General features: G+C 48.8%; 3 protein-coding genes across 9 annotated transcripts; 1 reads left to right on the top strand and 2 right to left on the bottom strand.

The window, feature by feature from the left end:
* Positions 1–39,752: 39,752 nt before the first annotated feature.
* Positions 39,753–42,523, bottom strand: LOC122454947 (translation initiation factor IF-2-like). Its single transcript, XM_043489598.1, has 4 exons — positions 42,260–42,523; positions 41,575–41,927; positions 40,497–40,671; positions 39,753–39,863 (listed from the first exon to the last, which is right to left on the bottom strand). The coding sequence occupies exons 1-4, from the start codon at positions 42,521–42,523 to the stop codon at positions 39,753–39,755; spliced, it is 903 nt and encodes a 300-aa protein (XP_043345533.1).
* ZNF710 (zinc finger protein 710) lies at positions 39,989–113,466 on the top strand. 7 transcript variants are annotated; one of them, XM_043434626.1, is made up of 6 exons: positions 39,989–41,721; positions 93,094–93,345; positions 97,292–97,441; positions 99,675–101,160; positions 104,346–104,537; positions 105,162–105,577. In XM_043434626.1, exons 4-6 carry the CDS (start codon positions 99,703–99,705, stop codon positions 105,549–105,551), a joined length of 2,040 nt encoding a protein of 679 aa, XP_043290561.1. In that variant the 5' UTR covers positions 39,989–41,721; positions 93,094–93,345; positions 97,292–97,441; positions 99,675–99,702; the 3' UTR covers positions 105,552–105,577. The 7 variants fall into 7 exon arrangements, with proteins under 7 accessions (XP_043290561.1, XP_043290560.1, XP_043290559.1 ...); XM_043434625.1 differs by lacking the exon at positions 93,094–93,345; XM_043434631.1 differs by lacking the exons at positions 93,094–93,345; positions 97,292–97,441 and adding an exon at positions 110,663–113,466 and having other exon boundaries at positions 39,992–41,721; positions 105,162–105,336.
* A 1,759-nt stretch (positions 113,467–115,225) lies between these two features.
* IDH2 (isocitrate dehydrogenase (NADP(+)) 2) lies at positions 115,226–131,353 on the bottom strand. The gene is made up of 11 exons (XM_043434632.1): positions 131,098–131,353; positions 122,923–123,014; positions 121,375–121,540; positions 120,713–120,873; positions 120,478–120,621; positions 119,517–119,653; positions 119,184–119,335; positions 116,698–116,810; positions 116,427–116,524; positions 116,260–116,352; positions 115,226–115,630 (listed from the first exon to the last, which is right to left on the bottom strand). The coding sequence occupies exons 1-11, from the start codon at positions 131,210–131,212 to the stop codon at positions 115,543–115,545; spliced, it is 1,359 nt and encodes a 452-aa protein (XP_043290567.1). The 5' UTR covers positions 131,213–131,353; the 3' UTR covers positions 115,226–115,542.
* Between the last annotated feature and the right edge of the window lie 5,452 nt (positions 131,354–136,805).

Below are 136,805 nucleotides of genomic sequence, written 5' to 3'. Positions count from 1 at the left end.
CTGTAATAAGCCTTTATTGCTTTTCTAATAAGAAATAAAGTCATTTTGTAGTATTGGTTGGGGAATAGCAGATCAATAGAACAGAAGAGAAAACTGAAAAAGAGATTCAATAGATATAAGAACTGCACGTGTGATAAATGTGGAATTTCAAATCAATGGGGGAAAGATGGGTAATTCAATACAGTGCATTGGTTCAACCGGCTAACCGTTTGGAATCTAAAGTTGAGCTCTACCTCATACCAGATGCTAAATAAACCCTTACATGATTTAAATGTGAACAAAAAACTTTTAATCATACTAAGTAAAAGCATAATGGTTTGAAAGAAAATATAAGCAAACAGTTCCATAATCTTGGAGTGGAGAAGGCTTTTCTAAGACTAGTATCAAAGTAGGCAAGCACAAAGGAACAGGTTGACAGATTTGACAAGATAAAAACATAAAACTGTAAGAACTATATTTTTAAACACCATGGGCTCACAATGATAACAGCTGTAAAATACCCAGGAATAAATTTAACAGGAAATGTGGAATGCCTAATAACTTTATTGGAAGACACGAAAGACAGCCTGGGAAATGGAGAGGTTGGTGAGGGAGAGGAATTCAGGCGCTGCATCTTTATCTTTGGAAGGAGACAGAAAGAGAGAGAGAACCTAGATGTTCATAAATTACTCCTTCTGATTGCATGATGTGCCATGGTTTAAAAGAATGTGCTTTCAGAAATTATCAAAAAATGACATGTAATTTCTAAAAACAATAATAAAATGAGAATTCATTAGTTTACCACACAAATCAAGAAAGTATATTACTGATATTCACTGGAAGTTCCTTCTAATTCTCTCACTCACCACAATTATTTTCATTTCATGCTTTCCTAATGATTTTACAACAAATCTTTTATCAATATAAATATGCTTTTTATCATAACTTATATTGAATTTTGGATATGGTATCATATTGCATCATGTTTTTTCAGCTTAATATTAATTATCTGAGATTCAGCAACATTAATATGTTGAAAGGTATTAATATGTAAAAGGTAGCTTTTGTTCCTTGCTATAAAGTATTCCATTGTTTCTCTCCTCACTTCTTACTCATCATCTCTTTTCCATTTTTCATTGTTTTTATAACTAACATATCACATTAAGAATATATTCATTAATGTTTAGTTTTTAAATTTTGTGTCTTCTACCAGAATATGTTCCAGTAAATCTAGCACTTTTGTTTTGTTGAATGATGTATTTGAGACATCTAGAATTTTGCTTGATATAGAGTTTGAGCTAAATGAGTGTATTTTGAATGAATTAAAAAATAGATTAATTAGATAGATAAAAGAATAGTTGATCTTCTTCAGATCCCCTTACACTTCAGATTCCCTTACTTTCCCTTTCAGATATCTGCCGCCAAGTCCTGAGAGACATAGTGACAAGCATGGCCAGGCCAGCTAGTTCCAATTGTCCTCCGTCTCCTACCCAGAAGGCAAATGAGAGGCATGCTCACATGGTTCCAGTGTGGCCGCAACAGACAACATCCACACTCAACTGCTGCTGCTCAGTCGTGTCCGACTCTTTGTGACCCCATGGACTGTAGTCTGCCAGGCTCCTAAGTCCTTGGGATTCTCCAGGCAAGAATACTGGAGTGGGTTGCCATTTCCTTCTCCAGGGCATCTTCCCGACCTTGGGATGGAACCCAAGTCTCTTAAGTCTCCTGCCTTGGCAGGTGGATTCTTTACCACTAGTGCCGCCTGGGACGCCCAGGCCATGTTTAGTCATCACTTTATAACCAGAGGACACTGCAGCAATATGGTGTCCTGCTGAAAGAAGAAGTGATCCCGTGAACCCAGATGCTAGATCTGGATGATGTAAACAACTAGAAAGTGAAGTGAAAGTGTTAGCCCCTCAGTCATGTCCGACTCTTTGTGACCCCATGGACTGTAGCCTGCCAGGCTCCTCTGTCCGTGGGGTTTTCCAGACAAGAATACTAGAAAGTGAAAGGGAAAGTCGCTCAGTCATGTCCGAGACTCTTTTTGACCCCACAGACTATACAGTCCATGGAATTCTCCAGGCCAGAATACTGGAGTGGTTAGCCATCCCCTTCTGCAGGGGATCTTCCCAACCCAGGGATCAAACCCAGGTCTCCTGCATTGCAGGCAGATTCCTTTACTGTCTGAGCCACCAGGGAAGTCTCAAACAACCAGAAGCCACAAAGAACTAGTAGGTGAGGTAGAGTAGCAAATTAGTTAAGAACACAGGTTTTAGACTGCCTGCCTTCAAATCCAGGTTTGACATCTAGCTAGCCCTGTGACCTTCGACAAAGTTAGTTAACCACTCTGTGACTCTGTTTTCTCCTCTGCAAAATATTATTATCCAAAAATAGTTCCTTGGACAGCAAGGAGATCAAAGCAGTCAATCCAAATGGAAATCAACCCTGAATATTCGTTGGAAGGACTGATGCTGAAGTCAAAGCTCCAGTAGTTTGGCCACCTGATGTGAAGAGCCGATTCATTGGAAAAGACCCTGATGCTGGGAAACATTGAGGGCAGGAGGAGAAGAGGGCGACAGAGGATGAATGATTGGATGGCATCGCCGAGTCAATGGACATGAGTTTGAGCCAACTCAGGGGAGATAGTGAAGGACAGGGAAGCCTGGCGTGCTGCAGTACATGGGGTCACTAACAGTTGGACATGACTTAGAATGCATGAAGAAGAACCAAGTTTAGTATATGTAAAGCATACTTAGAACTCTGTTGGATGTTATTATCATTACAGTGGAATCTAAGAGATACAGAAAACTTCTGCTCAGGCAGGCAGAGCCCCGCCCTCGACAGCTGCCTGCACAAGTACCTCTCCTGAGGAGGAACCAGGAGACAGGGGAAGCCACCTTCTCACACCCCCAGCCCATTGAAACCTAGTCATGCTGGCTGAAAGTCACCTGCCATGTGCTAACTGCAGTACAAAAAAATTGCTACACAAGACGGAAGCATCAGGCCACACATTTTGTGCAGGTTCTCAGACCCAGCCCTCTCTGGTGTCAGGCATTTGCTCAGCTAACAATGAAATGAATGGTACTTTGAACCTCATTTGGCTGCTGGTTCTTGTATGCAAACTACTTTGGGAACCTTTCGAGTGATTGGCAAGTACAGCCTTCCAGGGTCTCCAAGTACAGCCTTCCAGGGTCTCCAAGTACAGCCTTCCAGGGTCTCCAGGCCGTGGTCCCTTCAAAACTCTACCTCCACACTGCTCAGAGCTGATGTTGAAAGATGCCCTTCATGTGTGGTTGAGTGGAAAAGCAAAAGGTGGAACAGTATCTCTAGTACAAATATTGCACACAAGGGGCTTCCCTGATGGTCGAGGGGTTAGGCCTCCGTGCTTTCACTGCAGTGGGCACAGGTTCAATCCTTGGTAAGAGAACTAAGATCCCATATGCCATACTTGTTGTTTACTCATTCAGTTGTGTCCAACTCTTTGCCACCCCATGAACTACAGCCTTCCAGGCTCCTCTGTCCATGGGATTTCCCAGGCAAGAATACTGAAGTGGGTTAACATTTCCTCCTCCAGGGGATCTTCCTGACCCAGAGATGGAATCCTCAGTCTCCTGTTCGGTGTGCAGATTCTTTACCACTGAGCCACCAGGGAAGCCCGCATATGCTGTGCAGCTTAGCAAAAAAAAAAAAAAAAGAAAGAAAGAAAAATACTTGAACATAAAAATGCATTTCCACAGTCTAGAAGGATGACTACCTAACAGTTTCTTGGTGGTTGTCTCAGGCTGGTTTCCCAGAGATGGGGGGAGGAGGGTACTGCATTTTTGCTGTAGACCTATAAGTATTTTCTGATATTTTCACATCAAACATATGCCACTTTTACTGTTTAAAAAAATGAAGACTTTTTTCAACAAACATCATATAATGAAAAATATTTACAACACATATCGGAGACAAAGGGTTAAAGCAATATCTATGTGTTTAGGAACAGAAAAAGTAGTTGAAGAGAATAAAATAAAACAACAACAGTGGTTATCCCTAGAGAAGAGCTTAATGGGATATTTTAATTTTCTTCTTTATACCCTGTCCTATATTTCCCCAACATTTAGCAATAAAAATGCATGATGCTTTTTGAGTCAGAAAAATATGATTTTTTAAATTGAAGGGAAATATAACAATAAACACAGATAATTAAAGAGAAGATCTGAAAGGAAACCAGAAAGCATAAAAGGTTTGAAAGGATGGAAGGTACAAGGAGATAATTTAGAAAGGAAAAATAATGGGGAATAATACCAACCAAACAATAAATTATATACACTAAAGAATAAAAGAATTAAAATAGATGTACACTAAAATAAGACAAAAGAACAAGCTAATATACTAAAAATCAATATTGGAGGACTTCACTGGTGATCCAGTGACTAAGACTCCGAGTTCCCAGTGCAGGGGGCCCAGGTTTGATCCCTGGTCAGGTGGCACAGTGATAAAGAATCCTCCTGCCAATGTAGACCTGGGTTCGATCCCTGGGTCAGGAAGATCCCCTGAAGAAGGAAATGGCAACCCACTCCAGTATTCTTGCCTGGAGAATTCCATGGACAGAGGAGCCTGGTGGGCTTCAGTCCATGGAGCCACAGAGTTGGACATGACTAAGCATGCACACAGGGAACTAGATCCCACATGCCACAACTGAGATTTCACATGCCACAACTAAAGATCCTTCATGCTGCCACTAAGACCTGATGCAGCCAAATAAATAAATAAAAGATTAAAAGTGTATAAAAATCAATAGCCAGAAACACTGAAAAGGAGCCACTATAACACAGATCAGGGGTAAGTCCTTACAGAGGTCTTGCAGGCCAGAGACTCTGGGTAAAGCCGAGGAGCATCCTTCCAAGGGAAAAGCTTCCCTACCAGGAGATGACACAACCTTTGCCAATTTCGTGGTCACCCAGCAGCCAGGTGAGCTTTCCAGATCTTCCACCTTATCTCAGAGTCACGTGGGCATTTGTCTAACACTCCCAGGACTGCCAACTCCACGAGGGCCAGTGTTGAACGCCCACTGGCTTCAGTCGCTGCTAGATCCATCACAACCCTGTCCCTTGCTCCACATCACCCTGAGGTGGAGCCCTGGACCTTGGCATTCTCAGGTCAGGAGTGCAGGGCAGCCCTCTGTGAAGCATAGGCAAGTCATCTCACCCATCTGAGCCTCAGCTCCCAGCCCACGTAATAAAACATTGTGACACAGGTTAATCACAGTTTAAAAAAAGGCAATGTATATGGGAATCACCTGGGATTTTGTGAAAATGCAAATTCTGAATTGGTAGGCCTGGAGTGGGGCCTGAGATTCACATTTCTAACTAACTCTGGGCTGATGCTGCTGGTCCAGGAATCTCAGGATGAGTGGCAGCTGCTAGCCAGGCCTTCATGCCCATGAAATCATTAAAATTGGAAGAGACTCCAGAGACTATGATTTCCTGCTTCCTATTAAAGCTAGAAATCCTCCCTGCAGCATTTCTGATAGCAGGACAGTGCCTGGCATGTACTAGATGCTAAATAGACCTTAGTTGTCCTAAAAGAAAATTATTTCCAGGAACAGGAAACTCTTCTGGTGGAGGCAGCTCTCTCATGGGTAGAGAGTTCCTTCTGTTGAGCCCATCCCGGGTCCTGAAACTATCGCTCACTGGCCTTGGCATGCCCCACACTATGCACCCACAAGATCCTATGGCACAGAGTTGAGGCCCAGTCAAACGTTTGCAACCTAAAACATGAACAACAAGCAAATGAAAAGGATGGACTCCAAAACCTAAAAATGGTATAGTCACGAATGATAAATGTTTAACTGTCTACAAAATGTAATAGCTGTCAAGCAGACTACTGCAATGCAATTCGTACAGAGGGGTTAGACAAAAATTATATTTAATTATGGATACAGATGCATTTTAATATGCTTCATGTGACGTGGGATGGAGCCTCCCGAAGTAAACCTGTCTCTGGTCCTCAAAGATCTTACACTCCTTGTACCATCTTCCTCAGATGGCTCTTCTCCCATCAGAAGTTGGTAATTGTGGCCTCCCTATGTCAGGCTTCTGCTAAGATAAATTAGTCCCACAGAAATCCAGGCTTTACCCCAGGAAACACACCTCAAAACAGTTTAGGATGCTCCCAATTTTTTTTTTCTGTCAAAAGTAACAGTGGAATCAACATCTTTTCCTGCATAAAGGCTTCTCTCTCTCCCCACACCACCTTTTTTTTTTTTTAAGGATAATGGGAAGTGCTATGGGGAGGGTTGTGATTTTATTTTATTCTACTGTTATTTTGGTTGTGGGAAGTGCTATGGGGAGGGTTGTGATTTTATTTTATTCTACTGTTATTTTGGTTGTGGGAAGTGCTATGGGGAGGGTTGTGATTTTATTTTATTCTACTGTTATTTTGGCTGTGCTGGGCCTTCATTAGGGCCTTGTCCGGTGGCGCTAGTGGTAAAGAATCTGCCTGCCAAAGCAGAAGATACAAGAGACTTGGGTTCTATCCCTGGGTCTGGAAGGAGGAGGAAGTAGCAACCTGCTCCAGTATTCCTGCCTAGAAAATCCCATAAACAGAGGAGCCTGGCAGACTACAGTCCATGGGGTCACAAAGAGTCAGATATGACTGAGCACATACGCACGCACAGGCTCTTGTTGCAATGCACAGGCTCTTCATACAGGTTCTTGCTACGAAGCATGGGCTTAGTTGCCCTGCAGCAGGTGGCATCTTAGTTCTCCAACCAGGGATCGAACCCAGGTCCCTTGCATTGCAAAGTGAAGTTTTAACTGCTGGACCACCAGGGAAGTCTCTGTATAGAGGTTTTTTAATAGGGATTGTTTCACTAGCATACAGACTGAACAATATACTAAGAGATCTCTCTTTCACTTTTTCATCAAACTGGTTACCATGTTTCTAATGTCTCCTCTTTCATTTCTGATTTCAGTTTTTTTGAGTCTTCTCTCTCTGTTTTTCTTGAGAATCTAGCTAAGGGTTTGTTGATCTTTTCAAAAACCAACTCTTAATTATGTTGATTCTTTGCTATTGTTTTTCTTTTTTAAATTTCTTTAAATTATTTATTTTTATTTTGGCTGCACTGGGTCTTCGTTGCAGCATGTGGGCTTTCTCCAGTTCCATGGGCTCTGGAACATGGCTCTAGAGCCCGCAGACTCAGTAGAAATAAAAATGATTATAAGAGAATATATTTTTTTGCCCTGCCCCAAGAGAATATTATGAACAATTGGATAACCTAGGAAAAAAACAGATAAATTCCTAGAAATACACACTAGAGTCATGAAGAAATAGGAAATCTGAACAGTCATATAACTAGTGTAAGGAGATCGAATTAGTAAACAAAACCTCCCAAAACCTCCCCAGAAAAGCCCAGGACCAGATGGCTTCACTGGAGAATTCCATCAGATATTTAGAGAACTAGAACCAATCCTCATCAAACTCTTTGATACCATGCAGAGTCCTGTGGGGCTCCTAGGCACAAGGCCTTCTGTGTCCCCCATTTCTTTGACTATAGGAAACATCATTCATTCATCCTCCATGACCCTTCCTGGCTTCCAATGGGCAGATTCAAGCAATTGTTAGTTAAGGAAGGGAGGGGATGTGAGACCAGGGAGAAACAGTCAAGAGCAGCCTTGGGGCAAGGTCCTGTTGCCCCATCAACAGATACACACAACAATGTCTTTGAGCTATTTTGCAGACACTGAAACCGTCTCCAGGTGGGAGAAGTAACAATAAATTATAGTAGGCCATAATATGTAGACGCCAGACCAGTTGGACCTGACAGTTGATGATGTGGGCTCCTACTTATACCACCAATCCATCAGAAGAATGTCCATGAGCTGATCATGCCCTCGTTGAACAATTACTATAAAACTTGTCACTGTCTTCCCCAAGCTGGGATATTTGGTTTTGAGGGCCTTAGCCCACTATGATCCTCTTTGCCTGTTGCCTGGCAAAGCTATAAAGCTACTCTTTTCTACTTCATCCAAAACTTTGTCTCCAAGATTTGATTTGGCACCAGTGTACAGAGAAGTTGAGCTTTAGGCATCATCTTTCAACAGGATGTGAAGAGGAAGAAACACCCCCAAACTCATTCTATGAGGCCAGTATTACCCTCATATTAAAGCCAAAGACACTGCAATAAAAGAAAACCATAGATCAATACCCCAAATGAAGGCTGATGCAAAAATCCTCAACAAAATATCAGCAGACCAAATTCAACAACACATTAAAAAGATTATGTACCAGACTTCCCTGGTAGTGCAGTGGATAAGAATCTGCCTGCCAAAGCAGGGGACATGGGTTTGATCCCTGATCCACTAAGCCTGTGTGCCACAACTACTGGGCCCATCCTCTAGAGGCCGTGCTCCACAACAAGAGAAGCCACCACGTAGAGAAGCCCGAGGACTGCAGTGGAGAGTAGCCCCAGCTCACCACAACTAAAGAAAGCCCTCTTAAAGCAATGATGACCCAGTGCAGCCAGAAAAAAAAAAAATGATTATGTATCACGACCAAGTAGAGTTCGTTCCTGGGATGAAAGGATGATCCAACATACAAAGATCACACATGAACAGAATGAAGGGCAAAAACCACGTGACCATCCCAATTGATGCAGAGAAAGCTTGAGACAAAATTTAACAAAATTTTATAATAAGAACATTCAACAAACTGGAACTAGACAGAAACAGCCTCAACATAACAAAGGCCATATATGTCAAGCCCACAGCTAACATCATACTCCATGGTGAAAGACTGGAAACTTTTCCTCTAAGGTCAGGAACAAGACAGGAATGCCCACACTCAACAACTTCTATTCAACACAGTACTGGAAGTTCTAGCCAGAGCAATTATATAAGAAATAAAGAAATAAAATGGGTCCAAATTGGAAAGGAAGAAGTAAAATTACCTCTGTTCAGAGATGACATAATCTTATATGTAGAAAACCCTAAAGACTCCAAACACCAAAAAGTGTTAGAATAAACAAATTCAGCAAAGTTGAAGGATACAAAATCAACACATAAAAATCAGTTGTATTTCTACACACTAACAAAGAACAATTAAAAAAAAAAGACTTGTACAATGAAAACTACAAAACACTGCTGAAAGAAATTAAAGAAGACACAAATAAATGGAAATACATGCCATGTTAATGAACTAAAAGACTTAATATTGTTAAGATGTCATTATTACCCAAAGTGATCTACAAATTCAATACAATTTCTATCAAAATTCTAATGACTTTTTTGCAGAAATTAAGAAAAAAATTTATCCTAAAATTCACATGGAACCTCAAAGGAATCTGAACTGAAAAAAAAAAAGTCTTGAAAAAGAAGAAGAAAGTTGGAAGTCTCACACATCTCAATTTCTATACATTTTACAAAGGTACAGTAATTAAAATGTTGGGGTACTACAGACACAAACCAGTGGAATAGGGAGCCCAGAAATGAACCTTCACACGTATAATCAAATGATTTTCAACATGGGTGCCAAGACCACTCCGTGGGGAAAGAACTGTTCTTTAACAAATGCTGCTGGGAAAATTGGATATCCATATGCAAAATAATAAAATTGGACCCTTACTTTATAGCATATGCAAAAATTAATTCAAAATAGATTCAGACCTAAACATAAAGCCCCAAACTTGAAGAAAACATAGAAGAAATGCTCCATGACACTGGATTTTGCAATAAATCCTTGGATGTGACACCAGAGGCACAGGCATGCGTCCTCAGTTGCATCCGAATCTTTCTGTGACCCCATGGACTGTAGCCCACCAGGCTCCTCTGTCCATGGATTTCCCAGGCAAGAATACTGGAGTGGGCTGCCACTTCCCTAAGAGTTCAAATGCTACTAACTAAATATCCCACATGCGAGAACTAAGCCCCAGTGCAGCCAAATAAATAAGTAAAATTTTAAAAACCCACAATTATCATCATCACAAACATTTATGCTAAGTATCTATCATGTGCCAGGCCTGTGATTCACATGTCTTCTCTCACTTAATCCTCACAACAGCAACTATGAAGTGGGCCCTGCTAGTGCCATTTCGCAAAAGGGAAAGTGGATGGCAGTTTGGGGCAGCCGTCCCGGGGACCAATCTGCCTGAAGCAAACAGCGTCTGTAGAGATGAGGCAGAGTGGAAGACAGGAGGCAGATAGTCAAAGGCCTTGACAACGGGCAGAGACATTCACATGATACCATGGAATGGGGAGCTATTACAGGATATATCCCAGCGGCGCTTTCAGCAGGTGAGGAAGCAGTGTGTGGGGAGGTGCTGGCTGAGCCCCTATGCTCTGCGCCAGGGTGAAAAGCCTGCTCAGTATGAAAGTGAAAGTGAAGTCGCTCAGTCGTGTCCAACTCTTTGCAATCCCATGGACTGTAGCCTACCAGGCTCCTCCCTCCATGGGATTCTCCAGGCAAGAGTACTGGACTGGGTTGCCATTTCTTTCTCCAGAGGATCTTCCCAACTCAGGCATGGAACCCGGGTCTCTGGCATTCCAGGCAGATGCTTTAACCTCTGAGCCACCAGGGAGGCCCTATGGGTGACAAATTGATGCGCAATTTGGAGGTCAAAGGAAATCAACCCTGATGCGTGTTTTCCATCTCCCGCCTCCCCCGACACTCCAAGGCCTCCTCTCTGAATGACTCATATTCCCTGGGGCCTCGGGTCTCCTGGTACCTGCCCTGCTCTGGCTGAGCAGGGCTAGGTGGGACAGGGCTCCATTCTGCAGTTTGGGGGTTGACATGAGGACACCTCAGTCCCTGTGAACGCCCTCTGCTGGAGGCTTCTGGGCTGGCAATGGTTGCACGCTTTGGGGGCTGGGCCCAGCAGCTTTCATTTTTAATTAGAAAGATAGGATGTCTTTTCGGAGCCTCGATGGTATTAATTACAGCCTTTGTATAACAACATGAGGTTTCATAGAGGACAGAGTTCTCTGTTCCAGAGGCACCTGGCCTCCAGGACCACACCTCCCCCCAAAAGAATTGACTTCTCCAGAATTCTGGACTCCTTCCTCTTTCTGCTCCTCAACATGAGGCTTCAGCCCTCCAGCCTGTCCTCAGGAGGACCAATCAGGCAGAACCCTGGGGCTCCTAGTGGGTTATGCTGGAAGCTGCTCCTTAACGATAGAGAATTCTAGAACTCTGATCTAAAAGCTGGACACAGGGAATTCCCTGGCCGGCCAGTGGTTAGAACTCCACGCTTTCACTGCTCAGATTGCTGTTCAGTTGGTAAGTCGTGTCTGACTCTTTACGACCCTTTGCAGCACGCCAGGCTTCCCTGTCACCGCCAAGGGTGTGAGTTCAATTCCTTGTCAGGGAACTGAATCTCTGCCAGATGTGTGGCACAGACAAATAAATAAATAAAAATAAAAGCTGGATACAGATGACCATGCCATACAGTCAATTCTCCAGTAAAGAGAGTGAATTCTACTGCTATAGAATTATTCCTCAGCCTCACACTAAGAACATCATAATGGATCCAGGCACTGGACTACGGGGTTTTCAAACTTCTTTTAGCAGCCAAGTCCTGGAACCCTGCCTGCTGGGCCTTCCTGGCTCTGAGGCAGCTCTGCAGAGGCCAGGATTCCTGGGGCCACAGCTATTAAGCCCTGACTAATATCCCTTCCAACCATAAAAGTCCACACTTCACCATTCTAAGTCAATCAAATAGTATTAAATGAAGTAAGCCAAGTATATTTGAAAGTCCCAGACTCACCTTGAAACAGAAGGGGGGAGGGGATGGCACAACCCTTAAGGAATGATATAGCCGCTGAGGATGAAACAGAAACTGATTAGAAATGATTAGCCCAAGAGGGCAGAAGATTCGACTTCCAGTAGACTGTGAGCCTCATTATACACTCATTGTGATACATTAGCCTATGCAAAACAATAGGCCCACAGGCACTATGGCAGTTCTAACTCTGACCAAAAACCACCAAAAACTGGGTGGGTGAACCAGTTCCTGGAAACGCCTGCCCCTTTTCCAAGAGTGTTGGAATAATCCTCCTAATTGTTAGCCTATGAAATTACCCAGTCTATAAAAACGAACCACTCTGTATTTTGGGTCTGCTCTAACTTTCTGAAATGGACCACATTCTGCCTATGGAATGTGTGTCTCTCTGAATAAACCTACTTTCCCACTTAGTTCCGCAGGCAGAGCCCTCCTTGATTGCCTACTCATATTCCTCAGAAGCGTCCTATATTAATAAATCTACTTCTTACCTATCACTTTGCCTCCTGATGAATTCTTTCTGTGCTAAGATGTAAAGAACCTGATTGTCAGTAAGTCGAGTGGGTTTAAGTCCCAGCCCATGGGTTCAGGTTCCAGTCTGAATTTTAGCTGGGCTCAAATGCCATCTGAGGTGCAATTGGGTTCGAGTCCCAATTTGTGTGTGTGGTTTCAACCCTGGGAGGGTTTGTTTCTGAATTAATGGAGACTAAAAAACTGGTGTGCTGCAGTCCATGGGGTTACAAAGAGTCCCTGGTAGCTCAGACAGTAAAGAATCCACTCACAATGTGGGGGACCTATGTTTGATCCCTGGGTTGGGAAGATCCCCTCAAGAAGGGCATGGCAACCCACTCCAGTATTCTTGCCTGGAGAATCCCCATGGACAGAGGAGCCTTGTGGGCTACAGTCCATGGGGTTGCAAAGAGTCAGACACAACTGAGTGACTAAGCACGAAAACTGTGGTGTTGGGGAAGACTCTTGAGAGTCCCTTGGACTGCAAGGAGATCAAACCAGTCAATCCTAAAGAAAATCAACACTGAATTTTCATTGGAAGGACTGATGCTTAAGCTGAAGCTACAATATTTTGGCCACCCGATGTGAAGAGCCAACTCATTGGAAAAGACCCTGATGCTGGGAAAGATTGAAGGCGGGAGGAGAAGGGGACTGCAGAGGATGAGATGGTTGGATGGCATCACTGACTCAATGGACATGAGTTTGAGTAAACTCTGGGAGATAGTGAAGGACAGGGAAGCCTGGCATGCTGCAGTTCATGGGGTGACAAAGAGTCAAACAAAAACAAAAACAAGCAAGGGATCATACTAAGTGCTTCAAACATGTTTCTCTATTAGTCCTCACAATAGCTCTCTCATCCCCATGAATAAAGGGAAGCTGGAAAGTTCATAAGTGATCTGCCCAAGGTCTCCAGCTGGGGGCCAAGATTCAGATTCAGGTCTGTCTGACACCTAAGTGGATTAGCCTGTCTCCATTCCACCCCTTCAGCCCCTGCCCTCTTTCACAGCCCCACCCTAGCCACCTCCTCCATCAGGGAGCCCACATTCTTTGTTGCTGCCCCACCCAGGTCCCCACTGTGCCCATCCTCCAAGGCATGAAAGAGATATAGAAAAAGCATGAGTTTTTTTTGTACCTTGTTTTTTTGGCTGCTGCCACATGGCATGCAGGATCCTTAATTCCCAAACCTGTGACCCTTGCTGTGGAAGCAGAGTCTTAACCACTGGATGGCCAAGGAAGTCCCAAAAAAGGGTGTTTTTACAATGTGCAACATACACTGGAAAATGGCAGAACCTAAACCATAGAATATGAGGACCACTGGGGGCAATAAGAGGATTCTGGAGAATTTTCAAAGTGTTTCTACGTTCATTCAATGCCCACAGCCATCCTGTGAAAGAGAGCAGTGTTCACGGCCCCATCTTATCGATAAGACAAGAGACTCAGAGCGGCTGTGACCCTCCAAGGTCACACAGTTAAGGAAGGTGCCTCGGCCAGGACTGAAGGGGTCTGAGTATCTGGTTGGAGAGGCACTGGCTAGAACCCAGGTCTCAGGAAACCTGGATCAGCGCTCCTGCCATCAGCTCCAGGAACAGCAGTCTGCATAATGGTCTCATGACAACATCTCTCCACCAAGCTCTTCATCCCCAGCACAGACTGTTCTCTCCTCTTCTTTTTTCTTCTCTTCCTCTTCTCTCATCATAAATCACAGCCCTTGTCTAAGGAATAATTAATGCTGCTTGAATAAAGTAACAGCAGCTTCACTCCTCTGTTCATGTAAATAAGGATCATCGCTTGCATAGCCTGCCCATAGACACAGCTGAGGTATACCCACCACTCCGGAGGTTTGAACAATGTGCCAAACAGGTGCTCATTACATCCTCACCACACGTTTCTGAAGTAGGTTTTCATTTGCCCATTTTACAGATGAAGCAGTGGAGGCTCAGAGTGGTCACTCATGACTTGTTCAAGGTCACACAACTGTATGTGACAGAGCCCGACTTGAACGTAGGTCTACCCGAAGCTAAAGTCCATCTTCTTCATCCCATGGTTCCTATTGAGAGGTAATCAAACTGTAGCCAGATTTGGCCTTTCCTACATTTTTTAAATCTTAAAAAAAAACATTATTTATTTATTTGGCTGTACTAGATCTTAGTTGCAGCACCAAATCTTCAGTCTTCGTTGTGGCATGCGGGATCTAGTTCCCTGACCAGGGATCGAACCCGGGCACCCTGCATTGGCAGCTTGGGGTCTTAGCCATTGGACCACCAGGGAAGTCTCTTTTTCTGTCTTTTGAACTCTTCCAGTTAACAGAATGTTTTAGCATGCTTAGAGGTTAGACCAAGCTTGGAGATGAAAATAGTAACTATTTTTTCCCATACAGTGGGTATTGCCTTCAGGCTTTGTTTTTTATAGTCATTCAGTTCCCACCAATACTTTTGAGGTGGATACTGTTTTTGTTGCTGTCGTAGTTTAGTCGTTAAGTGTCCGACTCTCTGTGACCCCGAGGACTGCAGCCCGCCAGGCTCCACTGTCCATGCAATTCTCCAGGCAAGAGTACTGGAGTGGATTGCCATTTCTTTCTCCAGGGGGTCTTTCTGACCCAGAGATTGAACCCGTGTATCCGTATCCTGCTTGGCAGGCAGATTCTTTACCAGTGAGCCACCTAGGAAGCCCTAGGATACTGCTATTCCTATTTTACAGATGAGAAGACTGAGGCTCAGAGGCTCAGGTCCTTGCCACTGGCACATAGCTCGTGTGTCCTAAGATGAGGACTTGGACCCAGACCAGGCTGATGCCTGAGCCCTTGCCTTTAACCACGTATCCTTACCTTGCCCACCAGATTGACGGTTCTTCCAAACACGGCATGAATTCACTCTGCCTCTAGAGATGGGCCAGGAGAGGTAAACCTGGTCAGTTAGCCCATAAGGAGACTCAGAGAGCCCTGAGTTCCCTGTCACCTTATTTCTGCCTGAGGCTGGCTGCCTCTCCCTGCAGGAAAACTGCTCTGGGTTTCAGGACCGCTGCCAGCTATCAACCAGAGTGTCTGCTGGAGCCCTAGGAACATATGTGACTCGCCTATTTGGAGGTACGGAGGAGACTGGAGCTCACACTGTTTAAAAACTATTCCGGTTCTTCCAGCAAGACATGTACGCAGTGCTGAGCCTACAAAGACAGGGAGAGGAGTGGGGTGTTTGAATCAACAGTGCAGGATCCCAGAGTCTGCCTTGGGTTCACTAATGCAGAAGCAAACGGGTATTAGAGAGAGGACTCTTGGTTCCCGAGTGACAGAAGACCCTACCCAAACTGAATTAAGCAAAGTGTATTTATTGATGCATAGGACTAAAACCTCGGTGTAGGTGGAGCTTCAGGTGCAGCTGGATCAGAGGATCAAAGGACGATTAATTCCAAGTCCTGTTTCTCAGCTCTGCTCTCCTTCACGTTGGCCTCACTTTCCTGAAACAGCAAGATGGCAGCCACGGCACCCAACCTTAACAGCCTCTCAGGAAAATGGAAAAGGAAACCCAATAACTCAAACAAGTAGTTGAGTTTCACTGACTCTAGCAAGCCTGACTTGGCTCAACACCGACGCACAGAAATGGGATGTGTTGATTGGCTGGGCCTTTGGGGTTGGAGTTAGCACCCACCTAATAGCACGGACTTAGAGTGCCTTGGGGTCGATCGAGACCTCGAAGCCATATTGGGATACGTTTTAAGAAGCAGGAGAGGCGGGTGTTAGATGTCAGAAAGATCGAGAAGGAGTAAGGTGAAAGCCCACCTGGGGTGACCAAATGCACAAGCAAATACACAATTATATGGTTAGGGAAAAGTGCCTAAGAGCTCCCAGACAGGTTATGCTGGAAAAGGTCTTTTGTAAATCAGTTTCACACTCCACAACAGACACATTTTTACTCAGGTGAAGAGAGGAGAGGAGAGATTTGTAATTGTCAAGTTCCCAGGCTAGCCTGAAATTTTTTATTTAATCCATTATATAGAGGAAGTGCTTGGATATTTGCAGTAAAAATTAGAAAGCAAAACTTACAACCGCGGATGACATATAAAAAAGATTTTGGATCTGAAACCTGGACTTGATTTATTAGGAGAGCTGGTGCTTGAGAAAAAGCAAGCTTAATTAATGAGAATCATCCAGCAGATGGAGACTCCAGTGGGGAACTGAAGGGGCTTCTGAACGTTTCCAAGGGCTCAGGGGGTTGGCAGCAGGGCTTCCTGCTAGGCTGAATGTCTCTTCATATATTACGGGGTTTTTTTTCTTGATAGAGGTGTGTCAAGGAGAACGTTCTTAACATCTGATTTTTACAGGTGTACAAGGAAGACTGACATGAGTCTGCAGCTCCACCACGAGTCAGGCCATTTTGGACTCACACGTGGAATCCAAGGGAGGAGAGGAGAGCAGGAGATGGTCCCACTGCAGCTGAGCAGGGTGTCCAGGGGTGGGGGCGGGAGGGCCTGAGAGGCTGGACAGTGAACGTGAGAGGCCCGGGCCTGCAGAGGAAGTCTGTAGAGGAGAAAGCCGCCAGGTTCCCCTTATTTATCACAGACACCAGATGTCTTGAAACCCATCTCTCTCTAGCACTCAGCATTTCCCCTGTCAGACCCTCTAGATGTATGAAGGCAGCAACCAAGCCAAGCCTAAGCCCAATGCTCCCTTTGTGGGTGGGTGAAGTCAATTCTCTGGCAGGCATGTGAGTCTCTGTTTTCATGAAGCTGGTGGATTGTATATTTGCCTTCTTCTCCTTTTCCCTGTGCTTCTTCCCCCCAACTGGCAACTGGGCCACAGAATTTCTTGGCCTAGAACATAAATCTGGGGATTTCCCAGTGGTTGTGACTAAGACTCTACACTCCCAATGCCAGGGACCCGGGTTCACCCTAATTAGGGAACTAGATCCCACATGTCATAGCCAAAATAATCCCATGAGCCACAGCTAAGACCCGGCACAGCCAATTGAGTAATTAATTATTTAAGAAATAAAAACATAAATCTGACCCCATTGCTTTATACCCCTCAAAACCTTTCAGGGTTGCCCAATGCCTACAGCAATACTTCTCCAAGTATCTTCCTTAGAACCTTCATTCTTTTTTTTAATTTTTTTAAAATTAATTAATTATTTTTTTTTTTTCAGTGGGTTTTGTCATACATTGATATGAATCAGCAATAGATTTACACGTATTCCCCATCCCGATCCCCCCTCCCACCTCCCTCTCCACCCGATTCCTCTGGGTCTTCCCAGTGCACCAGGCCTGAGCACTTGTCTCATGCATCCCACCTGGGCTGGTGACCTGTTTCACCATAGATAGTATACATGCTGTTCTTTCGCAACATCCCACCCTCACCTTCTCCCACAGAGTTCAAAAGTCTGTTCTGTACTTCTGTGTCTCTTTTTCTGTTTTGCATATAGGGTTGTCGTTACCATCTTTCCAAATTCCATATATATGTGTTAGTATGCTGTAATGTTCTTTATCTTTCTGGCTTACTTCACTCTGTATAATGGGCTCCAGTTTCATCCATCTCATTAGAACTGGTTCAAATGAATTCTTTTTAACGGCTGAGTAATATTCCATAGTGTATATGTACCACAGCTTCCTTATCCATTCATCTGCTGATGGGCATCTAGAGAACCTTCATTCTTTGATCAAATAAGTTTAAGAAATTCTCTATAGCATACCCATGTTAGAGAATCCAAACACAAAATGACAAATTAAGGGCTCCAAGTAGTCTTTCGGTAAAGACTTTCATTTTTTTACCCTGCTTTTTTCTTTTTAGTTGGAAATGGTTGTTTGTTGTTGTTATTCTATTTTGTTCTTTTGGTGGTGCCGTACACAGCCTATGGGATCCTAGTTCTTTGACCAGGGATAAATTCTGGGCTCAGTGAAAGCACAGAATCCCAACCAGTGGACCACTAGGGAATTCCTTATTGATGTATAGTTGATGTACAATATTATGTGTTACAAGTGTACGGTAGAGTGATTCCCAGTTCCTAAAGGTTATAGTCCATTTATACTTATTATAAAATATTGACTATACTCCCTGTGCTATACAATATATCCTTGTAGCTTATTTTATACTCCATAGTTTGTAGCTTTTAATCATCTAACCCTATGTCACTGTCCCCCTTCCCTCTCCCCACTGGGACCACTAGTTTGTTCTCTATCTCTGTGAGTCTGCTTTGCTTTTTTTTTTTTTTTTAACATTTATTACTTTGTTGTGTTTTTTATTCCACATACAGTAAGTCACCTATGTATGAACCTTCAAGTTTCTTTGAACTTTCAAAAATTTGAATGTGCCATGTCCGATCACATAAGACAGTTCACATGTCTAATAGTTCAAGTATCTGGCATACATTGTCACGTGCCTGCATCCTTTATAAGTGCCTGTGCTTTTCTGCACTTTACTGTACACTACTATATAGCATATATCATATAGTACTACAGCATCATTATTTCAAGCCCAGGATGTCCAAAAAGAGCGGTAGTGGTACTGATGTAGCTGGTACTCTACTGTACTTTCAAGGTCACTTACTTGTACTGTAAGGCTACTTACTATACTGTAAGATTAAAAATGTTTTCTTGGACTTCTCTGGTGGTCCAGTGGTTAAGAGCCTGCCTGCTGATGCAGGGGACTTGGGTTCAGTCCCTGGTCTACGAAGATCCCACAAGTCTCGGGGCAACTAAGCCTGTGCACCACAACTGATTCTGAGCTCTAGAGCCTGTGCTCCACAACAAAAGAAGTCACTACCATGAAAAGCCTGGCTGCTGCAACTAGAGAAAGCCTGCCCACTGCAGTGATGAACACTGGTGCAGACAAAAATAAACATTTTTTAAAAATAAAAAACAAACAAAAATGTTTTCTTTATCTTTTGAGTTTGTTTTCTATGTACTCTTGTTCAGTCACTTAACTGTGTCCAACTCTTTGTACCTCCATGGACTGCAGCATGCCAGGCTTCCCTGTCCTTCACTATCTCCCAGAGTTTGCTCAAACTCATGTCCGTTGAGTCGGCGATGCCATTCATCCATCTCATCCTCTGCCGACCCCTTCTCTTCCTGCCTTCAATCTTTCCCAGCATCAGGGTCTTTTCCAGTGAGTCAGATCTTCTCATCAGGTAGCCAAAGTATTGGAGCTTCAGCTTCAGCATCAGTCCTTCCAATGAATATTCAGGGTTGATTTCCTTTAGGATTGACTAGTTTGATCTCCTTGCAGTCCAAGGGACTCTCAAGAGTCTTCTTCAGCACCACAGCTTGAAAGTATCAATTCTTCAGTGCTCAGCCTTCTTTATAGTCCAGTTCTCACATCCATACAGGATTACTGGAAAAACCATAGCTTTGATTAGACAGACCTTTGTCAGCAAAGTAATGTCTCTGCTTTTTAATATGTGTGAAAATTGTTCCGTTCAGTTCAGTCACTCAGTCATGTCTGACGCTTTGCGACCTCATGGACTGCAGCATGCCAGGCCTCCCTGTCCATCACCAACTCCTGGAGTTTACTCAAACTCATGTCCATTGAGTCGGTGATACCATCCAACCATCTTAATCCTCTATCATTCCCTTCTCCTCCCGCCTTCAATCTTTCCCAGCATCAGGGTCTTTTCAGATGAGTCAGTTCTTCACATCAGGTGGCCAAAGTATTGGAGTTTCAGCTTCAGCATCAGTCCTTCCAATGAACACCCAGGACTGATCTCAGTTAGGATGGACTGATTGGATCTCCTTGCAGTCCAAGGGACCCTCAAGAGTCTTCTTCAAAACCACAGTTCAAAAGCATCAATTCTTTGGCACTCAGCTTTCTTTATAGTCCAATTCTCACATCCATACATGACCACTGGAAAAACCATAGCCTTGACTAGACGGACCTTTGTTGGCAAAGTAATGTCTCTGCTTTTTAATATGTTGTCTAGGTTGGTCATAACTTTTCCTCCAAGGAGCAAGCGTTTTTTAATGCTTGCTGTTGCAGTCACCATCTGCAGTGATTTTGGAGCCCCAAAAAATAAAGTCTGCCACTGTTTCCCCATCTATTTGCCATGAAGTGATGGGACCAGATGCCATGATCTTAGTTTTCTGAATGTTGAGCTTTAAGCCAACTTTTTCACTCTCCTCTTTCACTTTCATTAAGAGGCTCTTTAGTTCTTCACTTTCTGCCATAAAGATGCTGTCATCTGCATATCTGAGGTTAATGAGATTTCTCCCGGCAATCTTGAGTCCAGCTTGTGCTTCATCCAGCCCAGTGTTTCTCATGATGCACTCTGCATATAAGTTAAATAAGCAGGGTGACAATATACAGCCTTGGTGTACTCTTTCTCCTATTTGGAACCAGTCTGTTGTTCCATGTCCAGTTCTAACTGTTGCTTCCTGACCTGCATGCAGGTTTCTCAAGAGGCAGGTCAGGTGGTCTGATATTCCTATCTCTTTTAGAATTTTCCACAGTTTATTGTGATCCACACAGTCAAAGGCTTTGGCATTGTCAATAAAGCAGAAATAGATGTTTTTCTGGAACTCTCTTGCTTTTTTGATGATCCAACAGATGTTGGCAATTTGATCTCTGGTTCCTCTGCCTTTTCTAAAACCAGCTTGAACATCTGGAAGTTCACGGTTCACATATTGTTGAAGCCTGGCTTGGAGAATTTAGAGCATTACTTTACTAGCATGTGAAATGAGTGCAACTGTGTGGTAGTCTGAGCATTCTTTGGCATTGCCTTTCTTTGGGATTGGAATGAAAACTGACCTTTTCCAGTCCTGTGGCCACTGTTGAGTTTTCCTAATTTGCTGGCATATTGAGTGCAGCACTTTCACAGCATCATCTTTCAGGATTTGAAATAGCTCAACTGGAATTCCATCACCTCCACTAGCTTTGTTCATAGTGATGCTTCCTAAGGTCCACTTGACTTCATATTCCAGGACGTCTGGCTCTAGGTGAGTGATCACACCACCGTGATTATCTGGATTGTGAAGATCTTTTTTGTACAGTTCTTCTGTGAATTCTTGCCACCTCTTCTTAATATCTTCTGCTTCTGTTAGGTCCATACCATTTCTGTCCTTTATTGAATCCATCTTTGCATGAAATGTTCCCTTGGTATCTCTAATTTTCTTGAAGAGATCTCTAGTCTTTCCCATTCTATTGTTTTCCTCTATTTCTTTGCACTGATTACTGAGGAAGGCTTCCTTATCTCTCCTTGCTATTCTTTGGAACTCTGCATTCAAATAGGTATATCTTTCCTTTTCTCCTTTGCTTTTCACTTCTCCTTTCACAGCTATTTGTAAGGCCTCCTCAGACAGCCATTTTGCCTTTTTGCATTTCCTTTTCTTGGGGGTGGTCTTGATCCCTATCTCCTGTACAATGTCACGAACCTCCATCCATATTTCATCAGGCACTCTGTCTACCAAATCTAGTACCTTAAATCTATTTCTCACTTCCACTGTATAATTGTAAGGGATTTGATTTAGGTCATACCTGAATGGTCTAGTGGTTTTCCCTACTTTCTTCAATTTAAGTCTGAATTTGGCAATAAGACTTCATGCTCTGAGCTATAGTCAGCTCCCAGTCTTTTGCTGACTGTATAGAGCTTCTCCCTTTTGGCTCAAAGAATATAATCAATCTGATTTCAGTGTTGACCATCTGGTGATGTCCATGTGTAGAGTCTTCTCTTGTGTTGTTGGAAGAGGATGTTTGCTGTGACCAGTGCGTTCTCTTGGCAAAACTCTATTATCCTTTGCCCTGCTTCATTCTGTACTCCAAGGCCAAATCTGCCTGTTACTCCAGGTGTTTCTTGACTTCCCACTTTTGCATTCCAGTCCCCTATAATGAAAAGGACATCTTTCTTGGGTATTAGTTCTAGAAGGTCTTGTAGGTCTTCATAGAACCATTCAACTTTGGCTTCTTCAGCATTACTGGTCAGGGCATAGACTTGGATTACCATGATATTGAATGGTTTCCCTTGGAAACGAACAGAGATCATTCTGTCATTTTTGAGATTGCATCCAAGTACTGCATTTTGGACTCTTTTGTTGACTATGATGGCTACTCCATTTCTTCTAAGGGATTCTTGCCCACAGTAGTAGATATAATGGTCATCTGAGTTAAATTCACCCATTCCAGTCCAGTTCACTGATTCCTAAAATGTCGATGTTCACTCTTGCCATCCCGTTTGACCACTTCCAATCTGCTTGATTCATGGACGTAACATTCCAGGTTCCTATGCAATATTGCTCTTTACAGCATTGGACCTTGCTTCCATCACCATTCACATCCACAACTGGGTGTTGTTTTTGCTTTGACTCCGTCTCTTCATTCTTTTTGGAGTTATTTCTCCACTGATCTCCAGTAGCATATTGGGTACCTACCAACCTGGGGAGTTCATCTTTCAGTGTCCTGTGTTTTTGCTTTTTCATACTGTTCATGGGGTTCTCAAGGCAAGAATACTGAAGTGGTTTGCCATTCCCTTCTCCAGTGGACCACGTTTTGTCAGGCCTCTCCACCATGACCTGTCCATCTTGGGTAGCCCTACAAGCATGGCTCACAGTTTCACTGAGTTAGACAAGGCTGTGGTCCATGTGATTAGATTGGTTAGTTTTCTGTGATTGTGGTTTTCAGTTTGTCTGCCCTCTGATGGAGAAGGATAAGAGGCTTATGGAAGCTTCCTGATAGGAGAGACTGACTGAGGGGGAAACTGGGTCTTGTTCTGATGGGCAGGGCTATGTTCAGTAAATCTTTAATCCAATTTTCTGCTGATGGGTAGGGCTGTGTTCCCTCCCTACTATTTATCTGGGGCCAAACTATGGGGAAGGTAATGAAGATAATGGCAACCTCCTTCAAAAGATCCCATGCATGTACTGTTACACTCACTGCCCCCAACCCTGCAGCAGGCCACCACGGACCCAAGCCTCCACTGGAGACTCTTGGACACTCATGGTCAAGTGTGGGTCAGTCTCTTGTGGGGTCACTGCTCCTTTCCCCTGGGTCCTGGTGCACACAAGGTTCTGCTTGAGCCCTCCAAGAGTCTTTTCCCAGTCCTTTGTAAGGTCTGTGGGAATTGTTATAACCCTATGACAGTGCTATATAGCTGACAGTGTTAGCTGGGTACCAAGGCTAACTTTGTTGGTCTTACAAACAAGTTGGACTTATGAACATGCTCTCCTCTTGGAACGGAACTTGTTAGTATGCAGGGGACTTACTGCATACGTGATATCATACAGAATTTGTTGTAACCTTATTTGACACTGGGCCTCCCTGATAGCTCAGCTGGTAAAGAATCTGCCTGCAATGCAGGAGACCCTGGTTCAATTCCTAGGTTGGGAAGATCTGCTGGAGAAGGGATAGGCTACCCACTCCAGTATTCCTGGGCTTCCCTTGTGGCTCAGCTGGTAAATAATCCACCTGCAATGTGGGAGACCTGGGTTTGATCCCTGGGTTGGGAAGATCCTCTGGAGAAGGGAAAGGCTACACACTCCAGTATTCTGGCCTGGAGAATTCCATGGACTGTAGAGTCCGTAGGGTCACAAAGAGTTGGACACAACTGAGCGACTTTCACTTTCACTTATTTGACACTAAAGCCCTTCTTATCCAATGTCATTTAACAAACACATTTGGGGGATCACTAATCTACAAGATAAAGCCCAGATACCTCAACACAGCATCCAAAACCATTCCATTCTGGCCACAACCTCCCTTTCCAGCCTCAGCACCCAGAATTTTTCCATGGTTACACCCTAGTTCCCACCACTCTGACTACACACAAATGCTTTGCACTCTCTCTGTATTTTGGTTCATATTACTCCCCTTTTCTTCCCTTTTCATTTTTCTAAATAAAACCACCTTTCTCAGGAGCTCCACGCAGATTATTATTTTATTAATAGGAATGGCCCCCATTTGGGGGTACTTACCATGTGCCAGACCCTCTCCAGTCAGCTTTCCTCACTCAGGCCCCTTAAGCAAGATGCTGACCATGACCTTGTTGCCTTCTATGCTTTGATACCTCTTTCCACTTGGCCCCTACAGTCCCTTGTACCAATGAGCCCCCCTCTCCCTTGTCCTAGACCTCTCCCTGGTTTGGGTCTTCAGTCAAATTTCCCCTCATTGCCAACGTCCCTCTTAGAAAAGAGCTTTGCAGCACTTACTTGACAAGGATGATTGAGATCTCTGGGGTTCATTCATTCATTCTATAAGTACTGATTAAGCACTGGAGGTTTTAAGATAGGCATGGTCCCACCCTCATCGCAACCCAGGGAGGACAGACAGGAAACACAGTGTAATGATCAATTCAATAACTGCTAATGTGCAAAGTGTTGCCAAGAAGTGGGGGGATGGGCCGATGAGAGGGGCAGAATGAGACAGGAAGAGGACAGGGCACAACCTTTAAAAGAATGGCATAGCCCAAGGACATGACATAAGCTGATTAGAACCAACTAGGTCCCAGATGGTGCTCAGTATATGTTCATTACAACACATCAAAACGTTAAATGACATACCCACAGATGCCAGGACCATAAAGGCCAAAAAGTGGGCGGTGGCCCAATGCCTGAAAATCCCCACCCCTTCCCCAAAATAGCTGGAATACTCCTCCCACTCATTGTTGTTGTTCAGTCACTAGGTCCTGTCCAACTCTTCTCGACCCCATGGACTGCAGCAAGCCAGGCTCTTCTGTCCTCCGCTATCTCCTGGAGTTTGCTCAAATTCATGTCTATGGAGTTGGTGATGCTATCTAACCATCTCGTCCTCTGCCACCCCATTCTCCTTTTGCCTTCACTCCTTCCTAGCATCAGGGTCTTTTCCAATGAGTCAGCTCTTCGCATCTGGTGGCCAAAATATTGGAGCTTCAGCTCCCATTCATTAGCCTATGAAATAACCCACCCCTATAAACACTGACAACCTCATACCCAGAGGTCTCTTGCCACTCTTGCCTTCCAAGATGGCCCACACTCTGTCTATGGAGTGTGTTTTCTCCCTGAATAAACCTTTTTTCACTCTTCTGTAGCTCTCTCTTAAATTCTTTCCTGTGGGAAGCCAAGAACCCATACTTGGCAGCCATTCCAAACATTGGGACGTGACCAACCTCTTGGGCCCCACTATCCTTCCTGCAATAATACGTGCATGCTCAGTCATGTTTGACTTTTTACAACCCCATGGACTGTAACCCACCAGGCTCCTCTGTCTGTGGCATTTCCCAGGCCAGGATACTGGAGTGGGTTGCCATTTCTTCCTCCAAGAGATCTTCCTGACCCAGGGATCAAACCCACATCTCCTGCATTGGCCAGCAGATTTTTTTTTTTTTTTTTTTTTTTTACCACTGAGCCACCTAGGAAGCCTAGAAGAAGAAAAGAAACACCACTGGGCCAGCACACCCCATCCCTTGAAGGCAAGAAGGGTCTGCCTATATGCTCTGGCAGTCTCCACTATAGCCACTGCACATTTAGGAGGAGCAGAAGCTGGGGGTATCCTTGCCTGGGAAATCCTATGGACAGAGGAGCCTGGTGAGCTGCAGTCCATGGGGTCACAAAGCGTCAGACATGACTGAGTGACTGAGCATGCACACCTGCAACAACCTGATCTGGTGTCCAGGGAGGGCCTCCTGGAGGAGACGAAGGCCCATACGAGACGGGACAGCATGCGAAGGACACAGGTGGGGACCTGAGGTGCATTTAGGGGCTGCAGTGAGTACAGCAGGTGAGGGGACTTTGGAAGAGCATGGTGAGTAACAGAAAATGGCCTGGGAGTCTCCTGGAAGACTCAGCTCAGGGATGGGCCTCAAGAGGCTTGGGTATGAATCCTGATGGGGTCGTTTACTCTCTGTGGGGCCTTGGGTGAATATCTTTTCTTTAGTTTTTAATATTTACTTATTTGGCTGCACTGTTAGTCCCAGCACTCACTCACGAGCTTCAGTCTTGGTTGGGGGATGCGGGATCTTTAGTTGTAGCACATGGGATCTAGTCCCCTGACTGGGGATCAAACCCAGGCCCCCTGCATTGGAAGCACAGAGTCTTAGCCACTGGACCACGTGGGAAGTCCCTTGGGTGAGTTTCTTAACCTCTCTGTTTCCGTTTTCATAGCTGCAAATGGGGCATCTTCTCCAACACCTAGCTGAATTTAATAAGCACTTAATACAAGCCAGGCATTTTTTCAGAGAACTTTACAGGACATAACTGATTTAATCCTTACAATATTCCTAAGAGATAAGGTATTACCACTTAGCAGATAATGAAACTGAGTCACTAAATTAACCTGTGGAAGGTGACTCTGACAGGGTTTCCAGAGTTGAAAGAGATAAATAAAGTATAACATTTAACACAGTGCCTGGCACACAACACAGTCAGCCTTCCATACCTCCAGGTTCCACATTCCCAGATTCAATCCACCTTGGATATTTGGGGGGAAAAAAAACCCAGAAAGTTCCAAAAAACAAAACTTGAATTTGTCAAGCCAGTGACTATTCACATAGCTTTTACCTTGTACTGATAACTATTTGCATAGATTTTACATTTTATTAGATATTACAAGTAATCTACAGATGACTTAAAGTACAGAGGAAAATGTGCTTGTGTTATATGCAAAGTGTTACTCTCAGTCATGTCCGACTCTTTGTGATCCCGTGGACTATGGCCCACCAGGCTCCTCTGTCCGTGGGATTCTCCAGGCAAGAATACTGGAGTGGGTTGCCCTTTCCTTCTCCAGCGGATCTTCCTGACCCAGGGATCGAACCCCGGTCTCCCACCTTGCAGGCAGACTCTTTACTGATTGACCCACCAGGGAAGCTGGTTATAATGCATAGACTGTACCATTTTGTATAAGAGACTTGAACATCGTGGAAGCAAACCCCCACAGATAGTGAAGGAGGAATGTGGTGCTTAATAATTTTTACTATTTATTTTGATTTATCCTAAGGCCAGCGGGAAGCCATTAAAAGGCTGTAAGCCATTAAGAGGATGCTTTTTTTTAAAAGAATGGCTCTGAGGAGTCCAGGGTAGATGCAGAGAGAGTAATTAGAAGGCTGTTACAACTAGAAGTTCACATGCTAGGCTAAGGATTTCACATCCCACCACTAAAATATCTTGTGTGCCACAACTAGGACCTGGTGCAGCCAAATAAGTAAATAAATAAAAATACTAAAAAAGAAGAAGACTGTTACAGGGGAGGGAAATACTAGCAGCCAAATCAGACTTGTGTGAGTAGGGTAACGAATCCCTGAAAGGTATTTCCAGGGTGGAATCCATGTGTCTTGGGCATTGAGGGGCACTGAGGTTTAAAGAGGAGTGCCGGGTTTCTGGGCTTCCCAGGTGGTGCTAGTGGTAAAAAAAAAAAAACCCGCCTGCCAATGCAGGAGACATAAGAGATGCAGATTCCATCCCTGGGTTGGGAAGGTCCCCTGGAGGAAGAAATGGAAAGCCACTCCAGTATTCTTGCCTGGGAAATCCCATGGACAGAAGAGCCTGGTGAGCTACAGTCCATGGGGTCGCAAAGAGTCAGACTCAACTGAAGTGGCTTAGCATGGTTTCTGGATGGCCTCGGATGCAGTGACATTGACAGGAGCCCAGTGTGTGGGACAGGTTAGGCATGGAGACTTGTCTATTTTGGACAAGTGACATGTAAAGAGAACATGCGAGTAGAGATGGCCAGCAGCCATGACCTGCACAAGTTCAAATCCATGACCTGTGTTGTGCTATAAGAGGCCAGGCCTTTAGCGAACAATGGACCACCTCCCGTTTGCTAGCCCTCTACTCTGCCTGACCCGGTTCTGATGCTTCACTGTCTCATTAAATCCTCCCCACACCCTGAGGGAAGCTCTGTTCTGGCCTTTCATTTAGAAATGTGGAGGACTTCCCTAGTGGTCCAGCGGTTAAGAATCTGCCTTCCAATGCAGGGGACACAAGTTCAATCCCTGGTTGAGGAACTAAGATCCCAGAGGCTGCAGGGCAACTAAACCCACACACTACAACTGGAGATGCCCTCAAGCTGCAACAAAATATCCCACATGCCACAGGAGGATCCCATGTGCCTAAACTGCAACTTGACACAGCCAAATAACTCATAAATTAAATAATAATAATAATGAATAAAGAATGCTTTTTAAAAAGTGAAAAATGAGTTCAGGAAGGTTTGATTACTTTCCCAGTATCAAGTAGGTAGCAAGCAGAGCTGGGTTTCAACCCAGGTTGTGTTGTTCAATTGCTAATTCATGTCCGACTCTTTGCAACCCCATGGGCTTCAGCACACCAGGCTTCCCTGTCCTTCACTATCTCCTGGAATTTGCTCAAACTCATGTCCATTGAGTCGGTGATGCCATCCAACTATGTCGTCCTCTGTTGCCCCTTCTCCTGACTTCAATCTTCCCCAGCATCAGGGTCTTTTCTAATGAGTCAGCTCTTCACATCAGGTGGCCAAAGTATTGCAGTTTCAGCTTCAACTTCAGTCTTTTCAGTGAATATTCAGGGTTGATTTCCTTTAGGATTGACTGGTTTGCTCTCCTTGCTGTCCAAGGGACTCTCAAGAGTCTTCTCCAGCACCACAGTTCAAAAGCATCAATTCTTCAGTGTTCAGCCTTCTTTATGGTCCAGCTCTCACATCTATACATGACTCCTGGAAAAATCATAGCTTTGACTAGATGGACCTTTGTTGGCAAAGTAATGTCTCTGCTTTTTAATATGCTGCCTAGGTTTGTCATAGCTTTTCGTCCAAGGAGAAACCCAGGTTGTACTGATGCAGCAAAAGAGGTCACCATGGGCAGGTACACAAGCAGCTCCAGTGTGCGCGGGCCCACACAGTGTAGACTTCTGCTGCTCAAGAGTGGAACCAACGCTGAGGATCTAAATAGCAAAAGAGAAGATCCCAACAGGTAAAAGTGAGGGTTTCCACTCTACCCCACGTACTTCAAAATCCCTTTGTGTTCATCAGTCCTGCTCACCTCTTCCCATGGTTTCCTCTCAGCTTGAGGAAGCCCTAAAGCTAACCTTTCCCCCATGCTTTGGAGCTCAGTCCCCAAGAAGGGCACTTGTGTGGGGACACTAGACCAAATATCCTCAGTTTTGTCTGCAGACTAGGCCATCCTACCAGTTCTCTGCTTCCTTTCTCCCTGAATCGCACTCTCTTGCAGAAAAGGCAAGGAGGTAAAGTAGGACCACCCACCCCAGAAGAAGGGTTAGCATCCAACACCAACAAAATATCCAGTTGAGAGAATTTAAGTTGGGCCTCCCATTCTCCCCTCTGCTGCAGATTCCCCTAAGCTGCCTATTTCCCAAGATTGAGCAGGACCCTGGTCCAGAAGAGAAGTTGGAATCCTAATCTTCAGTGCCAGCTTTCACTCTGGATTTATTTAAATGACATGAGTGCAAACATTTTCTTCTAGTTTTGTTTCCGGTATTTTCTGTTCAGTGACCTGACTCATGTTAACTTTTAACGATTTGTCTATTGGGATTTTACAGTTTAAAAAATCATTTACATAAAAATATCTTTATGTAATTTTTAAAAAGGTATTAAACATATTTAACACTGTCTTTTCAGTTCTGTCATCACTTTTTCTTTTAAAACTATGCAAGTGATTTATGAGTATGAGGAGGAGAAGGGGGCAATAGAGGATGAGATAGTTGGATGGTAGCACCAACTCAATGGACATGAGTTAGTGCAAACTCAGGGAGATGGTGAAGGACAGGGAAGCCCGGTGTGCTGCAGTCCCTGGGGTCGCAAAGAGTCGGACATGACTTAGCAACAACAAAGTGAGTGTGCTCTTGTTGTATGATTAAAACCCTTACAGTTCAAATAAATCAAATGTCCCGTCAGTCCACTCCAAATGCTATCAGTTTGTGTAGCTGACCGTATTCATCCTGACCACCGTCTAGGTATTTACACACCTAATACATTCACAAAAACACATAGTTTTGTTTTGTGTACATTTTTCTTCTTTATGTGAACATCATACTAACTGCAACTTGCCTTCTTTGCTTAACAATATATCTTAGAGGGGCCTCCCTGGTGGTCCAGTGGTTAAGAATCTGCCTTCCAATGCAGGGGACAGGTTTGATCCCTGGCGGGAAACTAAGATCCCAGAACTACAGTTAGAGTCGCTTTGCTACAGGAAGATTCCGCATGATAATGAAGATCCTGCTAGGACTGACACAGATAAATACATATTTTTCAAAAACAAACTAAAAATCCTCAATATATCATTTAGAGATAATTTTTGTTTTCTTGCCATGTAAAGTTTGACTTATTTATACAACCAAAAATGTTCTCTTTTTCCTTGATTTCTTCCTTTGGTTCTAAGCTTAGGGAGTCATTTCTTCTCCAGGTGTTTGAAACTGTCTATTTTCTTTCCCTCACATTTTTAAATTTGGTCTTTATTATTGTTGCCATCATTATGTCCAAATAAAATATATTTGGTGTATTAAGTGAGATGAGGATACAATTTTTTTCCCTAAATTGCCAGCCAGTTAGCCCAAAATAATTTTCTAAATTACCCTTTCTTTTCCTGATGATGGTACTTTATTACACATTACATAATGTATGTATCATTGTCTCATTCTAAAAGTCCTATTTTAAACTACTAAGACAATGACAAATTTTTGTCCTCATACCACACAATTTTAAATATCACAATTTCCTAATATGTTTTGTGGCTAGAAGGTTTATTCCCTCATCCTCACTCTCATTTTGCAAAACTTTCATTGAAATTCTACCTCTTTATTCTGCTAAATGAATTAATGAATTTTATAATCTTTTCCTTTTTTTTTGAAAAGTTAAAAAAAAATCACATTTGGATTTTCATTAAGCCTGTAAATTAAATTGACCTTTCCATCTTTACATTATTTAGCCTTTGCACTAGACATAAAGAATGTCTCTCCCTAGTCATCTCTTCTTTTAACCTTAGGAAAAAAAATATAGATTTCTTCATAGAGAAAATGCTATATTCTGGATTAGTTTATATATCCCATGCTTCAAAACTTTAGAAAATAAACCCTCTTCCCCAGAAAACCATCTGAACTCACAACTTTGGGGAACAGCATTCTTGATATGTGTCTTAAATTCTTCCTCAACTTGTTTATTCATTAAACTAGTATTTATTTCAAGTGCCTGATATGCTTCAGGCCCAGGTTTGTGCATAGGGATACAGTAGCAAGTAAAATAGCTTTCTTTCTTTTTTCTTTTGACAGCTTTCTTTTGACAGCTCCTCTCGGCTTGTGGGATCTTAGTTCCTCCACCAGGAACTGAACTCCAGCCACGCCAGTGAAAGCCCAGAGTCCCAACCACTATCAGGAATTCCCAGATAGTTTTCGTACAATCATCTCAAAATATAATGCTTACTTTAAAAAAAAAATCACGATCATCTCAAAATAAAAAGTTTAATTAAAAACACTAAAGTTCTCTCTTCTTAGGAAGCTGGTATTCTAGCGGGGAGAGAAGAAGGGAAACAAGTAAGCAATTAGGCATATGTCATATCAGATGGTGCGAAATGCTGCCGAGAAAAAGTGCAGTTTCGGAAAGCTGGTCAGGGGCAGACGCTCTGTCCGCTGATTTTGAACAGAAGCTGAAGGAGGTGGCTTAGATTTTCTGCTTCTGACAGAGAAAGTTCTCTATTTTTTCTCCCAGAAAATTATCTCAGAAGTATTCAAATTTGTCTACAATCTCACGTCATACTCTTTTATATTTTTTAAGTCTATTTTTTATCATTTCTACCATTTCACCCCAACTTTTATTTCTGCTTTTTTCCTTCATTATATTTGTCCATCGTATTATTTAGACCTCGTTTTTTACATAAAGAATCAACTCAAGGATGTACGTGTTATGTACTGTTTTTCTATTTTTTAATTTATTTTTTTCTGTTTCTTTTCTGATCTCTTCCTTCCTCATCTTTATTTGGGGTTTTGTTTTCATGTATTTCTCAAGTATTTAATGAGTATTTTGCTTGTTTAAATTTCTCTGGATTTAATAGTAAAATCACTTTAAAAACTAAATAACATTTTGAGTAAAGATTTGTGCACATACTGTTGATTTTCCTAGGTGTGACTCTATCTTTCTTTCCAAATTAACACAACTCCTAGTATATATAACTGAATCATTGTGTGGTATACCTGGAACTAACACCATATTGTAAATCAACTACACTTCAAAAAAAAAAGTTAGACACACACACACACACACACACCCCGAAAGAAAACTGTATTCATGCAATAAATAAATAAATAAAGGCAGTGAAGCTCACACACACAAACTCCACTTCATTCCTGATTTTCTCTTTATCCAAAAGCTTATTTGGGAGAATTTTAAATAGTCAATTTCTAACAATAATTTCTAGTGTTAGCATATTGTGAACAAAGGATGTGATCCACATGACATTTGTACTTTGAATTCATTGACTTTTCTTTGTGGAGGAAACTGTGATCCACTTTTAAAGTTATTTTCTGGATCCTGGGAAACAGGCTGAGTAACTTACAGCCCAAGCCAAAAGTCAGTATATCTTCAGGAACTCGGGAAAAGAACAAAATGTGAACAGGAAGTAAGCTTCAAAGAGGAAGTGATTTTGATACAGAGGAGACAAAGGACTGGCTTTTTTCAGTACCCACTAAAGGCCAGGCACTGTGCTGGGTGCTTTGAATGTATTGTCTCATTCTGAGGCCAAGCAGGATTCTTCAGAGCAGGAAATGGTGCCCCGGGGAGGTTAAGTAACTTCCTAAAGTCTGTTCCTTGCTCACAGTCCTGTCCCCTCGCTATGCTGAGCAGCTTCCCACTTTCCTTTCAAGACTCAGTTTAAACATCACCTTTTTTCTCAAAGAGAAGTGTTGGGCACCCCTCTTCTATTCGTGTAGAAGTCATCGCTAGTCACATCTGCCACCCTTGGTTACCTAGCCAACACATTGTGGGTTCTCAATAAATATTTATTATGAAGTGAAGAATACAGGCAAAAGGACCAACATAAAGGACCAAAAAAGAGTTCCTGTATGAAGAAAGAACACAGCAAAGCCATCAGCCTAAGGCACCCTTCTCCGACCCCAGCCAAATGGCGATGCCTCCGGGTTTACAAGTAATAAAATTGGCATTAATAGCTCGTTCTGTTTGCGAAGTGTTTGCTGTCTACAGAGCATTATCCTATCTGCACTATCTTATTTGGTCTCCAAGAATGGGTTGCCCTAAGCCCCATCTTCTAGGTAAAATACTGAAGCATTTAGAAACTGAGTCTGGCCAAGGTCAGACAGGGAAGCCTGGGCTGCTGCAGTCCACGGGGTCGCAAAGAGTCGGACACGACTCAGCGACCGAACAACAAGGTCATACAGCTTGCAAGTCGCCATAACCAAGAGCTCCTCAGACTCCACTTAATGCCACATGCAAACTTGAACCCAGGTCCCTCTGATGCTAAAGCAGACCTGCAGACACACAAGTGCACGCTCACGCACACACACACCTTGCTGCCTTAGTGGAGGAGACGTTCAATTCCCCTCCTGCCTCGCTCATCATTGCGGTTTCACAATGGAGTCTTTCTTCTTCAGACAACATGTTTAATTAATGCCTTAAAGGAAATTCATGAGAGTGATCCCTGATGTTACATGCTCATTCATTCATCTGTTCTTATGGACGATAAACACTGACAGAACATTTACTGAGCCCATGGTAAGAATGCAAAGCCAGGTAATCTGCTAGCCCTGGACACTGGGACCCAGGTGAAAGTTGAGGAGGACAACTTAGAGGGACCTTCAGGACAGCTCTGCTCGCAGTCCACTCACCCCGCTTCCAGGCCTGCCTCCTCCTCCCCCACCCTCTCAGTTCCCACCCCACACCCTCTTTATCTCCCTTCACAAAAAGCCCCATTCTCTTTTTGCACAATACACTTTCACAATAGATAGTCTATTCAACCCAGAGCCCAAATCATCAGCAACCAAAATGCTTGGTTCCTCTTTCCTCCTAGGTCTTCAAACGTTTCCAGGGGAGGAGGAATAATTGCATTCTGCAGTGTAACTTCCTGTCCCTGTTTGCTTGGCTGTTTCTCCTGCAAACTGGAAGGTCCTCGAAGGCCTGGCCTGGGTCTTTTCACTATTGACTGTAGAATAAATGAGAAACCCAGGTCTTGCTCTCTAAATATATAGGTTATTGTTTAAAATAATATAATCATTAGAGAAATTTGGCAAATACTTTGAGACAAAGAAGAAAATAAAAAGTATCTAATATTCCAACAAACACACATAACTTTTTATTGATTTTTACTTATTTTAAAATTTTTGGCCACACTGTGTGGCATGCAGAATCTTAGTTCCCCAACCACGGATCAAACCCATGCTCCCTGCAATGGAAGTTTTAACCACTAGAATACCAGGGAAGTCCCACAAGTAACTTTTAAACTTGTTTGTATTTCCTTCCAAATTTTTATATGTACTTTTCAGGATAAATATTCAATATATATGTATATACAAAACTGGGCAAGACTACAATTGCATATGCAATTTTGTATCTCACTCACTACATCAGAAACATTTTTCAGGTCATTAAATATTCTTCAAAAACATGGCTTTTAATAGCAATGCAGTTACATCAAACGTGCATGCAGTAACTTCTTTAAACATTTCCTCACTGTTGAATACTTGGGTTATTTCCTTTCTTCCTTCTGTCCTTTTCCTTTTTTTTGGCTGTAATTTTTGCCAACGTAAATAACATTTTGATAAACATCCTTAACTCACATCTTTGTCCACATTGATGACTCCCCCTACAATAGACTTCTAGAACTAAAGCTATTAATCAAAAGACATAAACTTTTTCAACTTCTCTTGACTTACAATATCAAATTATTTTCCATCAGCCTTCTCATGGCAATACATGTCATCATTGTGGTTTTTATGTATTTGTGTGTTTTTAACTGTTTAGTGAAGCTAGCAGTTTCCTGTTTATGGTAGGTGGCCCATGTTTCTTTTAGCTTATTTTTAGTCTTATATTTATGCAAATAAGGCCAGTTAATTTACTGGTCCAAACAATGATGGGAATAAAGCCACCAACTATGCACCCTTGGTCATAAGGGGGATGGGGAGGTTCACCCTATCATCATTCCCTGAAAAATGATGCACAAAGGTCAGATGCTCACCCCATCTATCTAGCTACAAAGACTTGCTTTCTTTGGGTTTTTCCTACAAACCCTGAAAGTGAAAGTTGCTTAGCTGCGTCTGACTCTTTGAGACCTCACGAACTATACAGTCCACGGAATTCTCCAAGCCAGAATACTGGAGTGGGTATAGCCTATCCCTTCTCCAGGGGATCTTCCTGACCCAGGAATTGAACCAGGGTCTCCTGCATTGCAGGAGGATTCTTTACCAGCTGAGCTACCAGGGAGGTCCCCCCTGAGTCTCCCTAAATTGCTACTACACTTCTGAGAATTTTGAGCTGCTGCCCAATATGACTTCTGTGGGACTCCGGTCCCTGACTTAGTTCTCAGTGACTCTCCAGCTCTGGTCCTCCTGCCATCTCCTACATCCCATCCTTTCAGGAGCTCAAGGTTTGCCTCTGCTCTCTGAAACCCTTGAAGTTCCATCCCCAGGGTCCTGCATCTTCTATTGACTGGAATCCATCCAGTGGGGAGGTTTGATTCTCAAAACTGAATATTAGATGTTGCAAAGTCATTGATACATATATAGGTATATACACATATATATTATACTGTTCAGTTGCTCAGTGGTGTCCAACTCTTTGTGATCCCATGGGCTGTAGCACACCAGGCTTCCCTGTTCTTCACCATTTCCCAGAGCTGGCTCAAACTCATGTCCATTGAGTCAGTGATGTCATCCAACCATCTCATCCCCTGTCATCCCCTTCTCTTCCTGCCCTTCAGTCTTTCCCAGCATCAGGGTCTTTTCCAATGAGTCAGCTCTTCAAATCAGGTGGCCAAAGTATTGGAGTTTCAGTTTTAGCATCAGTCCTTCCAATGAATATTCAGGGTTGATTTCCTTTAGGATTGGTCTTTGATCTCCTTGCGGTCCAAGGGACTGGTAATGGTGGAGAGTTCTGACAAAACGTGGTCCACTGGAGAAGGGAATGTCAAACCACTTCAGCATTCTTTCGAGAACCCCATGAACAGTATGAAAAGGCAAAAAGATATATATGTGAATATATATAGTATTTACAAAAATATTTCTTTATCTGGCTGCACGGTTCTTAGTGGCGGCATGCAGGATCTTTTAGTCATGGCATGTGGGATCTAGTTCCATGAACAGGGACGGAATCCAGGCCCCCTGTATTAGGAGCACGAAGCCTTAGCCACTGGACCACCAGGGAAGTCCTTGACATAAATTTTTAATGTTTGTTTGGTTCTGCCAATGAAAGCAACAAATTTTAATAATCATCTGCTGATCTCCCAGCAGTTACTCTGGTGAATACGTCGATTGGAATACTGAAGAGCTGTGTTTCATCCCTTTATTTGGCTTACTAGATTCCTCAGATTTTCAGAGGTTTCAGAGATGGTTACGAACATTCTTGAAGGTCTGTGACATGACTGCATCCTCCCATTAATAAACCTTATACTAACAAATATTCCCTCCCATTCCAGCCGTGGGGGCTCCTGCAAAGCCCAGGGGAGGCTTCCTTTACTGCTTCTGCATCGGAACAGCTGATTTCTTTCTCCCTCGTGTGAGTGAATCTGAAGGCTTCCTTCCTGGGTTTCAGAGGATCAGGGGACTGGGCTAAAGGTGGTGGTGTCTGTGACCGTAGGCCCTTGCGAGTACTTCCTCACGGTCATTCACACAGGCTTCACCATTTACCAAATGAAGTATCACGCATCACGTGTCATGCTTCACCTGCTTTCATGCCTGCCCACAATCCCAGGAGATGGCCATTACTGAAGCTACTCAGGTGTCAGAGAAGGAAGTGGGTCACTGCCCAGACAGGTTCTTGCAGGGAGGTGATCTGAGAGAGAAAACGGGGAAGTATGAGGAGGGGATGGGCTTCCCTGGTGGCTCAGATGGTAAAGAATTTTGATCCCTGGAGAAGGGAATGGCTACCCACTCCAGAGAATCCTGGAGAATCCCATGGACAGAGGAACCTGGTGGGCTACAGTCCATGGGGTCACAGAGTCAGGTATGACTGAGGGACTAACACACGTGAGGAGGGGATATGCGAAAGAAAAGAAGAAAACAGTGATGCTCAAAGGAACTCCCACCTAGAAACTCTGGCTGCAAATTCTGGCTCAGTCATTCCATAGCTGTGACCTTGGAAAGCTTTTTTTCTTGGAAAGCTTTTAAATTCTTCTGTGCCTCAGTCTCCTCAGCTGTAAAATGATGACCAGAATATGACATTGATCTGGCACAAAGGTGACTGTACAGTATGTTTATCACAGCGGGTCCATAAAAGGGGAAAACTGGGAATATCCCACCAGTCCAGTGATTTGTTTTTAAACAAGTAAGATAAATGCATGCTATAGGAAAATACCATTTGTTAAGAATGACAATGGATGTTTACAGACAGAAGATATCTGTGACATATTATCAAGTAAAAGTGGTTGCTATTTGGTAGGAATAACATTATGTCATTTTTGTTAATTTTCTTCAAATAATATATTTACATGTACAGTCATTCATCTGGTTAACAATATTTACTTTGCATAGTTTTATTACTATGCATTTATGTGCAGATGTGTGCCTATAAAATGTCCAAGGTTATATACCAAACTGTAATGTCTCTACAGGAGTTCTTTTTCAGCTGGTTATCAAATTCTCTCACAATGAACTTGTGTCATAAAGAAATAGTAGAAGTGCAAAAGGTTTACGACGCAGGAACTGGAATCCTGGTGTCTGCCTGGATCTAGGGGGCAGGCTGCTGATACCAAGTTCATTTGCAGGTTGCCTGGAGAACGAGGAACCCAAGCAAAAGACTAAGAGGTTTCAAGAGATTTAATGTGGGCTCTAGAGGAGTCAAAAGTCGCTCTCTCCCCCTCTCTTCTCCCCAGTGCGAACTTCTGGGTCTACTTTTCTCCATTGAGCAAACAGCCAGGCACACACTCCTACGGGCCCTCCAGGATTTTACAAGGCCCACTCGCCTCTGTTCCAATTTGCTCTTCAGGCAGGCGACATCTCCACCCATCAGGCCAGGCCTTGGTAACCACAGTTGTCACATTCTGGTCTCGTTCCTGAGACGACACCCTGGCCATCCTGGTTGGATGGAGGTGATCCCCAGCCCCAGCTACCCATGAGGACACAGGGCATCTCTGAAGGAATGCTCTCTCCACAGCCAGTTCATTACATTTCAGGTATGGTGACTCACTCAAGTTTCAACCCTTAACATAAATCTCATTTTCAGTTAGTAAGAGTGCCTCCCGTCACTCCCTAACACATAATAACAATGAATAAAAGCTATCATGTATTGGAGCTTATGTCCCAGATGCTGAGCTGGGCACGGGCTTTTTTTAAGCCTCATAGAAACCCTGTGAGTCAGTTGTTTTTACCCCATTTCACAGATAAGAAAACTTACATTCAGAGAGGTCAACTGGCCCAGGAATATGCAGCAAGTCAACCTGGACCCTTAAACATAAAACACCGTTTCTGCGGCCCATAGGTCTTCTTTGTGGTTTAGTCGCTCAGTTGCATCCAACTTTTCAGACCCCATGGACTGAAGCCCACCAGCCTCCTTTGTTCCATGGGATTTCCCAGGCAAGAATACTGGAGTGGGCTGCCATTTCCTTCTCCAGAGGATCTTCCCAACCCAGGGATCAAACCCAGACAGACCCAGGCAGTCCCCTGCATTGCAGGAGGATTCTTTCTGACTGAGCCTCCAGGGAAGCCCATAGGTCTTCTTACCCTCATCTTATAAAGATGGAAACTAAGGCTATTAACCACCCAAGTTCATGATGCGAGCAAGTGGGAGAGGCAAAAGTTTTTAAATCTCCCTATCCTGCCCCTCCCCAACTCGTGCGCAGACACCCGTGTGTCCCTGCTCTGCCACTGTACTCTTCACTGCAGCCAATATTTGTGGAGGTTCCAAGAACCTAGAAGAATGTGCTCTCTTGCCTTGGCACCTTCAGACAGGATGTGCCATCACATGCATTTACCTAGACATCTAGACATAACTTCCTCCAGGAGCCATCCCTGACCACCCTAGTCCAAGCACCCCTTTTCTAGGTGCTTCCTTGGGTCATCCTTACGTGTAACATGCGGCACTATGGTTGCCTGTCTTCTTGTTTCTTCCCCTGCCAGTCTAAAGCCTAAGTGACAACCACAGCCACTGACGGTTGTTAGAGCCTTAGCACCCAGCTTGGAGTGGGCACACAGTAGGTATTCAGTAAGCATGGGTAACCCGAATGCTCCACTATCAGTGCTGTTTATTTGGAGGAAATAATTTAGGTGCACTAAGCAGAATCTAAGATGACAGAAATGTGGCTCCCTGGACACCCCATTAAGAGGGCAGAATGGGTGGGGGATGGATGCTCTGGGGTCATCCAGGGCTCAGTGCAGTGACATTAAAAACCACGGAGTCCTCCTTGCTAAGGCAAGTCCCAGGCTACTGTTTTCTCACTCCCAGTCAGAAACAAATCATGTTCTGAGTGACTGGAGTCATTGCTCACAGCACCGGGAGCTGGTTTAGGGTGGGGTGAGGGGCAGTGGCCTTGGGGCTCCAGTGTCTAAAGGCCCAGGCCTGCGGGCTGGGGGGAGGGGTGCAGAGTGGCAGGTCCTGTGTGTGTGAGTGGGGGGCGGGGGGGAGACAATGGGGCTCAGCATCTGCTCCTCGCTGGGAGAAGGGACCCTCCAGTGAAAAGCCAGGGAGAGCAGGGAAGTGTGGGAGGAATTGATGAGGAGAAGGGGTGGAGCCAAGGAGACGCAGCCGGGAGGAAGGAAGAGAAGGGGAAGGAAGAGCGGAGGGAGGGGAGAGGATCCAGGCTCTCCTTCCTCTCGGTGACTTGGTCCGGAGCCGCAGCCTGCTCTCGCATTGTTTCCTGCGGAAACGTGGGGGGCCCATGGAGACTCACGCTTCTCCCCAGCCCCTAGCAGCAGCCCCCAGTCCAAGGGCCAGGCATCCAGCAGGTGCTCAATACTTAGTTGGGCAAAAGAGACATGTGGCCCAAGTTTGCTCTGGGAACTTTTCCCCTCCCTTCTCCCCACTTCTCTGGAGAAGGCAGAGCAGGTTTTTGGGAATACGCCCAGGCGCCCCATGAATAATTGACCCTCCGTGGGGTCTCTGCCGCGTTGGGTCCGAGGGCTCGGAGTGGAGAAGCGGCTGGACGTTAGAGGCCAGTCGGGAGCCGGGGGAAGGCAAGGCTGCGCCAAGCCTCCCTGCAGGGAGGAGCCCGGGGCCCGACCCCCGCACGGCCAACGGCCACGCCTCGGCGCCCCCCAGCAGCGCGCCCGGGGGCGGAGGCCCAGGCTCTGCGCTGGGCGAGCCTGCGGGGGCCCGATCCCAGCGGCTCCTCCGAGCCCCTTCCCCACCCCGGCCCAGGCGCTCGCAGTACGCCCCGCTCCCTCGAGTCTGGACGTCCAGGGCTCTGCAAACAGCTGTTCAAAGGCTTTTTACAGTTCAGTGCTCTGCGGGGATGTTTGTTCCAAGCCCATCTGCCTACTTTAAAAATATATAAGTGAAGAACACACCCAACCTTCCACCTCTGGCTGGGGAGGGGCGGGCTCGGCGGCCCCCGCCCGCACTTCGGAAGGAACCCGCACCCGGCACCCGCGGCTGCGTTCCCCCCACCCCCACCGACTCTCCTCTCGGGAGGACGTCCCATGCTTCCCACGGGGGAGGGGGGCGTCCCCTAGGCCCCCTTTGTACCAGGCAGGACCGGGCCCCCCATTTCCATGCGAGGTTCTTATGCTCCCCCTCTCCCCCGCTTCAGTTAATCTTTGTTCCCCTTTTCTGCTGAGAGGAGAAAAAAAAAAAGAAAGAAAAGGAGGAAAAAAAGGCGTGACTTGATTCTCAAACGAAACTCCCACAGCAAACAAAACCCTTTTAGAGAAATAAGAAAGGAGGAAGAAGGAAGAAAAGAGGGAAGGAAAAAAAAAAGAAAGGAGAGAGAAACCCCTCCAGGCTTTCAATTTGAGTGGGAGAGTTGAACCGAAAGAAAGAGAAAGAAAGGAAGAAAAACCCTCTCTGCGGTAGAAAGAGAAAAGAAAACTTGGGCTGACAAGAGGGGGGTGTTGGGGGGGGGTGGAAGGAAGTGAGAAAACAAAAGAGAGATAAAAGGGCTGCTTTTCTGTCTTTCTCTTCCTCCGCGAGCTGGGTTAGGAGGAGCTGTTTTGCATCCCTTCACGTCAGCCCTGCCTCATTCCCTTCTTCCAGGGAGGGAGAGAGAGCGAGCGAGCGAGAGAGGGAGAGAGAGAGAGAGAGAGAGAGAGAGAGAGAGAGAGAGAGGAGAGGGAGAGAGAGGGGGAGAGAGAGAGAGAAAGAGAGGAGCCGGAGGGAGGGCGGCAGGAGCAGGCGGCGGGCGCGCGTGGAGGCGGGCGGCGGGCGCGCAGCAGCAGCCCGGGCGGTGGGCAGCCAGGAGCCCCCCCGGCCCCGGCCCGCCACGGGCCCCAGCGCAGGAGCCGCGCCCGGACCCAGGGTGAGTGTCCCGCGCGGCCCCCGGGCCCCGGCCCCGCAGCCCCGGGCGGCGCGCCGGCGGGGGCGCGGGGGGCGCGGGGGTGGGTCGCTGCGGCCGCGGCCGACCCGCCCCCCGCCTCTCCCCGGGGACGGCGGCGCGCAGGCCCTGGCCGCGCTGCAAATATGTCGTCTTTTCCTTTCACTTCCACATTCCCTCATGCCGGAGAGCTGGAGGGAGAGAGGGAGAGCCGGGGAAAGAGGGAGAGATGGCGTCTGGAGGGAGGGAGGGGGTGTGGAGGGGGAAGGGAAGGAGGGAGCGGGCGAGCGAAAGCGGGCGAGAGCGAGGAGAGCGCGCGAATGAGAGAGAGAGGAAGAGAGAGAAAGGGAGGGGAGAGAGAGAGAGAAGCAAAAATGAAAGGAAAGCGCGGCGGCGGCGGCGGGGCGGGAGGCCCGGAGGAGGCGGCGGCGGCGGCTCGCGGGCCCGCACGTGGGTGTCCCGGCGCCCGGTGCGCTCCCCCCGCCGCCCGCCCGGGACTCAAAGTTTCACCCCCTGGCCGCACCGCCCCGCCCCGCCGCTGCCCACAAACTTTATTCTCGGGGCGGGTGGGGTGGCTGCGCGTCCCCGCCGTCCGGGGTGGGGGAGGGCCGGGCGCGCCGCTGGGCTGTCGGGGGGCGCCCCCCCCCCGGGCCGCCGCGCGCCCCCCACGCCGGGGCCGGGGACCTGTTGAAGGCGCTCGCCGTCCGGCCGGGTGTCCACGGCTCTCCTTGGTCGGTCTCGGTTCCCCTTCCTCGTCGCCCACCCTTCTCCGTCTCCTCGCGGTCATTTTCCTAATTGGACAGAGCCGTGGGGTGTGATCGCTGGCGTCAGACTGGGGGCCCCCCGAGGCTGCCAGGTGGGCGCGGGGGACTCGGGGACCGACGGGACAGCCCCAGCGTAGAGCCCACAGATCCGGCCCTGGTGCCACCGCCCCCCTAACCGCGGACTTGCTAACTAGTGCGTATCGGGTTTTTTTTTTTTTTTTTCCAACTTGCCTTTAAAGATGACTTTTATGGTCGCTGCAACTGCTTCCCTTCACTCTGTGCTGTAGTTTGGGAAGATTTAAGAGGCCAGGGAGGTCCTTGCGTGGGTTTTAACTAACCCAAAACGATCATTAATGTATCTCTTAGCTCTGCGAGGGATCGGGCAAGGCGTACTCGGAGCCCGGGTGCGTTTTCACAGGGTCACTACGAGGTGCTGGTCCTTTCCCGGTCTGAGCGGTCCAATGAGGGACCCTCCTGGAGGCCCACCCTAGAGCTGCGGGCCGAGCGCCCTAAGTGCTAAGGGCACCCAGAACGCCTTGATTTCTGCGCAAAATGGAAACTCCCAGCCGGCGCAGACCTGGAGGGGATATAGCCAGTTCCGGAGGGCTCTGGGGAAACTCACAAGATTATCCCACAGGTGTGCGGAGAGGGACTTTGAACTGTGGGGGTCAGCCAGCCAACTTCGAAGCTGCTCTTTCAGTGCTGCCTTTGTACACGTGTAAGTAAAACAGTCAAAGTTCATTTCTGCCAAGCAGAGGGCCTGGAGCCTGCATCCCTGCTTTTGCCCTGAGACCAGGGGCCTTCAAAGGACCCGCCGGACCAGGTGGGGGAGGGGTGGTGAACCGCCCCTAATTGTCTTTAGACTTTAGAAAAGGCATTCTTAGAGTTTGTGATCAAAGCCATGGGCCAGTCCGGTTTTGATTTTTGAGACTTATGGTAGTATGGTAGTCCCTTTCTCGTTTGTTTTAAAGCTAATATTATTCTCAAGAACTTTGGTGGTGGTTCTGTCAGCTGGCCCTCCAGCCACACATCACTGTGTGCCAGGCACCTGCCAGTCTGGGAACAGGACCTCTAATTGGTCACCTGTAGCTCTAGTGACTCTAGTGTTCCAGTAATCTGCAGGAGCCGGCCTTCTTGCTTGAGGGCAGTGGGGGTAGGGTGAGTTGGCCATTTGGATCATGTTTTTCTTTCCCCCAGGCTTGCCTGGTTGCCTGTATGCCCATGGAGGGAGAGGCAGTGAGTTGAAGTGGGAACGGAGGTTCCTGCTTCTCAGAGAAGATTCCTGGGTGAGTCCTTGACCTGTGGTGTGTGGCCATTGGGCCATTTCTTCTGTACTTGAGGCACTTCCATTCCAACCAGGCATTTTCTACCAGGGAGACTTATTTTAGGCTCTCCGTCTGGAGAAAAGGAGACGGACAAGGTCTGGCACGGTTTTTGAGTTGGAGGAAGGGAGACTAATGGGCCCACCAGAGATTTTGCATACCTTCTATTTTAGGTTTGCCTTGTGGCCCAGGGATGTTTCTACCAGAGTTGTGCTTGGAAAGCTCAGGTTTGAAGTTGGAAGGGAGTAAATAAACAAAGGAGGAGTCAGCGCATCTCAGGATGCTGTTTACAGGCTCCTCATCTGGCTCACTCAGCCAGGGATCTGAGGGCGGGGGCTCATCTTGTTGAATTAAGGAATCTGCTGAGTCTCATGTTAATGGTGGTGGATCCTAGCCCTTAGACTGCAAAACTGGAAGAGGACCTTAGAGCTTGTCTGAAAGATAGAGACAAGAGAAAAACTTTATGCCTGAAATCACGCAGTAATTGACAGAGCCAGCACTCAAACACAGGCTTTCAGAGTCCATTTCCAATGATCTCTCTCTTTTAATATGTATTTATTTATTGGGCTGCACCTGGTCTTAGTTGTGGCATGTGGTATCTAGTTTCCTAACCAGGGATTGAACCCAGGCCCCCTGCATTGGGGGTGTGGAGTCAGTCACCGGACCACCAGGGAAGTAAGTCCCCCAAGGGCTCTTAACACAAAGCTGCTGCCGGTTCGCCTCCTGGGGCACCTGAGTCACGCTCTATCCAAAGAATGTGGCAGTGAGAACATGAAAACCTGAGATATGCTCATGACATAAGTAAATGAAGGACCTTATTTTCCGGTTGTGTTCCGCATACTGTTCTGGAGGATTTGACGGCCAGTGTGACTACGTGGGGAAACCGGGTGTTTCGGGTGTTTTAACACGGACTTCTTCAAAGTCTGCCAGTTCAGCGGGGCAGCAGTTTAGTCATCGGCTTGTGCCTAAGTCCCACTGAGCATTTTTTGATCTGGAATTCTTTCTGCCTGCTTTGTACCTCTGTGTGATTTATTTAGGCATGGTCCGGGAGAAGAATGGGGATGGAAAGGAAAGGCCAGAGACCCAAACTGGTATCTCTTCCTGGGTTACATCTCTTACTACCTTCAGTTCATGAGGTGTTCGTGATTCATTGCTAATGATCACCTGTGCCTAGAACAGGGCCCGGCACATAGTGGACCCTCCATAAATTCTTGTTGAATAAATGCACTGGGTGTTAGGAAAAAGAGTTCCCTCCCAGAAGGGACCCACAAATGACAGATGGAGGCAGAGACAGGGAGGTAATTGATGGGAGCTGCAGAGTTTTGCCGTGAGTCACGGCTTAGAACAAGCTCCAGACAGGTAAGGCAGGAGGGGCTGGGAAGAGCAAATCTCACGAGGGGTGGAGCCACTGGGTGGAGACTTGTGAAACAATAGATCTTGAATTGGACTGGATATGGGGAGGATAATAACCATAGATCTTGGGCCAGGCTTGTGTAAGTGCTCTATGTGTATCGTCTCTCTTAAGAGTCCTCACAGGTGCTAGTTGCTGCCTGCATGCTGAGTTGCTCAGTCATGTCTGACTCTTGGTGACCCTATGGACCATAGCCCACCAGGCCCCTCTGTCCATGGGATTCTCCAGGCAAGAATACTGAAGTGGATTACCATTTCCTCTTCCAGGGGGTCTTCCGACCCAGGGATTGAACTGCCTGAATTGGCAGGCGGGTTCTTTACCACTGCCTGGTTTTTCCCATTTGGCAGATTGGGGAATTGAAGCACAGAGGAGCCAGTAACTCATTCAAGGGCACAGAGCTGGTGGTTCTGAACTCAAGCAGACTGACTTCAGACTTGGCTGCCCTAGAATGATGATGAGTTTAGGTATTTCTGCCCACATCAAGGAGCTGGGCATTCAGAGCTTTGGGGTTGCTAGAAAGGACAGCAACAGAAAAATTGGAAAAGAAATTCTTGGTCTGCAATGCAGTGAGGCTGGTCAGGGAGATGGCCCTCTGCTTCCTTTATCAAGGCCCTCAAGGTGTCTGAAGAGTGTAAGAGGTTTTATTTATTTATTTTTTTAAATATTTATTTGGCTACTCTGGGTCTCAGTTGTGGCATGTGAACTCTTACTTGCTGCTTGTGGGAGCTAGTTCCCTGACCAGGGATCGAACCCTGGCCCTCAGCATTGGGGGTGCTGAATCTTAGCCATTGGACCACCAGGGAAGTCCCCTGTAAGGGAATATTTATTTTGGGGACCTAACTATTTCCCAGGCACAGTGGCTAGTTCCAGATTGGGTCTGTTTTGCGCTTGATGAAGATTTAGGAGACTTTTTTTTAAGGTTGCTTTTCAAGTTACGTTTTAGTCCACATGTATTTGAAACTGGTGGGAATTTTAAAGCCAGAAGTATCACCTTTGGCCATGGGGCCTCTAGAAAGTGTTTCCCACCCACTCAAGCCTTCCCTTCCTACTCCAAGTATGCTGGTCCAGGCTACTCAGTCCACAACAGCTGCCCTTTAAAAAAAAAATTATTTATTTTTGGTTGTGCTGGGTCTTCATTGCTGCTCTGGCGTTTCTCTAGTTGCAGCAAGCGGGGACTGCTCTACAGTTGCCGTCTGCAGGCTTCTTCCTGTGGTGGTGTCTTCTATTGTTGAGGCGCACAAGGCTTCAGTAGCTGCAGCATGTGGGCTCAGCAGTTGCAGCTCCCGGACTCTGTAGTTACAGCGCACGGGCTTAGTTGCTCCGAGGCTGGTGGGATCTTCCCTGATCAGGGATCGAACCTGAGTCTCCTGTGTTGGCAGGCGGATTCTTTGCCACTGAGCCACCAGGGAAGCCCACAACAGCTGCCCTTTTATTGACAGTCTGCCAGTCCCGTCCTCGTGGAGCTTGCAGTCTCCCTGGGAGACAGACATTAAACTAATAATTACACCAATACTCTTTAATTACAATTGTTACAAATGCTTCAAAGGAAAAAGTACAGAGACCACAGGAGCTGATAATCAAGGGGGACCTGGGGGTGGGGGGCGGGGCAGGGAGGCTTTCCTGAAGAAAAGGCGTTTAAACAACCATACAGAGGGTGGGCAAAGAGGCTTTAACCAGGTGGGACAGTCCATTAGCCTTGATGTAAGCCTTTGCTGCTCTGTATGTGGCCAGGCACCAACAGCAGCAGCATCACCTTGTTAGAAATGCAGAATCTCGGGCCTGCCCCAGACCTGCTGAATCTGCAATTTAAGATTCCCGTGCGTGGTGGAGTCTAAGAAATGCTGATGGAATCAAAGTACCAAACTGGGAGGTTCCCAGCTTTGCTGCAAGTGAGTTGGGTGACCTCAGGCAAGTCACCCACTTTGAAGTGACTTGGAGGAGTAATAACAAGGGAATTAGATCATCCCACAAGTTCTTTCGCAGGTGGCTTAGTGGTCAAGAATCCACCTGTCAGCGCAAGAGACACAAGAGATGTGGGTTCAATCCCTGGGTCGGGAAGATCCCCTGGAGGAGGAAATGGCAACCCACTCCAGTATTCGTGCCTGGAGAATCCCATGGACAGAGGAGCCCGGTGGGCTACACAAAGTGTTGGGCACAACTGAGCACACAGTGCATACACACACAGATTCCTTCTGGCTCCTCAGATCTTTGGCTTTTGCTGGTAGGTGCTGTCTCCAGGCTTATGGAGAGAGAGGACCTGGGCTTACAGAGCATCCACCTGTGCGATGCTCTTGGTCGGAGGGCCAGCAGTGGATACTAGTCCATGCTCTAGTCTGACTTCAGTGAGCAGTGAAGAGGGGCCAGGCCATTCTTCGGGGAAAAATGAGAATAATTCACAAAAAGCATGTGGAACTTCGTAGCACATACGATACTTTTTATTTTTAATATTTATATATGTATGCATCTTTATCTGACTGCACTGGGTCTTAGTTGCAGCACAAGGGGGTCTTCAGTTGTGGCATATGCACTCTTAGTTGCAGCACGTACGATCCAGTTCCCCTGACCAGGGATAGAACCCAGGCCCCCTGCCCTGAGAGCATGGAATCTTAACCACTGGACCACCAGGAAAGTCTTGGGAGACTGTGTTAAGGTGACCCAGGGATGAGTTGACCTGAAGCAAGAGAAAAATGGGCAGGGTCAAAGAGACTTTGAGAAAGAAGGGTGTAACATTTCTTACCTAAACTGAGGGCGGGAGGGACCTGCTTCACTGCTGTGCATGTGAACATAATAACGTCAAGAACTGCCATGGTGTTTTGACCCTGAGATCCTCACATGACTGTTGAGAGAACCAGAGGGCTGGAACCAGACCTTCTTGACCTTCACAGCCATGGGGGGCTTCAGTTACATCTGCAGCTGCACAGAGGGTTACATTCTAGGGCTAGCACCTGTAGCTTTCACCAGCCTCAAAGGGGTCTATAGCCTCCCAGAACTAGGGACAAAGGGCTTTCTTGACTAATGTCTCCCAGCTCTTTTATTATGCGGCGTTGACGATGTCCCAGGCACTATTCTCATATATGTATTAGCACTTTCCATATATGTATTAGCCCATTTAGGTTAAATACTAGGTCACACACCTAGTAAGTTTCAGAACCAGGATTGGCACCCAGGCAGTCAGGCCCCAGAGTCCCTGTGAGCAAAGCCCACCTTAGAAACAGGGCAGGTGCAACCAGGGGCTTGCCGTTGTCAGTAGGAACAGAAATTGAGATTACGGAGGCCTCCACTTTACAAGTGTCTCCCAATTGTTCATGCATAAAACTGCAAGGATTTTCCCAAGGAAACGTGTTACAAGTAGCACAGAGTTGCCAGGCTAGTCAGTGAGAGCCTGTGTCACTACTGGACTCAACTCATGATAGTTTGGAAAAAAAAAAAAAATTAGAAAACAAAACTGCTGCAGTACTTCAAAGAAAATTAAGAATTCTAGAATCCAGGAACTTCCCTGGTGGTCCAGTGGTTAAGTCTTCACCTACCAGTGCATTGGATGCACGTTTGGTCCCTGGTCTGGAAACTAAGAACCCGCATGCCTTGCAGCTCAAAAAAAAAAAAAAAACCCCAAATCCAGAACATAAAACAGAAGCAACATTGTAACAAACTCCAAAAGACTTTAACTAAAATGGTCCCTATCACAAAAAAAGAAATCTTAAAAAAATACAATTAATAATGTGTTTTTAAAAAATTCTTGAATTGGATAGAAGGTGTTTGAACACAGTCAAATAAGGGAGGTGAGGTGGTTGCAGGAAATTGGGGTAGATTCTGAAAGGGGGATCAAAGAATGTTAGAGGTCAAAGTGGGGCTAAATGTATGTTGAATCAGCAGCTTCAAAAGGTGAAATAACTGGCTTTTATTACCTACTAATTAATGTGTATGGCTCCCAGAACAGACCCTTCCTGCATCCCTAGGCCCCCAAGTACAGAGGCCTTTTGTATTCTCTCTTACTCATTTCTGTGCTATTTGAATATTTATCGCTATGTATTACCTTTCTAATCTGTATGTTTGTAAATGGAGTAAAAGGACTGTTAGAAGCAGGTTGATCTCTAGAGGGGGTTTTGGTTCTGTCTTCTACCACCATCATGGTAAAGGAGTTTCTGCTGTTAAATCCTAGTTTAATAGTTCCCGGATCGCTCAGTGGGTAAAGAATCCACCTGCAATGCAGGAGACGTGAGTTTGATCCCTGGGTTGGGAAGATCCCCTGGAGAAGGAAATGGCAACCCACCACAGTATTCTTGCCTGGAGAATCCTGTGGACAGAGAAGCTACAGTCCATAGGGTCACAAAGAGTCGGACACAACTGAGGAGATGGAGCAAGCCCCATTTGTATGTTTTGGGAGTACCAAGAGAACTGTTGGAAATGTGAGGGTTTTCGGTGTAGTCAGAAGCAGAGAGTAGGAGATCACATTGTGGCCCAACTGCGTTCTCTGCCTCCCGGGGTATAACAAATAGGGAATCAGAATCAGGTAAAAATGATCACTACAGAAAACATGAATGGGGACTTCTCTGGTGGGCCAATGGTTACAACTTCGCCTTCCAGTGCCAGGGGTACGTGTTCGATTCTTGGTGGAGGAGCTAAATCCCACATGCCTCGTGGCCAAAAAAACCAACATATGAGACAGAAGTAATATTGTAATAAAACCAATATATATTTTTAAGTACTAAAATCACCTTAAAAATAATTTTCTAAAAATTAAAGCAGGAATGTCCACCCTGCAGACTTACATGGGAGACTATAACTTCTGTGATGACTCTTAGTTATGTGTGGTTTGTCTTTTGAGTGGTACCTAAGCACCATCCCCAACCCCATCTTATTCCCCCTGGGGCTGCAGTGGGATGCAGTTTTGAAAGGGGAAGGTTGTCCTGCATGTGTTTGGTGTAAAAACAAAAATCATACAAACTTTAATAATGGTTGTTTTATGTGCCATGTCAGAATGTCCTCATGAGGACATGCCCAAGTTGGCCTCTCAGTAAGCCTCAGGGAGGCTTCAGAGGCTGGCAGTGCTGGTTGGTTATCCCCACCCTGTGATGGACTGCAGCATGCCAGGCTTCCCTGTCCTTCACTGTCTCCCAGAGTTTGCTCAAACTCATGTCCATTGAGTCGGTGATGCCATCCAACAATCTCATCCTCTGTTGCCCCCTTCTCCTTTTGCCTTCAGTCTTTCCCAGCGTCATGGTCTTTTCCAATGAGTTGGCTCTTTTCATCAGGTGGTCGAAGTATTGGAACTTCAGCATCAGTCTTTCCAGTGAATGTTCCAGGATGATTTCCTTCAGGATTGACTGGTTTGATCTCCAAGAGGTCCTTGCCGTCCAAGGACCTCTTAAGAGTCTTTTCCAGCATCACAATTCGAAAGCATCAAGTTTCTTCTTTTTCTCATTCTTTCTTCTCTGTTTTTTGTTTGTTTTTTCCTCTTTATTGTTTTGGAACTTATACACTCTATTTCTGTTCTTTTGATGCATGAAGACTGTATGAGGTTTAAAGTTAGTTGGTATTTATATCTTTTTTTCAAGCGATTCAAGGATCTTAGGATGCTTTATATAAAGTCACCATTGTCCCTGCTTATGTTCAGTTGTCTTGTGGTGGTTTAGCTCTGTCTTGTTTACTGTTTAATACCACAAATTAGACCTTTTCAGTGTTCTATATGGTTGGTTAACTTTTGAGTTCCACATAGTTACCATTTTGTTTACTCATATTTCTTCCCACATCTCAGGCTTTTTTTCTGAAATCAGAACATCTGTGGTGGAGGTGTTTTAATCATAAACTTCCAGTTCCTGTTTGGTTAGAATTTTATTTCATAGAGAGTGTTTTACTTGGTATAAAACTTTAGCTTGACAATTGTTTTATCTGAGTACTTAAAGATGGTATTCTACTGTCTTTCGGCTTTCCTTATTGATACTGAGAAGCCCAGTTATTGATTTCAGGCAATTTCTTCTCTCTGGTTGTTTTGTTATTGTGATGGTGGTGGTGGTGGTGGTGTGTGTTCACACACGTTCACATGAGTATGTGGGTTTTTTGGTTGTTGGGGTTTTTTTGTTTTGTTTTGTTTTCAGCTTAATGTATTTAGGAGTGGATTATATTTTGTTTGGCTCAGAATTCATTAGACTTCCTGAAACCAAAGATTAGTGACTTTTATCAGTTCTAGAAAATTTTTATCCTTTATCTCTTTCACTGTTACCTATCATTCTCCCTATGATTTCTCTTTCAGAACTCTAATTAGATATATGCTAGATCTGGTTCTGCCCTTTACATCTGTTAACTTCTTTTTAATTTCAACACTTTTATAGTGTTTTCTGGGTAATTTCTTATTTGTCTTCCAGTTCACTAATTCTCTCCAGTTATCTCTGATTTTCTGTTCAGCCCTTCCACTGATGTATTTTTTTTTTCACTGATGTATTTTTAATATCAATATTAACTCACAGGTTTTAATATACTTTTTGTGTTTTAATCCATTGCAGTTATTTTCTTTGATGTTCATTTTTAAGTTTATAATCTGGGTGAGCATCGTGTTTCTTGTTTTATCATTTTTCAAATATGTGTGACTTTTAAAAATCTCTAAATCTTTACCTGGGTTTTTAAATCCTCATTTCCTTAATCATGTTATACATACCTTTCCTTTTTTTGTGTCCAGTAATTCTAGTATCTGCAGTATTTGCAGGTATGGTTCTATTGTTTGATGGTTCTGCTCACTCCCACTCATGAAGGCTTATTTCCTTATGTGTTTTGTGATTTTCTGTTGTGAGCTTATGTTTGTTAGAATTCCATCTGTGAGAATTCTTTAAGGTGTGGGATGAGAGTACATTCTTCCTGGGAAAATATGTGTTGCCTTCTGCCAGACACCTTAAGGTCTTACATATAAGTCATTATTTACAATTCTTAGCTTACAGTTTGGGGACCAGAGCCCAAACCTACAGGCAGGCTGGCTAATGACCGTGGATTGTCAGAGGAGCCTTTTCGTTGAAAATTCTGCCCACAGTTAACACTAAGCCAGATGACTTCCTACTTGCCTATATACCACCAGATACCTCACTTTGTCCTATTGTTCCTGTATCGCCAAATGTCTTTTCTCCGTATTTGGACAAAGGCCTAATCATGTCAGGCACAGTTGAAAACTCTATGTCTTCTGAGCCTTCCTCATGCCATCCCTTGCAAAATTAACCAGTCCTTGTACATTCATTCGCCCTTGTCACCTTACCTATTAGGCTGTGGGGATGTGTGTTCAGACCCCACACTGGACTCTGAACTTCTTAAAAGCGCAGAGCTGTGTCATTTATTTCTGGAGACCTAGTGCCTGGCTCACTGTTGGGCAGAGTAGTTGCTTAATAGATATCTATTGATTGAATGGAATTTATGGCAAAATCAATATTTCTGTTCTTGAATAGTAATAAAATCACAAGCATTAACCTCCCCCGTGATCTTGGACAAGTCCAGTTTACCGCTTTGTTTTTTTGTTTCCGTTTATTTATTTTTTGGCTGTGCAGGGTCTTTGTTGCTGTGCATGGTCTTTCTCTATTTGTGGAGAGCAGGAGCTACTCTCTAGTTGTGGTACTCAAGCTTGTCATTGCAGCGGCTTCTCTTGCTGTGGAGCGCAAGCTTTAGAGCACATGGGCTTCAGCAGTCGCAGCTCCCAGGCTCTAGAGCGCAGGCTCAGTAATTGTGGCACACGGGCTTAATTGCTCTGTGGCATGTGGGATCTTCCCAGATCCGGGGTTGAACCCGTTTCTCCTGAATTAGGAGGCAGATTCTTTACCACTGAGCCACCAGGGAAGCCCACTTTACCTCTTTGGATCTGAGTGACTGAGCTTTAAAATGAAAGGATGCTTCTGAAATCTCTACCTACTCTAAGATACTGGCATTCAGCATAACTTGCATGAGTGTCAAGCGTGATAACATGAATCACCTCTTGGCTCACAAATGGAATGAAGGGATGGGAGGGCCTTAGAGAGAAACAGTATGATTCTGAGAAAATGGACATAATATGGAAGAGAAGGGACTCAAAAGTAAATTAATATGAAAGGTGACATTTTAAAATTTGTGACTTGAGACAACCTGATGGCTACATTAAAAAAAAAGAACACGCTATAACAAAATAAATTCAAACGGATTAGAGATGTTAGATGTTAAAAACGAACTCAGGGAAAATAGTTTCTAAGTACAACTTAAAACCCAGGAACCATACTTGACCCTACACAAGTAAATTTCTACAAGGCAAAATCATCATAAATAGTCAAAAGAGTCTCCTACTTCTCAAAACTTCTCAGAGAGCTAATTTTCTTTAATATCTAAAGAGGAAATCAATAAGAAAAAGACCATCACCAAATTTGTTTTAAAAAATATTTACTTCTTTGTGCCATCTCTTAGTTGTGGCGTATGGGATCCAGTTCCCTGACCAGAAATGGAGCCTGGGCCCCTGCATTGGGAGTATGGGGTCTTAGCCACTAGATCACCAGAAAAGTCCCATTAACCCAATTTTTTAAATGGGCTAATGGACCAGTCACAGAAAAGGAAATACAAATGGTTCTTAACCATATGAAGTGTTCTTTCAACCCACCAGTATTAAGAGAAGTGTTAACTCTGCTATGAAGAAGTGACAGTGGGAACAGTTACTCTCCAAATTATTAAAAGAGTATAAGTTGGTACAACCTGTATAGAGAGTGTTTTGACAATATTTATTAAAATTGCACAAGCAACTCCACTTCTGGGGATTCCTCTCACAGGTATGAGTATACGTGTGAAATGATGCATTTATCAAGATAGTTCATTGCATCATTGCTTGTAAAAGCAAAAAAAAAGCAAGGGGAATAACCTTATTGTCTATCAGTAGAAAACTGTTAAATAAATTATCCTGTGTCCATGCTCTGAAAACTCAGTGCAGCAGTAAAAAAGCGTGTGAAAGCTCCCATATATGGATGTGGTTGCCAAGCTATTAAGTAAGAAAGTGAGAGACAGAATGACCGGCTGTGTGGCATGCTGCAAGGACACCTGGGAGACTGGTAATAGTGGTTTCCCACAGCAGACGCGGACTCTTCAGCATGTTCCTTCTTCTTTTTGAATTTTTCACTTTGTGTGTATACTACCTAATTTATTTATATGGCCACACCACGTGGCTTGCAGCAACTTACTTCCCCGCCAGAGATCAAACCTGTGCCCCCTGCGGCGAAAGCGCAGAGTCCTAACCACTGGTGGTGGTGGTTCAGTTGCTAAATCATATCCAACTCTTTCTGACCCCATGGACTGAAGCATATCAGGTTTCCCTGTCCTTCACCATCTCCCGGAGTTTGCCCAAACTCATGTCCCTTGAGTTGGTGATGCCATCCAACCATCTCATTCTGTCACCCCTTCTTCTACCTTCAATCTTTCACAGCATCAGGGTCTTTTCCAATGAGTCAATCCTTTGCATCACGTGGGCAAAGTGTTGGAGCTTCAGCATCAGTCCTTCCAATGAAAATTCAGGGTTGATTTCCTTATGTCACCTAATTTTAAAAAAAAACTTTCTTTTCAAAGAAGGAGGTTGGGGTGGGAAGGAGGGAGGAAGAGAAGAAGGATCTCACCTTTGCTCTGCTTTTTCACATAGGCTATTTTAGTTATTCAGCTCAACAGCCCCTAAGGAGGCTACCATTTTATAGACCAAGAAACTGAAGCTTGGAAGTCTGCACTGACTTGCCCAAGTTCATGGAGAGAGCCCTGGAACCCAGCACTGAATCCAGCTCTCACTCCAGAATCGTCGGGCTCATGTCTGTAGATCAGTACTTTCTTGTTTCCTTCCTTTATTTTTAACCAACCTCTCATAGGTCAAGGACCGAAAGGCTGTGCATCAGGGCCTGGCCCCCCAGGGCAGAGGAGTGAGTGTAAAGTTCCATCCCGGGAATTCCCTGGTGGTCCAGTGGTTGAGACTCCGTGCTTCCAATGCAAGGAATTTGGGTTTGATCCCTGGTCGAGGAGCTAGGGTCACACATGCAGCACAGACAAGAAAATATTTTAAAAGTAAATTTTATCGATTTCTACTCTACAACAGTGCAAATCAGTCATAATTATATGTATACATCCCTTCCTTCTATCCCCTCCTTCTTTGGGGCTTCCCTTGTGGCTCAGATGGCAAAAAAAATCTTACCTGCAGTGCAGGAGATCCAGACCCGGATTCAGTCCCTGGTTGGGGGAGATCCCCTGGAGGAGGGAATGGCACCCCACTCCAGTATTGCCTGGAGAATCCCATGGACAGAGGAACCTGGTAGGCTACAGTCCCTGGGGTTACAAAACATTGGACAAGACTGAGCGGCTACCACTTTCACTTTTTCCTCCTTCTTGGGCCTCCCTCCCACCCCATCTCACCCCTCTAGGTTGTTACAGCACCAAGCTGGGCGCCTTGTGTTATGTATCAGCTTCCTACTAGCTGTCTGTTTTACCAACACAACATTGTAATGCAGTTATCCTCCAATTAAAAAATAAATTTAAAAAATAATTAAAAGAACAGCCATAAAAGTTTTTTTTTTTTTTAAAATGAGGTTCCACCCTACCTCTATAGCTGGCTGGCTGGCTGGCTCACAAGTCCTACTGGGCAAAGCTGGGGCAGTAGGTGGTGGAGTCAGCCCAGAACCCAGCCCTTCACATCAGACACAATGAGGAGGATGAGGGATGGGCTCTGCGGTCTTACCTTTGAAGTTCCGGGCTTTTATCAGAATGTCTGAAGCTTTACGTTATTTCAAGGGAGCTTTTATTACTGTCTGTGTGAACTGGCCTCGGGTAGGTCCCAGGTGCCAGGTGCCAAGGGAGCGCTTCCTGGTGCCTTCAGTTTGTTTTACAGCGGGGAAGTTTTCAGGGCTGATGGTACCCAGAACGTGGAACATTCTGGAAGAACAACTTTTCCTATTTTTCTTTACACAGGTGCAATTGGATGGCATCTCTTTAATTAAAAGGAAGGGGAGGTGGTTTTTTGATTTGGGGTTTTGGTTTTTGTCTGGCAGAAAACACCTGTGCTGATTTGAAAGTAGGGTATTGACTGCTTCCTCTTCGCTGAAGAGAAATTCTCTACAGAGAGCAAAGCTAAAGGTGTTGGCCGTATATAATACGAGGCTGTCATCTGTAGGCTACAGCTTCACCTGGGGGGGAGAATTTGATGTCTTTAAGAGACACAGAATCATCCAGCACCAGCTGTCCTCATGGGCAGCGCCGTATTGATTATCCAAGTTGGAATCATCATTTCTGAAGGAGGAGGCAGGGTCCACTGGGGCTGAGGAATGTTCGTGGCGGTCTTTGGAACCGTGGCCTGGAGCTGGCGTGTCCAGCCCCAGGTCACTGTGCTACTCGGCATCTTTACAAAGGATGCGTCCTAGTGGTTCACGCTGCCCGTTTTTGTTTGTTAGGCCAGTGGAAGTGGAAGCACCTTGCGCATTACAGAGTGGTACCCACATTAAGTTCGCACTGGGCTGTTGCTGCTTGCATGCATGGATAGGAGGCACCCCATAAATGTTTCCCCAATGGACAGATTTTGATCTTTGAGATAGATTTTAAAGCTTTCAGTCAGAAAGAGGAATGGAGAAATTCAGACAGCTCCCATTGCTCCTCAAGTTTTCCTGATGCTTCAATAATTAAGTCCATGGCTGGTGAGCTTTTTCCTTTCTTGGGCTCTGGCTCATCTTACACAAAGGCCAGCTTCTGTAAATGGTGCACGTGTACGCCCATGCCTTCCCAACAGTTCCCAATTCTGTTGTCCTCTTGTGTCCTAGCTCACTATCTGGAAAATTTCTGTGTAACATCAGCTAAGTTCTTTTTTTTTTTTTTTAAGGATTTTTATTATCTATTTATTTATTTGGCCTCACTGTGTGGCATGTGAGATCTTAGTTCCCTGAGCAAGGATGGAACCTGTACCCCCAGTATTGGGAGTGTGGAGTCTTAACCACTGGACCATCAGGGAAGTTCCCAGCTAAGTTCTTTTGCTTCAGCTGCAGAGCTTGTCAGAATTTCTCTTCCAAGTGCCTCTTTGGGGTCTTCTGTATCTTGGTTGTAAAAATTTGTTCCCTATGGCCAAGTAGGTGGACAAATGTCACTCAGCTCAGCAGTAACTGGCCGTTTGTTTTCATTTGTTTGTTTTTTAATTTTATTTATTTATTTGACTGTGTTGGGTCTTAGCTGCGGCCCGTGGCATCTTTCGTTGTAGCGCATGCTCAGTCGTGTGGCACAGGCTTAGTTACTCCAGGCATGCGAGATCTTAGTTCCCTGACCAGGGATCAAACCCACGTCCCCTGCATTGCAAGGCAGTTTCTTAACCACTGAACCACCAGGGAAGTCTCAGACTGGCCATTCTGTAATTCCCCCCTTTGAATTCACTGTCAAAGGAGATGGTCATTGTCCTTTCCTTGATCAAGGACGAAAGGAACGCTTGTTTTGTTTTTGCGTACATCAGCCGCTCTGCCTGCTCTCATCCCCACCCCCTGTTCTCCCCATGGTGGTCACTCTAAGGACAGAAAAGTTGGGTCCTGACTTAGCTCCCTGCTCTTGACTCACCCTCGCTGCTCCCACTTGGGCTTTTTGGAGGATTTTATTTTATTTTTGTAAAGATTTATTTGTGGCTGCCCTGGCTCTTCATTGCTGCCCGGGTTTTCTCTAGTTGCAGCGATTGGGGGCTACTCTAGTTGCGGTACATGGGCTTCTCACTGTAGGAGTTTCCCTTGTTGTGGAGCACAGACTTCAGCAGTTTCGGAGCTTGGGCTCAATAGTTATGGCACATGGGCTTAGTTACTCTGCGGCATGTGGGGTCTTCCTGCACCAGGGGTCGAACCCCTGTCCCCTACGTTTGCAGGTGGATCCTTATCCAATGAGCCACCGGGGGAGCCCTTCTGGAGGATTTTAATTCCTCTTCAGTGGAATACATCTCTTAGTCCTTAAAAATATTCTTAGGTGGTTTTAAGTGTCTCTGTCCAGTTTTGTTTTGTTCCAATCCAGTTCAGGTTCAAATGTCCAAGGAATGCAGAGTCTCTTGGATCTCTGCCTTTTGTTTTTTAGAAAATAGCTTTTATTGATTTTTTTTTTCTTGTTACAAAGGGATTTACGGTTGTTGCAAAAAATTTAGGAAATAGAAACAAACAAAAAGAAGAAAATTAAAATGCCTGTAATTATTAATAATTCAGTGTATGATATACCCTTCCGTATATTTAACCAGTCTCCTAAATTTAAATTTTTTTCCTCTTTTTCTCTTGTAAAGAATGCTGTGGTGAACATCCTTGGGTATTTTTTGATTAAATCATTGGCATACATTTCTAGCAGGGAATTACTGGGCCCAGGACACATTCTAATGGCCCTGAATCTAGATGGTTAAATTGGCCTCCAGAAATGTTATGTAGTATTTTTGATTCCTTTTAAGTGAATACTAAGTCTTATTCATTTATTAATAAAATTTAGTTCTGCGTTTTTAAGATACTGCTTTTCAACTTTTAACACACATTGATTAAGAGGGACTGACCTGGGAAAGGCCTGATTGACCCCGGGCACAGCTGACCCTTGAAAGAGAACCCGCGGATCCTTGCCCCTTTGTTCACAGTGGGCCTTGATCATCGAGACTAGAGCCTTTCTTGTCTCTGACTGCAGGCCTGTGGCTCCCTAGGGAATCCTCAAGGAGCCCATCCTTAGGGTGCCCGGGGCAGCGCTGGCTTTGAGGATTCCAGACTTAGGCTGGCCTTTCTTCGGAGAAGATGCTTGTGAAACAAACATCCTGTCCTGACTCCGGAGCCCGAAGCCGGTCATGCCTGGCTGGGTTGGTGTTTGTGGGGCTGGCATGGAGGATGCCGTGGTGTGCAGGCTTCAGGATTCTGCCCCAGGGGAGTACCTCTCTCCAGACCTTCAGCCCTTGCAGCCCGATTCCCCAGTCATCACCTTGGGGTGGGGTGGGGTGGGGTGGGGGAGGTTTGATGGAATTACAGAGGAAGTAACACGTGCTTGGGCTAAATTGGGCCTTCCTGCTCCAGCTCGGGGCTTGCTCTTCCTCCTTTTCTGTTCTCTTCCTCCTCCACGCCAGCACAGTCTTTACGGCAGTTGGCGAGGCCTCTCAGGACCTTCCCTACTTCTTGGTTCCTTCTCTCCTCTTGGCTCCTGGTGACATCTCTGCTGCTGCCCACCATCTGGACCTGGCACTGCCGGCTCTTTTCTTGCACCCGCTCTGCTCTGGTTCCCAGCCCCCCTCCTTGCTCCCCGTTCCAAGCAGGGCTGTCCCAGCTGAAGCTGCTTCTAGCCTGCCTTCCTTTCTCAGGCCTAGTGGGAAGACCCCGGGGGCTCAGGGAGGCCCAAGTCCCCCCACCCCCCAGAGACACAGCGACAGAACAAAACGCAGCCCCTAGAGGTGAGGGACATTCAGTTTCTGTGAACTTAGTGACTTGTGAGCTGGAGATGGGAGGCAGGGGTTGGGAGACAAGGCTGGAGGTTCCCCCGGGGTGGGCTTTGTTTAAAATTTAATATGCTCTTTCTTTCTCTCAACGCGCCAGCACGGCTTCCAGCTCCTTTGTCATTGTAGTCCCGTAATCTGTCTGGTGGATGCGATCTCTTATCTGCCTGGCCCTGCCTCTCGTCCCTCCATGGCCCAGCCTTCTCACAGCCTCTACCCCGCTTCCGCCATTTGAGACACAGTGTTGCAGGCCTCATTCTGCAACCTTAGATTCCAGTGAAACTCCTCACCTTGCTTCTTAGCTCATTGATTTGGAGAAAACCAGGGTCCACTTTTGGTGATGGTGGACCCACCAGGGGCATGAGAAGTGGGCAGCTTTGGTGTCCAGTGAGAGATGGCGTGTGGCACCCACCCTTAGCAGGATGGGAGAGTTGGGTCCGAGGGTGAGGGTCTTGGCCCTGGGTCGCCCAAGACACAGTTGATGGTTTGCTCCCAAGTGTGCTGCTACTTCTTTTTTTTATAAAAAAATTAATTATTATTTAATTTAAAAAAATATTTATTTGGCTGCGTCAGGTCTTGGTTGCAGCACGCGGGATCTTTCATTGCAGCACATGGACTCCACAGCACTTGGGCACAGTAGTTGCAGCACATGAGCTTGGTCACCCTGGGCATGTGAGATCTTAGTTTCCTGATCAGTCCCCAACCAGGAATCGAACCCATGTCCCTTGCACTGGAAGAGTAGATTCTTAACCCCTGGGCCACCAGGGAAGTCCCTGTGTTACAACTTCTGGCCTGGCACCTTCTTGGCCTTGGGAAGCCCGGCAGGGCTTAATCACTGAAACACAGAATTGTTCTCCCCAGAGGCAGGGGTGAATCTAAAGGGTTGCCTGCCACAGAAGTAGGATCACAGGCAAGTGGAGGATCTACTTCAAGCCATGGGACTCAGGATCCAAGGAGCCACGGCCTTCTGTCCTGGCTTGCCATCTTCAGCCCTGACAAGCCACAGCCTCCCCCAGCAAGCCTTGATTTCATGGCCTGAGAAGTGGGTTCATGTGCTTACTTTTTATAGGTGTGCGCTGTGCTGTATTGTTGTTCAGTCGCTAAGTTGTGTCCCGTGCGACCCCATGGACTACAGCATGCCAGGCTCCCCTGTCCCGCACTATCTACCAGAGTTTGCTCAAACTCATGTCTGTAGAGTCAGTGATGACATCCAACCATCTCATTCTCTGTTGCCGCCTCCTCCTAACTTCAATATTTCCTGGCATCAGTGTCTTTTCCAATGAATCAGATCTTTGCATCATGTGGCCAAAGTATTGGAGCTTCAACTTCAACATCAGTCCTTCCCGTGAATATTCAGGGTTGGTTTCCTTTAGGATTGACTGGTTTGATCTTGTAGTCCAAGGGATTCTCAGGAGTATTCTCCAGTACCACAGTTTGAAAGCACCAATTCTTTTCAGTGCTCAGCCTTCTTTATGGTCTCACATATGTACATGACTACTGGAAAAACCATAGCTTTGACTATACAGACCTTGTCTGTGCTGTGTGATACCTGGTAATGATTGTTACCTGTGGACTGCAGGCATGTGAAGTCAGGGGGAGCCCTGCTCCATTGTGAGTCCTCTTTTCTCTTACAAACCTCCATCATTTTCTTTATCCCTTCGTTCAGTCAGTAAACACCAAGCACCTAGTAAACTGATATAAAGGGGAACGGCATGGTCTTTGACCCCAGCAGGCCCTCAGCCTGAAGGGATATGGGATGTGCAGACAAGAACATGAGAAGTTCGCTCTGCAGACATGGTGAAGGTGGGGAGCAGTGCAGGGAAGACTTCCTGGTGGAGGTGCTGTTTAGCTGAGTCTTAGCAGGTGAGGGAAGCGGAAGCATTCCACTGGGGGACTAGAATATACCAAGTCAGAAAGAGCAGGGGCATTCAAAAAGTCAGTGGTGGTTTGGTGTGGATGGAAGGTAGGATGTCGAGGTGGGATGGCAGAAGATGGAGCTGGAGAGGCCAATTGGGAATGTGTCCAAAGACTTGAACTTCACTCCGAGACCTGGGGGAGTCACCAGTGGGTTCTGAGCAAAGAAGCCATTGACAGATCACTCTGGTATAAGCCAGGGGACTTGGGGTTTACACTGTGATTCCATGTGGGGAAATCCCCTTGGAAAAGTTGATCTGTGGATTGAAAAACTCTTCAGAAGAATAAATACAGTATTTTTGCTTGAATTCCTTCTCGTTTCACCTAAAATTTCTGCTCTGTATCAGCCGTTTACAGATCATTTATAAAATTATATTTTCTATGCTTGACTGTGTTTCTTAAAACTGACCAGGAAATAATCCCAAGTAAAATTTTTCCACTGAGTTATATTCTTTTTTTTTTAAACATTTTTTTCTGGAGTATAGTTGCTTTTTTTTTTGGCCATGCTGCACAGCATGTGGAATTTTAGTTCCCCAACCAGGGCTAGAACCTGCACCCCTAGCATTGGAAGCACAGAATCTTAACCACTGGACCACTAGGGAAGTCCCCACTGAGATGTATTATTAATACATGTTTATAGTTACTGAGGGGCTTCCCTGATAGCTCAGTTGGTAAAGAATCTGCCTGCAATGCAGGAGACCCCAGTTCGATTCCTGGGTTGGGAAGATCCATATTTTTGGACTTAACACATGGCTCAGCTGGTAAGGAATCCGCCTGCAATGCAGGAGACCTGGATTCAATCCCTGGGTTGGGAAGATCCCCTGGAGGAGGGAAAGGCTGCCCACTCCAGTATTCTGGCCTGGAGACTTCCATGGACTGTATAGTCCACGAGGTCGCAAAGAGTCGGACTCGACTGAGCGACTTTCACTTTCATAGTTACTGAATGGGATTCCCTGTGGCTCAGTGGTAAAGAATACCGCCTGAAAAAAAAAAAGAATACCGCCTGCATTACAGGAGCTGCAGAAGATGCGGATTTGATCCCTGGGTTGGGAAGATCCCCTGGAGGAGGGCATGGCAACCCACTCCAGTATTCTTACCTGGAGAATACCATGGACAGAGGAGCCTGGTGGGCCTCTGGGGCCCATGGGGTCACACAGAGTTGGACACAGTTAACTAAGTGACTAGCACGAACACTTTCCCCAATTCCAGCAAGGGAAGGATGAGGAGGACCAATGTTTGTTGAGTACCTGCTCTGGGCCAGGCACTTCTAATTCAGTGACTCTGTAAGAAACAGCATTCTTGACCCATTTTAGAGGTAGAAAAACAGATTCATGAAGGCAGCCAGCTTCCTAGGGCCTTGCACCTGTAAGGGATGGTAGTGGGATTTGCACCAGGTATGAGTGAATCTCGAATATACACTCCATTCATCGAACCACTCTGCTACCTAATTTCCAAGACACAGTAGAAAAGTAAAGTGGGGAACTTCCCTGGTGGTCCAGTGGTTGGGAATCTGCCTTGCAATGCAAAGGACAGGGGTTCAGTCCCTGGTCAGGGTGCTGAGATCCCACGTGCTGTGGGACTACTGCGTGCCCGCTCTCTGCAACAGGAGAACGCCGATGTGCCGCAGCGAGGACCCAGTGCGGCCAAAGGAAAAGAAAAGAAAAACAGGAGATGCAGAGGTGGGTCAGATGAGCCGCTGGAGAGCCTCTTAATTTCTAGATAAAAATTAGAGCTGAGACACCTCCCTGAGGACCATTCTTCCAAAGGGTAGTGGCTGCACTCTGGTTTGCGTGACTCTGTCCACTGTGGAGACACTGCATGGAGCAGAGGGCAGGAAGTTGTTACCCGTAAGTGACATCAGTTTGAAACATACAGTTTGACACATACTTGAAGGTCACTGCCCAGAACAGTCAGGGTGGTGGGCAGAGCTGCCTGGATATAGGAAGCCACTGTGGGGTGGGGGTGAAGGTTTATGGAGAAAGAGACAAGAGTCATTCCCAGGAGACAAGCCGCTCCTCTGGGGTGCTCGGCACGTGCCGGCATCTCCTTGTGTGTTGCCGCACTTCCTCTGGCCCTTGCCCTCTTTGCTTAGCCATCTTATTACGTTCCCTGTGGGTCAGGATTCTCTTCCCTGATTTTCTAAGACTGCCCCCAGACTCCCCGGGGTGGGGCTCAGTGGAAGCCAGCTGAGACATCTTGTCTTCTAGCAGAGGACAGGGCTGAGCAAGGATGGAGGACAGAGAAACAGCAGAAAAGACCCCAGTGTAAAAGGACTCTTTGGGGGTTTTATTGGTTTTTTTGCGGGGAGGGGTGGTATTTTTGGCCATATCGCGTAGCGTGCGGGATCTTAGTTCCTGAACCAGGGGGTGAACCTGTGCCACCCACAGTAAAAGTGTGGATTGTTGACCACTGGGCCACCAGGCAAGTCCCATGGCTCCTTGTTAGGAGTGCCTGGGCTTCGCCAGTCGCGTGCTTGTGAAATGCTTCTGAAACCATGGGCCTCCCAGGAACCGCCTGGAACCACCACTCCACTTTGCTTAACGCTTGCTGTCACTCACACCTGCTCCCTCTCACCCTCTCTCATCTCTGCTGCCTCTCCCTTACCTTCCGTCCCTGTTTTCTCCCCTGTCATGGAGCAGGCTTCTCGACCTCTCTGGAGTTTTCGATCCCACTCGATGAGTGGGCCGCTCGTGGGAACTCGGCCAGTCTCTCTCCAGAGTTGCTGGTGTTGGGCTGAGAGTGGCGTGAGCTGGAGGCACAGCCACCCTGTCCATTTCCAGGGGCCAGAGCCTCTCTGAATTTACAGGGGCTCTGCAGTTGATCTTGGGTTGAAAAGGCAGTTTTTGGAGTGGGCCTTAGAGATCGTGTAGAGGTAGAAGGGAAATAAAAGCCTGCATGCATCAGTTGCAGAAGTTGGATTTCATTGTTTTTCCCTTTGAGGGAAAACTCAGTGACAGTAATGGAGGGCTCATCATTAAGCATGAGGAGCGTGGAGAGATGAGGAGAGATGAGGGGGGCCCCCTGGGGAGTGAGTCTCCTCCAGCAGGGGGGCCCTCCACGGCCTGAGTGACTGTGAGCTCCTCGAGGGGCCACGGTCTTCAGGTGTAGGCACTGTTTGAGGTCCAAATCCAATTATTCCTCAAGTTCTTCCTGGTGACTTCTTAACCCTCTGGCCAGAGGGAGCTTGCAAAGATAAAGCTTGAAGCAAGCATTTTCGTTACCAAACACCGAAAGAAATCTTATTAAAAGAGTAAATCTTATGCAGAGAATTGTAAAGAAAGTGAAAACTGCCCCTAGTCTCACCCATTAGAGATTACCAACATAGGGACTTCCCTGGTGGTCCAGTGGTTAGTTAGCCTTCCAGGGCAGGGGCTGCAGGTTCCCACAGGGAACCCACAGCGGGTGCATGAGATCCCAGGGGCCTCATGGCCAAAAAAGCCAAAACATGAAATAGAAACAATGTTGTAACAAATTCAGTAAAGACTTTAAAAATGGTCCACATTAAGAAAAAAACTAAAAAAAAAAGAAAAGAAAAATTTCCAGCACTCTTTAGTACCTTTATATATTTTTTCACAGTCTTTTTCCATCCACATAGGTAAATATATATTCTTTTAAACTGGTTACAAGCACACTGAACTTTATACCCTCCTTCATTTGACATAACATTATGGCAAGCAGAAACTTTTCAAAAGCACTAGGGCTTTCCTAGCGAGCATATGCTCTGCAGAAACTTCTGTCAGCCACCAGTAACTGAATGAAGAGCTCACTCACGGTCTGCCCAAAGTTGTGCCAGAGAGTCCTTTGATCACCAAGCAGTTAAACCTTGACAAAATATTGTAAATTTATACAGACCAGAACTAAAACCTAACTGCTTGAAAAAAAATTAAAACGCTTCCCTAGATTGCTGTTGGGTCAAGGAAGAAATAAAGAGCACAGTAACAAATATTTAGAAAGCATTGGAAACTGGAGTGCCACATAAGCGCACCTATGGGAGACAGCTGGCGCTGTTCTCATAGCCTTAAATGTTTTTATTATTAACAAGGGAGAGGGAAAAAAGAGACTAAGTATTCAGCCTGAGATCTTAGGGAAGAAAAAAAGAATAAAAAACAGCCCCTAAGGAAAATGGGAGGGGGAAAAAAGTAAAAATAAAGGCAGAAATAAGTGAATTAGAAAATTGAAATGCAGTGAAATTAGCAAGTATATTCAAGAGCTGATTCTGTGTTTGAACCAACAGTAAAGTGGCTTAACCTTCGGCAAATCTATTTGAAAAATAAAAGAGAGAAAAGAAAAGAAAATAACAATAGAAATGAGAAAGGGGACATTGCGGTAAGTAGAAAGGTTTTAAAAAATGAAAATCTGTGCACACTAGGCTTAAATTTAAAAATCTCAAACGAATGCTTTTCTGAAAATGGATGTGTTAATTGAGAAAAAATTTGCAGTCGTTATCAAAGTGCTGCCCTCTCTACCTAAAGAAGACACCAGTCCCAAGTGTTTTTGCTAGGTAATTGTTTCAAATTTGATAATACTGTTAACGTTAAGCTATTCCACAACTTAGTAGAAAAGATGGAGAGCTCTCCAGTTCATTCTACAAAGCAAAATTAGCCTGATATTAAACATGGCAAAGAGACCATGTTAAAGAATGAAAGTGCTAGGAGGAAATAGAATTCAATAATATATTAAAGAAGTCATTCACCAAAACCCAATGGGGCAAGTGGGGGGAAATTGTCAATAATATAGAAAGAAGCTTAATATAGTAACTGTGTCATGCTAATGGGTTAAAGAAATAAAACCAGATTGATTCCAATATATGCAGGGGGATAATTGATTAAAATTGAACAACCATTTCTAACTAATCAATACACCAAAAAAAGGAGTAGAAAGGTGTATTCTTAGCTTGGTTAAGGATATCTATTTCAAACCAATAGCCAAAATTATAATTAACTGAGAAACACTTGAGGCATTCCTGTTAAAACTAGTAACAAAATAAGGAGGCCTGCCATCACCATCACTGATTAATATGGCTTTTAAAATGCTAATCACCAGGATAATACCGAAACAAATATATTAAAGAGTAAACATAGCAGTTTGTACAATTTATACCAAATCGTGGGCTAGAGTTTGATTTCCAAAGTTTAGAAATAAAAAAGGTCATCAAAGAAATTCAACAGATTTGACTACATTTTACAAATCGTAACTGCTGTGTCAATTCCACAGAACACTTGGGAGCTAGGGGGAAAAGATCGTCTCCTAAGACACTTAAAGGGTTAATATTTTAATTCTTCCAAGAACCTATACATACTGGTTTTAAAAATCAAGATTTAAACTAAAAGACAAAGTGAACAAACTATATATAATTAGCAAATAAAAACCCACCCCAAAGAAATGCCAGATGGTATGTTCTATGAGGTTGGATCAACTCACCAGATGACAGACACAGTATTGAATTAATATTTGTTGAACAAATAAATGGATATAACGCAAGTTTTTAAAGCGTAATACCATTTTTTTAACCTTTTGAATTAGCAAGAGGTTTTCCCCCAAGGTTTTATTATGAAAAATCTCAAATACATAGAAAAGTTGAAAGAATAGTACTGGAAATACTCATACACCGCAGATTGGATGTGACAGATGTGAACATTTGGCATGTTTGCTTCAGCTGTACATGTATATGTTTTTTTTTAATGCCTGAACCATTTTTTAAGTAAGTTGCAGAGCACTTATCAACTTCCCTCCTGGATACCTCAGCTTGCAAATGCTTCATCTCCCAGAATTTAGCGATCTGTGTGGAGGGTGTGGGAAGTTGGCACTCCATGCTCTGAGGGTGTCTCTGCTGATTGCCCTAGTCCTTGAGAAAGGCACTCAGGAGTCAGTCAGGACCTTGTGATGTATAAGAAAAAAGAAGGCACATAATTATTGAGCATCAGGCTCCTTGCGAGGCGTTTTACTGATGGTCTCCTGTTAAATCCTCTTCACAGCTGTGTGATGGAGGTGTTATGCCCATTTGAGGGGAAACTGAAGTTCGAAGAGGTTAGTTCAGTAACTTGCCCAAGTTCATACTGTGGCAGTATTCGACCCAGGCCTATCTGACACGATCACATTACACAACAGTTGTCGCTTCCCTCTGTCTTTCTGCATGAATGCATGAAGGCGTTTAGTGGGTAGGGTTGGACAAGTTGGAAACAACCTGAATGTCCTTCCCTGTGAGAATGAGCAGGCAAATGGTGACCTGTGCATTCTTGCAAATGTTCTGTGTTTATGAATATGGATCATCAGTTCTGAACACGCAGCATGGAAACTTGCTCGTGTCCAATCCAGGGAAAATAAGCAGGACACCAGGCTTATACACTCCATGATTAAAACCGTGCAAAAACCATATGCTTGAAGAGGACCAGAAAGAAAAAACACAAGTCGTGGTTGAGTTAGGATGAGGAGTATTAATTTTTTGTTCACTTCCATAACTCTTTGCAGGGGATGGTTTTATGAATTTTATAATGGAAAATTTTAATCAAAACCAATTTATTCCCACTTGAAAGTTTTGTAAGTTTATGGCAGGGGAAGACTCTGCTTCATTTATTGCAGTTCTTTTATTTTCCAGTGTCCAGCCCCATGCCTGGCATATTATGGACATAATAAATGTTCTGGATGAGTGCCCACTGTGAAACCTCTCAGAGGGGCTCAGCCTAGGAACATGCTTGCAGGGAACTTCCACCAGCCAGTTGGTCTCCCCAAGAACAAGTGCAGGCCAGGTGTGTGTCCAGGGTCGGGTATTTGCAGGGTGCTTGGCCCTCCTGGCCCAAATGGAAAGTCTCCACCAAGGTGCAAGGACAATTCTGGCCAATTAGCATCTCCAGGGTATTTAGTGTTAACAAGAACCATCTGGGATAAGCAAATTCCAGCTATAGAGACAGATTTTATGTAATCTCAGAATTTCAAAATTGGTAGTGATTATCTGAACAGCTCTTATTAAGTGTTTACTAGAGACCAGGCCAAGTGCACTTGCAAAGACATACCCTCATTTAATTTTCACAACAACCATGAGAATTGGCGAGTATAACCCCCATTTTATGGATAAGGAAGCTGAGGCACGGAGGAAAAGAGGCGTGAGCCCCGGGGCAAGTCTTGGTTTTTCTAAGAACTTGACTTTCAGCAAATGACAAGCCTTCTGGGCTTTGATTTCCTGGTCTGTGGACAACAGCTGACACTAGCTGAGACTATGCTGTGTGTTGGGCCCAGCCAAGTGGAGAATATGAGACCAGCTTCAATAAATAAGCAAATTGGATTTATTCCACGGGTCTCTCTATGCCAGGGCTTTGTATCACTAGCACTTGCTCCAGTGGAATAAACCCAGTTGGTTTTATTTGGACCTCTTTTACTTTATCAAGACCAAATCTTTTGAGCCACCGGTCACTCCTGGTTCTTTCACAGAAGGGCAGCTTCTGTGGCCACACCATTTGTTATTCCCTGCTAGAGGAAACTGGTTAAAATGCAGTTCCCCGGGTACTTCCCTGGTGGTCCTATGGCTAAGACTCCACACTCCCAAAGCAGGGGGCCTGGGTTTGATCCCCGGTCAGGAAACTAGATTCCACATGCTGCAACTAAGAGATCTCACATGTCGCAATTAAGGCCCAGCACAGCTAAATAAGTAATTATTAAAAAATAAAATGCAATTCCCTGTGTCCAGTCCCGAGTTTGCAGGATCTGGGCGGGACTCAAAAGTCTGTATCTTACAATGCCTTCGGGTAGTTCCCAGTTACCAGTCTTGTTATGGCCAGCGTGGGCCAACTGTGAACTGCTGCAGCAGCCTTTCTCTTCTGAGATTTAACCTACAGAGATGCTTGGGCTGATGTAAACCAAAGCCTGTTTTCATCTGGAGGAATCCAATGGCGCTGGAACCCTGCCTAAGAACTGCAAATTTTGTGCTCTGTGAATTTCTCATTGACAGAACATTCTCTTCACACTTCAGCTTCATGGAGCTCAGTGGGTCACGTGTTGCTGAATGTAAATTCCAAGAACGCTTAAGAAACTTTAATGTATTATTTTCTGTTTTTAAGAGAGAGGAGAGGCAGGAGAGATGACTGGAAAATCAACCGCCCCCAAACAGTGGCGACTACGAATGCATGTTTGAAATATTAAGGGCGGATTTGAGGCTCTATTACCTGTGAGTAGAATTTTCACCTAAGAGGAAAGATATCCCTCTGCATTTAAAATTCTTGAATTTATAAACACAGTCATGCATTCTGAGGCCAGCGCCACGTAAAAGGATGGGCCATGGACCATCACTGGTCTGCACAGCATTACCCAGCTAAGAAAAATTGAAAATGAGGCTTAGAAACTTACATAGTTTCACGTTGCCATGACAACATCCAAGTGAATGATTGACAGCTGCATCTTGATCAGAGTGGACCAAGATGGGCATCGCTGACTTCATGTGACAGGTGGTGGGACCAGGAGCTGCTTGTTAGTGTTAGTTCTTCCAGGGATTCAAATAAAATGGCTTTTCAACTGCAGAAAGTTTGAGAAACACATGCATGTATGCTCAGTCAGTCAGTTGTGTCCGACTCTTTCCAACCCCATGGACTGTAGCCCACCAGGCTCCTCCATTCATGGTGGTATGTTTAAAAAGTGTACTCTTAAGCTGAAGAAGTGGAAAGCAAAAGAGTCGGGGGAGAAGTGGAAGACCTCTCGCCCCCACCCTCCAAATCTCAATGGGTCAGTTCATGCAGAAGGGTGTCTACTGCCACACTAGCTGGTTCCTTACTTTTGAGTCCTTCCTCTCATGCCGTAGGATTCCTTTATCTTTTATTTAATATTTATTTGGCTGCACTGGGTCTTAGTTGCGGCTCACAGGATCTCCAGTCTTCATTATGGCACGTGGAATTTTTAGTTGCAGCATGCAAACTCTTAGTTGCAGCATGTCGGATCTAGTTCCCTGACCAGGGATCCAACCCAGGCCCCCTGCGTTGGGAGCTTGGAGTCTTAGCCTCTGGACCACCAGGGAAGTCCTCCTAGGATTCCTTTAAGCCCTGGTCTTGGAGTCTGTGGGAGAGATCTTTCGGCCCAGGGTGGAGCAAGATGGTTAAAAACTGGCCTTTGGAGTCCTGCCAGGCCTAGCCTTGAAAACTCGAGCACCGTTAGCTGTGACCTAAGTCCTCTCACTTTGCTTCACAACTCAGAGTTTAGAAAATGGGGAATGATAGGTTTTCATGCAAGATAGAAATAACATGCAGGAGGGGCTCCTCACACCCTCTACACTTGGGAGAGGGTGGGTGCTTTGTGTTGTTTGGTCTAGGGTATTTGAAAAAGTGGTTGCATTGTGGGTCTCGAGGAAGTTGCCAGCTGCCCTCCCTGTTTCCGAATTCCTCTGTGTGTGTGTTTTCTGTGCTCGTGGTGGTGGTGGTGGAGTGGAGTTGTCAGGAAACAGCCATCAGTTTCCTGCTGATTAATTCAGTTCCTGGCGGGTGCTCCCTCGCAGGCCTGGCCTCCTGCTTCCTCCGCTTACTCTGGATGGCCCCTTCTGAGCCGCCTGCCTGCCCTTGGCCAGGACACGATGCTGCCCGCTGAGCCTGGCTTTGTTCTCACCGTGGGCGGGGTGCCGGGACCCAGCTGTCTCTGGTTTTGCCTGCAGGTGTGATCCTTGGCGCACCTGGCACCCATGGGGACTCATGTCTTCCAAGTTACCCTCAGGTCGGGCTTGAGAAGTACAATGATCTGACTGCAGGCCCTAGGAAATTATGCTTTTAGGGTCCTCTGCCCCTTCAGAGGAGGAGGCCTGATGGCAGGGATCTTGGAAAGGACCCTAGGCAAGAGCAGTGGACCCCAAGATTTCCCTGACCAAATTTCCTGCCGGTGAAAGGGTAGTCTGCAGGGCCTCTGCCTGTGGTCTTCAGAAGGGAGGTGCTGGCAGGGGGAGAGTCCCGTATTGTATTGGGATTTGAGGATCCCTAGCCTGCATCTTGGGGGGCACTCGTAGGGAAGGGGGCCTGGGTTGGGCCAGGCCTGCCTCAGCCTATCACTTGGAGACCTGGCAACCCCACGGTGGTCTCACGAGCTCTGTAGGAGCCACATCCCCAGGTGTAGCCTCGGTCCTAAACACCCTGGGTGGCATCTCCACTCCACACAGTGGAGGACGCGGATGGTTGAGAATGTGGGTTCTGAAGCCTCGTCGGCCACTAGCGGAAGGCGGGTCTCCTGGGACTAGGCGGGTTTCGTCAGGCCGGCTTTGCTTTCCGCACGCAGGGCTGGAGAGGTCAGGACCACTCGGTGCCTGGACTGTGGCAGGCCCTGACCGCCTCTGGACGATGACACACACAGCACACGCAGGGGCACAGCTCCACACCCGTGTCGTCCGAGGCTGGCTCTTCGGAGGGGGAGGCAGGGACCCCGTGACTAAGTCAACACGCCGGCCACGTGTTTGGTTAGCAAACAGGGAGCAGCAGTCAGAGCCGGCCCCTGCCTTCCTGATTCTGCCTTTCTAGCAAAACGTCCTCTGAAAAGGACAGCCAGCACCGACCATGCAATGTATGCGGGCCCTGGGACAACCTGGAAGTGAGGGCCCCTTTGTTTGAAAATTAGTGGGAATTCCTAGACAGCCAAGCTCGATTCCCGGGGCCCCAAGGGACAGCGTCCCGAGGCCATGTTGCCCAGTCTTGTGAACTGTTTTTTTTCCCCCTTAATATTTCATGTATGTATTTGGCTGCGATGGGTCTCAGCATGCGGGATCTTTAGGTATGGTGTGTGGGCTCTAGTTCCCTGACCGGGGGTAGAACCCGTGCCCCCTGCAGTGGGAGCGCAGAGTCTCAGCCACGGGACCACCCATGGCTGCAGGGAAGTCCCAGCAGCCTTGTAAACCTGTGACTGAGGCCTCTAGGCTGGCAGCAGTGGGCTTCTCTTCGTTAGAGGAGGGGCTTTCTGCCCAAACCCAGCTGTGGGTTCTGAGAGGCACTGTCTCCACTCTGCCCCACCGGGCAGCTCCTCTCAAGGGCTGGAGCGATTCCCACCTCAGCTTCTCCTTTCTGTTCCTCCCTCTGTTTCTTTGTAACCTGAGAAATCTCTGAGCCCCCCCCCCTTCCCTCCCCTCCATTCTTGCTGCCCTACCCCCCTCCCTCCACCTCCATTTCTCTCTTCCTCTTTCCATCCCTTTTATCTGGGTGCAAAACCCTTCCCGTGTTTGCTGTGTAACATTTTCCACCCATTCATTTGGTGCCGTTTGATTTCCACGTCCCTTTGAAGGGCAAAGGAAGGGTGCCCCTTCGGATTTCCGAAGCCTCTCTCTGGAGTGGCCCAGGCGAGCACCTGCCCCCTACCAAGGGACGGGGGATGTCCCGCCAGTGGCCTCTGGTCGGGTCCAGATGGTCTCTGCCCACCGGGAGCCTGGAATGAATTCTCATTGTTAGCATTCGGCACTCACCGCCTCCGCTGCACGTTCAGCTGTCAGCGCTGCCGGCCACGGTGGGAAGCAAGCCTGTCCCGTTCTCCCCTGTGACACCCCTGAGCCCTGGGGATGGACCTGACGATGGCTCCCAAGGCTGCAGCTTCCATGAGGGCCTGGAGCCCCCAGTGCAGGGGGTTGGGGGGGTGGTGGGGTGCAGGGGGCCTGAGTGCAAGGGGTTAAATGGATACGCCTGGTGGGACCCTGTCCCGGCCTCCCTCACCCTCTCTGCACAGTAACCAGAAGATTTTCAAAGCAGCCATTGGCTCATGTGTCCTCTTCTAAAAGCCTCCTCAGGTTTCCCACTGCCTCTGAAAGGCACCCGGCCCTGCGTGTGGCCTTCCCCAGCCTTGCCCTCCTGAGAGGCAGGCAGCCCGGGATTCTGAAGAGATACTTGAGGCACAAGTATCTTGAAGAATGCGAGGGGTCTGGGAAGGAGAAGGTTGGTTCCCGGGCAGGCTCCTGAAGCTGGGCTTCGGGAGAGGCTGGGGAGGAGAGGCCTTGGGGCTGGACTAGAAGTAAAAGTCTGACTCATCCCCGAGGACCTGGTGCCTGGGAGATGGACTCCACCCGGGTCACGTTTGGACTGTTGGAGGGCCTTTTAAAAATCACCAGAGTCTGGGGGTAGATCATCCTGGCATTTGTGTTTGCACCCTTGAGGCCACAGGTCCAAGAATCTCTTATAAATACTTTGGGAGGCAGCTACGTTCACCACTATACCACCAATGCCGCACTTGATGAACACTTTGGGAAGGTGGCCGGAGCCAGTAGGCAGACTTGCCAGCACAGGTAGTATGCTCTAGGACTTTTCTCCGTGGATGGGAAGGCCTGTCTTGCTCACTCTGCTCTGAGTCCCCGGCCAGGATGAACCAGGGAGCTCTAAGCAGACTGCAATGGTTCAGACGGTAGAGAATCCACCCGCAGTGCGGGAGACCCAGGTTCCATCCCTGGATCAGGAAGATCCCCTGAAGAAGGGGATGGCAACCCACTCCAGTATTCTTTCCTGGAGAATCCCATGGATTGTGGGGCCTGATGGGCTACAGTCCTTGGGTTCGCAAAAGAATCAGACGCGACTGAGCAACTGGCACAAGCAGACTTGGGGCCCTAGAAGGGACCTTCTTCAGAAGGGGACACCAGGCCCCATCGCCAGCGAGGACCGCCTCTGGGTAGCAGAGCCTGGGGTTTCAGACCTTTGCCTCCACCTGGCTAGAAGAGAGCTGACTAGAACGTGACAGTCAGAATGATCCCTCACAGGTGTGCTGTGTGGTTCTGACTGACCGCATCTTTTGCACTCATAATCCCCACAATTTACATCCTTTTCTCTGACCTTCAGGTGTTATTTGTTTTGTTTTTTTTGATGTGGACCACTTTTTTTTTTTTAAGTCTTTATTGAATTTGTTACAATATTGCTTCTGGTTTATGTTTTGGGATTTTTGGCCTGGGGGCCTTGTGGGATCCCTGCTCCCTGACCAGGGATCAAACCCACACCCCCTGCATTGGAAAGCAAAGTCCTAACCACGGGGTGGCCAGAGAAGTCCCTTCTCTGACCTTCAAGTGAGAGATCTGTGCTTGATGAGGAGGGGGGCAGAGCTTCAGCCCCCAAAGAACTGGGGACCTGGGGAGTGGTGGGTTCAGGCATAAAGAAATCAAACCTGGATGTTGTCTTTCCAGACCTGTAAGGGAGATAGGTTTGAGGGGGAAAGGTCCCCCTCTTCTGCCAGAGGAGGATTCAATGAGGAGACAGAGAAACAGGTAGGACCTGAAGGTTTCCACCCTCCTTGACCGCAGGCCTGGCTTGCCTGCCGACACTCTGGGCTGAGTGCTGGAGCCACTAAAGCTCTGCCTCGGCTCACAGGCAGCTAGGTGGGGCGGGGCTGAGTACAGACCGGGTACAGTACTCTGTGAACAGATTGGGATGCGCTGCAGAGGCCCATCTCTCTCTCTTTAAAAAAAAAAAAAATTCATTTGGCTCTGCCAGCTCTTAGTTATGGCATGTGAGATCTAGTTCCCTGACCAGGGATTGAACCCGAGCCCGCTGCATTGGGAGGTCAGAGTCTTAGCCGCTGGACCAACTTGGAAAGTCCCAGTGGCCTATCTCTTCAACACGAGCACATCACTTTCTTCATTGGGCAGGTTGGGTAACAAACCAAGATTGACCCAACAAATGCAAAGAACAAGTGACAGCTCACCTGCATGGTCTGTATCCTCACCACTTTTTATTTTGAAAATGTCAAGCCTCACAGGAAAGCTAAGAACCTTCTTCTGGAGTCACGATCATTACCATTTTGCCACATTTGTTTTATCTTTTGTCTCACTCTCTTTCAAATGGCTTTGCTGAATCATTTGAAAGTGAGTTATAGGCAATATGATGGTTCACCCTTGAAAAGATACTTCAGCAGGTGTCTTTAGTAGGGACAAGGGTTTCCTCTACATAACTACAGTAGCATCATACCTAAAAAATTACAATTAGTCAATAATATCTAATAAACAGTCCTATGCAAATTTTCTCAGTTGTCCTCCAAAACTGCTTTTCAGGTTCTTGTCTTGATCTAAAAAGGTTCGTGTGTAGCATTTGGTTGTTACATATTCTTAGTTCTTTTTATCTGAAATAATCTCCCTCTTTTGTGTGTGTGAATGTGTGACACTGGCTTTGAAGAGTCCAGGCAGGCCTTGTAGAGTGGATTCTGGCTTTATCTGATTGAGAACATTCAAGTATAAGTTTGCATGGTTTTGAAACTTGCCTGATAATTGCTTCGCTGTGTCTAAAAAAGTCCTAAGGCAGAAGGTAGTGAAAGTGTTAGTCGCTCAGTCATGTCCAATTCTTTGTGGTCCCATGGACTGTAGCCCGCCAGGTTCCTCTGTCCATGGGATTCTCCAGGCAAGAATACTGGAGTGGGTAGCCATTCCCTTCTCCAGGGGATGTTCCCCACCCAGGGATCAAACCCAGGTCTTCTGCATTGCAGATGGATTCTTCACTGTCTCAGTCGCCGGGGAAGCCCAAGGCAGAAGGTAGAGTTGGGGTAACTCCTTTGTCCCCTATGCCCTTGTGAGTCATGGGATGCCCTGTCCAGCCACCCACAAAAAGAGGTGGCTTTAGTAACATTACATTTGTAAAATGCCTCAGCTGACTTTAGACTTTCTTTAAAGAAAGAACGGTTCACTTGATTCACAGGAAACCTAGCCTGATTGGGCAAGATTTGTTCTCATTTAGCGGGTGGGATTCTGAGAGGCTGCATCTGTACCCGGGACATATACAAGGCATGGGCAGAAGTGGCCCAGAGCCCAGCCCTGCTGACCCACGGCCGCAGTGGCCGCTGCGAGACTGTGCAGAGGCGATGCCTTTGTCGTGTCTGCCCTAGGACTGGGTAAGATACATGGTAGTGGCCCTGAGCCTCAACCCTGGACCCAACAGTGCTAGACCCTGAGTGCTGGACGGAGGCTGATACATACTCAGATAAGCGCTCACCTGTCTTGATGACTCCGAGTCTTGGATCTGAATCTAGTGACTGAACAGTGCTCTGACGTGTTGCAGTTGCTTGCCCTACTGTGAACGGTCCCAAGCTGCCCTTTGGTCATTTTTTTTTTTTAAATATGTGTGTTTTATTTGTTATATGGTTGTACCAGGTCTTAGCTGCAGCACGCAGGATCTTTGGTCAAGGCATGGGCACTCTTAGTTATGGCATGTGGATCTAGTTCTCTGACCAGGGATAGAACCTGGGCCCTCTGCATTGAGAGTGTGGTGTCTTAGCCCCTGGACCACCAGGGGAGTCCCATTTGGTAAATTTTGTGTCCTGCACCCTCGCTGTCAGCCCACACAGCCTCACCAGAGCACCCCTCATACTGCCTCGCTCCTCCTCCTAATTTGCAGCTTGCATCTGCTGTGGTCTGGGAAGCCAGAGAAAGAGGCTTGTTAGAACTGGGTCCAGAGGCTGTGAGCGAGGGGCTCTGTCCCCTCAAGGGGTGACTGACACCGAAGACCCCTCTTGGAGGTGCCCACTTCAGGTTTACTTGTATAAACAGATTTTCTGTGCTTTGGTAATAATACCCTACACTTTATTCTTGGGGGAATTTGCCGTTACCAAAGAGGAGACCTCTGGGCAAGTGGGGTGTCGATGTTCCATGTTTCAAGTTATTTGTTGGTTTGGCTTGACCATGTCTTAGTTGGGGCATGTGGGGTCCAGTTCCCTAACCAGAGACCGAACCTGGGCTCCCTGCATCAGGAGCACGGAGCCTTAGTCCCTGGACCACCAGGCAAGTTCCACACGTTTCCAGTTTTAAAGGCCTAGAAAAGACCATGACATGGCAGGAGTGACTGGTGAGAACAGTGAGCGTTCTCAGGCTGGTGCGCCCTGACCACCCCGCTCCCTGCACGAAGATCATGCTGCCTCGGCCCAACTCGGCTGTGTGAATGCACCCCGGTGTCCCTGGGGATCTGGGCCTGTACTCGAGGGCGCTAGGTAGCAGCGTCCTGGTCTCTGGGTCTCCGGTCTCCTGGGGAAGGGTCCCTTAGTGTTGGGGTCTTGTTGTTAAAGCCATGTGCCAGTCTTGTGCATGTTCTTTCCCTAAGGTTCTTCCCTCTGTCTTGTTCCCCCTAATTGTGTTATCTCGGGCAGGAGCCCACTGAATTCTGTTCTTGCTTAAGGAAATTTCTATGCTCATAACCGTGTAAGGACGGTGCCCTTTCTGTTGCATGGCCCAGTCCTGCAAGGACCTTAGAGGGGTCCCAGTGTGACTTCACAGTGACTCCTTGGCCAAGCCTTGTTTTGCTTTTTGGCTTGCCCTTAATTTTGTCTTTATCAAAGATGCATATGCATCTTTTTTTTAATGTCCAACATTAAAGGGCTTAACAGAGATAAAGCAGCAGCCACCCCTGGCCCACCTTGCTCCCCTCACTCCAGCTCTCTAGACCGGCTCACTATTCTCAATTCCTTTCACTTCTCCTTTCTGATCTTCACCCCCATACTCTGAAAAAAGTACATTTATCCCACTCCTTCTCAATTTACCAATTTTGGACGTTACCTATTGCCTCTGTGTAACTGCCTGTCCTGTTAATATCATTCTATCACAATTTGGGGTTAAATTCACAATATAAATACCATTCTCTGCTGAGCTTAGCGCTGACCTATTACTTCTTTTAAAAGAATTCATTATTGTCTGGTTTCCTGTGTCTAGCTCTGTTTCTTCTCAGTACACCAAAAGATCAAGAAAACATCTAACAGGTTTTTTGTTTTGTTTTTTTTAATTTTTTGGCCCCACTGTACGGCATGCAGGATCTTAGTTCCCCGACCAGGGTTCAAACTCTCGTCCCTGGCATTGGCAGCCCAGAGTCTTCACTACTGGACCACCAGGAAAGTCCTTCTATCATGTCTTTTATCTGTTAGTTCATTAATCAGTTCCTTTTTTGTTTTCTGGACACTGGGCTGTCTCACCCGTGAGCTTCTTTAAAGTTTCTTGAAAACAAATGAAAATTTCGTTCATTTTGATCTATTATAGTGACTGTGCCATCTGCTCTGAAAAGGCTTTGCTGACACTGCCCACCTCCCCAAGGCTGCCCCTCCTCTGGGCGCCCCCCACCCCCACCGTAGTCCCTTGCTCTCTCCCTCACACAGACCTTAGTGCACTGAATCAATCACCTGTTTTCTTGCCTGTCACTCCCCCCACGCTGGGAGTTCCCAAGGGCAGAGCTGAGTCCCGTTTGCTGTGGTCTCCCTAGGAATGCCCAGGGGCTGGTGGGCACATAGCAGGTGCTCAATAAATATCCATTGGACTTTGCATGTGCTGGGTTGAAATGCCAGCGTGATGATACCTTCCGGGTAGTTCAGCGATGTGTCTCGCCCTGTGCCTCCTGGCGTTTTCCACATGCACCTTCTCTCAGCTTCCTTCCTCGGGTTCGGAGGCCCTTCTGGGCCTGTTAGGACTAAACAACAGTCTTTCCCAGGTGAAGCTGGCAAAAGCAGGGTTTTCATTCCCGGGTCTGTGCTGCATCCCACCCCCACTCCCCACCACCCCCCAGAGTGGCCTCAAGCATCTCGGGGCCTCGGATTGGTCCTCGTCACTTTGTAATCCCAGCCCCTGCCGCCCAGCTCCGCACAGACTGATGGCTCCATAGATGAGTGAGGTTGAGGCTCGCTCAATCAATCAATCAATAAACCAATCAGTCTTCCTCCACTCAGCCTCTCTGCTCCCAGGCATTTCTCATTATCCAGCGTCTGGATGATCAGAGGGAAAAAGAAGCCTCTGCATAAAGGTGACCCCATTTCAGGTTTTGCCGTGACTCACTGAGTATTGAGAGACAGGAAGAGCCAGAGAAGGGAAGATGAAGAGGGGGGCCAGGGACGCTCACCCACCCCACCCTCTCAGGGGGACCTTCGGGGAGATGTTTGGTCACTAGGCTGAGGGCCGCGTGCGGGCAGGGACCATCCTGTGCACCGCGTTCTCCCCGGAGCGCAGCAATAGTCCCCGTCATAGCTGGTGTTTGTCTGCAGAAAGGAGGCAAGGACAGAGCCCACATCCAGGCCAGTTTGGAAAGGGGGACTTGCGATTGTCCGGGGCACCTTCTTGGCTCTTAGTCCTGGGTCTCAGCCAGCTCAGGGAAGTTGCTGATCTGTGATGTCCACAGGGGCCCCACCCTTGGAAGGACACTGATCTGACAGCTGGCAGCCAGTGAAAAGGGAGAACCCGCCACCCTCTCACCCTCCTGAGCAGGCAGCCACTTCCTTGAGGCAGCCCCAGGAGAGGACACCTCATCCCAGGGCCCGTTCAAAGTGTCCCTCCCTCCACTGGTACCCAGCGCCTCCTGGGTGGACTCGGGCCCGGGCTGGCCTCCAGCCAGAACAGCCGCCTTGCGCAGACCCTCCTCCTTGGTCCTCCTACCTGGGCTCTCAACTCTTAGACCAAAACAGGAGAACCAAGAGGGCCAAGAACCGCAGAGGCCGGGCCTCACTCACAGCGTCATGGCCCAGGGTTCTCCTGGCCTGGGCCCCCCAGCCCGGGGCTGGGGCAGGGGAGGCTGACCCTGAAATAAAGCCAATGGCTGTCGGCCTGTTCCTCCTGCTTCCCTGAGAAGAAGCGCTTCTCTTGTGGGTGTAGTGAGTTTTGGGGGGGAAGCCTTTAAAGCAACCCTTTGATGCTTCTCCAGGAAAACTGCATTTATTTTTTTGTTACTTTTAGGAATTAACTTGCGGTTCCCAGCCCCTCCCTCTCTCCCGGAAAGGAGAGAAAGAAGAAAGGGTCTGCATTGTCCCTGTGATTGGCACCTTCTGTGAATGAGGGGTCACTGCATTGGGGCTGTTCCTTTTCAAGCGCCCCCTTCTCTCCTGCACGCGGCATTCACGCTGGAACATTCTTTCTTTCAAAGCTTCTGTCTTTCTCTCCCCCTTTGTATCTCTGCTTTCCTTCTCTTCACTTTCCTGCCTTTCATTCTCAGCACTCACCCGCTCCCTCGGGGACCGCCCGCTTCTCCTTCTCTTTTTTCATCCCTTTTCTTCTTCTATTCAGTTGCTTTTCTTTTTTCTTTTTTGCCCCCCCCCCCACACTTTTTTTTTAAATTCTTTTTTCCTTTTTATTTTTGAATAGTGCTTCTGTTTTCAAGGACCGGGATGAGCAGAGAAGTCGGTTTATTTGAGGAAGGGAGAGTATGGAGGTTTTAATCACACACCACCCCCTTCACCCCCCGTCCCGTGTGCTCTAGATGTGTGAAAAAGAACCACCACGCAGGACACCGGCTCCCTCTGGGCTCTCGCTTTGAGAGGGAAGGGTGTTCTGAGAGGGAAGGGTCTCCGTCAGACAAGAGGGAGCTGTTCATCACAGATCAGGTGGTTCTCGCTGAAAAACCCTGAATTGGTCACCAGGATGCAGACACGGCCCTGGGGATGGTCTCTCTGCCTGGCCCCAGAGTGGGCCTTAATGTGTGCGAAGGGGAGGACCTGAGGTGGGCGCAGAGCCCCCAGACCTCCCTTCTTTGCGGGAGCCTGGCCCCCTGGCCGGGGGAGGGCTCCGGAGGCCCTGGGAACCTGGGCCAGGGCTGAGCGCGAGGGGGGAAGGCCGAGCAGACGCAGGCAGCATCACCGGCTTTTTGGTGTGGCCCTGGGTGGTCCAGGCCTCGGGGTGGCGGGCCTGCCTCGGCTGGCCCTGGAGTCCTGCACAGGAGGCTGGAAACCTGGAACGGCAGAAAGGAGGGCTCTGGCCGCAGTGGACTGCTTCAGGCAGCTGAGCAAGCCTTGGGGGTTAGACAGGTGTGACTGATGGAAGGCCTGACGGCTCTGGAGCGCTGCAGGGCCTGATGGAGTGTTGAAGCACGGGGAAGAGGGTTTCTCTCAGGGAACCCCCTGCAGGATGAGAAAGCAGAGGCCAAAGCCCAGCATCTCTAGGGAGGAGGAGGCAGAGACTCAAGGGCAGCACTACTGGCTGGAGCCGCCTGTGCCGGTCAGGGCCAGGACCCAGCCGCATCCATGGAGGAAGGTGGAAGGACAAGTCAGTCCCACCAGGCCCAGAGGTGGCCTGAGCAGGGCGGGACAGCAGGCCACTGGAGGAAGAACATCAGAGAAGTGGATCTGAACGCCCCCCTGAAGGATGGTTTATCCAGGAGACACGGGTGGAGCACCTACTGTGTGCAAGTTCAGTGGGCAACATACCCTCAGGAGGAGGACAGCCTGGGGCTGCGAAGGGCTGGGCTGTGTCCCGCCTCTAAGTCTGTGTGACAGACCCTGCCTCCGGGGACAGGAGGTTTGTGCTCCAGCAAAGGGATGGAGGTACCCAGCGAGCAGACACATCTCTCGCAGCGTCTCCCAGAGCCGAGATCCTGGGGCCAGGCCGAGAAGGGTACCACTGCCCCCCTGGCCCCGCCCGCTTCTTAAGACACCCAGTGCCAAACCCACACCTGCCAGGGCGAGCCTGGCTGCCCATCGGGTTTTTCTGGTTTGAGCAAGAACATCTTACACCCCATTAAGGTGCCTACAGCACCTGGCCTGGAGATGAAAGGGGAGCCCAGGAAGGCAGCTCGCTCCTGGCAGAGGCAAGGTGATCAGGCTTCAGAGACAGACCGGTTTCCTGGGGCCCCCAGCCACTCCCTGTTCTAGGGTGGCAGAGGGCCCGATGGTCAGTCTGCCCTTCAAGACCTGGCACAAGGAGCTGGCTCTTCTAGGAAGTCGCTTTGTGGCCCCAGGCCAATTCCCGGCAGCTAATAATAGTAGCAGACAGGCTGCTGGGTTCACACTTTACATGCTTTCATTTCTAAGGGCAGGTCCTGTTGGCACCCAGCCCCACTTTAGTCAGGAGAAAGGGGATGGGAGGAAGCAGAGGTGGGATTTGAACTCAGGCCTTCAGATTCCAAAGTCTCAGCCCTAAACCAGCACTTCTCAACCTGTCTTTAAATTATAGTAAATCTACATATGAACAAGTTGTGTTCCGAGAGCGTATTCCTTAAGTCCAGTTTGTTCGTGAGTCCAACAAAGTTAGCCTGGCTACGCAACTAACACAACTGGCCATATAGTGAAGAGTGAGGAGAGTTAGTCAGTCATATCCAGCTCTTTGCAACCCCATGGACTGTAGCCCACCAGACTCCTCTGTCCATGGCATTCTCCAGGCAAGAATACTGGAGGGGGTTGCCATTTCCTTCTCCAGGGGATCTTCCCGACCCAGGGATTGAACCCACATCTCTTGTGTCTCCTTCTTTGGTGGGCAGGTTCCTGACCACTAGTGCCACCTGGTAAGCCCCACACAGACTCTGTGCTATGCTGTGCAGACTGTGGTCGGTATTAAATTAGATAACGCTCTTAGACTTGGCACAGGCTGGCACTGGTGTTCTCAGGACCGCCAGCCAGTCTGCTAACATCAGGATTATGCCACCAGCCAAACAGGAATAAGAACACTGCCTACACAGGTGCTGCCCATACAGACGGCGGCTCAGACCGGGCGGGGAGGACCCAGTGGCATCGTGCCCGGGAGCGGCTTTGTATACCGTCAAGGGCTCTGCCTGGACGAGCAGGTGTGCTTGTTCCCCTGCCCGGCCTGTGTTTCTGGGTCCCAAAAGAGCTTGTTTCATCGTGCACTTTGGCACTCTGATCTGGGGGTGTTCGGAGGAGGCCCTGCGTGTTCCTGCACCAGGACTCTGAACACTCATGGCCACAAGGCTGGAAGGAGTGTGACCCTTGGCTCTGGCCCACTCACGTGTGCGTGTGCGTATGCGTGGTCTTCACCCAAGAAGCTTCCTGGACATTTTAGTTTTCAGGAATCGAGGCCAAAATGGGGGGTCTTCCACTCTGCCCTTCACCCTGTGACCTGGTGGGGCTGTTTGCTGAGGGTGGGTCATCCCAGCTGGTAGCATTGAGACTAAGAAGGTGCCCAGTGGTCCCAGAAACACTGCATTCTGGTGAGAGGAGAGTTGGGTGTTGTCAGTCTTTTAGAAGTGTGTTCTCTTTAAAATTATGTTTATTTTTTTTGACTGTGCTATGCGACTCGAGGGATCTTAGTTTCCCAATCAGGGATCAAACCCATGCTCCCTGCAATGGAAGCACAGAGCGCTAGCCACCTGACAGCCAGGGAATTCCCAGAAATTTGGTCTTTTGAGCCACCCCAGTGAGTTGTGAGATTTTAGAAAAGAGAAAACATCGGGCATCTGACAAGGGCTTCTCCAGGTGCACCGGGATGGACTTCCCACCTCCCCAGGGCTCCATGGAACGTCCCAAGAGACCCTCACCCCACCCCTGTCCAGCAACCCAGGGGCTCTTGTGTGGATTGAAACTGGAGCTAGAAACTTCCTTCAAGACTGGGTTCAGTTCCAGCATCTCTCCCCGTGTACCTGATTTGGTTACTTTTTGCCCCTCAAAATAGTAGCTGCTTTTTCCAAATGTTCATGCATTTACCATTCCTTTGTAGGTCTTACTGCAGATATATTTAGTGATGTTAAGAAAGTATCGGGCTTCCCCCGTGGCTCAGCGGTACAGAATCCGCCTGCAATGCAGGAGATGTGGTTCGATCCCTGGGGAGATCCCCTGGAGAAGAGAATGGCAACCCACTCCAGTGTTCTTGCCTGGAGAATCCCACGGACAGAGGAGCCCAGCGGGCTAGAGTCCATAGCGTTTGCAGAGTCGGACACGACTGAATGACTGAACACAGAAGAAAATATCAGATATTTGGGGCCTGTGGGTGAATCACATAGTGTGTTTATATATATTGCAATGGTAAAAGCAAAGAATTTCCTTTTATCAAATAATGGCACCGTGCCAAGTATTTTCACTCACGTGATCTCAGCCGTCTTGTCGGAAAGGCAGCCATCCGTCCCGTTTACACTAAAGGAAACTGAGGGTCTGAGAGATGAAGCAACTTGCCCCAAGACCTTACAACCAGGAAGTGGCCTGGCTCACTCCAGGCCCTCCTGCCGCCCTCGGTCGTGGGGCCTCGCCCTGCCCTCCACCACGGCCCCCTCTGAGGAACCTCAACCCCACAGGCTGTCCCCACAGCAGGTGGTGTGCTGAGGAAACCCTCAAGTCCACCGCAAACACCTCTAGTGAAGGCCAGACGTTTGCTTGGTTTGTAATAGTTGCCTCCACTAAACTCATTTGGCCTTTGCGACACGTACCACATGCATTTGAATTTTAGCGCTTGGGGACAGGTAGTCCACAGATTAGCACTCTGCAGGTGAGGTTTTCTAAAGCAGGGGTCCTTACCCTGCAGGATCTAATGCCTGATGGTCTGAGGTGGAGCTGATGTGATAATAATAAAGTACGCAGTACGCAGTAAATGTAATGCACTTGAATCATCCGGAAACCAACCACACCCCTGCCCTACTCCACCCCACTCCTGTCCGTGGAAAAATTGTTTTCCACGAAACCAGTTCCTGGTGCCAAAGAGCTTGGGGACTGTTCCTCTAAAGGGCCTCAGTGTCATCCTTTATGATCCAGATCAGAGGAAACTGGTCTGCACTCTGGGCTGAAACAGCCACCCTGGCCACCTTCTCTGATGTCTGTGGACCCGCCTGCCCTCAAGGCCCTCCCGCCCCACTGCCCTCTGGCCAGGTCACCCCAGAGGTTTCTGGTCTCTGCCCTCTGGTCCTCCTCCCACCTCTCCTCCAGCCTGCAGGTGAGAGGTTCCCCACCCCCTTTTAATCCTGGAGAGTACAGATCCATGGGGGCTGGCTGTGTCACCCCCGTCCTGTGGCTCCAGCCTCTTTCCCCTGCTTCCTCTCCGCAGTCTGCCCTGAACCTCTCATCTCACATCTGCATGTCGCAGGGGATGCCCCCTGGCCCCACCTTCATCCTCCTGGCTGGACCACAGTTGTCCACCCCTCACGTGGGGTCTGACCCACAACTCGCCATGTGACAGGGCGGGTCGTTAGGTGACTAAGGAGGGAACTGGCGTGGTCCTGCCGCTGATGATGGCTCACGTGGATGGCCGTGTGTGTCTCATCTGCGTGTGTACACTCTCGGGCTGAGTGTTTCCCCAGCTGTCCCTCCCCTCCGGAGATACTTGAAGGCATTACGTGAATGAGGGAGGCATTCTTTACTCCTCTCCTGGCATAAATCCGGACTCGACTTGGGTGTGTGGGTGACTGCAAAATAAATGTTGATTACAGCATTGGCAGACGCTGCCAGGGACGCTGCTGGGCTGGAGGCCCGGGATGAGTCACGCCGGCTGCCGTGAGCGAGGAGAGGGCTCCGCGGCCAGGCCACCCTCCTCGGCCGTCCTCGGCCCTCGGCACGTTCTCTGCCTGCTGTTCTTCTGCCTTTTCCCCTTCCCTTCATCTCTCGCTGCATCAGATGGGGAGGTGGGCGGGGGCTTCCGAGCCAGGCTCTCTCCTCGCTAGACTGTCCCAGCCTCTCTCTGTGTACTGCATCCCGTAGCTCATGCTCATTGGCCCGACGGGCTCAGCTCTGGGAAGTGGAAACCCGGATCCTATGTCATGGATGAGGGGCCCGAGGTTCCCCCAAACCAATACATAATGGGGTGAAGGTGGACCCCACAGCTTGTGGAGTCTCTGTTGACTCCCAAAGTGCCCGTTTACTTGCAAGCATCTTCCTGACACCTTTAAAAAAAAAGAAAAAGCGAAGTTGCTCTGTCTTTTTGTGGTACCTCATGCTTTTTGTGCTTTTTTCCTCTCCTGTTTCGTGGTTCTTCATCTTATCTCTGAAACCAAAATGTGAGGTCCCTGAGAGTGGGATCTGTGTGTCTGACCAGCCGCCATCACCAGCCTGGCTCAGGGCGTGGATGATGAACGGGGTGATAACATTAGCAACAGCTCCCGGTAGTCGAGTCCTTACTGTGCACCACCAGCCTTGTTATCAAACACGACACAGGCGGGCTGACTACTACCCACTTTATGTAAGGAGCTTCAACGTTTGCACATGTTGGTATCCACCAGGGGCCCGGAACCCATCCCCCACGGATACCTGCATTTCCCTTCTTTACTTTACCTTAAAGAGCACTTCAGGGACTTCCCTGGTGGTCCAGTGGCTAAGACTCCTGCCCTCCCAGTGCAGGGGGCCTGGGTTCTACCCCTGGTCAGGGAACTAGAGCCCATACACTGCAGCTGAAGATCCCACATGCTACAGCTAAGACCTAGCAGAACCAAAATTTAAAAAAAAAAATTTAAGCACTTAAGTTAGACCCAAGAATGAAACCCAAACTTCACTCACTCCTCTCATGTGTATCCTAGATGAAGTGAGTTGGGTGAGTTACTCCTTTATGCCTTGGTTGCCTCCTCTGTAACGTGGGTTTGTCATCAAGATGTCATGCTTGGGACTTCCCTGGCCTTCCTTTCGTTAAGACTGCACTTCCAGTTCAGGGCCAGGGAACTAAGGCCCCACATGCTGTGTGGTGTGGCCAAAGGGAAAAGAAAAACGGGTGTCATGCTTTCTGCCCATGATCTCATCATGCAAAAAAACCTGGCCTGAAGGAAGGGCTCATAGGCGGTGGATCCTTTTGATGTCTCTGTTCCTTGTCTTACAACAAGGAAACCAAGTCCCAAGGAGGTTGAAGAACTTGCCCAAGGTCACCTAGCTCATCCATGGCAGAGATGGGGGTGTGGGCTAGGCCTGCCAGACCAAGAGCTGGGTTTCTTTCCCCTCTGTGTCAGTCACTTAAGTAGTATCCAACTCTTTGCATTGCTTGAACTGTATCCTGCCAGGCTCCTCTGTCCATGGGATTCTCCAGGCAGGAATACTGGAGTGGGCAGCTCTTGCCTTTTTCAGGGGGATCTCCTGACTCAGTGATCAAACTCCAGTCTCCTGGATTGCAGGCAGATTCTTTAGTGGCTGAGCCACTGACCGGGGAAGGCTTGAGGGGCTGTCCTTCTATGCCTCCCCTCCCCCTCCGCTGCTGCCCACCTCTTCCTCCTTGGGCCCTGCTCCTGGTTTTCCTGATGTGCTCAGCCCACCTCTTAGGGGAGAAACAGAGAGGTCATGTCATTGACACCTCCTTGGGCTTGGCAGGCCTGGATCACTGGGCCTTGCTGCGTCCTGAGGCTGGGCCTTGCCAGCTGCTTGGATGGGGCAGGCAGGAGCTACTCCGGAAGGGCCTTTTGAGCCCCAGGACTTCGTGGCCACCAGTACTTCCTCCCTGGCCCACAATACAGCTCAGCTTCAGCAGACGCTCAAGCTGCCCGTGGACTCCTGAAGGGGTCCAGGGCCCCTTTTTTCTCCATGTGGCTCTGGTTTTCCGGGAAACTTGACAGCATTTTCTACCAGCTCCCGTGTTTTCTCTGTTACTTTGAGACACTGGGGCCTGGCTATGATCGGCTTGCTTTGTTTTCGGTGGTAGGTAAATCTGTTTCTCTTGTGTTGAAGGCAGGGGCTATGGTGTCTGGGCTGGGAGTCGCATGACCTTCCCCTCCCAGGAACACAGAAAGAAGAAAAGAAAAAGGGGCATGATTGTAAGCTGCTCAGATCGCATCTTCACCTCCTACTGGCTTGGTGACCTGGACAAGTAACAGGCTTTTCCAAACCTCAGTTGGCTTATCTGTAAAATGAAAATAAAGATGCCTAACTCCCTGGGGTGGCTAGGATTGCGCGCCTGGAAGGTAGTATAAGCTCAACTAATGGCAGCTAAAAAGAAGTTGGGAAAAACTGACAACCCTTACTTCCGTCTTCATCTGTGGAGACAGGACTGCCCTGGTGGTCCAGTGGTTAAGATTCTGCGCTTCCACTGTAGGGGGCACAGGTTCGATCCCTGCATGCCACGCGGCATGGTCAAAAAATCTAGAGTCAGAGACGTGCATCAGAGAGTCTCCACTGGTCGGTGCCACCTTTGCTCAGAGGCCATTTAGGATCACAAGGGAGAGTGAATTATGAAGAGTGGGTGTGAATTTCACTGTCGTGTTTGGAGTGAGTGGAGCTGGTTACCACAGGATCGCCGTGGGCCCCAGACGGGGACGGGGCCCTGTGTCTCATACATACATGCACACGAGGCAAGGTGGGGCCTGGAGGAGGTGTGGGACGTGGGGCAGTGTATGTGTGGACTTCTGAACTGCAGTGATTTCCTGCGGGGACAGGGATGCAAAGGGATGCTGGGCCCAGCTTAACCCTGAGTCTGGGTCCGGGCTTGTTCTCTCCTGAAGGGGCCTCTGGTGCCTCCCCTAGCCAGACCTCAGAGAAGCAGGGCCAAGCCCCCTAGGGTGCCCCCTCTCCCAGTGAGCCCTCGTCCCCTGGACACCCCCACCTATGTTTACTTCCTCCCTGTGGTTGCGTGTGTGCTCAGTCATGTCCGACTCTTTGCAACCCTATGGACTGTAGCCTGCTAGGCTCCTCTGTCCATGGGATTTTCCAGGCAAGAATACTGGAGTGAGTTGTCATTTCTTTCTCCAGGGGTCAGTGAGGTCAATAGAGGGTCTGCATGGTGGCAAAGCAGGGGGTCCATTCTGGGATCTGTCTGAGTCTAGCCCTTGGAAAGAAAGATGGCTGGAACTGATGAAATAGGGTTTCTTTTTTCTCTTTTCTTCTTCTTTCTTCCCTCCTCCCTCCCTTTCTTACTCCCTCCCTCCCCTCTTCCCTCTCTCTCTCTTTCTTTTTAGCAAGAGATAAATAAATGTCGCCCTGAGATGACAAGAGAATATTGAAAGAGATAAAAAGGCGAGTAAAAGGGACTAGAGACCAGAAGCAAAGGACAGAGGGGGATTTGGGCTATATACCGCAATGAGGGGAGAGATGAAAGAGGAAAGAAAGAGATGGGAACGCAGGACCGAGTGGCAGAGCAGAGGATGGGGTTGCCACGGAAACAGAAGGAGGGAGAGGAAGAGGGGATGGAGAAGGCTGAGGGCTCAGTGCGGGAGGGGCCTGAGACAAGGCTGGGGAGGAGGAAGGGAAGCCAGGAGGGGCGCCCAGGTCCGAATCGGGTCCTGGTGTGGAGAAACTGAGGTTGGCAAGGAAATAAGAGCTGATCCAGAAAGCTCATCCTCACCCAAAGGTGGCAGGGTGAAGAGAGCTGGGCCTGGGCCCCTGGGGCTGGCCCAGCTGGGGTCTGCCCTGCCCTACCCATCAGGGACTGCCTCTCTTTAAGCCTCAGTTTCCACAACTGTAAAATGGAAATGGTTCTCCTCCCCAAGAAGGCTGCCTGGAAGCCTGGAAACTGCACGCACTCATCACAGGACCTGACAAAGGTCAAGCCCAATAAAAGCTCCCGATGTTCCTTCAGTTGTGATTCTTATCTTTGTCCGTGAACTTGTGAGCCCAAGTTTTGTTTGTTTTTCCCTGTTACATTACGCTGGTGATCTTTGGGTCCGGATGAGTGTCCTTGTTTCAAGAATAGACTTGCTTTTTGCTTCTGGAATTGGAGGAAAGACACAGCCTTGCAGAAACATGAAGCCTGCTGTTCCTTCTCCTGGGAACAGGGACAAGTCCTGGAGCTCAGGGAAAAGAAGCACAGACCTGGGGGAGTCCACCCAGGGCTCAGCAAGGGGCTCTTTTTTTTTTTCTTCACACTTGAAATGGATGTTCTCAAAAGGCACAGCGACTCATTCTAGATGTGCGCTGTGCGAGGATGGCACTGTGGACACACAGACGTCTTCTCTGCCCTCTCATGGTCTGTGATCTAACTGGGGCACCAGACATTGAGCAAATAATTACACAATTAGATCTGTCATTGAAAATTGTGGTAAAGCCCAGGAAGGAAAAGCAGTAAACTTGTAACTGCTTAGAGCTTGGGGGACCAGACTTGGCTCGGGAGAAGGGTGGTCAGGGAAGGTTCCTGAGGAAGTGATGCCCGAGTTGAAGGCTGGAGGATGAGGGACAAAAGAGCATTCAAGGCACCGGGAATAGCTTGTGAATCTGTTAAAATAGGGGAAGGCCACATGGCTGGAGGGTGATGAATAAGGGGACAAGCAGTGCTATGAAGTTGCCACGTAAGAAAGGGCCAATTGAGCAAGTTCTTATAGGTCTTTAGTGATGTGTCTGGACTTGATGCAGCCAACAGCCTGGGGCAGCTGCCATGTTTGCTGTGGATGGATGGGTGGGTGGGTGGATGGAAATGCACTGGGAATCGAGCGCTGTCAGTTTGGTGCCCATTGTGGGGCGGGAGCCTTGGGGCCTCGGTTTCCACATCTGTAAAATGACAGCATTGGACAGGAGTGTCCCCAAAGGCCCTTCCAACCCTACTGATGAAGATGCCAAGACCAGCCTTGAAGATGAGGGGTCTTCAGCGAGGCCACGCTCCTGCTGCGGGAAAACCCAGCTTGCTTTCTTTGTGGCAAGCAAGGCATCAGGCCGGAGGAACCCTAGCCCATGGCCCTCTGGGGACCCAGTGACTTGATGTCAGAGGCACACGTCGCCCCTGTACCCGAGGAGGATGCCGTGTGTTCTGTGTGAAGCTCTATAAGCAGCTCAGTCTTTGTTCCTGGCAGTTAATTAGATGCCCTGTTATTTTGGGCTCATTTCTACAAGGGCTTCCAGGTGGCTCAGTGGTAAAGAATCTGCCTGCCAATGCAGGAGAGACAGAAGACAGGGGTTGGAGCCCTGGGTCAGGAAAAATCCCTGGAGGAGGGCATAGCAACCAAGAATACTCCAGTATTCTTCCCTGGAAGATCCCATGGACAGAGGAGCCTGGCGGGCTACAGTCCATGGGGTCGCAGAGAATCACGGGCACTCTCTACAAGAATCAGGAACCCACTCAGTTTTCCTCAGGACAAAAGGGTGAGTGAGGGTCCCCAGGCTAGCGGCAGGGGCTGGCACCTTTCAGGAAGCAGGACTCCCCAGGCCTTGCTTCTCCGGACATGCTCACTCCTTCCTCCTCGTAGGGCTGGCTCCAGCTGGCTTAGTGTCACTGCCCCTGAGTTTTGGCCTTACTCCACCTCACGTGCACCTTTGTGTATGAAGAGTTTGCTTGAGAGTGTGAGGCTTGATGCATAGCTGTGCTTCCAAGAGGGGTACCTCCATGGCCTAAGTCCATCTGGGACGTGAGAAGAAGCAGACCGGTGGCCTCAGCTCCTGTATGAACCGCCTGTGGTGGGGGGTAGGCATGGGTGTGCTGTGTGGGGGCCCTGGTCTGGGCATGGGACCCCTCGGAGTGGGGAGGAAGGGCCATCAGGTGCAGGCGTCACAACATCCATGGGAGGGCACTCTTCATTACCCTCAGGCCCAGGTTATGTGTGAGTGCCCATCAGCTCTTACTAATTCATTTTGAGAATCAGAGTGAATTGGGAAGATTTGGAGAAATATGATATCCAGGCCCCAGAGGCAGAGATTCTGATTTAACTGGCACGGGCACCGGTGCTCTCATCAGGGAGTGCCAATCAGACCCTGGGAAGCCAGGACCTCTGCCCTTGGAAGAGTTTGAATTGAGAGTGGGCCCAAGATTGTGCCTGAAGAATCCCATGGACAGAGGAGCCTGGCAGGCTACAGTCCATGGGGTTTCAAAGAGTCGGACACGACTGAGTGGACTAATACTTTGGGGGCTGCTCAGGTCACACTAATGGTAAAGAACCTGCCTTCCAGTGCAAGAAACGTAAGAGATACAGTTTTGATACCTGGGTTAGGAAGATCCCCTGGAGAAGGAAATGGCAGCCCACTCCAGTATTCTTGCCTGGAGAATCCCATGGCCAGAGGCGCCTGGTGTCTTTCTCTCCAGACAGTCCCCTGCAGTCACCGTCCTACGGGGTGGACCTTTGGTGGGGGAGAGGGCCCGTCAACAGATACAATTGTGAATCACGACAACTGTATCAGCGTTCTCTAGAGAAACAGAACCAGCAGGATATATACACAGAGAGAGAGAGAGAGATTTATTTTAAGGAATTGGCTCATGCGTTTGTGGAGGCTGGCAAGTCCAAAATCTGCAGGGCAGGCTGGCAGGCTGGAGACCCAGGCAGGATTTCTGTGATATGCAATCCCCTTCTTCTCTGGGGAAACTTTGAGGTTTTTTTTCTGAAAACTTCAGAAAAAAATCAGTTGAAAACTTCAACTGATTAGGTGAGAGCTGCCCATGTTAAGGAGGGTAATCTGCCTTACTTAAAGTCAGCTGATTGTAGATGCTAATCACATCAACCATGACATCATAACATCAGAAGATCCAGATTGTTGTTTGACCAAACAACTGGGCACCCAGCCTAGACACAGGTAAAATTAACCTCATGTTCCCAGGCTGTGGAAGAGGCCTTCGCCCTGCCCCCAGGCAAAGTAATATCTCCTGGGAGGCCATGGCTGTGTGTGTGTTCTGTGTGGGCTCAGTCGCTCAGTCGTGTCCAACTCTTTGTGACCCCATAGACTGTAGCCCACCAGGCTCCTCTTTCCAGGGAATTCTCCAGGCAAGAGTACTGGAGCAGGTTGCCATTTTCTTCTCCAGGGGATCTTCCTGACCCAGGGATTGAACTCAAGTCTCTTACGCCTCTTGCATTGGCAAGTGGACTTTTTTTTTTTTTAACCAGTGAGCCACCTAGGAAGCCTGATTCCTAAAGAAGGAAAGGGTATTCACCCAGTGGGAGGAAAGGAGCAAGTCCTGCCAGGGGAGTCAGCCTGTGCAAAGGCCCTGAGGTAGGAAACAGCACTGTGTATATTTGTGTGTGTGTGTAAGATGCAGACGTACAGGAAACTTTAAAAGAGGGTCAGGTAGATTTTGGCTGAGGATGGGCTTCTGGGCTTCGCCAGCATCTCACAGTGTAACCTTGGACCAGTCCCTTCCCCCCACAGGGCCCTCCTGTGGTTTGTTGGGTTGGTGGCCCTGTATTGGAGGCCCAGCCATTCTGACCTCTGGAGCCAGAGCTTAGCAAATCTGTCCACGGAAAAAGGGGAAGCTGAGGCAGAGAGAGACTCCTGTAAGGAAGAGCCTCGGACACTTCCCTCTGGGCCACCGCACCCCCAGCCTGGCCGCCTCGTCAGCTCCAGAGTCCAGTGAGACCTTGTGGGCCCGACAGAAGTGAGACTGTGGCAAGGAGCCCTGAGGTTTGCACAAAGCTCCAGCCTTTACTTTCGCTTCCTTTTCCTTTCATGGGATGTGAGCGGAGTTTACCCTTAAGAGGGGGACAACAGAGGAAACAAAGAGGGTGGTTTTGCTCTAAGCTGAAGTCCTGTGAGTGGCTTTTTTTTTTTTTAACAGTCGTTTTCATACCTGACAATCCCTACCCCCCTCCCTGGGCACAGACACTGGTCCTGTCCCCGCCACTCAGAGTTCAGCCTCTCAGGACCCAGCGGCTATTCTGTGGGGGCCCTGTACCCGCCTGAGCCCAGAGTTCCTGGTGCCTCGGGTTTTAGACTGAGCTTGCTCAGAGCAGCTCCCCCTGGTGTGGGAACTTAACGCTTCTTACCATGTCCTAGGACTTCCCAGGTGGCACAGTGGTAAAGAATCCTTCTGCCAATGCAGGAGACCCAGGTTCGATCCATGGGTCAAGAAGATCCCCTAGAGAAGGGAATGGCAACCCACTCTAGTATTCTTGCCTGGAGAATTCCATGAACAGAGGAGCCTGGCGGGCTACAGTCCATGGGGTCGCAAAGAGTCAGACACCACTTAGGATCTGAACAACAGCAACAACTTTATCCTCACAACCAAGAATGGTACCCAGCACCTGGCAGTGTGTTGAGTCAGTGACTCAGGTGCAGTACTGAAGGGGTGAACCTGCCTCCCCAGCAGGAGCCAGGGCTCTGTGGGGCCTCAAAAATCATCATGAGGGTAATGGGTCACAGGGTACTACTGAGTGACATCCCAAGACTGGGCAAAAGCCCCAGAGCATTCCTGTGTCTCCAGTTGGTTTTTGAGATGTCCTGGTGGCAAGAGTGAGGCAAATAATAGCCAGATGGTCACAAAGTCTTATTGGTTCTTCCTTCCAAATGGCTCCTGTCTTGCCAGCCCCAAGCAAGACCAGGCCTCAACTGCTTTGCCCCACTGTCTGGTTCCCGGGGACATTGGTGGCCCTGAGCTCCATGACCCTCCCCTGGTGCATGAAGGCGGGGGTCTCCATGAGAGGAAAGGAGCTTTTAAAGCAGCGTGGCTGAGAGGAAGTGGGCTACCGTCTTGGGGAGGGAGGGGACCCCAGAAGACAGGCAGGTAAGCTAAGGATTAACCTGCCCTCAGATTTCCAAGAAGCTGCTTGTGCCCATTTTACAGATGAGGAAACTGAGGCCCTGAGGGACCAGGTGACTTTGTCCAGGGTCACCGAGCAAGTCACTCATTCATTCATTTGACAAGCTTGTGTCAGTGTTTTACAGGGACCTTAGCACAGCAATAGATAAGCAACAGTGAGAGCTCTGGGGGCCCTGGGGCCCTGAGGGGGGCTGAGGAGGCCTCCTGCTGGGCCTCCAGGAATGAGACTGTGTCTTTCCCCAGGGGCTGGCCTGGCCTTCAGGCCTGGGGGGGTGATGCTAAACCCTGGGAAGTAGGACAGCCCTATGCTTCTGGTGTCACTGGCACAGTCCCCTCCCCCTCTGCAGGCTCCTCCTCCCCCTCCCCTGCTTTTGTTTCTTGGCCTCCGCAGCCTCTCCCTCCCTCTCTCTCCCTCCCTCCTTCCCTCCCTCCCACCCCCCCGCCCCCCCCTTCCCCGTCTCTCTCTGCTGCGGCCCCCCCTCCCCCCCGCTCCCCTTGCAGGTCTTCACACTACAGTCAAGCAGTGATTCTGTTTCCTCTGTCTCCCTGTCTTTTCCATTCCTTTTCTCTCCACCCCGGGGACCAGGGTGTCCTCGTAGGAGGCTGAGGCTCATCCCCTCCCCAGGCGGCCCCTCATCTCACAGCCCAGGCAGTGCTGAGCCCAGGGCGGTCTGAGTTCCCCTTTCTCTGGGACACTGTAGAGAGCTTTTGTTCTGAGCCCACAGGACAAGGGGTGGGAGAGAGGCCTTGCCCTGAGAAGCCACGTGCCGCAAGAGGGCCCAGGCAGATGACAAAAGGGGCCCTGAGGTGTGGGGCCCCGCCGTGGCGCACAGGTGGGTCTCGGCTCCTGCCCTGGGCAGCCTGTGCCAGGATGTTAAAAAGGAGGGCTGTGGCCTGTGAGAAGGAGCGGGGTGGCGGTGCAAAAAGATGGCCCAGGAAGGAGGGATGATGGCATCCGGGTTGCAAAGCCCCCAGCTTCCCAACCCCCGGCCCCATGTGAAATAGGCGGACAAACACGCGTGTGAAACGCTGGAGAATTAGATTCCCTCTGTCTTCTTTCTCCGGGCCTCTGTCTCAACAAACACAGCTCCTCCTCCACACACACACACACACACACACACACACACAGCCCGCCTGGCTGCCCCAGTGAACACGCAGCCCCTTCAGCATGCATTTACAGGGTGATATGTGTCGGTTAAGCAGGGCCTGACCGGCAGGTGGGTTAATCAAGGCTCCCAGGAAGAAGTGCTTTCTGAGTGGAGACCCAAGGAGAGAGGGGCTCTAGCTGCTCTGGAAGGGGACCCCCATTGCCCAGTCCGGCTGGAGCCGTGGACCAGCCAGACAGGAGCAGGTCAGAGGCTTCGCGTTTGTCCTGGGTCTGCCCGTGCATTCCTGCTGGCTCAGGAGCCTGAGGAGGGAGGGCTCAGAGCCAAGACATGGCCCCCCAGGTGGCACAGACGGCGGAGTGGAGCTGCAGGTGCCGAGCCTGGATGGGCCCAGGTGCTGACCCAGTGCTGCCCTCGCTGCCGGGGCACTGTTTTGTCTTTTAGTTCCCCAACCAGGGATCGAACCCATGCCCCCTTCATTGGAAACAGAGTCTTCAGTACTGAACTGCCAGGGAAGTCCCCTCTTAGGGCACTCTTGAACTTGCTAGTTACACCTCGGATTCCCTGGCCGTGGAATGTGGTGCCCTCCACCACCCACCCCCACGGGGTTGTTTAGGATTAAAAGGCTTGCCTAGGACCTGTTGAGCGTTTGTGGTTAGTTGTTGGCAGCTCTGTTCCTGCACTTGAGCACAAACCCCTGGAGAGCAAGGACTGTGGGCAGGTCCGCTCCTACACCCAGGCACGGGCTGTAGTCTTCAGCCCCGAAGTAAAACCACCAGCCTGTTCCCGTGGGAGGGGGATGCATGGTGGCCGGGGGCAGGTTCAGCTTGCACCTGGGTTCCTGGTGTGAGCCTTGGGAGTGGCCCTTTTGCTCTTAGAAGGTCCCTCCTAACAGGGCTGGACGTTACATGACCACCCTCCCTTTGGGGGGGCCGCCCCAGACATGTGCTTCCACGGGCAGGCGCTCATCTGCCGATGTGTGTGTGCTCAGTCGTGTCTGACTCTGCGACCCCATGGACTGTAGCCCTCCAGGCTCCTCTATCCGTGGATTTTCCAGGCAAGAATATGGAGTGAGTTGTCATTTCCTCTTCCAAGGGATCTTCCCGACTCAGGGATCAAACCCACGTCTCCTGCATTGGCAGGCGGTTTCTTTACCGCTTGTACCACCTGAGAAGCCCTCATCTGCCAGTGGAGTGACGTTATGGGTTTCTTTGCTCCTATTCCCTTCAGGTGCTAGAAGAGGGGTGCGGCCAGGGACTGGGGCCTGGAGAAAAGCACAGGGGATGTGGAATCTAGAAAAACAGCACTGATCCACCTATTTGTAGGGCAGCAATAGAGACACAGACATAGAGAACAGACTTGTAGAAAGGAGAGGGTGGGATGATTGAAGAGAGTAGCCTGGAAACATATATATCCCCATGGGTAAAACAGGAAGATAGTGGGAGTTCGCCATATGACGCAGGGAGCTCAACCCTGGGGCTCTGTGACAACTTAGAGGGGTGGGATGGGGTGGGGAAGTGGGAGGGAGGAGACATCTGTATACTTAAGGCTGATCCATGTTGTTGTATGGCAGAAACCAACACAACATTGTAAAGCAATTATCCTCCCATTAAAAATAAATTAGGTGGGATTTTGGGGGGAAAAGAAAGAAAAGCACAGGGGAGGGACTGACATCTCCGCCGACACGCTCATCTCATGTCCTCAGCACCCCAGGATTGAGGCATCACCTCCCCCTCGGCAGAGATGAGGAAACTGAGGCTCAGGGTATGACAAGATGAGCCTGAACCAGAAACGCAAAGTCCAGATCTGAAATCGGAATCCAGGCCAAGTCCCAGCACAGGCTGCGCCGCTACGGGTCAGTCCCTCCCCTCTGCTGGCCCTGCCCTGGGGAAGTCTGGAAAAAGTGCTGAGCTGCCTGTTTTCTCAAGCCCACAGCTGACAGGAGGGCTGCCGCTGGGCGCTGCTGGGCGCTGGGTCAGATGGGCTGCTGTCCTCCAAGGCAGTGAGGCTCCCCGCCTGGGGAGGCAGGGGGGTTGCAGTGGGCACAGCAGTCTCCTCTGGACACCACGGGGGACCTCATTGCCTTTCATCTCCAAGCACAGGGCCCCACCCAGAGCAGGGATTTAGCAAATTATCTGTTGCAATGATCAAATGAGTCTTAGTCCCTAGAGGCTGATGTAGAATCACCCAAACCTTTGATGAATGTGGGACCCCAGAATGGAGAAATCTCTCAGGTCTGTGGTTTTCATCCGAAAAGTCTGCTTCTTTGAGGACTTCCCTGGTGGTCCAGTTAATTTTATTTATTTATTTATTTAGGCCATGCCATGCAGCATGGGGGATCTTAGAGTTCCCCCGACTAGGGATGGAACCCTGCACTGGGTTTCCCCCTGCATTGGGAATGCAGAGTCTTAAACACTGGACCCCTCAGGGAAGTCCCCCTCCCCCATTCTTGGATGGGGAAACTGAGATGCAGAAGTGACTTTGCTTAGTCACTTGTATGTGACAGAGCTAGGACTTCAGGCCAGGCTGCCTGACTCCCTGCTGAGTGTTCTTAACAATGCGGGGTGGGAGGGTGAGCTCTCTCCATCAGGGCTAGCCACCCCCTCCCCACAACCCCCAGCCTGTTCCAGAGGTTTTCCTTCCATCTGAGCCCCCTTCCACGAGAGCCCTGCTTTAAGCTTAATAGTTTAATCTTTAGCGTCCATTTCAAGGAGGCTAAAATTCCTCTCTGGGGTATTTTATTTTTAGCCAGCTTCAGGAAGGGGAAGCTCCTCTGGCCTGTTGGGGGGAGGGAGACACCAGCCGGGAGCCTGCTTCCTGAGGAAGGGCCGCCGCCATGCACCTGATCCTGGCCGGGGAGGAGAGCCGGCGAGGCAGGCAGGAGCCACCCCAGTCCTGTCTTCCCCCTTCCTCATGGAGCACCTCTGTTGTGCTGTGCTGGGCACCGAGCAGGGGGGCAGGGTGCAATCCGATGAGTACCCCAGGCCAGGGAGGAGGCCCTCCCACATCCCGGCTGTCAGGGAGAGCTGGGAAGCAGCTGCAGCAATGTCAGGGAAGCCTGGGGAGCTGGTGGGAGGAGCCAGGAGCTCAGTGGGGCTGGGGAAAGGGCACCCGGGTGGGAGAACCCTCTGCAAAGTGCAGAGGGCACTGGTGTGGCGGGTCCCCTAGGAAGGCAGGAAGCCGACGCCCCGGCTTCGGACCCGGATGGGCGGGCTCAGTGGCTTTTGTAGAAACACCTGTTGGATCAGAGAACGTGGCTGTGAAGCTGGGAGCTGGTTTTAGCATTCACTTCAGCCAGTCATCTCCAGCTTGTTAGCCATCACAGACTCCTTTCAAATCAGATCTTTCATGAAATTCCAGGGTACATATCAGACACAGCTATATTTTAATCGGTGTAAACTTAGGTCGTTAAATGTGCAACATTTAGCTAATCAAGAGCAATGACCTGTTTTGCAAGGCACAGTCATTTAACATCAGGGCTGACAGGTGGTAACTGCTGTCTGAGCTTGGCCTCGGCACCTAATTTATTTTTGTGTATTGCCTTGTTCTTGCCCAATATATTTAAAAACCCAAAACACCACATTCACATGGCCAAGGAAATGGTGACAGTTGTTTAACAGCTCACTGTACAGTCTCAAGGTCAGTGTAAAATTAATTATACCTTGGCCACAAAGCCATTGTGTAGGGACAAGGTATATATTTCATTTGAGTAAAGATGGGTCTTTTTAACATCAGTTTTTAAAAGAGCAGAATCTTTAGTGTTTGCCATTTTGGATCCGATTCTTTGGGTAACTCCTGTACCACTGGGGAAACCCAGCCTCCCTATTTCACAGATGGGAAGACTGAGGCCAGCAAGGGGGCAGGGCTTACCCAGGACCCCCACAGGGAGATGGAGGCTAAGGAAGATCAGACACACAGAGGATGTCATGGCTCCCCGTAATTACCCAGTGCCCTGTTCCCAAGGCAGGAATAGAAAGATGTTGGGGACAGACACAGTCAGACTTGGGCAAGCCCTCGCTGAGTGTGTATCCGTCATCCGTCTGGCAGCCTTGAGCTGGCGGTGCTAATGTTCCGTTCTCTTCCCGTAGCGATGCCCTCCTAGCCAGCCGCCGCGGGATGGAGGGCTTCATGGACTCAGGGACACAGACTGATGCCGTGGTGGTGCTGTCTTTGGCTCAGGCCGCTGTGCTGGGCCTGGTCTCGGAAAATGAGCTCTTTGGAGCCACCATAAGCGCTGAAGCCTTCTACCCGGACCTGGGGCCGGAGCTGTCCGGGGCGGCCATAGGGGAGCCCCGGCCCCCCGGCCCCGACGTCTACCAGCTGGCCTGCAACGGGCGGGCCCTGGAGGAGCCGGCCGAGGAGGAGGTGCTGGAGGTGGAGGCAGCCTTCGAGAAGCACACCCGGCGGAAGACGCGGCCGCCCGTGCGCCTGGTGCCCAAGGTCAAGTTTGAGAAGGTGGAGGAGGAGGAGGAGGTCTACGAGGTGTCGGTGCCCGGCAGCGATGACAAGGATGCCGGCCCAGCAGAGGCCCCCGCCGAGGCGGCCGGCGGCGGCTGCGAGGCCCTGGTGCAGAGCAGCGCGGTCAAGATGATTGACCTCAGCGTCTTCAGCCGCAAGCCCCGGACGCTGCGGCACCTGCCCCGCGCCCCGCGGCCGGAGCTGGACGTAACCCCTTTTGACCCCCACTTTCCCGACCCGGCCCGGGACGCCTTCCCCGAGCCTAGCATGGCGCTGCCCAGGCCGGAGGCCCTGCCCGTGGAGTGCAGCTTCGAGCCGCCGCACCTGCCCCCACTGAGCGACCCCGAGCCCCCCACCATGGAGTCCCCGGAACCCGTGAAGCCGGAGCAGGGCTTCGTGTGGCAGGAGGCGGGCGAGTTCGAAGCGGATGCGGCCGGCTCGACGGTGGAGCGCCACAAGAAGGCCCAGCTGGACCGGCTGGACATCAACGTGCAGATCGACGACTCGTACCTGGTGGAGGCCGGCGACCGGCAGAAGCGCTGGCAGTGTCGCATGTGCGAGAAGTCCTACACGTCCAAGTACAACCTGGTGACGCACATCCTGGGCCACAACGGCATCAAGCCACACTCGTGCCCGCACTGCAGCAAGCTCTTCAAGCAGCCCAGCCACCTGCAGACGCACCTGCTGACGCACCAGGGCACCCGGCCACACAAGTGCCAGGTGTGCCAGAAGGCCTTCACGCAGACCAGCCACCTCAAGCGCCACATGCTGCTGCACTCGGAGGTCAAGCCCTACAGCTGCCACTTCTGCGGCCGCGGCTTCGCCTACCCCAGCGAGCTCAAGGCCCACGAGGTGAAGCATGAGAGCGGCCGCTGCCACGTGTGCGTCGAGTGCGGCCTGGACTTCTCGACACTGACGCAGCTCAAGCGCCACCTGGCCTCCCACCAGGGCCCCACCCTCTACCAGTGCCTGGAGTGCGACAAGTCCTTCCACTACCGCAGCCAGCTGCAGAATCACATGCTTAAGCACCAGAACGTGCGGCCCTTCGTGTGCACCGAGTGCGGCATGGAGTTCAGCCAGATCCACCACCTCAAGCAGCACTCGCTCACCCACAAGGTAAGGGCGCCGTGCGCCACCCCGCACCCTGGCCAGACCTGGCCCCTGGGAGCTCCCGGCCAGCCACACCCCCCCCAGGGCCTCCTGAGTCTCTGCTTTCTCTTCCTGCCGAGCTTGCATCCAGGGCTTCCCATTGTGCTGGATGAGACCACTTAGGTGGTGAACGGTTCTTTCTTTAATATTTGTGTGCTCAGTCACTTGAGTCATGTTCGACTCTTTGCAAACCCCGTGGACTGTACTCTCCAGGCTCCTCTGTCCATGGGGTTCTCCAGGCAAGAATAATGCAGTGGGTTGCAGTTTCCTCCTCCAGGGGATCTTCCTGACCCAAGGATCAAATTCTCGTCTCCTGCATCTCCTGTATTGCAGGCGGATTCTTAACCAGCAGACCACCAGGGAAGTCCCACATGTTTCTTATCTTTATTATATTTATTTTGATGTTGTTGTTCAGTTGCTCAGTTGTGTCTAACTCCTTGTAACCCCATGGACTGCAGCACACCAGGCTTCCCTGTCCTTCACCACCTCCTGGAGTTTGCTCAGATTCACGCCCATGGAGTCAGTGATGCCATCCAGTCATCTTATCCTCTGTTGCCCCCTTCTCCTCTTGCCATCAATGTTTCCCAGCATCGGGGTCTTTTCCAGTGAGTTGGGCTTTTGCATCAGGTGGCCAAAGCATTGGAGCTTCAGCTTCAGCATCAGTCCTTCCAATGAGTATTCAGGGTTGATTTATTTTAGGATTGACTGTTTTGATCACCTTGCTGTCCAAGGGACTGTATACGACTACTGGAAAAACCATAGCTTTGACTAGATGGACCTTTGTCAGCAAAGTGATGTTTCTGCTTTATTTTGATGAGTGTTAGGAAAAAGATGTAATTGAAATTAGTTTTTGTTTATTTGAATTTTGGGTTTTGTGTGTATGTGTGGTTTGGGGGATTTTTTTTTTTTAAAGATATGAACAGTTTTTCTATTTAACAACCAAAGACATGTTTCTGAATGTGGTTTCTCCTTGCTAATCCTGACACCTGCAATTCAGATGCAGGTGAGCAGAGAGGACACATCTGCCACCCTGCTGGGCCCCCTTAGGTCAACAGCAAACCCTCTGGGAGACTTGCTGAGCTGCAAGCCTGGAGCTTTGCAGGAGCTTCAACCCCAGTGTCCCAGGTGCTCTGAAATTAGTTTTTTAAATAGTAAAACTTTATTCATTTTAAAACATTTGAACTGAAGTGTTTGAAGAATCCCTGCAGGACCCAAGGAGCACAGTTGGAGAATCGCTGATTTTCCATCTCACAGCTGGGAGGACCGAGGCCAGAGAGAGGCCAGGATGCCGTGGGGAAGTAGATGAGATGCTCAAGAACACAAAGGGCTCCCCTTGCCTCTTGTAATTACTCAAGTGTATCAAAAGCACATGACTCTCTTAAGCAAATACTAAATATATTTCATTGTAGAAGGGAGTGAGGGACTTCCCTCATGGTCCAGTGGTTAAGAATCCACTTTCCAATGCAGGGGACACAGGTTTGATCCCTGGTGGGGGAACTAAGATCCCACATGCCAAAGGGCAACTAAGCCCACAGGCCACAACTACTGAGCCTGTGTGCTCTGGAGCCCATGTGCTACAACACGGACCAGATGCAGCCAAATAAATATTTAAGAAAAAAAAAAGCTTTAAAAAGGGAATGAATGTAAAGAAAAATATTTGTTATGGAGAAGTACAATTGGTTCTAGATATTATGAAATGAGGCAAAGTGGCCTGTGGAGACAGATGGTAGAGCAACACTGTCCTTGTCCAGTGTCTCTAGACATGGCCTTGACCAGTTCTCCCCTACTTTCCTCCCTCCCTGGAGGGTACTAGCCACCCTGACTTTCAGCCAACATCACCTCCTTCGAGGGGCCTTTACATCCAGACAGGCTGGAATGAGGCCTCTCAGGTCCCACCATCCCACTCTGGCCCTTGGCCTGTCCTGAGGTTTCCACCCAAATCCAACCAGCTGAGTGTGCATGGAGCTGGGGCTTCCCAGGTGGCGCTAGTGGTAAAGAACCCACCTACAATGCAGGAGACATAAGCAACTCCGATTCGATCCCTGGTTCAGGAAGATCCCCTGGAGGAGGGCATGGCATCCCACTCCAGTATTCTTGCCTGGAAAATCCTATGGACAGAGGAGCCTGGCAGGCTACGGTACATGGGGTCGCAAAGAGTCGGACATGACTGACCAACAGAGCACGCATGTGCATAGAGCTACCACTCTCCAGAGCTGTGGCCTTACAGATGCTCCAGGCTGAACTCGTGTCCTTGTCTCTCACAGTGAACATTGCAGTGAGTAGGGGAGAAATACCCTGCCAAGCCAAGAATCCAGCCTGTCCCAGCCCTGGGAACTTTTTTTTTAAATATATATATTTTTTAATTTATTTGGCTGCACTGGGTCTTAGTTATGGCATATAAGACCTAGTTCCATGGCCAGGAATCAAACCACAGTCCCCTGCATTGGGAGCGCTGAGTCTTAGTCACCGGACTACCAAGGAAGTCCGCTTGGGAACTTTTTCTGCTGCAACAGAGATGACTGCAGATTTCATTGCAGGTGCTCCTGCATTCAACTGGTGTAGCTACCTAGACTGTAATGTTAAGAAGGATTCTGAAGCTGAATCTGGCCTCAGCCCTAAAACCAGATGATTGCTTATTTATGCCTGCAGGGGGCTTGGGTGATGAAAATAGAGAGTGAAAAGTACACGTGCTGTCTGCTTGCCATCTTTCTCCTCTCTTCGTAGAATTAAAAATCCCCACAAGTCCACAAAGTGTTAAAGAAATAAATAAATAATACTGTGAAGAAAAGGGGAAAGCAAAAATCAAAGGCTGATAAAATTGAAAACATTCCCGTGATCAGCCTCAGTGTATGCAGTGCACACATCATGCACGAAGTCAGCTCCCCAAGGGCAGGGCCCCCTGGTGGTCACACACGTCACCTTCACTGTGTCAAGCCGGCACACACAGGAGACAGTGTCTGCCGAGAAATAGACACTGGGCCCATGGGGTCGCAAAGAGTCGGACAAGACTAAGAGGCTAAGAAACAGCAAACAGCAGGAAGTCATTTCCCAGAAGCCCTGATGCTCGGGTCCGCACGAACACACTCCCAGAAGCTGTGTCCATCCTGCGGTCCTGACCATGGCTCCCACCTACTCCCTCCACCCCCCCACAGGGCGTGAAGGAGTTCAAGTGCGAGGTGTGCGGCCGGGAGTTCACCCTGCAGGCGAACATGAAGCGGCACATGCTGATCCACACCAGCGTCCGGCCCTACCAGTGTCACATCTGTTTCAAGACCTTTGTGCAGAAGCAGACCCTCAAGACCCACATGATTGTCCACTCGCCCGTGAAGCCGTTCAAATGCAAGGTACCAGACCCTCGGGCCCCGGGGCAGGACTTGCTCACAAGTGGCCCTGGCATGTGATCACAGGAGGCAGGACCCAGGCTGGGCAAAGACCCCCCACCCCACCCTACCCCACCCCCCATTGGCTGAAACTGCTGGGTTCTAGGGGGTGGCGGGTGGGTGGTGAGGGTTGAGGTCCTACAAGCTACTGAACTGCTGCTTTTCTTTGGCCGCACTGAGGCTTGTGGGATCTTAGTTCCCCAGCCAGGGTTGGAACCCAGGCCCTTGGCAGTGAAAGTGCAGAATCCTAACCACTGGACCTCTAGGGAATTCCCCTTAGTTGCCTTTTGAGAGTTGGAGGTGGGGGTGAAGGTCACAGTGCAGCCTCAGGGAAGGAGCCCAGGCCAGAGACTCAGTGCTGTCGGATCTCCCAGCCCTGGGTCTCAGCCTCGGCTCGGGGAGTGTGGGGCAGACCCGCAGGAACGGTGACCTGCAAGCAGGGGCCCAGTCCTCGGCCTCTGGGGTCACATAGGAAAGGACAAAGGGGATGCGATTCGGGCCCAGCCATGGAAGCAGGAGCGGCTGGGGGCCGGGGGAGGACAAGCCCGCAGGCTGACGAGGCCCGGGCTGGGGTGGGGTGTGTTCCAGGTGTGCGGGAAGTCCTTCAACCGCATGTACAACCTGCTGGGCCACATGCACCTTCACGCGGGTAGCAAACCCTTCAAGTGCCCCTACTGCTCCAGCAAGTTCAACCTCAAGGGCAACCTGAGCCGGCACATGAAGGTGAAGCACGGCGTCATGGACATCGGCCTGGACAGCCAAGGTGGGTGGGCCACACGCCGTGGACGGAGCAGGAGCGGTCCTGTCATGGCGCACTCAGGAGCCTCCTGTCCAATGAGGGGAGCGGGGAGGCTGGCCAGGCCCGAGACCTCACTGGGGTGGGCTCAGGTCTGGAGAGGGGGCTCCCCAGAGGGCCATCAGCGTGATAACGATGCGACATTTATGTATTCTCCAAAGGATTTACGTGGGCTCACATAAATAATAATAAAAAGAATATTTGTTGAGTGCTGTGTGCCAAGCCTTTATTAACTCATGTGACCCTCACTGTGGGGTTGGCTCTGTAATTATCACCATTCTACAGATGCAGGCATTGAAGGATAGAGAAGTTAGGGAACTCATGCAAGATCATCACTGAGACAGGGCATTTTTAACACATTATTTGACCGGAGATGTGTGAATATGTCTTTTATTACCCAGACGTTATTGACTGGAGACATAGCAATATGTTTTTAGAGAGTGATACAATTAACATCACCGTGCAAAGTTATTAAAGCTTAAAATTGATCAAGGGTTCATTATACAATTTACAATTGTCGTCATTCACATTTTGCTCTGTTAGACTTTTGTTCCAACCTTGTGTATATTATAAACACAAGTTTATTACCATAAAATTTCAAAAATGACGCATTATGAAATTTTGAGTAAAACAAGAATTTTTCGGTGGATTTTATGCAGTTACTTCCTCTGATTTTCTAAGCTACATACATACTAGTGTCTCAGAAGATGATGATTCTTCAGAATATAGTTCTGATTCAGACAATGTATTAGACCAACAAAAAGACCAAAAAAAACCCTTAGTGTTTGATTTGGATACTCAAAGCGAAAATGAAACTCATGGTGCTGGAGAAGACTTTATAGGTGTGTCAAGTGTAACTATTGAATGTAATAATCTGCAAAGTGTTAGTGAAATAACAAAATTAATATTTGGCCAAAATAAAAATCACTGGTCAAAGGCATTAGTTTCTGCAAAAATCCCCCAGTTGATAATGAGCTTAAAAATGGAGGGGAAGGAAAGTAACAAAAGGGAAAATGCCAACTGAAAGATAAGGGAGAGCCAGGTGAGGTCACAACCCCAAGTACAAGTGGGAGGTTCTGTGGGCATGCAGAGGGGAGCCCTGAGCTTCCCAGTGGCCAAGGCAAAAAGGGTAATACAGTCAGTCACACTCTTCCTAGTGCCAGGTGGAAGGAACGCAGCCCACATACTCAGACTTTTGCTCACCTCTGCAGTTGGCAGAGGTTTCATTGGCTATGGGTTATAACATCCCCACGTGTTAGTGATGACCTCTCCCCTCAACACTGGTCAATAGTGGAAGCACCTTATTCTTTCTGGCCTCATGGGGAGGAGACACTTTAGAGATTCTACAGGAAGGAGTAGACAGCCACACTTTCAGAAGGTTTCTTGTATAGTCTGGAGCTATTTTACTTTCTGGAGTTCCTTCCAAGACGCATAGCTAGGAATGTGTGTCGACAATCACTGGGTGGGTTGACTTGCCGTGTGAGGTTACTCACAAGGAGCCAATCAGACGCTGGGGTATGGTGGAAATAACCCTGATTTAGCTTTGGAACAGTGAGTGGCCTGGGGTCTTCTGGTAGAAACAGTGTCCTCAGTTTTCCATCCTCCCTGGGTGAGGATGAAACGCTGTCGGCTACATACAGATGCTCTGGTGCACCTTCTTTCTTAGTGTGTGGTTCTAGGACCAGCAGTGTTGGCATCCCCTGGGATCTTCTAGAACTGCAGACTCACCTCCACCCCAGACCTGCTGAATCAGGATCTGCATTTCAGAAAGATCCCTCGGTGATTTGTTTGCACTGGAAAACTTGAGAAGCATTGAATGAAGTGATGGTTTTCAAATTTGAGCCAGGGAGCATGAGAATCACTGGAGGCTTGTTAAAGTGCTGAGTCTCAACCCCCAGAGCTTCTCATTCTGTAGGTCTGGAGTGGGGTCAGACCATTTGCATTTCCAAGTTCCCAGGTCAAAGGGAAGCTGCCGGTCAAGAAACTCACATTGGGAACCTCTGATCTAAGCTCTAGAGAACCGTTCTTAAACTTGACTACACATTGGAATCACTTAGAGAAGTTTTAAAGTGCTGATGCCTGAATCTCAGCCACAGAGATTCGAATATAATTGATCTGGCGTGTGGCCCAGGATCCAGATTTTTTTTTTTTTAAGCACCTTAGGTAATTCTATGCACAGTAGAGTCTGAGAGCCAGTACTCTAGCGCATCTGCTAGGAAGCAAACCCACCAGGAGGGACAGAGCAGAACTGGTCCTTTGAAAGTAGCTGTCCCTACAGACCTCAGGTGTGGCTAAGGCATAAGCTCTTTCTATCTGAGGTCAGCAACCAAGGATGCCTACGGTGGCTTTCTTCCTGATTGTACCAGATGACAGACATAAAGCAGGGATTGGCATGGGAATGGCTGGGGTCCAAGTCACTCATATATAACCTTGGTCTGAGAAGCTTAGGCTTGATCTTGTGCGGGAGGAAGGTAGCATACATTCTAGACAGAGGTATCCAATAAACTATAGGACTGTAATTTAAGAGGTAGATTAATGTTTTTGCAAAAAAATAAAAATGGTACAAATTGTTCCCTGGGGCCAACTGGAACTGCCAAATAGAGTTAATCACAGAAGTTGGGAGGGTAACAAGAGACTCAAAGGTAGAAATTTTTCCTGGGTCTTTATTTTGTTGTTGTTGTTGAGTTGCTAACTTGTGTCCAACTCTTTGCGACCCCATGGACTGCCACACACCAGGCTTCCCTGTCCTCCACTATTTCCTGGAGTTTGCTCAAATTCATATCCAGAGTCGATAATGCTATCCAACCATCTCATCCTCTGTCCCCCTCTCCTCCTGCCCTCAATCTTTCCCAGCATCACAGCTCTTTGCATCAGGTGGCCAAAGTATCAGAGTTTCAGCTTCAGCACCAGTCCTTCCAGTGAATATTCAGGGTTGATTTCCTTTAGGATTGACTGGTTTCATCTCCTTGCAGTCCAAGGGACTCTCAGGAGTCTTCTCCAGCACTACAACTTGAAAGCATCAATTCTTCAGCCTTTATGTAGCTTACTTTTAATCAGCTATATGATAGGAAAGTGTGGCACTAGGATTTGAGGAAGAAACAGCCTAGGGTCTGTAAGATGTGGTGCAGTTGACCTTGTGTCAGATGCAATGGACACAAGTAACAGACACCCCATTCAGACCACCTTAAACAATAAGGAAATAAATTAAGAAATGACTTGCAGTCCAGGTTATCTGCACAGTTGACTGATTCAGCCCCTCAGCAATGACACAGTGAGACTCCCTCTGCCCACAGCATTGGCTGTGATTTTCCTCATGGTCACAAAATAGCTGCCAGTGGTCTTTAGGGCAATATGCTTCCTTGTTCACCTCCATTGGAAGAGCAAGAGCCTGCTGTCCTTTGCTCTATGAAACCAATGAGAACATTCTCAGAACTCACTAGTAGGCCTTTCCTCATGATTCATTGGCCAGAATTGGGTCCCATTCCTCATCCTGAGCCACTCATTGGCAAGGAGTGGGATTAACATTCAATCAGTGTTTCTCAACAGGGGACATTTATTTGACCATGTCTAAGAGACATTTCGGAGAAGGCAATGGCAACCCACTCCAGTACTCTTGCCTGGAGAATCCCATGGACAGAGGAGCCTGGTAGGCTGCAGTCCATGGGGTCATGAAGAGTTGGACATGACTGAGCGACTTCACTTTCACTTTTCACTTTCATGCATTGGAGAAGGCAATGGCAACCCACTCCAGTGTTCTTGCCTGGAGAATCCCAGGGACGGCGGAGCCTGGTGGGCTGCCGTCTATGGGGTCGCACAGAGTCGGACACGACTGAAGCTACTTAGCAAGCAGGCAAGCAAGGCAAGAGACATTGGGGCTTTCCCGGTGGCTCAGACGGTAAAGAATCTGCCTGCAATGCAGGAGACTCAGGTTCGATCCCTGGGTCAGGAAGATTGCCTGGAGGAGGAAATGGCAACTTATTCCAGTATTCTTGCCTGGAGAATCCTATGGACAGAGGAGCCTGACGGGCTGCAGTCCATGGGGTCGCAGAGTCAGGCACGACTGAGCAACTAACACACAAGAGACAGTTGGGTATCACAGCTGGGGTGATGTTATTGGTATCTAGCTGGCAGAGGCCACAGATGCTGTGAAACATCCTACAATGCACAGGCCAGTCCCCCCCCAAAAAAATCATGGCCCAAGGTGTTAATAATGCCAAGGTTGAAAAACCATGCCTTAGACTCATCAAGGCTACCCCTGGGCTGGGTTCTATTTCTTCCCAAACACATCTAGGTAGAATGCACACTGGGACTCAGACATAGTCCCTGCCAGCAAGCCTCCCAGTGTCCTCAGGGCCTCCCTCCCTCGAAAACTCAGAAGGCAGCCCCACCCAGGCTTCCACCTCTGTGGAGTTTTCTATCTGGCTTTGTTCCAACAATAAGAGCTTTATAAAAGATTTCAATTTGATAAAATGACAGGAGGCCTCTTAAAAGAGTTTTTATCTCATCGTCTTTGTTTACCTACCTTGAGTGTTTGGCCTTGGAGAGCAGGCCCAGAGGATACAGCTGGCACCAGGAGAAACAGCCCTTTGAGGTAGTCACAAGTAGATCAAAACAACAGCACTTGCTGGGTGCTCCTGGGCAAGTTGATTAACCTTTCTGAACTTGCTTCTGCTCTCCTAAATGGGGTCACTGTGAGCATTCAGGAGATGATACATGTGAAGTGCCTGGCATACAGTAGGTGCCAAATAAGTGGTATGGCCAACACGATACAGCACAGGAATCTTTCATGTGGGAAAGGGGATTAATGAGTCATGTTGCAAAGAATAAATAAGGTTTTAGTGACTTAGGGGGCTTCCCTGGTGGCTCAGATGACAAAGAATCTGCCTGCAAAGCGGAAGACCTGGGTTTGATCCCTCGGTTGGGAAGATCCCCTGGAGAAGGGAACGGCTACCCACTCCAGTATTCTTGACTGGAGAATTCCATGGACAGAGAAACCTGGCAGGCTACAGTCCATGGGGTGGCAAAAAGTCAGAGAAAACTGAGCAACTTTCACTTTCGTGACTTAGGCGGTGCAAGAGACCCCCCCAGAGTTCAAATCCAGGCCTGATCTCACTCGGCACACATTTGAGAAGCCACAGGAGTCAGGTCCCCCCCAGAGCAGGGCAGTGGAGGAAACCGCTGAGTCTTCTGGAAGCTGTGACTAGGAACCACTCCTTTAGTTCTGCTTCCTGTGTGGGAGTGACCGGCCCTTCCCACACGCAGCAGCCAAGCTTGACTGTGCCCTCTCTTGCAGACCCCATGATGGAGCTGACGGGCACGGACCCCTCTGAGCTCGACAGCCAGCAGGAAATGGAGGACTTCGAGGAGAACGCCTACGCCTACGCGGGTGTGGATGGCAGCGCTGAGGCCAGCGTCCTCACCGAACAGGCCATGAAAGAGATGGCCTACTACAACGTGCTATAGCACAGGCCGGGCCACCCGGAACGGGGCAAGGAGGGCGTGGGGCGTGCGGGCTGCCTCCCTGCAGCTGAGAAGTGAGCTGCCTCCCCACTGTCCTGAGCCCTGCCCTCCCACTTGGTCGTTTGCACCACTAGCGACGTGGAGACCAAATGGAGACTGTACTACTGGCCTCAGCTGGGAACCCGGAGCAGGCCCCAGACATGGTGGGGAAGGAAGGATGACCCGGGAGGCCCAGGTCCCTGTCTCCTTGGCCTGCTGCTGCGGGAGAAAGGTGGATGGGGGCCGTTTGGGGACAGGCCACTAGGGCAGAGATTCTGTCCCTCCGGGCCCAGCAGAGCTGGGGCGGCCAGTGTTGGGGAGGCCATTCTGATGGCTCCTCAGGGGCCCTGTCACTGGAGGAAGAGATCTCTTGAGCCATGTCATGTTTCTCCTCTGGACCACCTCCTGCCTCTAGGGATGGTTGAGCTGTTGTGCTGGTTGGTCAGCCCTGCTCCCCACCCTCACCCCCTCCCATCAGCCTGTGGACTGGGAAAAGCCCAGGCCCAGAGCCCCCTTCCCCACCCAGTCCACAGACAGCCAAGCAGGGCCCTCTGCCTTCTACCTCCTGGTGCCCTCCATGCTCTCTGCCAGCCAGGCATGCATGCAGCCCCTAGGAAAGCAGGGTGCAGCCCCAACCCTGGCTGACATCCTCTCCAGAAAGCCCCCATCTCACAGCCCTGTTTGGAAGTGGGTGTCCCGAAAGCGGATTCCAACAAACTGTTACCCAGGGCAGCACACCAGGGTACCCCGACAAAGCCAGGACATGCAGTTCGTGAGGCACTTGCTAACAAAGAAAGGTGGCAGCCCCCCCAAGTGAGGGGAATAGGGAGGGGGTCACTGGGGACCAAGAGCGGCTGTCCTCAAGGAGGCCAAGGATGGCCTGTGGTGGGCGGGGGGGTGGGGGGGACTGGAGTTTTTCTTATTTAAGGTCTAATAAGTATGCATTTTGAGGACGGGGACAGCCAAGAGTCACCAGAGTCCTAGGAAGAGCAACATATTTTAAAAAGGAAGACCATAGAGAAGGAAAAAAAAAAAACACTTTTTTTTTTTTTTTGAGCAAAGGTGGGTATTTTGAAGGTAATTTATTTTTTCTTTCCAAACCTACATCACCTATTCTCTTTTCTGATGGACATAATTTTCTTTTTCCCAGCGGACGCTTTCTTGTGTGCTGTGAGTGCTTTGTGGCCCAGGGACTCGGGGTGGGGATGGAGGGGGTACTTGCTGGTCTGGCCCTGGAGGGTGCGTGCAGCTGTGGGCAGGAAGCCTCAGGAGGCGAGGGCAAGAGACAGGAGAAAGCAGAGCCTGGCAGGCCCTCCACCCCTGCCTGGCCCCTCCGGCCGGTGACTCGCTCAGTGCCGCTCAGAGCAGTGGCCAGAGCTCCCATCGCCTGCCCGCTCTCAGCCCCTCTGTCCCCAGCTCCTGCCGCAGAGCTGAAGACTGCAGGGCCCCCGGGGCAGTAAAAGAGCACATTAAGGAATGCCAGGGCACCCAGACTCCCACCCACTCGCCCCCTGAGGCCCCTGTGATGGGGTGGGAGTGGGGGCAGACAGGGCCATCCGCAAAGGCACAGGAGGTGAGGCCACGGGCCCCGGGGAACAGCTGGGAGGAGGTGCCCCCAGAGCTGTGTCCTTCCTGAAGGACCAATGGCAACCCACTCCAGTCTCCTTGCCTGGAGAATCCCCATGCACAGAGGAGCCCGGCGGGCTACAGTCCATGGGGTGGCAAAGAGTTGGACACAACTGAGTCACACACACACACACACACACACACGCACACACACACACACAAGCCAGGCCTCAGGGTGGCTGAGATCAGGATTGGGGGGAGGGGAGGACACAGAAGCCTCAGGATCAGGCAGCCAGGTGCCCCTTCCTTCTCCACTAGAGTTCATGCTGAGCAGCAAATGAGAGGACTGGGGGTCCTCACCCCAAGTGTGGCTGTCTAGACCCCGAGGCCCCCAGCCTCCCAGGTGCCCGCCATGACGACCCTCAGGTGGCAGTGACCCCGTCACTGTAGATGACATTTTCTCCTGCTGAGCAGAAGCGTTGTCCCCTGCAAACTACCTCTTCCCACCACGTCTTCTCCCCCCACCCCAGGTACCAAAAAACAAAAACCCTGTATCTCCTCCTCCTCCTCTTTCCGGCCACCCAGTGGCCTTGGTCTTGGAAGCCCACAGAAGGTCCGGCCCCGAGGCTGGTGCTCACCTGTCTTCCCCGCCGTCAGCACCAACCCTCCAAGAGGTTCCATACTTGAAGAACCCCCCCACCCCTGCCCTGTGCCTTGGACCTGGGCAAGGCTGAGAGAAGGAAGCAGCAGCACAACTCACAATCTGAGCTGGGGTCGAGGGCGGTGGTCTCAGCAAGGCTCCTGTCCTCACCCCGCCCCGCCCCACCCCCACCTGTTCAGAAGAGGCTCTCGAGGCCTCTCACGTGACTTGGAAACTCCTGGACAAACTCCATTCTAACTTATTTTGACATGTATACGAACCAACTGTTTTAGAAATTCCACTCGTGCAAAGCCCTACTGTGTTTTTATGTTCCTGTTTCAAAGAGAAGTTTACTTAGCAATAATTATAAATAAATGAATATTCTTTAGTGAGGTGACTGCGAGTGCTTCTTTCCATGGTTCTGGGGGTACCTGATCCTCACCCCTTCCCCGGAAGGAACCCCCTACAAGCACTTCACTCTCTAGGGGGCCCAGAGGAGCGCCTGACCATCCTTCCCGCTAGAATGGCTACCTGTAGGGTTCTGAGCCCATGAGAAAGGGGTGCCAGCCAAGACCCCAGAATTCCTACCACTTGTAGAGAAAAGCCGCTTTCCCACCAACAGACCTCCAGGACAGAAGCCAGCTCCTAGTGCCAGACTGGGCTTCAGGGGCTGTGTCTTCTGGGGAGCTGCCAGCCCTTGGCTGTTCACTGATGGGGAAGAAGGGTCAGAAACCTTGAACTTCCCCCAGGAGCTGGTCCGGTCAAAGCCAGCATGCCGGCCTTTCCTCCTCCAGCCCTGGGAGTCCAGTGATGACTGGGAAAGAATGGGCTTAAAACACCTCCATGGAGGTGGGCGCCTAGAAGCCCATCTCCAAGCTTCCAGGTATCGGGTTTCAGGAGCCTACAAGAGCCTGCCCGAATTTGGGAACCGGACTTCGGGTTGCCAAGTGTTTATTTTTTTCAAGTCAAGACCTGAGACCAGGTACGGGCTTCCCAGGTGGTGTGGTAGTGAAGAATCCACCTGCCGATGCAGGAGACGCGGGTTTGATCCCTGGGTCAGGAGGAGGAAATGGCAACCCACTCCCAGTATTCTTTCCTGGGAAATCCCATGGACGAGGAACCTGGTGGGCTACAGTCCATGGGGTCACAGAGAGTCGGACACAACTGAGCACAAGACTGCCCTTTAACAGTAAAGGGTACCTTTAACAAACAAAGGGCCTGGGTACCATCCTGGTCAGGGAACTAAGACCCCATAAGCCACATAGGACAGCAAAACAAAAATGTCACAACTCTTCCCCAGGACATTTAACACCAAAAGTAGAATATAATCCCTGCATAAAGCACAGCCCTTTAAACTGGATCTGTTTAGCTGTACTGCTTGCTTGCTTGCCAAGTCTCTTCAGTCTGACTCTCTGTGACCCTATGAACTGTAATCCACCAGGCTCCTCTGTCCGTGGGATTTTCCAGGCGAGAATACTGAAGTGGGTTGCCATGCCCTTCTTCAGGGGATCTTCCTGACCCAGGGATCGAACCGCATCTCTTACATCTTCTGCATTGGCAGGCAGGTTCTTTACCACTAGCATGTGTAACAACTCTATAATCTTACTGTTCTAATTTTGCCAAAGAATAGTGAAGAAGAGCCCAGCCTGGGACTCAGTGGCCTGGACCAACCACACGGGGGCCCAGGCACACTCCCAGGCTCAAGCTCTAAGCAGCCGTGGGCAAGAGAACTGAGGGGGTTACTCTGTGGGACCTGTTGTGAGGACTGAGAAACAGGCAGATCGAGAGGTCTGGAGACATTTAGAAGGTTAAAACCAACAATAACAAAATATTGTTGGTTAAAACCAACAATAACAACAACAACAAAACACAAAGTATAACTGGAATCAACTGGGAAGTGATTACTCTCAAAAAGGAGAAGAGGATATAGAAACCAGAAAGTGCTGGGAAATTCCAGTGACCCCCGCCCCGCCCCCAAGACCTGCTGCCCGGTCACCCCCACCCCCCAACCTGGCCCCTTGACTGAACAGAGGCCTGCAGCAGCCTGGGCGTCCCAGTCTGCCCCTGCTGGAATCCACCAGCCCTTTGAAGGCCTCTGCCTCTTAAGCCCTGGCTGCCTCCTTCCCCTCAGGGACAAACACAGCAGACCTGTTTTGTGAAGAACTTTTTAGTAGCTAAATATGGCACCATGTGTTCCGAGGGCAATATAAATTACAGTATGCAAAACATACCACTGGCTGAGGTAAAACACACTGTTCCTGCCTCATGTCACCATGAGGGGAAACACACAGATACTTTTAAAAACTTCTTGCTTATAAAAAAGAAAGTCCCCTAGAAAGGCCTCCTAACAGGGACTAAGAGGCTCACCCTCCGCCGCGGGGCGTGTCGGTCGGGGGGGCAGGGGGACCCCTGGCTGCCCGCTCGCCTCCGGCCCGGCCAGCTTGGCAGCTGGCAGCATCCCTGGCCCGCTACTGCTGGCCCAGAGCTTTGTCCAGGTTGCTCTTGATGGTGTCCAGGAAGTCCGAGGTGTTCAGGAAGTGCTCGTTCAGCTTCACACTGTCGAGAGAGCACGTGCATGTGAGGGTGGTTCTGGCAGAACCCGCCTCACCCCGCCCCGTCCAGGGCAGCATCCAGACAGTAGGCCTCTCGTGCAGTTGTGGGGAGGGCTACAGGCCAGAGGCTACTACCTGGAGCCCTCTGTCAAAAGGCCACAACGGGACTTCCCTGGTGGTGCAGTGGTTAAGAATCTGCACTTCCACTGCAGGGGGCACAGGTTCGACCCCTGGTCGGGGAGCTAAGATCCTACATGCAGCATGGTGTGGGCAAAAAAAGGGGGGGAGGGGGCCATGGCAAACTCAGTAGGAACCCATCGAGGCCTGGCTTTGCTTTTCCGGGTTACAACAGGCAGCTCAGTACAAGCTCTTCTGAGAGAAGCCGGGAGATAGTTGCGGCAGAGATTGGAAGGGATTGGAAGGTTCTGAGCAGCTGGCCTAGGGATAGGGACCCATTCACTGGGCCTGGTGTAGGGAGGCTAGTCCCAGCCATCACTCAGGGCCATGGACCTGTCCTGTCCCCTGGCAGCCAAGCTGACTTAGGAAGAAGCCTCTACAAGGGACTCTGGGCTACGTTCCACCCGACCCTGAGCCCCCGGAAGCCCAGCCCTGCCTGGACCCCACGCCACTCACTTGCTGAGGCCGTGGATGCAGCCTGCCAGGTCCTTGGTCATGGCTCCGCTCTCCACCGTCTCGACACATACCTTCTCCAGGGTCTGGGCGAACCTGCAGGGCACAGGGCAGAGTGAGACCCCAGCTGTGTGGAGCCGGGGCCCAGAACCTACCCAGGACCAACTCACCTGATGAGGTCCTGGTTCCCGTCTAACTTGCCCCGGTGTTCCAGGCCACGCGTCCATGCAAAGATGCTGGCGATGGGGTTGGTGCTGGTCGGCCGGCCCTGGAGGAAGAGGTCGCAGGGCGATGAAGAGCCAAGCAGCCAATGAAAAGGCCCCCTGGACACAGCTGCTCCCTTCTAGACTGATAGGACCAGGCCCATGCTCCCCGCCCTCAGGGCCAGCGGGCTCGGGCTCCGGGGATGGACGGGCACGCGGCCACTGCCCTGGCACTCACCTTCTGGTGCTCCCGATAGTGGCGGGTGACCGTGCCATGAGCAGCCTCAGCCTCAATGGTCTTCCCATCCGGACAGACCAGCACAGACGTCATCAGACCAAGGGAGCCAAAGCCTGGAGAGCAGGAAGACCCTCCTAAGTGCCAGCACCTCTCCTCAGGCACTTGTGCTGGGTCTCCAGGGCCCAGCACAGGACAGGTGGCACTCAGAGGTGGTTCTCATCTGCCTGCTGGCATACATCCACATCCCCTACCTCCAGGTGCCCCAGAATCTATGGCCCCCCAGGGCACAAGCCCATCCCCACCCCCGCCAAAGTTCTACCCACCCACCCTGGCAGGTGACCAAGAGGCTCATTCAAGCAGGAAGAATAAAGCCTGTGGCCAGCTATTTTACAGTCATCACTTGATCTGCTCTTTTGAGTATGTGGGTGTTAGTCACTCAGTCGTGTCTGACTCTTCGCAACCCCACAGGCTGTAGCCTGCCAGGCTCCTCTGTCCATGGAATTCTCCAGGCAAGAATACTGGAATGGGTTGCCATGCCCTCCTCCAGGGGATCTTGCCAACCCAGGGATCAAACCTAGGTCTTCCAAGTTGCAGGAGATTCTTTACTGTTTGAGCCACCCAGGAAGCTCTCTGCTCTTTTAGGCCACTTGAAAGTTTTACAATTTGGGACTTTCCTGGTGGTCCAGTGGATAAAACTCATCACTCACAATGCAGGGGGCATAGGTTCGATCCCCGGTCAGAGACCTAGATCCCACATGACGAAAGTAAAGATCCCAAAGGGCAGCAACAAAGATCAAAGATCCTGTATGCCACAACAAAGACCTGGCACAGTCAAATAAACAATAAATGTTTAAAAATTTTAAAAAAGCTTTGTGATCTACTTCCAAATTTTTTCAAATCCAGATGTCAACGTTTACTAGGGCCAAGATCTCCTGCACTTCAAAAGCAACCCACAGCACCATAATAAGAACTGCAAATGCCCAAGAAAGAAAAAGTGGGCAACTTCTAGAGGGAAATTATTTGCCCAAGAATTTTTGCTGTTGGGGCAGAGAAAGGGGGATCCCTTCTCCATTTTCACCTGGGACCTTCACACTCACTAGTTCTTACACACTTCATGCCTTTCTCTTGTGTGCTAGGGCTTGTCATCCTTCCATCCAAGATAGAAATTGTTCCAGTCAGAGGATCACACTGAACCTTTCAAAATAAAGTCAACGGTTTTTATGAAGCATGGGTACCCTCTGCCTTTTCACTGCAGCCTGACGTGGGCTTCACTTTTTCCTCATGGGAGCCAGACCTCGCCCCCCTCTCTCACAGAGCCTGGTTTCTCTTCCACTTCTTGTGCATACATGTTGCCTCTTCCCACTATCTTTCTTGCTCTCAGTCCCAATAAGATGAATGCATGTGTGCGTGCTCAGTCGTATCTGTTTGTGACTCCATGAACTGTAGCCCACCAGGCTCCTCTGTCCATGGGATTCTCAGGCAAGAATACTGAAGTGAGTTGCCATTTCATTCTCCAGAGGATCTTCTTGGACCAGGGATCGAACCCTCATCTCCTGCATTGGCAGGCAGATTGTTTACCACTGAATGACCTGGGAAGCCCCTCGTTCCCATTACAACTGGGTTATTTCTTTCTGTTCCTCCCTAACGGCTTCACCCAGGCTTTCTGCTGCAACTCAGCTTGTCTTTTAGAATGCTTTAGGGCTGGGGGGTCTGCCATCATCCCCCAATATTCTCTGATATCCGAAAGGTTTACTGTGCAAAACAAATTCTTTGCAATTTAAAGAGCATCTGGTTGTACTGGCTTGGCTAAAAACTTGGCCAAAAATGTTACAGAAAAACCTGAACAAACTTTTCGGTCAACTGAATACTTACTCCCGTCTTCCTACTAGAGCCAAACCTCGTCCAAATCTGGAGCCAAGCAGAGTCACCTGGCCTTTCCATGTGCTGTGCTGTGCTAAGTCACTTCAGCCGTGTCTGACTCCTTGTGACCCCATGGACTGTAGCCCACCAGGCTCCTCTCTCCATGGGATTCTCTAGGCAAGAATACTGGAGTGGGCTGCCATGCCCTTCTCCAGGGGATCTTCCCAACCCAGGGATTGAACCCATGTCTCTTGAGTCTCCTGCATGGACAGGAACATCTCTTGCATGGATAGGTCCTTTCATGGATGGGAACAACCTCAGGGCTAAGAAGCCTGGCCTTTAGGATGTAAATTGCTGGGTACTACTTCCTCTGGAACGGCAGCCTTAGCGATACCCCAGTCCAAACATAACAGATGACCCTTCCTCACTCAGACACCAGAAAGCCCCTGGTCCATGTGTCTACAGCAGATCCTGTGATGAGCAGGCAAGCCCCAGTCCTGCTGCTCCACTGGAGCAGTTTCCTCCCAAAAGGATGTGCAAACCAGCGCCCACCCCCCTCCCGGCCCACCCTCTCTTCCAGCAAGGAAAAACCGACGGTCCACCCTCCATCCCCGTGGGAAGCGTACCCTGGGCCAGGATGTCCGACTGCACGTCTCCGTCATAGTTCTTGCAGGCCCACACAAAGCCGCCCGAAGACTTGAGGACCTGAGCCACCATGTCATCAATGAGCCGGTGCTCATACCAGATCTTATGTTTGTCGAACTCAGTCTTATAGTGCCTGGGAGCAAAGGGGCTTGTGTGAGAAGAGGGCAGGAGGCTGACAGGTTGAGGAATCCCTCCGTGAGTCTCAGGGCCAAGAAAGACACACTGGGACAGCCTCCCCGGGTGGGTAAGGGCTGAGGGGACCAGGAAGGAGGGTCATGGACTCCCTGGGAAACAGTAAAGGGAGAAGCCATTACTTCTCAAAGATGGCCTGGAAGATGTCCTTGAAGCGCCCGTCGTAGGCTTTCAGGATGGTGTTCTTCGTGCTCATGTAAAGCGGCCACTTCTTCTGGATGGCATACTGGAAGCAGCTGTGTGCAAAACCTGAGATGGACTGCAGGGAGAGAGAGGTCCCTGGAGCGGTCCCCCAGGGCAGGCCCAGCCTTGGGAACCACATTCCCCTCCCCGCACTTGACCCAGGCAGTCAGGGTTCACCCAGCCCCTCTGCAGTGAGGATTCCATGGACAGAGGACCCTGGCAGGCTACAGACATGGAGAGTCAGACACGACTGAGCGACTAACACTTTCACTTTTTCTTTTCCTGGAGTGAGCATCTGCTGTTGCTGCTAGCCCAGCACCCTACTCCCAATTACTGGGAGGAAGCAGACACCCAGCTTTACTTGGGAAAGCTACCACCTTCCCCATTTCTTTAAACCATATGGCTAGGGTGGGGCCATGGCCTCAGCCCACCTGCTTGTCTCTTCTGTGTCCCGAGCCTTCATGATTGGCTGGGAGAGGGCCATGTGACCCAGGCCATCTACTTTTGCCGGAACCAGGAGCCAAAAAGGCTCTTTTCTGCTAGGATAGCCAGGCTGACAGTGATAAGCCCGGAGTCAGTGTTAGCCATTTCTTCACAGCCTAAGAATGAGGCCAACCACAGAGGAAAGGAAAGCCAAGAAATGGGGGTAGGGAGGGAAAGAAGCGCTTACCCAGTTTGCTGTAAACCAAGAGCTGACAACCAATATGCCCCAAGACGCACCCAAGAATGAGCACAGGATGCTAGGCGTACCATAGGGCCCCCTAAACACACTTAAAGATGCATTTGCTCTCAGGCCTCAGACCTTCAGGCCAACAACACAGGAAGAGTCAGAACCACCAACCCGATGTGGCTAGAGACAGAGACATAGGCGGGGGAGGGAGCCCAGGAGCTACTGCTCACCTCATCCGTGTTGTACATGCCCATGCCCACGCCACCAGCGGGAAAGTTGTACACCTCCCATTCCTTAGGGCCGCTGCCATCTTTCGGGGTGAAGACCACCTTGAATGTGCCAGCCCGGTCAACCACAAAGTCTGTGGCCTTGTACTGCAGAGAAGAGAAGATGGCTCAGGCCCAGGGGTCCAGCTAGGGGCGGGGTGTCCCAGGCCCTTGGAGCCCCACTCCCACTGGGGCCGACCTGGTCGCCGTGGGCATGCCTGCCAATGGTGATGGGCTTGGTCCAGCCAGGGACAAGACGCGGGATGTTCTTACAGATGATGGGCTCCCGGAAGACAGTTCCCCCAAGGATGTTCCGGATGGTTCCATTGGGGCTCTTCCACATCTTCTTCAGCTTGAACTCTATGAGGACAAAGATGAAGTGGCCCCACTGCAGCCCCCACCTTCCGACCAGGATCTGAACCCTAAGCAAGAATATAGCTAGAAGGGGGCTCCTAAAACCACCCCGGGGAAGCAGCAGAGTCAAGAGTGGCCATGGGCACTCCTGAATCAGATTTCTTAGCTTCAAGATCCAGCCGTGCCACCTCAAGCAAGTGCCCATAAAACGGCACTGTTGATAAAACACCTGGCCTTTTGGGTTGTTGTGAGACTTAAATGCATGTTATGTGTAAAGTGCCCAGAAGAGTGGCTGGCACATGGTAAGTGCCCTGTCAGCCGTTATCACTGCCACTTCACACTAGGATGGAGCTCAGTCTGATGGACCTAGCAACACACAGCCTCAGTCCAGAGGCTGTGGTTCCAGCCCCACCCACCAGGTTCAGCCTAAATTACTAAGACGGTGACGCTCTAATTCCTTGTCCCAACCCCCACTGTCCCAGCCGCCCCACCCCTACCCCCTCACACCTTCCACACGGGCCTCGTCGGGGGTGATGGTGGCACACTTCACAGCCACACTGTACTTCTGGGTGGCCAACGCGGAGTCGATGGTGACCTGATCATTGGTCTGGTCACGGTTCGGGAGCCCCAGGTCGAAATACTTGAGCTGGACGTCCACGTGGGGCAGGATGAGCTAGAGACAGACGGCCGGGGCCAGGCATCAGCCCAGAGTGACGGGAATCAGGGGCACGTGGGGACACCCCGTCCAGGAAGGGAAGAGCAAAGACATCAGAGGGCTGGCCAAAGCCGGCAGGAGGCTGGGGCTCTGCAGAGAGGCTGGCAGACCAGGCTGCAGCCCCTTGGAGGGCTCTTCCCCAGCGTGGACCACATAAAACACCACCAATCCCCCATGGTGGCCCATCAACTCAGCCAAACCCCACTCCAAACACATCTAGAGTTCTCCCAATAGTGGGTTCCCTCTCCTTCCCCATTCAGAAGTGGCCATTCTCAACCTTGTTCTTGGGGACAGACACACATGGGTCTTCACATGGACCGTGTGTTCCGCCGGGCAGACCCAGCCCACTGAGACTCTGGAGAAGTCAAGCAGCCACCCTGGGAACCACCTGCAGTGGTGGCTCAAACACATCACAGTTCCCAACAGACACCACGCCACAACTCACGATAACATCCCTGGACCGCTAAGGGAAGGTTCATGATCCCTGTTCATCTTTCACTTCCTCAAGGGAGTGCATTGGAATGCAGGGGATCAAGACAACATACTCAACTGTACTTCAATAAAAAATAAATTAAAAACAAAGAAGAAACTCCTGAAGGGTAAGTCAACCTGTGCCAGCTCTCTGAAAGGAGATAAATATTCACTCTGCAACACAGACTGAATTCCTCCAGGGTGTTTCTTGTATTTCCTGTATCTGTATATATGTGTTAATTAATCTGAAGAGTAAAACAAAAGCTTAATTCAGCCAAAAAAAAAGACATGATATGTGATTAGGTTTAATCACATTCTTTAAAATGCTTTAACCTTGGTAAAAGACACAGATGACTGAGGACAGTACCGTCCCTGATCTAAGTCCACACACCACAACTATTGAGCCTGCACCACAGCTAAAGTCCATAGCCTGAAACAAAAAATTCCCCCTTGATACAGTGAAGACCTGATACAGCCAAATAAATAAGTATTTTAAAAAATAATAAGAGCAGAGACTCCCCCAATGATCCAGTGGTTGAGAACCTGCCTTCCAATGCAGAGGATGTGGGTTCAATCCCTGGTCTGGGAAATAAGATCCCACGTGCTGTGGAACTGAGCCCGAGAGCCACAACTAAGACCCAATGCAGCCAAACAAATAAATACTTAAAAAACAAATAAAATAACAAGGCCCATGAGTGGTCTGGACATGACAGAAGAGTGGGCGGAAGGAGACAAACAGGGTGCTCCTGCCCACCAGGGTGATGGGTGAACCCCGGGGACCTGAAGCAGGGCTCAGAAGACGGGAGCTGGGACTGATCACTGAGCCCGGCCGGCCACGTGCAAGGCTGCCCACTTTGGGACGGATCTACCTTTTCCTTGATGAACTGCCAGATAATACGGGTCATCTCATCACCGTCCATCTCCACCACTGGCTTCGCCACCTTGATCCTCTTGTCGGCATCTAGAACCAGACACATCATATCACAGCATATCACAGCCGTGAGAAGAGGTTGGCAGGAGAGCCTTTCTCCTGGCCAGACCCACCCTTCACCCCGCAGGGAGGAGTGTCAGCCAGGTCCCACTGCCCAGCGTTCACTCCCCCTCCTGCAGAAGCAGCACGTAAATTATGTGCAGCCGGATGACTCACTCTCCAAAGATGTGCAAACAGATTTTTTTTTTAATCTAAAAAGGAAGAAAAATGAGACCCAGGGAGCATGGCTTGTGTCAGGGTCAGGATAGATCCCAGGGCCTTGGCTCAAGCATAGCTTCTGGATGCCCCTGTGGGCCAGATGGAGAGAAGCAGAAAGCAAACACAGGCTCCAAATATTTCTTCCCCCAGGGAACGGCTAGCACTGCTCCAGCTCCTCCCAAGGTGCAGTGGGGACTTTGGACCTTCAGCATATGTCTGGTCTAAAGCAGGGGTGGCCCTGCAGAAACCTGTTGGACCTGTTGGGCTGTTGTAGAGCTAGCTCGCTTAATTTTCAGATGCATCTTCTATGAGTCAATGTGATGAGAGCCAATCAATTTCTTTTAATGTACTTGTTGTTCAGTCGCTCAGTCGTGTCCAACACTTTGGGACCCTGTGGACTATTGCCTGCCAGGCTCCTTTGTCCATGCATGGAATTCTCCAGGCAAAAATACTGGAGCAGGTTGCCATTTCCTTCTCCAGAGGATCTTCCTGACCCAGGGATCGAACCCATGTCTCTTTCTTGGCAGGTGGAATCTTCACCACTGAGCTACCAGGGGAAGACCTTTAAACGTACTAAAGCTACCGTAATCAGAATCCCTAAAGAGAAGTCCATTTGGGGCCAGTCCTAAAGGTTTCAGCCTCAGCCTGGGCTCCACTCAAGCTCTGAGCTTCAGGCACAGCAGCCTGTGGACACCACACCTCAGTGGGGGAGTTCAATGTCAAGACCACAACAGGCAGCCCTCAGAGACCACAGGGCCCGCTTATTCACAACCAGGTGTCAAGAGTAAATGGCCCTTCCTGGAACACCTCAACACAACAGTGCCTATCCTTAAAGAGTGAGGAAAGGAAAACCAACTCAGATGGTAAAGAATCCACCTGTCATGCAGGAGACCTGGGTTAGATCCCTGGGTTGGGAAGATTCCCTGGAGAAGGGAAAGGCAACCCACTCCAGTATTTTTGCCTGGAGAATCCCATGGACAGAGGAGCTTGGTGGGCTACAGTCCATGGGGTCACAAAGAGTCGGACACGACTGAGCGACTAACCCTATCACTATCACCAGTGATAACAGAGGGAGCAAGAGGCATTATTATCAAAGTGTCAGCCTTCCTCAAAGCAGCTGCCCAAAGGAGCTGGGAACAGGGATCAGAGGTGTGGGCCACAGCAGCAGAGGCTCATTTTGTGTGTGGGGTGGGTCATTTTGTAGTGGGTCTTTTTTTTTTTTTTTCTTTTTTTTTTAATGCTGTTTGGTGACCAAGGCTTAAAAAACAGGCCCTTTCAACAGCAACAACAAACCTGATTAATAAAGGGGCAAAGGACTTGAATAGCTATGTCTCAAAAAACTGTCAATAAGCTCATAAAAATATGTTCAACATCACTAATCATTAGGGAAATGCAAACCAAAACCACAATGAGATACCACCTCACACCCCTTAAGATAGCTACTATCAAAACAAAAACAAAAGCCACAGAGTAGCAAGTGTTGATGAGGATATAAAGAAATTGGAACCCGTGTACATTGCTAGTGAGAATGGAAAATGGTGGGGCCACAGTGGGAAACAGTATGACAGTTCCTCAAAACATTTTTTAAATAACTAAAAGCCAGGTCTCAAAAAGTTATCCGTATAACCATGTTCACAATAGAGTTATTCACAATAGCCAAGAGGTGGAAGCAACCCAAGTGTCCATCAACAGATGAATGGCGAAATAGAGTGTGATATGAACATTCAAGAGGAAAAAAGAACCTTTTGGAAACTAATCCAGGATGTTTAAGAAAAAACATTCCACCAAAAAGTTAAACTATGTCCATGATTCTGAGTTTTTTCCAAAACTGGGCCCCACACCACTTAAACATGGATGTACTTGCTTTCAAACTAAAAAAGGATGTGCTTCCAAGTTTCAGGGATGGATCTGGCCCTACCTCAATAGGCTTTGCCACTTGTTCTTTTGTTTCAAATTCCACAAAGGTAAATTCCCTTTGGATCAGACTTACAATGTGTGTACTTATATAAATAACATCACCACCTTTCCCAAATACTTGTTTTTGAGAAGATCTTTGATTTAAAAAGCTTCTCTATTGGAATGGCTAAAGAAGATGTGGTACATATATACAGTGGAATGTTACTCAGCCATTAAAAAGAATGAAAGAATACCTTTTGCAGCAACATGGATGTACCTACACAGTGTCATACTGAGTGAAGCAAGTCAGACAGAGAAAGAAAAACATCATATGACATCCCTTATATGTGGAATCTAAACAACACTGTCAATCAGCTATATCCCAATACAAAATAAAAAGTTAAAAAAAAAAGTTTTTATTTTATTTCTAATTACATGCATTATTACTTTTGGAAATTACAATGCAGCTAGTAACAGAGACTTATTTAACCCATTAAGTCAAACTGGGGACCTCATAAACTGTAACTCCTACAACAATTCTCCATAAGTATATGACAAATGCCTGCTCCTATGGAAACTTTATGTATTACTCAAATACTTTTTCAATCCAGCTGTGACTAACATTTTTGGGAAGTAACTCATAATAAATTAGAAACAGTATTAAGTATGTAAGGATTTAATAACTATATCACCTAACCTTTTCACAATTCCTATACCTGACTCAGAAGAACAATACATTTTAATCTGAATATTTTTTAAAATGTGCTATATACAGACAATGAAAGCCTATTCAGCCTTAAAAAGGAAGGAATGCTGACATGTGTTAAACATGGAAAAAACTTGAGGAATTCTGCTAAGTGAAACAAGACAGTCACACAAAACACAAATATTGTCCAATTCTACTTATATGAGGTACCTAGAGTGGTCAGAATTACAGAAACAGAAAGTAGAATGGTGGTTACCAGGGGCTGGGGGGAGGAACGGAAGCAGAGTTGTTTAATGGGTACCGAGTTTCAGTTTTGCAAGATGAAAAAGCTGTGGAAACTGCTGAACAACAAGGTGAATGTATTTTACTCTGCTGAACTGCACATATAAAAATGGTTAAGGTGGAAGTTTTTGTTATGCGGTTTTACCACCATAAAAAATAAGAAATTAAAAAAAAACAACAGAAGATTATACATAAAAATCCAGTCCCTCTTAAAGAAGGAGTCACTTCATCCCACTGAGCCCCTGCTCGCCCACAGGAAGGATGAAGGACAGGCTGATAGAGGTCAGCCTCACCCTCCACCCCAGCCCTGCCACATGCCCTCCAGAGCACCCCAAGTCATCGGAGTTTGAAAGCTTGCCTATTGTTTAGCCACTATGGTGGAGACAACCCCACCATCTGCCTCTCTCTGGGAGACAGGTGGTGACAGGTGACCTGAAATCCAAGTAACAGTCACCATGAAATCTTCTGACGACCTGCTGCACAAACACTGTCCCCTTGGGCCGAGTGTGGGATGGAATTACACCAGTCCCAAGAGGTCCGTTAGGCCAGCTCCCCAGCCGGGGAACATGGAGTAAGGATTTCAAGACCCAGCCCCGGTTTCAGGATCTTCTTGCTTCTCGAGTAAAGAGATCTAGCTTCCGGGCTAAAGGGCACTTCCAAGACGGGCACCCCCTCGCCGCCCTCTGTCTATGTAACTGGTTTCACCACATTCCCACCCACACTCCTGTCAGCAGAGAGACCTAGTAGAATGTGGGGGGAAGCCCCCAATTCCTGAGGGTTCAAGAAGGCAGGGCAGCAATTCCAGAAGAGGCTCCAGCATTTTCTTTGGTGTCATTCTTCACGTCTCCCTTTCCCTGGCATCCACGTCCAAACCATCACAAACATTCTACTGGCTCTTCCTACAAAATAAGACCAGAATCCAACCGCCACCAAGGTCCAAGCCGCCCTCCTACCAGGTCCCAGATGCTAGCAACGCTCCTGTTAAAATGTAAATCAAGTTACACTCCTCTCAAAGCCCTGAAAAGCCTCCTCTTTCACTCAGAAAAGGCCAAAATCCTCCAAAATGACCTACAGGCCCCACCCCCAACACCCACAGCCTGACCTCATCTCCCATCACGCACTCTGAGCCAGCCTGACTTTCTGCTTCTCCAACAAGCAAAGGTGCCCTCCTGCATCACGGCGTTGGCATCGACATTCCCTCTTCCCCTGAACACTAAATGGCCTGTATTCATTCCCTTATTCCCTCAGAACAGGAAGTCCCCTACGTATGAACCTTCAAGATGCAAACTTTCAAAGATGCGAACATGCATCTGGGTCCAGAAGGAACCGGAATCCATGCCACCAGCATCAGGCGCGAGTGACGCTGCAGCTTGCCCTCCGTCTCCTGTTGCTGACGGCCCCTCCGCTCTACCATCTCCCGCCTCCAGTCAGTAACTCTTCCGGCCTGTTCACTCGATGCCAGCACCTGTATGCCAGCGTTGTACTGTACTCCTGTACTTTTCAAGGCACTGTTCTGTACGATTAACAATGTTTTTCTTTTTTATGGGCTATTTATGTGAAAAGTATTATAAACCTATTACAATACAGTACTAAATAGCCCATTGTGTTAGCTGGGTACCTAAGCTAACTTTGTTGGACTTACGAACAAATGGGTCTTAGGAACGTACTCTCCGAACAGAACTAGGTCATATGCAGGGGCCTTGCTATCCTTCATTCACTGGGGTCTTATCTGGCAGCACTACCCAAACTTCACCCATATCTTTCTCCCTTATTTGTTCTCCTTAGCTCTTGTCACCATACATCACACTAGCCAACTTCTACCTTGTCTACTGTCCTTCCTCACATTAGAATTTAAGCTCCATAAGGACAGAAATCTTTGTCCCTTATGCCCAGCTCTGTCCCCAGAGTGTCCCTGGCACAGTGCCTGGCACATAGTAGAAGCACAATATTTGCTGAAGTCCATGAATGAATGTCAAGCTACGGTCAATCCAGTCTGGTCAGGGCTGCCCTGTCATAACCTACTCTTTGGATAGAAAGTTACTCCATCTCCTCCCCCATCCCGGGATGCACTACCACACAGAGGCCAGTGAGTTCTCACCACGAAATGGCTCCAGACCATCATAAGTGTACTTGGGTGGCCTCTCTGCCAGGTAATGGGCTGGAGTAACTCACTATTTAGCGTGTGTTAATATTTGCCATCTGTTGGCATTTTAAACATGGGTTTACAGAAGTGTAAACTCCAGAGCAAGTCACAAGGCTGACTTCCAGTAATCAGAGAGCAATTTCCAACACCCCATCCTGGAATCAGTAAAAGAGGCCACAGCTTTCCATAAAGGATCTGGGGGGCAGGCCCCAGGCCCTTCCAGAAGTTTTTCTTCAAAACCTACAGGGCCGAAACATGACCACCCAAAACACCCCTGATGGGGTACATGCATGCTAAGTCGCTTCGGTGTGTCCAACTCTCAGCAACCTCATAGATGCCAGGTTCCTCTGTCCATGGGATGCTCCAGGCAAGAATACTGGAGTGGGTTGCCATGCCCTCCTCAGGGGATCTTCCCAATCCAGGGCCTCAATCTGCATCTCTTATGTCTCCTGCATTGGCAGACCACCCAAAACACCCCTGATGGGGTACATGCATGCTAAGTCGCTTCGGTGTGTCCAACTCTCAGCAACCTCATAGATGCCAGGTTCCTCTGTCCATGGGATGCTCCAGGCAAGAATACTGGAGTGGGTTGCCATGCCCTCCTCAGGGGATCTTCCCAATCCAGGGCCTCAATCTGCATCTCTTATGTCTCCTGCATTGGCAGATGGTTTCTTTACCGCTAGCGCCACATCTGATGGGGTAGCTATGGTCTTATCTGATGCAGCTGAAACAAGGCTCAGTGGAGAACACATAAGAACACTACTGATAGGTCTGCACAACGTTGAACAACTGTTAAATAATTTCCTCTGAAACCTAAAAGGGCAAACAAGTCACCAAGATCTGAAGCAGGTCACGGAGATCTGAAAAGTTGAGGAACAGGGGGGTGAGGAAATTAAGAAGTTCCCAGGCTAGAAGCAGAGAGAAGGAAGGCCAGATAAAGATCCCACTGAGCGGTTGAGAAGAGCCCACCCTCACTTCCCCAGGCTAACTTATCAGAACCACCACCAGCAGTCGCAGGAGGCCTGTGAGTTGCAAAACTAGAAAGAGACACGTGTGTGAATTACCCGGCAGCAAAAACACAGGAGTATTTTAGCCAAAGCATATTCTTTTCTTGTCATCAAGGGGAATGCCGAGTATTCTGTCTCCAGCAGCGTTGCCAAGTAACAAGCTAGCAGAGGTCACAACTGTACGGTCGCATGCATATCCAACTCAAACACCAGGCTTTCTCCTCATTAATAACCAAACCCCTCTTAGGGGCTTCTGAAAGGACCTACCACTGGCTGCTCTTTTTATGTGTTACCAAAATTCAGGCCCCCAAAGGGGCTCTGTTTTCTTGTTTATGTGGGGTTTTAAAAATTTATTTATTTTTAATTTTTTGACCATATGTGCAGAAGAAAAAATAAAAAGGAGAAGTGGAGAATGTATCTAACTCCTGCCATATTTTGCTGAAGGTCGTGCCATATGGGAAACTTTGTCTGGGGTCTGGGGACACATGGAACCTTGAGTTGCAGGGCTGGCTCCTTAAAGACAAATTCCATGAGTATACAAAAACAGAAATGCCCCTTTCTCCTTGAAAGGAGAGGGAGGGAGCCAGGGCCTTTCTAGGTTCTGGTCAGCTGCTTCCACACTAGGTTAAAGATTACCTACTCCAGCAGTAAGACCAAGTTGCCTGGGCCCCACCCCCTTGTCCTCACTCCAAGGGGCTGCGGGCCAGGTCAGGAGAGGGGTTTCCATGGCAACAGGCAGTAGCCAGGGCCAAGAGACCTACATTGTTCCCTGCCTTTTGCAGCCAGCGATGGAGAGGCAGGGGGCAGACCAATGTCAGAGGGGCAAGGCTGCCTTGGTAATGGAAGTTCAGGCTACGTCCTGCTTATTATGCCCTGCTTATCAAGACTACTGTCGTTTCGGGACTTCCTAGGTGGTCCAGTGGCTAAGACTCCGTGCTCCAAATACAGGGGGCCCGAGTTCAATCCCGGATAAGGGAACTAGATCCCATATGCCGAAACGAAGACCTGGCACGGCCGAACAAAAAAAAAAAGACTTCTGCCGTCTCTCCGAAGCAGGGGACTAAGGGTACCACCGAAGTTATGACGCACGATTTGGGAAAGTGACATTTTGGCTCGGTTGCCAGGTCTCCTGGTCGGGTGAGCTAGGCAGGGCCCAGGAGTGGCGCGGGAGCCGGCTGGCGAGAAGAGGCCGGTCAAGCCAAGGGCAGGCCCCAGGATGGAGCTTCAAGTGCGTCGTCAAGGAGAATGGGGGCGTCCAAACAAAGCGAAAATAAAAAGGACGTTCCTCCAGCTGTAGCCTAAAAGGCTCCAAAAATAGCTGACAAGCGCCTGACAGCGAGCAGGGATTACCTAGCGCCCAGGGTGAGAAGGAAGGGGAAGTGGCTGCCTCCTCCCTCCGCTCCTTTGTCTGATCAGGGACCGCGCCGCGACCCTCCCTCTCGCTGGGGAGCGGGCCAGGCGCTCCGGCACCCACTCGGTTGCTTTGTCTCCCTCCAGGAGCTCAGGACGGACAGGATACCCCCCGAGCCCGGGATACCCCCAGAACTCTCTGCGGGAAAATCTGGGGACTCAGGGCTGCAAGGGCCGAGATCGCCCCGGGCCACCAGCTGCCACCTTTCTTCAAGTCCCCACCCCTGCGACTGGCACGGCCTGGAAGGTGCGGCAGGGGAGCAAGCCCCCGTCCGCCGGCTCTTTGTGTGCCCTACCCCGCCGTCCCCGCCCGCGGGCGTCCCGGGTCGCGCTCGCTGGTCCCCGCCCGGAAGGCCGCCACGTCGCGGTGCCGGGCGCGCACCCCGCCCGGACCCTCCTCGTGGCACTCACAGTGGCGCCGCGGCTGCTCTTGCAAGTTGGGGGCTGTCAAGGCTGCTGGCGCCCAGGCCGACCCGGAGCCAGAGGCTCTGCAGAGCGAGCGTACGACCCGCAGGTAACCAGCCATCCAGAGCGGGTGGGCGGTCGGACAGGCGGATGAGCGAGCGAAGGAACTGGGGTAGGCGAGATTCGAGCGCCGGCTGTTGCTAGCGGCTGCCTGGCGGCGGGCTGCGGAGGCCTGAGAAGCGCGGGCCGCGCGGGCAGGGCCGGGGCGGGGCTGCCGGGGCCGCCACCCTATTGGGCCTCACCGGGAGGAGGCGGAGTCAGGCCGGTGGACTCCTCCCCTGGCCCTGCACCAGCCGAGGCTCCGCCCCCGCACCCGGCGCGCGGTTCGCTGGGCACCGGAGGAGACTCGGCTCCACTGGAGCGAGGGGCGAGTGAGACCGTGATCCCTCTACGGGTAAAGGCCAGACTCTGGAACACGCCGAGACCGACTGGCACCCGGGAGCAGGGGATGGGAGCTGGAGGATTGGGGGAGCCGTTAGCGAGGAAAAACTCTCACTCCAGGATGCCCTATTTAAACCAGAGTGTCAATTGCTGACGCATCAGCTTAAGCCCAAAAAGGCAAATCTGAACAAACAACTGCATCCTTCGCATTGGCTGGGCTGAAATTTCCGGGCGCATTAACCAGTGCGGGTTCCGCGTTCTGGAACTAAGACCGTGGCCACCTCGGGTCTTCTCGGATTCGCTCTCAGATCCTCCTACGCGTTAGGTAGACTGACCCGACTCAAGAACTGGAGTCCCACTGCTTCAGCAGTTCAAGCTGCTAGTCCTCGAAGTCATTCAGCGTTGCCAGAGTCTGTACCCTCCCTTCCGAGAGGGGAACGATAACAGTAACAAGGCTGCTAGAAGACTTGGGTGAAAAAACATATGTTAAAGCCTTGGGACACACCCTGTACAACCACCGATGCTTATCAGGCAGTACTCAAGTAACCTGGCTGAATAATCTACCAGGCGCGTTTTAGCCTGCTTTCATAGGAAAGACAGTACTGGTTGGTTCGGCAATAAACAATCAAAGTCTCAGCTGGGGCTGGGTTTTATTTAGAAACATCTGAGGCCAGCCCCCCACTTTCCCAGTTACACCAGCTCCCTCCAGTGCTAGCCATCTCTTTCTGCCCTGTGTTCCCAGCTCTCCCCTTCATTGCCTCAGAGTCAACATTGCCAGATGGAGCTGGGCCAGCAAAGTGACCTTGAATTACTGACTTCAAAGCTTCCTTCTCCCTGTCTCAGCCAGGCAGAGCTACCGCTTTGGCCCAGAGATCTAGTAGGCTGGACCCAAAGCGGGGCTGTTTGGGAGCCCCCCAAAGTCTAAGGCCTTATTCAGAGGCCTGACTTTGAGCCAGCATGTCCCAGAATAACCCATCATCCCTTTCATTTTGTTCCCAATTCTCTTGCTCAAAACCCAAGTAGAAAAAAGAAAAAAGCAAAAACCCACAAGCAGAGACCATGGAAGCCTCTGGTATTTGGCTTTCATGCCATCCTAGTAGCATCAGGTACAAAGGCCTCACTGTTTATACCTATAAACTGGGAGAATGCCCTCCCCCCCAGCCTCCTTTTGGCCCAAAAGATCAGCTTCTGTTATGTTCAACTTACCTGTACTGCCACTTCTGAAATGGTTATAAAGAAATTGCTCTCCACATTTTGTTTCTTTATATTGTGGACCAGGGTATCGGAGGCCTGGCAAGAGGCAGTACTAAAGCCTCAGCATATTCCAGAGTCTGGCCCTTACCTATAGAGGGATCAGGGTGGGAACACATGAGTCCTTTGCAAGCACAGCAGCAGCCCAGGATAGTCAAGGCAAAATATTCAGATTAAATTCCTCTCACTGCCCCACCTCCCAGGGCTCCAGCTCCATGGCAGTCTTGTCCATCCAGTATCCATTTGGTGAGGCAGTTGGTGTCAGCTACATTGGTTCAGAAAGGTTACGACACTTGCTCAAAAAGACACAGCTGGGAAGTAGCAGAACTCCGGTTCATACGCATGAAAGTGAAGTGTCAGTCATGTCTGACTCTTTGTGACCCTGAGGGTAAAGACTGAGTGATATGCATTTTGTTTGCTAGGCTCCTCTGTGCATGGGATTCTCCAGGGAAGAATACTGGAGTGAATAGCCATTCCTTCTCAGGGATCAAACCTGGGTCTCCCGCATTACAGGTAGCTTCTTTACTGTCTGAGCCACCAGGGAAGCCAGTTCATATCTATATACCTGGCTAGTAGCCCATCATTCTTTTAAGGAAAAAGAGGAGGAACCAGAGTCCCTGTTTATTGCACTTGTTTGGAAGTCTTGGAGGTGATAACTACTGGCCCTGAAGCCACCTCAGAGAAAGATGATGTTTCAAGGAAAGGTACTTAGATCCTCCAGTTTGGGGTCAGCAAAATTGGAAACTCCCACCCTTGCACATTTTTAGTCAAACTTCAACTAAGTTGTTGAGTCTAGGTCATGTGCAAATTCCCTGTTTAGTTCAGTTCATTCACTCAGTCGTATCCGACTCTTTGCGACCCCATGGACTGCAGCACGCCAGGCTTCCCTGTCCATCACCAACTCCCAGAGTTTATTCAAACTCATGTCCATCAAGTCGGTGATGCCATCCAACCATCTCATCCTCTATCGTCCCCTTCTCCCACTTTCAATCTTTCCCAGCATCAGGGTCATTTCAAATGAGTCACCTCTTTGCATCAGGTGGCCAAAGTACTGGAGTTTCAGCTTCAGCATCAGTCCTTCCAATGAACACTCAGAACTGATCTCCTTTAGGATGGACTGACTGGATCTCCTTGGGACTTTCAAGAGTTTTTTCCAACACCACAGCTTAAAAGCATCAGTTCTTCAGTGCTCAGCTTTCTTTTTAGTCCAACTCTCACATCCATACATGACTACTGGAAAAACCATAACCTTGACTAGATGGACCTTTGTTGGCAAAGTGATGTCTCTGCTTTTTAACATGTTGTCTAGGTTGGTCATAACTTTCCTTCCAAGGAGTAAGCGTCTTTTAATTTCATGGCTGCAGTCACCATCTGCAGTGATTTGGGAGCCTAAAAAAATAAAGTCTGACACTGCTTCCACTGTTTCCCCATCTATTTGCCATGAAATGATGGGACCCCATGCCATGATCTTAGTTTTCTGAACGTTGAGCTTTCAGCCAACTTTTTCACTCTCTTCTTTCACTTTCATCAAGAGGCTCTTTAGTTCTTCTTCGCTTTCTGCCATAAGGGTAGTGTCATCTGCATATCTGAGGTTATTGATATTTCTCCCGGCAATCTTGATTCCAGCTTGTGCTTCTTCTAGCCCAGCGTTTCTCGTGATGTACTCTGCATATAAGTTAAATAAGCAGGGTGACAATATACAGCCTTGACGTACTCCTTTTCCTATTTGGAACCAGTCTGTTGGTCCATGTCCAGTTCTAACTGTTGCTTCCTGACCTGCATACAGGTTTCTCAAGAGGCAGGTCAGGTGGTCTGGTATTCCCATCTCTTTCAGAATTTTCCACAGTTTATTGTGATCCACACAGTCAAAGGCTTTGGCATAGTCAATAAAGCAGAAATAGATGTTTTTCTGGAACTCTCTTGCTTTTTCGATGATCCAATGGATATTGGCAATTTGATCTCTGGTTCCTCTTCCTTTTCTAAAACCAGCTTGAACATCTGGAAGTTCTCGGGTCATGTATTGCTGAAGCCTGGCTTGGAGAATTTTGAGCATTACTTTACTAGCGTGTGAGATGAGTGCAATTGTGTGGTAGTTTGAGCATTCTTTGGGATTGCCTTTCTTAGGGATTGGAATGAAAACTGACCTTTTCCAGTCCTGTGGCCACTGCTGAGTTTTCCAAATTTTACCCTTAGGAAGCCACAAATCAAGCACAAACCAAACATAACAGACAAGTGTCTCAAGAGGAGTTTAGATGACACATCAGGCATCCGGCGACAAGAAAACCACCTCTGGTGGAGGAGACCCTGGTGAGCTCAGAGCAGAAACACCTATCACGTGTGTTCTCACAGGTGTTTAAGACATGGGAGGGGCTTCTCGGGTGGCTCAGTAGTAAAGAACCTTCCTGCTAATGCAGGAGACACCAGTTCTATCCCTGGTCTGGGAGGATCCCACAAGTTGCAGAGCAACTAAGCCCTTGTTCCACAACTACTGAGCCTGTGCTCTAGAGTCCGGGAAGGGAAACTTCTGAGCCCACCTGTAGCAACTACTGAAATCCACATGCCCTAAAGCCTGTGCTCCACAAGAGAAGCCACCGCAGTGAGAAGCCCACGTGCTACAATTACAGAGCAGCCCCTGCTCTCTGCAACTAGGGAAAAAGCCCAAGCACCAACAAAGACCTATCACAGTCAAAATAAACAGATAAATTAAAAAGAAAAAAAAGACAGGGAGGAAGCTGACCAGGCAGACAAGGAGAGTGAGGGCCTTGCACTTCCTGCTGGTGGACACTTGAGGGGTTTCGTTTCACCCTATGTTTGTTTCATGTTCTGTTTGTCGGCAGAGGGGTAACATCTGGGAACATCTGGCCCAGCAGTGAGGGGATGTCAGAGAGTAGGGGAGCAGGCCTGGGGAAGGGAGACCAGGGTTCCTGAACCAGAGACAGGCCTGACACAGGGCCCAGGCGGGACCCTCAAGAAGGAGCAACATGGTAGAGGCGGTGTAGAGATGGCATCTGTAGGAATTGCAGCTTGCTGGAAGCGGGCGGAGGCACAGTGACTCAGACTTCCATTGCTGGCACTGGGAGAATGGTGATGCCATTATTAGAAGTCAGAAAATGGGAAGGGGGAGCGTTGTGGGGGAGGTGTTGATAGCAGAGCTATTTATGGTCATCTCTAAAGTGATTTCCCTGCCAGTAGTCTGTGCTCACTCCCCCTCCCTTCTGCCCTCCCCGCCAGCCACTTCCAGCCTTGTCATCCTGAAGCACAGGCCTGAGCAGACACTCCACTCAAATTAGGGAAGTAGCTCTCCACCGCCTGATACAATAAAATCTGAAGAGCTTATAGCAATTCATAACCTTCACTTACCTCTCCACCCTTCTCTTCTACTATTCCTTCTCTGCACGAACCCTAGATTTAGCCATTCCCCTGAGTAGTCCTTGACTCTGAGCAGTTGCACTGTCACTTCCTTCCATCAACTGGGTTCTTTTTACCGCCGCCACCACCGCCCCACCCCCCCTGCCCCCAATAGACAGACCCGACTCATCCTTGTTGGCCAAGTACAAGTTCAACTTCTCAAGCCTGCACTGTCCCTTGGGGATAAGGGGGAGAGGCACAACATTCATTTACACTTGAATCATATTGAAAGGTAAACAGACCCCTCCCTCATAAAAAAAGAACAGGAACCACTACTTTGATTTTAGCTTTGTAAAATAAATCTATGGACAGTAACAGGCGAAGTCCAGAAACAAATTTGGAAGATTTTAAAACACTAATTTCATGAAATTTTCTCTTAGGTTACTTAAGTTAATCCTCAAAATTCCTAATAAAACCAGAGATCCAAAGTTGGAGGAAGGTGAAATGATTGAAAGGCATTAAAAAGAACCAAAGGCTTCATTACTCTATTGGTAACAGAATCCCAGAGCATAAAGTTTTCTCCCTGTTTGTAGAAATCTTTTGTTATGATTCTCATTGCCTGTTTAAGTCTGAGCCTCAGTTTCTTCAAGTACAAATGGGGATAATAACAATAC

Source organism: Cervus canadensis, chromosome 17 (genome assembly GCF_019320065.1).
Source record: "Cervus canadensis isolate Bull #8, Minnesota chromosome 17, ASM1932006v1, whole genome shotgun sequence".
Classification (NCBI taxonomy): domain Eukaryota; kingdom Metazoa; phylum Chordata; class Mammalia; order Artiodactyla; family Cervidae; genus Cervus; species Cervus canadensis.
The sequence above is the reverse complement of the archived record's forward strand: the minus strand, read 5'-3'. Positions and strand labels throughout refer to the sequence as shown.

Bases quoted from the DNA above. Each gene is read 5' to 3' on its own strand.
- IDH2 (XM_043434632.1), bottom strand. From the start codon at position 131,212: ATGGCTGGTTACCTGCGGGTCGTACGCTCGCTCTGCAGAGCCTCTGGC. The intron at 123,015-131,097 runs GTGAGTGCCACG...GTCTGGTTCTAG, and splicing joins AGAGCAGCCGCGGCGCCACT to ATGCCGACAAGAGGATCAAG. The intron at 120,622-120,712 runs GTCGGCCCCAGT...TCTTCTCTGCAG, and splicing joins GGCATGCCCACGGCGACCAG to TACAAGGCCACAGACTTTGT.
- ZNF710 (XM_043434624.1), top strand. From the start codon at position 99,703: ATGGAGGGCTTCATGGACTCAGGGACACAGACTGATGCCGTGGTGGTG. The intron at 101,161-104,345 runs GTAAGGGCGCCG...ACCCCCCCACAG, and splicing joins AGCACTCGCTCACCCACAAG to GGCGTGAAGGAGTTCAAGTG. The intron at 104,538-105,161 runs GTACCAGACCCT...GGTGTGTTCCAG, and splicing joins TGAAGCCGTTCAAATGCAAG to GTGTGCGGGAAGTCCTTCAA.
- LOC122454947 (XM_043489598.1), bottom strand. From the start codon at position 42,523: ATGACCGCGAGGAGACGGAGAAGGGTGGGCGACGAGGAAGGGGAACCG. The intron at 41,928-42,259 runs GTGCGGCCAGGG...CTCTCCCTCCAG, and splicing joins GGCAGCGGCGGGGCGGGGCG to CTCTCCGGCATGAGGGAATG. The intron at 40,672-41,574 runs GCTCCTCTCTTT...AGCTGTTTGCAG, and splicing joins CTCCTGCCGCCCTCCCTCCG to AGCCCTGGACGTCCAGACTC.